Below are 144,179 nucleotides of genomic sequence, written 5' to 3' on the forward strand. Positions count from 1 at the left end.
GCAGAAAAACAGTAAACGGGGAAAAAGTGCTCAGTCACAGCCGTTTACACTAAACAAACAGTGCACCTAATGTGATGCACAAGCACAGCACGAGTTCTCTCTGTTCTATTTTGAAATAACAGTATATGCTATAAGCGGAGGATTTGCACCTGTGAATCATATGAAAAAGGCAGTCTAAAATGCTGCTTCCTTTCCATTTAATACACTTATAGGACTCCCATGCCCTGCTTCATTTTAGAATCTTTATTTAAAATTAGAAATTCTCGGGTCATGGCTTATGTGCCTAGACTGTGCACTTAAATCAACATCATTTTTACCTTGACCTTTGCATGTTCCCGAGCACAATGGCTGATGAAGATACCCTTCAATGCAGTGAAACTTGCCACTACTGATTCTGTTAACATTCAAGCTTGATATTATGAACCTATATCAAACAGCAGGAATGTCTCCCTTGAAAACTGCACGTAAAAGTCGAGATGCATCACGCACTCATTAAGAAAGCCATCTGCTGGCACTTTTGATACATCTAGCTAAGGACATGGTTGTGACCCTATAAGGTGTGCTTTCCCCTCAGCACACGCGTCGCACTTGCGCCAGTCTGAGCCACCACAATCAGTCCTATATGCAATAAGCTTGAATCAGGAGTGCTCGGTGCTTCGTGGATGGTTGGTTAGACATTGAACCAAGGCCAGCAATCAGAGATTGTTCGCTACTTAAACATATGCAATAAATTAAAAATTAAATTCTGGGTTTCTCCATGTCAAAACCATGATCTGATCATGAGGCACGCCGTAGTGGGGGGCTCCAGATTATATATTGAACACTAGGTGTTCTTTAATGTGCGCCCAATGTGCCGTACACAGGCGTAATTGCATTCCGCCCCCATCAGAATGGAGCCGCTGTGGCCAGGACTGAACCTGCAGTGCGACGCCATAGCTACTGGGCATGCAAGAAGCTGTGTGTAAGGCCTTGCAAGATAAGTCATGCTCGTACCTAATGCCTCTATGTCCTTTTTGTTAAAAGGTGACCAGTAATAGCTGCCGAGGTGTCATATGATTTATATGCTCTGTGCACCTTCATTGGTGCAATGTTTGTCAAAAGTTTACAAGCTACGTTGCCTGTGACCGCCAAGCTGACTGCAGGCTGTCGAAGGAAGTTGCAGTGGCATGTCATAAGCTCCAATGACCTGGGGAATGAAAAGAACTCTCGTACTTACCATCCAGAGTTCCAGAGAGCTACGAGAACTTGCACAACTCAGCCAAACAACATATACGGCAAAGGCACGGAGTAGATCGTATACTTTTCACAAAGGCTGTACATAGTATCTGGTACACAGCATGGACACGAAATGGCTGTTTCAACCCACTGGTCGCATAGCTGGTGGTCACACATCACATGCGGTGCAATGTGCAATTGTGCAAAGGTGACCGATCTGTGCAATGGGCATGTGCATATTGTGCACATGCCCAAAACCGAATCGTGGTTGCAGTCCCGCATTCGATAACCCTGAAGCCAAGGATTATAGCAGCTGCAGGAAGTTATCAGAAATAGATGGAGGCAGCAAATTGACTGCATTGGCATACATTGGTGCATCACACTCCTGAAATATCGAACAATTTTTATGTTCCTTTTAGAATTCCACATACCTGGGCCTCACTGCATACCAAACTAGTGGGATCTTTGCCATGCCACTTGGCATGCTTCTTGTAGAAGCCTTTAAACAGGCTGACCATATTTGCTCTGGCATAATTTTGTGTCTCTCAGGTGCAGAGAAAACCAGCAGAATGCCATACAGATAAGCAGTATAGAAGGTCCTATGTCTCTGTTCTGGCTTTGCTGCACTAAATTCTTGCAGTCAAGCATTGTTCAAACTAGGTAAACTACGAGTACATGTATTCATTGCACTATGTACTTTGAAAACAAATTGAACTAGGGAACAGGAAAAGTGAATGTGCGCAACAGGTTGCGAAGCGAATGCAGGCGGCTGCTAAAAGGTGTTAACTTTTTGTGAAAGAGCACCTTGTGTAGGAAATATTCTGAAACTGCTAAATATGACATCATTTGCTAAATGCTTCTTGTAGCTAAATGCTTCTTGTACCCATAACAACAAAGATGCTTTATGGGGAGTTAAAACAATGATGATTATGACTACAGTTTGCCTAAGCCAAGGCAACATTGCTTAAAGGCAATGTTGCAACTAAAGGCAAATATTAAGTCAAGCTAAAGTGATAGATTAGTGCTCGAGAATCTCTAAGACGTCAATATTATCACAAATAGAGCCTTAATAGTTGAGAACTTGAGGTAAAAGCTGGACGTGGTTAGAGACTCCCCTGGGACATTCAAGTACTTGCCCGACAATGAAAGCACTTTATCAGTATTACTCAACCACTCGTTGCAGAAAACATACTCGTATTATAAGACGAGATAAGATGCTACTGGTCCAGTTCTATTTCATTTTTAGAAAAACGAACTAATTGAAATTACTCTTGACAAAGACATGGGCGGTCAAAAGGTTTCGTTTTCGCTCGACTCCGCGCCTCCCACGCTTTCGCGTTTCAGTAGTTTCATTATTGCCTAGTGATGCACTGGTTTTGCTGGCACGCGAAACTCGCACAAACTGCGAGTAGCAGATAATTCAACTTCCATTTGATGTCGCGGGATGCCCGAACGGTCTACGCCGCTTGACCAAAAACGAGCCGCAGCGGAAAATCCACCGCTCTGTCTCAGCTCAGTATCACCGTCTGTTGGGTGCCGTTTTACTCACCGACGGCAGCAAAGGGTGGTTGGTGATGACGCATGCAACGTCACCACTCCCCCGGTTAGGTGGTGGGAGATCCGAATTTCGAAAAAGGTATTCGGATGCTCCAAAGTCTTTTCTTGGCACGAAACAAGCGTTTTGAGGTTTCTGGAATGGTACTTAAGCAGTCCACGTCGACTTAGTATTTGCCTTTAGTGTCCCTTTAAAGGGGACCTGAAACACTTTTCCAACTAATCATAGAATGGCTTCACTATTAAAGGACGCCGTCTCACAAACGTCAAGGTGCAAAAATATTTTGAATACTTCAACTATAAGTGGAGTTACCGCACCAGTACCCAGCTTTCACTCTCTCTCTTTGTCTCAGCTCGCACGCTGGAAGCTACACACTGGAGAAACCAAGAGGGCAAAGCCTCGGTCAAAAGGTGGGTGTCATGGCAGTGAAAGGCCTTGTGGCGGCACCCCGTGGCAGGCTACACTATGCAGCACGTAGCTGGGTATGTTGGAGGCCACGCGCAGCAGACTCAGCTACGTGCAGTGCAAAGAGCAAATGATTTTCTGTCTCTTTGAGATTGCACACATACATTTCTTTATTTATTTAACTGAAAATCAACAATTATATATGTATTACTGAGAATGCATGCGCGATCATGAAATCAGCCAATAGCGTTGGTGAGTCAAGTTGCTTTCGATGATGCTGCATGACGACATGGCCAAAATGAGAGGAAGCAATTTTTTGCTGCATTTGACAGGAGATTCCAAATTCTATGCGGCAGGCAGTGCAGCAATATTTGGCTCACATGTTCACAGCAGCCTCTATGACAGATCAGCATCGTTTTCTTACTATGCTCAAAAAGTGTTTCAGGGCCCTGTAACCTGTCAGCAAGGCTTAGTGCCAGGCATTAAGATATAGCCTCAGAAATGACCCAATTATGAAGTCGGAATTGAGCTTACATACAATAAAGTTTCGCACACAAGTGTACCTTAGATCTCTGTACTGATTGCATGCAAATATAGAAAGGTGTTTACATGAATTCATACTCATGCATGCAAATTAGTACAGGTGCATGCTCTCCAACCAGCACTGCAAGTGTGCTAGCTGCACTGATGCTTCACTGACGAAAACGAAAAAAAAGCGCAAATGTTTCAAGAGCTTTGAGCAAGATTATCTGACACAGGCAACAAACGACTACCACACCAACATCACCCAAGCAGAACCCTCTCGATACTCGAGGGACATACGCAAGATTGCAGAAACATGTGAACATTCACCATGGAGAACAAAATTTCTTTTAATATGGCAGGTCCAGGAGCAGTATTACAAAAGCACATTTGTTTGAATAATATGTGCATGCCTTAATTTTTTTGCAACTTCCGTGAATGTTTCAGGAATTGTAAAGCTACAGAAAAGCAGTAAATGTTGCCTGCACAACATACGTCGATAAAAATAATTGACAAAATTGACTCATGCATATTTTTGGCAGAATGACAAGACACGGTCATATGCATGAAAGGGGTTCTTGTCCACTTCATAGGGCAATGTGAGATGTGTGGTACAATGAACGAAGCAAATCGGTTCTGTGGAAGCCTGCGAGGTGGAGGAAAAAAAATTCCAAGAACACCTAAGCACTTCTTACGAATTGTGAATGCAAAAAAACGTTGATTTCTAATTGAACACCGCAGAGCGATCCTACGAGTTTTGTGCTGGAAGTAATGTACCGCAGCGGTACGTGCTGCCCAAGCCAGCAAGCAGCAGCGGCAGCCTGCAGCCCAACACCACATGCCACCGATGCGGTGATGCCCTCTCCTCTCACACCCTCCAGTAGCCCACCAGTAGCCTGGCGGGCTACTGCGGCAGCAAGTGCGCTCGTTCGCCTGCTATGCTCCATCTAGGCACGCTCGTGCTGTGGTGTCGCATTCAATAGAAACTCCGTCGAGGCACGCTCATGACGTGGCACAGCCAGTGGGAATTTAGGTGCCATTTCTCGGCTACAGACACCGGCTTTCTTGCTCAATGAGCCATTTGACGCCTTTGCGTCAGTACATGAAAGGGCAAATTGACATCCACCTGAATTGTAGCATGAAGCTACAAAGGAAACCCAAACAGGCTTTTCAGAAAGAAAGTCTCGCAGTTGAAGAAAAATCCCAGACCACGGCAAATTTTTCTTCAACTGCGAGGCTTTATTTCTGAGAAACCCGTTCAGGCTTCCTTTGTAGATTCGTGCTTCAATTCAGATGGTCGTCAATTTTTCTCTTTCATGTGGTACAATGGTGCTGCAGTTTTAAGTGTGCATACCACCAACATCGACTCCGTAGAGGTGTCACTACAACATTGCTAAATTTGCACCATCATGCAGCATGTACTATGGAGTGAGTGCCAATTACATTAGGAAACGGCAGGCTCAAGAGAAAAGCCTACACATGGTCTCCGAGGTCGCAGCACCTTCAAAAGCCACTAAAGTCATCCAGTAACAAAACCATAGCTCAAAAACTCTCAAAAAACGTCTACTCGAGAGTTTTAGTCAATACATGTGGGTTTCAACAGGATTACTGGAATGTAAACATAAATGGCAGCGCTCGTGCGATGCGCTTGTGCCACAACATGCTTGTGATTCGTTTGTTGTTTGTACAGTTTGTATAACTTACGTAACCATGTGAAAACAGCTAGCCTGCCAGCATATATATCCTTATGCTGGAACATCTTCCATTGTGTAGCACTTTTCGGTGAGGAAAAGTATGGCAGTTAGTAGCATATGTTGTTTTGAGAACATCTAAACCAGTGAATAAGAGTATGTAGCCACACAATGCAATAACTGCCAATAAAGCTTCACTAGTCGAGTCTGGCAAGTAGTCGCTACTAACGCTGCTGTTCGTGGCTTTGTCCCAGTATTCCACTGAAAACTGTCACAATTGAAACTGCGCTATACACACCAGCTGAAACTCTACTGTAGCACAGCAGGTACTTGTCTCAAACTGCCCAGCAATTCAAGAAGTCAAGGCAGCAAACCAAGCAGAAGAATGCAAGTATTCCTCATATTCACAGACAGACCCTGACTCAGAAGTTTTCTGAACCAACCCACCAGGCGAAGCACAGTGCCACCCCTGGATTGAACAAGACACTGCTTTTGAACAACACTTTTGGGTCATTCCTTCAACAAGAAGTAGCTTGGCAGGCACACCTTTGATCCGGTTGCACACATTTAATCCAACATTCGCATTTACAATTAAGCACAGATCAGGTTCAAGCGGTGAAAGACATTCATAAGCCATTGAATGGATTACCTTTCACAGAAAAAGTGCACAGCGAAGCGTCAACATTAGCATGCACAGTGCAAATTGTCTGGATGCACCGTCTTCACCAGAACACATTCAGGCAGACGCAGCCAATCGGCGACTTCCAGTGATGTATTCGCTGCCACTCTTCTCGCAACACCCAGCACATTGCATGGCTATCAAAAAAGGAAGTCCTTCGCCACTCCACATGCGCACTGATTATTCCTTGGTGAACAAACCTCCCATCCAGTGTCTTCTGCAACCTGTCTATTGGCTCCAGACCAATGGCCAGCATTCTGCATGACTTGCCCTTTCTGCCCTCGTAGACCTCTAGCACACCTCTTGTGAAGTGTTCACGTTCATGTTTACAGGGACGGCTCCACGTCACCAAAGGCATCGACAGCAGCTGTGGTGATACCAGCCCAACAGATGACTCGAGGTTTCATTCTAGATCATAATTCTACATCAACCGCTGCAGAGCTTGTGGCTATTCACGAAGTGATTCGCCACATCTGCGGGGAAAGACCTTAAGAGTTGTGCATTTTTATGAACTCAAAAAACACGCTGCAAATATTGGGATGCTTCCTGCGCCACACCGCATATCAGATTCTGGCACTGCTGATCCCCGAGCTACTTTCATGCACTCAAGAAAAACATCACTGCATAGTGTTCCAATGGATCTCGGGACACTCTAGGCTCAATGGTAATGAGATGGCCGATGCTGCAGCAAGGCGCGCCCTCAGCAATGGCCTGCGAACTGTAGTACCATACTCCAGACTGGACATCACATGCCTCCTGTCGGAATTAATGAGTGCGACGACAAGATACTGGGCCCAGCCTGACGCTTGTCACGTCCACCTTAAAAGGCTGGATACCGATATACAATTTCCTGTTCTGCGTGGAATTCCACGCCCTCATACATGCCTGATACACAGACTGCGATTAGGCATCGCCTTCACGCGCAAATACTTGCACATCATTGGACGGACAGACTCCCCGGACTGTTGAGTGTGTGGCGTTGTAGAGACCATGTGCTCGTGGTGTGCCCCGACTATGCGCGCGAAATACTGACAATGGCGGCTACCTTGAGGCATTTATACAATAGACCACTGTTGGAGGACCTCTTGCTAGGCGCAAGGCCACAGAGATGGCAGCTGATAGAGACAATGCGTGCTCTTTCACGTTTCTTAGGCGACACAGGCCTAGATTCATGCCTGTGATAAAATTTATGCAATGTGTCCTTCACCTCGTTGCTCCCATTATCATCCCCCATTGTGACACTCTTTCTTCCCCTTTCCTTACGTAGTCGGCCACGGCGGCCGCATTTCGATGGGGGCGAAATGTGAAAACACCCGTGTGCTTAGATTTAGGTGCACGTTAAATAACCCCAGGTGGTCGAAATTTCCGGAGTCCCCCACTACGGCGTGCCTCATAATCAGGAAGTGGTTTTGGCACGTAAAACCCCATAATTTTTTTTTTTCCTTACGTAGAGTAGCAGGCCAGATGCTCCATTTTCCGGCCGACCTCTCTACATTTTCCAATCATTAAACTACTTCTTTGTGCCAGACTGCACTCATCAAGGCACCACTACCTGACACAAACGGGGCTACGCCCAAGCCAGCCACTTGACTGCCAGCTGTGGGTCCATGGTACGCATGATAGATCTCTGCTGGATATCATCAAACACAACAAATTATACACGCACATATAACACGCATGCTTCACAAGTTCTAGGCTGCAGGCTGTTGTGTCGGCAGCGGCAGGCAAGTGGGGGCCCCAGGCCAGCAAACGCGCGTCGAGCGCCGACACAGTGAAGGAGACTCGGAGCTAACTGCTCCCGATGAAAACCGGAACGAAGACTCAGCCGACCCGTGGCCGTTTATTACTAATAAAGGCTTCACATGCCAGATGACACCTCCCGATTGGTCCAAGCTCGTCACATGACAGAAGGGGGGTGCGCCATCTAGCTAAACAACTACAAAACATACATGTATGATGACACAGAGATCTGACAGGGGGCGACACTATACTACACAGGCCTGGCAGCCTGTGACACCAGAAGTTCAAGTGCGAAGAAAAAGAAATGGTAGTTTATAGCTTGACAAGTTGCTACACCGGTTTATAAATTTCCACAGCTGCTACCACGTGCAAGTCAGCTGGAATGCACCGACAGATTTTACTGAATCGTGCGTTTCATAATATTTCAACCAACTGGCCAGGCTTACTTTCCCAAAACCGACAAACGACACCATTATTTGCAGATGGTGTTTATTCAGTTGAAGACCTTGTTTTCTTCATAACTAGCGAGGTTATACCAAGTTCCTCCCAATTCGAAACAACTGGGGTCAAAATTCCCTGATTTATTTTTTTCCCCTGAATTTTCTAGAACTGACAAATGCCCTGAAAATGTCAGTTTTTCCCTGATGGTAGACACCCTGCCAACGCATTTAAGTAAATAACCTGGAGCATCTCGTTAACAAATTTTCACTCTGGAGCCACCGCGGAGTGGCACTGAGGCACAGTGAACGCCAGTAAAGAGCATATGCTGCTTCCTACTCGAGTCAAAGTGGAGAATAGGAGGGTATGGACGCACACATTTGCCAAGGGACAGTGCGGCAGTGTCGCGGGCCAGACACTCGCAGATCACAAGCTCTGCAAATAAACTGACTGGATTTCTACATCCAGTGTAAAGCAGCCTTTCATAAGGTAATTGGTTAGACCAATTATTGCAGACGCACTGACCGAATTATGTGGACAAGCTACACAGATTGCACTGAAAGTGGCGAAAGGTTTACCATGCCACTACCACTACAGACCTGATTTTTTTTTTCTTTTTTGCTACAGCATCACACTTAGAGCAAGCATACTCAAAGGCGTACTGACACCAATTCTGTATCCCGCTTCTTGTTGTTTGCACCTTTTCGGTTGCTGTCGACTCCGTAATTAGAGTACGGAGCCTCTATTTCTCAAAAGCAACCCAAATAATAATTTATAGTGCTTCTTACATGAACCGTTCAATATGCACGTCCAGCGCAGCATGGCTTCGTATAGAAGAAAGGCGACTCATGACGTCACCAAAAGTGGGGCTGGCGGTCATGTGATAAAAAAAAAGCTTAAAGAGCTCTCCAGTCAGCCCAGCACGATGACTGATGGCTATACAATCACTGCGCTGCTGAAAGCTGCCCAAGTGGCCCCCTCACTCACTCGCTTCTTTTAGGAACACAGAAGGGACCCGCTCTCCCTGTTGTCCTGTCGAGTGCTAAATGAACTCAGCTTTCAGTAGCACAGTCATAGCATGTGTGTGTGCATAGGCATCGGGGGAAGAGCGTACGAATTCAGACTAGCGCTTGCAAGCAGATATGTAGCTTTAGAACAGGAAGATGAACAGAGATAACGAATGAGCCTGTAACTATACCACTCTCAGAGGCTGCAACTAAAGCTCAAGGTAAGGCGACAATACCGTGGATAGGCAAGCTCCCCCCAGCAACGAAGAACCTAATAAACAAACGACAAAGCATGAAAGTGTTTAACTTGAGAGAGTGGATAGAAGTGGCTGATCTGTCAAAGCTTATAAACGAAGAAGGAAAGTGCTATTCAAAAATCACAATATCGGAAAGATCGGGAAAGCAGTAAAGAATGAGGGCAGCATGAAATCAGTGAGAACGAAGCTTGGCATAGGAAAGAGCACAATGTATGCAGTGAAAGATAAGCATGGCAGTTTCATCAGTATATTCTATGATATAGTAAAGGCCAGCAGAGGAATTATATACCTAACTGTACAGTACCCAGAGCATCTATGTAAGCTTGATTGGAAGTAGTGATAGACAGGATACAGAAGTTGCGTGTGTAACTAGCGACGAGGCTAGAAGGGATTTGTTAGACATCTCCCAGTAAAAACAGACTGCTTATTCAATCAAAGATGGGAGGGGACATTATACCTGAAATGCCTGTAACCCTTTAATCGCAATCTCTCGACTTCAACTTATCGGGTGCCTCTCGCCGGCTGCTGGAAGAACTACTGCTCATAGTGTGTGGCACAGTCTGAGCTAGTCTCACTTTGGGGGAAAATTAAACCTCTGTCGGTGGTCTCAGTGTTGTTTTTGAGGGCCACGGCTGATCAACCTTTGCAGATTTGCTTTGCCTCCGACTGTGTGATGCTCTAGGAGCTGCATGGAAACACTTATATGTCACGCCTATAAAGTAGGCTGTGGAGTAAAATTGATCTCGCTGCATCCAGGAATTTCAGGTTGCCAGATTCGTTCTACACCGCATGCACTCGATCAGTGATGCTTCAAGGGTGTTCGCTGCTCCACTAGGCCCTAAGTGGGACAAACCATACACCACAACTGAGAAAATACCTCCGAAATCTTACAGGCTGTGTCATGTGAGAGACTTGAAGATGCAAGCCCAGTACATGTCGACCTGAAAGCTTATTACTCACCTAATAATTCAGTGCCTCATGCTCTGCACGGCAATTAACTCTGTACTTATTCAAACTTCCCAGGTTAATATGCAAGCCTGAATTTGGCCATCAATGGCTTCTCTCGCAGATGTCTGCTTGCCTGGACCCCCAGCCATCGTCTAGCCGCAATGAGGAACTACTGCTCGAGGTGCGTGGCACGATTTAAGCTCAGGGGCACACTCTCGAAACACCTAGCTGTCAAAGCTAGCCTGATTTGGGGGGGGGAATAAGACTGAGCCTCTGTTTGTGGTCTTTTCATTCTTGAAGGCCACAACAGAGCACGAGAACCCACGTCTCCACAAAGTATGCCAGGGAGATAGAAGAATGCCTATTATACTAACCCAAGAAGGGAGATATTATATTAAGAAGGGAGATATTAAAGAGACTGTATACCATTTTTTAAGGACCTGCTGTTTTGTAGTGCAACAGCTGGGCAACCTACCATTCAATGTGTCTAAATGTGCCGCAGTTTCTTTGGAAAGCAAGCAGAAATTTTTTTTACAGAATTTTTGGATCTGCATAGTTTCTCCTTGAAACTGTGCATGGATGCCCACAACACCGCCTACTGGACGTGATGACAATGCCATGCCGGTAAAAGTGAAAAACTGGAATGTTTGTATTAAACACTGAATTTTGGCCCTATAATGTGTCCTTAGCATGTAATCAGTCGCATAAGTCTAATTTTTTTGTTTCCTACAGGTGCTGTCTGTGTAGTCTATGCCTTTCTGTTGGTGCTGCTGCTAAAACAAAGGCTTCTGCACGATAGTCTAGCAGGTATATTGTAGCAAAGAATGTCTACACTGGTGGTGTGACGACGCTGGAACGCCTTATTAAAAGTACAACAGATTTTCAACATCCTGAATACGCAGCGACCCTCGCATTCCTCCCACAATGCGACTCGTACTCCTGCATGTCACCATGTGAAGAGGGCAATTGATGCACCACTCCGCTCACAAAGGCAGCGCCACTTTTCAACACGCGCTAACTTGAAATAAAGAAATTACTTTATGACATGAAGAAAAGCTAGCAGAAGCACATAAAATACAATTTCAAGCAATGCATCAATGTATCTAAGCAAAATAACTCCACCTGCGCAGGTTTTAGGTCATGTGACAGCACACAGTTTGGTTTGCACTACTGTTTCCCCATCAAGGTGCCACATCATTTTTACAGGCCCACATTCAGAGCCAAAATAAAAATATATTTCCTTGCTTATAAAATAAAAGCATGCTCATTTCCATCCATGTGACACATGATACTCTCATTCCCACCACAATACAAAGACATGTCCCGAGCAGTAGACAGTCCCTTTAAAGAGCTTGCTTTGAGCATTACACAAAATATTCACTAAGATAATTTTAACAAGGGTCAGAGCAACACTCCAGTCAACCTAAAGAACAGGCCCACTTCAGGAAGAGATACTCTACGATCGATCACATCCACGTCATCAATAATTGAATTGAAAAGCTTTTATTGTATAAGGAAAGGGTCATCAATAAGGTAATTTCAAAATCTGAAGAGTACAACCAACCTCTCTATATGACTTTTATACATTATGAAATTATTAAGTAGGGATACCATCAGTCATGAAGGCATTGTGTAATCAAGGAGTACAGGAGGCATATGTGAACATTGTAGCAAATATTGTATCTTTGTCAGAAAGTCAGTAACCTCCCTTTGCCCTAACCCTTGGGCAATTCTATGTATTGTCCAACAGGTTCAATTAGTGAAATGAATATGTACAAGGACACCAAAGCTACCTCAATTAGCCACAATAAAAGCAGAAAAATACTGCTCAAGCAACGGGCTGGGCAAGGAGACAGAACATCTCTAATGGCGTCCACTGCATGCTTAGAAGTCTTCAAGGCTGGGAAGGCTTAAGAGTGAGGATCAGCGGCGAATATCTCAGTAACTTTCGGTTTGAAGATGACAGTGTCCTCTTCAGCAACACTGGGGGTGAAGAGCAACAAATTTATTGAGAACCTCAACCGAGAAAATGTAAGAGTGGAGTTGAAGATGCAGAAGACAAAGATAATGTTCGATAGCCTGACAAAGGAACAGGAATTCAGGAGCACCAGTCAGCCTCTAGAGTCTGTACAGAAGTATGCTTATCTAGGTCAATTACTCATAGGGGACCCTGATCACGAGAAGGAAATTTACAGAATAAAAATGAGTTGGAGTGCATATGGCAGGCATCACCAAAACCTGACTGGGAGCTTACTGCTTTCCTTGAAAAAAAAATAAGACTGAACAAGTATTGCCTTCTACCGGTACTAACATATGGGGCAGAAACTGGGAGGTTAACAAAGAAACTTGAGAGCAAGCGAAGGACCGTGCAATGAGTGACGGAATGGGAAACGAATTATGGTGCAACGTCCAGAGACAAGAAGACAAGCGCGTGAATTAGAAAGCAAACAGGGGTAGCCATGTATTCTAGTTATTGGATTATTAGAGGAAGAAATGAAATGGGGGGGGGGGCTTGCCCTGTAATGGGCACAGGGCAGGTAAACAGTGGTCTATTAGATTTACAGTGTGAGGGACGAGAGAAAGGAACTGTAGTTGAGGAAGGCAGAAAATTAGGGGCGTGTGATGCAAACAAAACATTTTCAGGCATAATATGGGGTCAGCTGGCACAAGACAATAATAACTGCAGATTCCTGGAAGAAGCCTTCGTCCTACAGTGGACATGAATAAGCAGATTATGATAATGCACTGCGCTAGTGTTAGCTGGTACTGCAAGACTGCCACAAGAGGTTTTGATAATGCAATTGGGTTTCTCATGTTCGAAACGGCACTGCACATGGCATGCATATTGAACTGGGCTTACAATTTGTAGCGATGCCTTTTTCGATGCTAATGCCTTTTCACATTCGTGGGGTGACACCTGGGGCGACGCGTCACTTAACCACTTACGAATGGGATAATTAAGCGACGAAAGGCATTAGCATTGGGAAAAAGGACCACTAGAACATAGTGGCTCTGGTCTCATCATATATTAACGTAATTCATTTTTTTGTAGCACTCTCGATGAATTGGGGATTCATAGAATAATTACTGTGTCGACAGCTATTCAATACGCAACAAAAATGAGACAATTTTCTTTCAGTAATTTCGACCCATCACCATCTATTGGCATAGTTTGTGATGGAGTGTTTGTTTAATGATAGAGAAATTGATGACAAAGCCATGACAAGCAAGCACTGGCAGCAAGCATGCAAGAGGAACAGGCAGAGTGTTATTTCATCCATTTGTTCTGCAACCGACATACCACAGTTCCCAGCAAAACATGGCTGCTGCCTTCAAGAATTGCAAACTATGGTCTATACTGTTACTGCTGGTGTTTTGGGCACCCTGTCACAAAGTTCGGACATGCTAGTTAAACCAAGTCATCTGCATTAACCACGTGGTCAAGATAATACACTTGAAACAGGCAAATGGCAGTGACAATAGCAATAACGGTAGAATGGTACAAATCTTTTCCACGACAATCCTGTGGGCACCGCCATGTTATGTGGTGACATATCCATTGCTTGCCTCAGCTACCTCCAGGTCTACAATGGATGTTCAAGACACCAGTGTTTCAGCAAACCTGTTTTGACAGTTATTGTAGACGGTAACTGGGTGGGACAACACAAAGCTTTGGCCATAGCTTCAGAAGATGTTGAAGTGCTTTCAGAGTTCATTATGCTTTGTCCAAACCGTGCGAGCAACGTATATGGTGCTTGTACATGTACTGTCAGATTATTTTCTGTCCAATCGCTTGTGGATGTGCTTAGTCGCAGCAAATTTGTTCTTGCCGCACACTAGGCTTGGAAAGTAGACATTCTGCAATTTGTATAATAGCTTGTAGCAAATATGTGTAATTGCTAATGACTTGCTCACTCTGTGGACCGTGACGAAGCAGTCAGCTTCGCATATTCGTGTGCTATGAGTGTAGTCCATCACCCATGCTTTGGCACATTTATTCAAGAGTGCACCCGTTCACTTATTCTTTACACGTAGGCTTAATTTTTAGTGCGAGTTGAGGTGGATTTGTGCAGATAATGCGCGAGACACTTACTGTGCCAGGATGCAGCGCTGCTCCCTTTGTCACTGTGCAACGAGAGGTGTCCGCTCTTGTAACATTGCGAGGTTGAAGTCCTTTCGTTGGAAGTTAGCAACACAACGCTGGCAGATAAGAGAATTCTTATCCTCGAGGAAATTCGTGCAACACAAAGGGCTGGCAACACATGGAGTCCTTGTGTAGCAGCGGCCCGTGAACTTGGCCACACGCATTCGTTCCGCTCCTTTATGTTCCAGTGAATATTTTTGCAGCCAACTACAGCACAAATGGCACACAATGCATTCATCATCATCATCAGCCTGGTTACGCCCACTGCAGGGCAAAGGCCTCTCCCATACTTCTCCAACTACCCCGGTCATGTACTAATTGTGGCCATGTCGTCCCTGCAAACTTCTTAATCTCATCTGCCCACCTAACTTTCTGCTGCCCCCTGCTATGCTTCCCTTCCCTTGGAATCCAGTCCGTAACCCTTAATGACCATCGGTTATCTTCCCTCCTCATTACATGTCCGGCCCATGCCCATTTCTTTTTCTTGATTTCAACTAAGATGTCATTGTTCCCTCACCCAATCTGCTCTTTTCTTATCCCTTAAAGTTACACCCATCATTCTTATTTCCATAGCTCGTTGCGTCGTCCTCAATTTAAGTAGAATCCTTTTCGTAAGCCTCCAGGTTTCTGCCCCGTAGTGAGTACTGGCAAGACACAGCTGTTATACACTGCTCTCTTGAGGGATAATGGCAACTTGCAGTTCATGATCTGAGAATGCCTACCAAACGCACCCCAGCCAATTCTTATTCTTCTGATTATTTCAGTCTCACGATCCGGATCCGCAGTCACTACTTGCCCTAAGTAGATGTATTCGCTTACCACTGCCAGTGCCTCACTGCCTATCGTCAACTGCTGCTCTTTTTCGAGGCAGCTAAACACTAGTTTTCTGCGGATAAATTTTTTAGACCCACCCTTCTGCTTTGCCTATCCAGGTCAGTGAGCATGCATTGCAATTTATTCCCCTGAGTTACTAAGCAAGGCAATATCATCAGCAAATGCACAATGCATTAGCTATCGCCAGTTGCATTCCTGACAGCTGATCACACAATCGCAGGGTAGCGGTGATTTCCCATTGTGGGAACCCCAGTGTCGCATGACGGTCGCACCCGTGGCAAATTCTTTGTTGGGCCCAAGTGCTAGCAGGTTTGGGAGAGAAGCCTTCCTTTTTTGAGGGCGGCACACGAGAATCGCTATCAGCGCCACCGGGCGTGTCATGAGAGATCCCTCCGACATTGTCAGAGTCCCTTAGGTCCCCAGCAAGCGGCGAGTGCAGAAGGCTTCACCGCCACTCCTGTTTTCCTGCACATGGTTAGTCAACCACATTTCTGTCGTGGCAATCGCCGTGGCCGCTCATATCCCAGCTAGCAAGTCAGAATCCCTCTTCACCTAGTGTGTTATTCTCCTCGAGGGAACCCTCGGTGATGTTTATAGCTAGCTGGCCTGCTCGTAGTGCTAGTTGCAATCGTAATAAATGCCCTCCGAGCATACACGTAGTTGTCGTCCATTGTTTCTACGAGATTGTACTGTACCACGGTGAATGGGCGGGTATGTGCCAACTGCGGCACGTGGTGTGCAGAGGCATAGTGCCATTGGCATCTCCCATATACCTAGAATATTCATGCACTTTTGCTTCAGGCAATGTGTGGCATGCCACCATCTTGTTCTGCTAGAGCCAACTATTCCACACACACACACACACACACACACACACACACACACACACACACACACACACACACACACACACACACACACACACACACACACACACACACACACACACACACACACAAAAAGAAGGTCTGTAGCGCTATGTTAAAGCTCTGCATCTTTATTTAAAGGTTACCAAGCGACCCCTGAGGAAGCATTAAAACTGACTATAAACTTAATATACTATTTTCATTCGTCAGGAAAAGTCTGATGACTAACACAGAAAATGGCAGCCAAACTTGCCTTTGTTGGATTTTGCACCCACCAGCATGTCAATGCAACATCACAGATTTCTAGGATATATTCTTGTGCATTTGGCCAATTTCTGTGCAGGGAAAAAATATTCTAGTAAGAAGCAAGGCTTAACCTGTAGTTCATTTAGAGTACAGTGCAATTCTTTTATCAATAAACTACCCCAAAACAGAAGTCAGGATCTACCACATTACAGTTGGCCGGTGAGGCAACTTCGATATGGTGCCACGAAAACTTACTGTTACGGCATTCTTTTCTTCTCAGTCTTCGCTCTAGGCAACACTAACCTATTTGGTGTTTCAGGTAATCAATCTACTGATTCAGCCCAACATCTCCGTCTTAATTGCCCATTTCACAGGCACCTTCCCTTTCCTAGCTCTCAAGTTTTGTCCACATGTTTGAACTCTCCCAGGAGCTGCGGACAAATATGGCAGGCCTGCCACGACAATGTGCCCACCCAAGATCCTGCCGAGGTTATGAACAGGAAAGCCATCCTCAAACAAGTATGCAATTCCAACTGGGTGTGCTCGACTCACTTCATCTGCGCTATTTCAGATGTTTTAACTATGTCACGTAACTAAGTTTAACTGATCAATCAACCAGCCATACTGTCAGAAGCTCACATCGCTGTGCTTACAAGGTCCATGAGGCACCTGACGAAATGACAACTTCAGGAATAGCAATGATATTTCAGCCAAGGTTCCATATATACATTGCATGTTCTCTACATTCCTTTATTGCCATTTCATAAAATAATGTTCAATAAAACCATCATCATTCCCAATAGCCGACTGAATTCGGCTTCAATAACGGCCGTGTGCTCGGATCACACTATGCGTGCTGATGTTGACTGGTGCTTCCACAATTGCAGCCTTGAAGAAGTTATTTCAGCATTGTATGGCTCCTCTGTCTGACAAATGATCTCCAGGTTGCTGTGGCCAGCGTGCAAGACGAGCAGGACAGTGCATGGCTACAGTTCTTCTATGTTGCTGAAAGCTACTCCTCTGGAATAAATGTTCTAGACAAGTGACACAGGGGTTCATGAAGATCAAGTGCCTAGACAGAATAAATGCCTAGACGTCTATATAATTTTGCAGCCGTGTCCTCAAATATCTTGCACACCCCAAGTGAGCAGCATTGAAGTGCATGCCACACACTCCATGGTGAACACTGACATAGAAAAGCTATGCCATGTGAACTAGTTCAGCAGTTTTCCAATGAAGCAGCAAAGTTAAATGGACACTATACTAAAAAATATTAATTGAGCTGTTTTAGTAAACTCTCCTTATAAAATACCAAACCATCTCTGCCATGCGAGGATACTTGGCAAGCCAGAGACAATGGAAAAACAAGCGAAGGGTGCGCCACCCCCTTGAAGTTCCAGCACCTCCTTGCCAAGTCGCCCCCTATTTTGACGGCATCTGCTAGCGCCTAGTTAATTTGTTTTTGAGTAAAAACTGACTACATGGTATTTTAAAAGAGAGAAGAACTGATCTTGGAAAGTTTCAAGAACTTTCGCTACACCATGTCGTCTCGACTATGAAAGAATACATTGAAATCCAGCATCAATCACACTGATGTAGCTGCGCTCTGGTTACGGCACAACATACAAAAAATGGAAACTTTGACCTTCATTTCTTCTTTCTCTAATCAACATATTTATTTATTTACATGCTCTCAAGGCCCGAGGGGATTACAGAGAGGAGTGGAGAGTACATATGTAGTCGTTGGCAATCTTCTTGATATTAGTGGTGCCAAAGATGGCAGTGATGGAGGCGGGAAGATGGTTCCAGTTGTCAGCAGTGCGTGGTACAAATGATTGAAAGTAAGAGTTGGAGTTGCATGGTGGTACACCCACCTTCATTTGGTGATCGATGCGAGGTGAAATGTAGGATGGGTGAAGGAACAACTCATCTTTAAGAAAGGGATTAGTGTAGATAATCTTCTGAAAGAGGCATAAGCACATAAACTTACGACGTACTGCGAGGTCTGGCAAACCGAGTGTCAGTTTCATTGATGATATACTTGTGTGACGTGCATAATTTGATAAAATGAAACGGGTGGCCCTGTACTGAAGTGATTCAAGAAGATTTGTTAGATTAGCTTGACCAGGGTCCCAAATGGAGCAGGCATATTCGAGCTTAGGACGTACCAATGCAGTCACACTGGAAAAATTACCGTAAAATCAACAATATTGTTTTGAAAAACTACCAGTATAAGCTCGGGTACCTTTAGAAGTTTGCTAGACGAAGAGCATCGTTATCAGCCTATTTCATCCAATGCATGATAAATGCAACTCTTAGAAATCTCCGATTACTACTCCCTCCTCCTTTATCAGTTGACTTCATCCAATGCCTCTGAATTTCCTATTATCACACAACTTTATCCTATGCCAACATTGACCGCTTTCCTTCCCTCGGCACCCATTGTCAGATAAGCCATCAGTATTCTACTCCATGCATCACATGACCTCATCACCCATCCTTTTCTGTTCCACTGCTTGTCGTGCAGTCCATCCAAAGTAAGAAAATGGGTGAAGGATTATGCCACGACAGCACGTCCCACTGGAACAGGCTTAAACGCAGTTGGCAAAGCGTCCTGTATTCAATGGCACACAAACAAAGCACAACTGCTTGACTTGTGTTCTGTACAACCCCAAGACAATTGCACAATGCCATGATCACATTTGTCTCAGCTACACAAAGGACTAAACACAATGTCTTAGCAGATACGAGTCCTAAACACAGGCAACACTTCTATCATCACTGCTTCCAGTGTCCACTATCAAATCCTTGGTGAGTGTTTTGAAATTGGCTCTTGGAACTGTCCATGCCCTTTGACGTTTTCGAGACATTTTGGTAGAACAAGCCTTGCAATTTATGCAGATCTCAAGCACAGCCCGTTACACTTTTCCAAGGAGAAGCAGCCACATTGTGGTACTTCAAAAGCATGGCTTCCCAGGACTACAGCAGAATGTGCTTTTGCAACACAGAACATTTAAAACTGTCACAGTGCTATGAAGTCCACCAACACTTAATTACCTCTACACCTGGGCACTGCCACATACATGGACTAAGACATAATTTCCACTAAAAGCAATTCCCAATTGTTTTATTTTGTCTGTGGCTTGCATGCATCCTTTTAGCAGCAAGTATGTCTCGAAGCAAAGTCCCAAATAGGCAAGGAAGTTGTTTCTATACATACAATGTACATACACCGGGCTCTCGAACCTTGGCCGTGCTGTCCTGGTCAAGCATTTCTGTCCTCCAAAAGTGCAAGGATGGCCAAGTTTGGTTCCTTCGGCTACTGGCAACATGGTTCATTCACTGACGCCCCCGCAATATATGAAGCGGGATATATAGGCCAGCCAGGCACCACTTCAGTTGGGCACGACGCTATTGAAAGGATGGGATGCTTACCGTTGCTGTTTTTCCAGGTTGGTCACTTCAAATATGCATCCTGTCTCAAATGCAGCCATTACTGCCTTGTTGCGGCGTTTGTTGCTGTTTTTTTTTCATTCTTGTGTAAGAAACCTGCATGTTGTTGCTTTCAGGTGATATTGAATCAAATCCCGGCCCTAGTGTCGAACAAACACTCAGAATTGTCCTGGAAACTGTGCGTAGGCTAGAAGTGGGTCAGAATACATCAATTGGTGAAATTAAGGGGCTGAGCGAAAAGCAAGATACTACCGATAGAGAAATTAAAAGCTTGACAAAGAGAATGGTCACTTTGGAAGCAATGCTTGTTTCTTATGCCCCCACACTGCCCAACGTCTCTGACCATGCTACTACTAGGTTGATTTGCCAATCAACTTCTGGCAATAGTGTCAAGGTATGACTAAGCTGAGAACAGAATGCGGCGGTGCAATCTGTTTTCTCTGCAATTCCTAACGGGGATAAAGAGAGCTGGTCACCTACAGAAAGAAAAGTTATAGCCCTGTGCTCAGATAAGATGGAAATCACAACTGCTAGTTCTCACTTTGAATGTGTGCACCAGATAGGAAAATTTGCTTCAAATAAATGTAGGCCAGTAATTGCTAACTCCAAGTTTTTTAAGGATAAGCAAGAAATTCTCACTAGCGCACACAAGCTGAAAAATACTAGGATCTCTATTAAAGATTTTCCGCTAGCTACTCAACAGGCACGTAAGAAATTGCGTCAATTTGCCAGAGAACACAATTGTCCTTACAAATTGAATGTCAACAAACTTCGTATCGATAATACCACTTATGTTTACGACAGTTGTTCTGATCCCGTAAAACCTGCTCTATAGCTAGTTGCCAATATGCGCAATGCTTAAGTCCAGCGGCCATCAACTTCCCGTGCACTATCACTTTCAGCATCATTTACTAACATCCGCAGTCTGTTGCCTAAATGTGCCCTGCTTAAATCAGATCTTGAAGATAGCAAGTCTGATGTATTGCCGAGGCCTGGCTTCACGCAGATGTATACGACCGAGTTTTATCATACTTCTTCTAATCAGTATGCCATTCGACGCCATGAGTGTGCACATAAGAAAGGTAGCGGCCATAAATACAACTATACCTTCTTTTCTTGTTGACACTTACACATTATACGGGAAGTCACTGATGGGCGTTTGTTATCGCCCACCTGCCTCTGGACCGCCTGTTCGTGTCTGATCTTCATAAAGTATTTCCAGGGCCCTTGAACAGTTTCCCACTAACAAAATCTACCTGTTCGGAGATTTTAATTTCCCTGATATTGGTCTCGCTTGTCTTCATAGAACAGTGATTCAGGTGATTTTGTTGAGCTGTGTTTAGAGTTCAATATTACCCAGATTGTTCCTGAGCCTACTCGCGGCACTAGTATATTAGATCTTATTCTCACAACAGAGCCACATGGCATAAGCCCTCTCATGCTGCTTGACGGCTTTAACGACCATAGCCTACTGCAGTTTTCAATTGATATTCCACTGAAATTTGCTTGTGTTGAACGTAAGGTTATCAGGGATTAAAACAAGGCAAATTACAAACAAATGAACAATTACCTTGAGGTTTTCTTTCAGAAAATGTATGATCTATCATTGACAAAGAGGTCTGTTGAAGTAAATTGGAATTTAGGAATACGTCGCTTCTATTAGATAAATATATGCCACTAGTCACTACATCTAATGGCAGAATTAACCCAAAGGTTTAATAAATCCCTTAGATCACTCGGAAATAGAAAAGGCTATACACTTCTGCTAAACGGCCACCATGTCCCTTGTCATGGTCTAAATATAAAGATTGTTTAAAATCTGACTGTCTTGCAATGCTATCTCTCCTGTTCATGGCAGTAATACTGTTAGATCACATAATGCTGAAAATGTTCCCGTCTCTGGATCTGAGTGTGCTGCAACTTTCAATTCATTTTGCTCTGTTTTTACTAATGAAGACTGCTCCTCCATTCTTTGTGTCTACGGCTTTGACTATCGCTTCATGTCCCCCATAAATATTAGTGTTGAAGGCATTTCAAAACTAATATGCGATATGTAAAGGTGTCTACATCGTGTGCATGGACAATGTTAATTCTAAAAAACACAGCTGCCATGTCTAGTCAGATTTTATAATACATTTTTTCAGCAGTCTTTATCAACAGGTCTTCTTCCTGCTGACTGGAAGATAGCCAAAGTTATTTCGATATTCAAAGATTGAAACAGACACTCACCTGGTAACTACTGCCCCATTTCGCTAACATCCATTTATTGCAAGCTTCTCGAGCACATCATTGCCAAGGTCCAACCACCTTGAATCTAATAACTTTTTTTCGAAATCAACATGGTTTCCGTACAGCGTTGTCTTGCGACGCTCCACTACTGGAATTTACGTCAGATTTACATTATGGCATGAACAATAGCAAAATAATTGAGTCCTTCTCTACTGTGCAAAAACCTTTGACAGAGTTGCTCACTGTCATCTAATAGTTAAATTAACTGCTCTTAGGATTGGCTCACTAACATTATCCTGGCTTCGCAATTTCTTATGTAGTCGGCAACAGTTTGTGTCTGCAAATAACTTTAGCTATTCCATATCAGTTGTAACGTCAGGTGTACCCCAAGGTAGTGTATTAGGCCCTCTTTTCCGAATTTTTATTAATGATTTGCCCAACAACATTTCCTCCAGCATACGACTTTTCGCAGACGATTGCATAATCTACACAACGATTGACTGTCATGATGACCATCTAACTTTACAAAATGACCTTCAACTAGTTAATCAGTCTCAGTTGCATTTTTGGCCGCACAGAGTCATTCAATAACTCTTTTGCCTTGCCGCGTGCCATCACACTATGGAATAGCTTTCCAAACGATATTGTTTCATTAAAAGATCCTGCCAAATTTCATGAACAATTCCTACTTCAGATGTTCGCTTGACATTGTCTTAAGACTTTGTACTGTATTGTATTCTCTTAACTTCACCTTTTTTTAAATGTTTACCAGTGTTTTTTTCTTTTCCTTCCAATGTACGAACTTATTTGTTACTCCTATGTAATTGGTTCTTTTGCCTTAGTCATTTTTCCGTCAGAGGCACATCGAAGAAGAAAAGTTCCACTCGATTCACCTGCACTTTCCGAACTATTTCAGGAGCTGCTGGACTTCCGATATTCCTTTCACCTACTCAGCATGGCGGCAGCTGCACGTCATCATTTGTTTCACACAGTGCAGGACAAGTTCCTTGCACTCATCAGAAGCATAGGTCGGCACGCGCACTCACGAGCACACCGACTCGTGCTCCCACCATGGTTACTACACAGCCTTGAGGTGGAGCATTAGCGAGCAACAAAGGGTTCGAGTGGACGTGAGGATGAATGGGAGAGAGTGCCGGTTTATGCAAGTATCAACACGAGTGACTATTGACGAGTGCAGTGGATGTGCGTATTAAGAAATGGTAGGCGACCCTAACCTTTGACTTGGGTGTCTTTTAGTGGCACTCACAATTGGAATTGGTGTTCTTTAGGTTAAGTTTAGGCTAATCAATGCACAAACCAAACACAGGCAACTGCTTTCCATTAATTAGCCAGTTAAATATCATGCGACCTTCTTGTGTGTAACATTACTTCAGTTTTCCAGGAGTTCGCCAAAGTCGTTCTCACGTGGCAGGTCTCTGAAGTCTACGATTCTGTGCTTTGGTGTGTGGTAATCAGCAATTTACAATTCTAATGATTCCAGAAATTTCAGTAACTCAACTTGTAACTAAACTTAGGCTCTATATAATGAAACTCATGAATTTTGTACTGTACTATTTTCTTTGTATATCTTCAGATTTATATTGAAATTTACCCACGGTCGTCTGTGATTTCCAATTCTAATTATTCCAGACTCTCCAGTAACTCAACTTCTAATGCAAAAACTGGGCAAGGCGTGCACACACGGACACAAGACGTGGACAACACGAACGCATTCAAATTGTCCACTTCTCTTGTGTTTGTGTCTGCACACCTCGCCCCTTTTTTTGCATTGTGAACCCTTACCAACTAGCTCAGCTTTCTCTTGTTCTAATCAACTTGTAACTTATGCTACGATACATCTATAATGAAACCCATAAATTTTGTAGTGTACCATTTTCTCATTTATTTTGAATTTTATTCCCGGTCATCTCGGGAGGTGAACTGGAAGTGCTGCGCAAGAAACAAGTGTCGCACAATGCTTGTACCAATAAAGAAATATTAAATTGTGGGGTTTTATGCGATAAAACCACAATCTGATTATGAGGCAAGCTGTAGTGGGGGACTCTGGAAATTTTGGACAACCTGGGGTCCTTTAACGTGCACCTAACTTAAAGGACACTGGAGTCTTTGCATTTTGCCATCAAAATGCCGCCGCTGTGGCCGGGATTTGTTCTCGCGATCACGTGCTTAGCAGCCGAATGCCATAGTCATTAAGCAACCTTGGCGGGTTATGTGCGTATGTATGCAAAGAAGTGCCAGCAAGTGTTAATGAAAGCAATGGTGAATGCAACTGTTGGTGAGCACAAGTAGGAACAGGAGTGCATGAATGCGAGCGAGCGCATAGACAAAAATATTGGCAAGTGTGAGAAAGTATCTGCTTATTCGGCCAACTTGCGTGCAAGCGGTATTGTGCCTGCTCAGCAAGTGCAAGAACTGCCACTGAACCAGCAGCAAGTATTTCACAAAGTGCAGGGCAAATCAAATGGTCCAAGTTTTGACTGGTACTCTTTTCGAAGGAGTACCGATAGAACTAGATTGTGTCCCGCTTTTTTTTTTAGGTAACTAAACTCCATAATTACCTTACAAGGCCTACATTTTTCATGAATCTCGCTACAGCACCTTTTGTGCAATGTGTTCAAATGCGCACAAAGTGCAGCATAATTACAGATGTGAAAAAGGCGGCAAGGCCAAACACAAAACGTGTCATTGAAAGCTGCCCAAATGACCCTTCTACTTGTACACTGCACGGACACTGGGGAACCCGCTCCGCTCTCTTGGGCCCCTATTGTTTTCACCTGCAGTCTAGCGAGCATATGTCCGGTGCCACAAGGCCACCACATACACATAATGTTAGGATACACCAATACTTTGTTTTCAACACCCAAAACTGTGCTGCAATTGGCAGGCACATTGAACTATTTGCATTAGAAAGCAATGCAGTTGTTTGGTGCACTCTGAAGGAACTGATGCTCCATAGCATACTTACTGGGTCAACAGTTTTACAATTAAATGAAGCTACATTCTGCATTTCATTGGACTAAAATTGCCATTTTACACAGGATAGCAATTTTTCACAGAGGCCACATTGACTGCATCATAGTGCAGAAACATTCCACAATTGTAACTGCAGCCCTTTCGTCTTGCAACATTTAGAGTTCCCAAGACTGCTTCCTTTTTCCCGATACTCATGAACATCCCTGGCAAAAGGCCTCAAACTCAAAATTTGCGTCACGGGAAGATGGCACGAAAATTTCAGTTGGCTATGCTGCTTCTCTTTTGTCTATTCTTGCACAAATGCACCCTGGGTCACCGACAATCTAGTGCGTTTCCATCCGCGGGCGACCTCGTTCATCGGCTGCATCTCGTTCAAGCAAAGCAACCAAAGGACAAGCAGACGGCCAGCGCAGTCAAAACGCGCTAACCCAAATGCGAGTCACCTGTGAGCACCACCAGCCTCGCTCCTCAAAGCAGGTTCTCCGCGCAGACGACGTAGGTGTTACAGGCTACAGGGCAAGGGGGGAGACAAAAGGGGGTTGGGGGGTGAGAGAAAGAAGCAATTGTTCATACCCAGACCAGTCAAACCCAGCGGCGTGGCGAATGCTCGCACAGCGCGTTACCCCCAATGGTTGCTTAGTGGTGGTTCCCGAGGCATTGCCATGGGGCCTTGCCACACAGCCCTAGAAAAAAACAGGAGAGAGAAAGATGTAGTCACTGGCTCCAAGTCGTGATGGCGACAGGCCGAGCAACTTTCTCCAACAAAACCACAAGTCGAGATGCTGCAGATCAGCCTTTTTCTCTTTTTTCATTTTTATTGTCCTCGCGTAGTGCTCCCTGCAACAACAACTGCACGGCACACTAAAATCATCAGCCTTTGGAAAGAAGATTGTACATGAGGCATTTCTCTTTTCTCGTTTTATACACAGTCAAAGAAGGAAGGAGGAAAAAATAAAAATAAACGCCAGTCCTACGCAGCACACGCGCACACAACACACATGAAGTTTTGTTTTAAAGAAAGTTTCTCGAACACAAATGTCCTCGAACAAGCTCCGTTACATAAAGCCGCAAAGTTCAACCCTCTCTATCTCTTCGGAAATTTTCTTCTAGCATTTTTTTTTCGTTTGCCGTATTCGGCGCGCCCGGTAAAGGAGCTAAAAAAACGTAAATACACGAGCCCACATCGGTTGGCACATACCGACGGCTCCGAAACGCCACCACAAAAACACGTTCAGTCAAGTCACCAACGGAGATCGGGGTAAAAAAAAAATCCGGGGGAAGGGAAGGTTTTGGAAGCCAGCGCACGAAGAAGGCGATGCGAACGACGAGTCGATGACGTACCACTGCTCGAAGAGGTCACCGATCTTGTTTTTTCCCTTCTCCGTCGCGAAGGCTGCCGCCACGTGTGAGCATCCATTGTGGCGTGGCTAGGCCTACACGAGTACGCAGCATCCACCATTTTTTTTTCTTTCTTTTCAAAGATGGACGCCGGCGCCGGCAGACGAGGTAAAAAAAAAACGAGGCCAGGGCTCAGCTTCCTCGCACTGCTAAGCTAGGGGAAGCGTCTGACGGCTCCGCCTATCCGGATGAATGGCGCAAAGGAACGCAAGAAAAAGAAAAACGAACGTCGAATGGTGCTCTGTTTCAGGAATGGAAAGTAATGCGATGACCGGAGGAAACAAATGCAGTCCTAGCGTTAACCGCCACGAGACTTGGGGAGGGGGGTCGAATGCTTTTTTCTCTTCACGGCAGGCCTAGAACGATGACAACGCAACAACGAACTCTTGTGTGCGGCGGCGGAGGTTACTTTTTTGTTCTTTATCTCCGTTCTGCCTGGCTGTCCCGCGCGCGCAATTCTCACGGCTTCTCGTCGCAGTCGCGCGATATGTGGCCCTGTTTGCCGCAAGTGTAGCAGGTCTTGCCGTCTTCGGGGCACTCGCGGGCGATGTGTCCCGCCTTGCCGCAGTTGTAGCAAGTGAGTCGGCTAGGGCCAAAACCGCCGCCGCCGCCGCCTCCCATGCGACTTTGCGGGCCTCCGCGCATGCCGCCGCCGCCGCGGCTACTGCCGCCACCGCGGGAGCTGAACCCACCTCCGCCACCGCCGGAGCGGTAGGAGCTGCCGCCGAATGATCCGCCATAGCTGCGGTCTCCTTGCGGGCACTCGCGGGCGAAGTGGCCGGGCTTGTGGCAGGCGTAGCACTCCTGGCTGCTCATGTTGACGGTTGGTCGGTCGTCTGGGGTCCGGGAACCGTGTGGTGCGATGTCTCCGTAAAGGTCGGTAGCGGGAAGCGGGTCCGAGAACCAAGGCAGCAACTCGAACGCCAACTGACACCCACCGAAGCTGGCACGAAATGGAACAAAGAGGGCCTTTTGCACACGGACCACTGGCACAGCTCACGTGGTACTTTTTCTGCACACGGCTCGCAGCGCGAGCCCCGCTCGTCACCAAGGCGTGCGCGTTGTCCCCGCTTTGACCGGCCGGCGCCAGTGGTCAACCGAAACCAAGGAAAAAAATGATGTTCCACGCGCATAGGGTGATAGCTCGATGCGGCTTTTGAACGCGCGCACATTCCCTGCTGCAGCCACGATGCGCACAGATGACGAGAAACGGCTGGCAGTGCATTCCAGCTCACCTACTCCGTTGAGAATACAAATCTGGAAAACCGCATGGTGGCACGCGAACAGCAAGATGAAACAGGCCCGAAAGACTATTTATTTGCCCTTGAATCGGTGGTCCTGCGTGTGTCTTTAAAATTAGCGCCTCCGCAACGACTGAGGCATTTGTTTACGACAGCCGAGGTCGTTACTCCCAAGGTGCGTCGTCCGCTCAAGGCCGCGAAGACCGTCGAGTAGTGCTATCCGGCTGCGTGATAAGAAGCGCGAATAGCTGTAGCATTTCGACATCCTGCATTGCGCAACGTGTCTGCTCTACACAGCAATTCCGCGCACCGGTGTGTAACGAGTTGGACGACCTCGTAACTTGAACGTGCTTGACAGAAGCAAGCGTACGTCATTTCTTGCGCAACATCGAAGCGCGCCAGATTGCGACAACTACGTGAGGGGAAACCGAAACTCAAAGTGAGCCGCTGCAAAATTTGTCTAATTGGTTAAGTTAGGACAGCAATAAAATAATAATTTTCAGAAAATAACGAAGATCAATAGAAAATGTTGGGGTTTGTTTCTTAAGGGTATTTGGCTGGTGTTTGTGTTTAGCTTTTTTTCCCGGTGCATGCGCTTCGCCACTAGCCCGAGCTGTCAAAACGTGGGCAATGGCGTGGGTAGAAAACACGGTAAAAAACGTACAGCGATGTTTTTTTGCAGACTCTTCCCCCATTTTGCATGGCTGCTGCTGCGGTATCTCGGCGGATATATGTGTGGATATGCACGCACATGCGCCTAAAGGAACATCGTTTCCATTTCCCGATGGGGAGGGGATGTTTGGAAGCCGAAAAACTGCCTTGAGGTAGCACAATAACTGTACATAATGGTATACCTGGGAACCGCCGTCAACCCTACTATGTGGTAACATTACAGCAGTATACTACATAACCGTAACAAAACTGGACCGGTAATCGATGCTGCGGAAGGTTTGCGGCGCTGCGAGAACACCCCTGCCTCCCGTAGCTGACGCTAATGTATGCATGAAATTCTAGTACCAGCAAAATTAACCGTTGACCCAGTTAAGCCGAACCCAGAGCAAGTGAAGAACACAGCAACTGCAAGGGACATTGTAAAGGTAGATGAAACGTAAAAACCTACTTGTGTGGGTTCCTCCGTTTCAACAGGTTTGTACAAGTATCACTGGAAATGTTGACGGTCATGATTGACTGCAATTACTATCGCCTTGCAATTCACTAATTTGTTCACTTGCTCTTGTTATAATTTATATCGGGCCACCATTTATGTAACCCATGTATGCATACTGACGAAAATGGCGCAAGTAAGCGTACCTCTGTACTGCGTAATAAAAATAATTCCTGCATAAAACCTTGACGTATTCTCTCGGCTCATAAGTATATCCGAAGCGCACGACCTCCGAAAAGAAGAGTGCGTTGTATATTTAATGGATTCTTTGATTTAGCCATTTGGTAGGTGCCAGTGTGCGCATTCTTGGTGTGTTCTCTGGAATGGGTATATGTGCCACGGTGGCAAAAACGGTACATAATCCTTAGATGTAGCAAGATATGTGTGTCCTATTTTTCTGTGCGTACAACTGCTGTCACCACTCCTCCGTCGACAAACATCAACTTCGTCCTTGTGAGATTGTTGCATAGACCTCTCGCATGCGTCAGTCTGACTAGGTGTTTGTGTTTCGCCATAGCTTGTGAATGGTGCAGTACATAAATTGCTTGAATGAAATCTTACCTCGCGTGGTTTCCAACATGTGCGTTGGATCTCCATAATATATATATTAACAAGCCTCGCCATGGTCATTATTATATCATACAGTCACTGACTTATGATATAAAATCCAAAGTCGTCAATCAATAAAAAATCTGTTTTGCCAGCAAAGCATCGATTGTGATAGCAAATTAGTGCACAGCTATATAAAGTAAGGATAGTAGTTTTATTGGCCGTACAAACTTCGAAACATTCGCTTACTAACTGAATTAGCGAGCACGGTCTCCCTGCACTTTTCACCAGGGTTGTGCTGTGCATGCCGGGCCCCATGAGAGGGCTTCATTTGTTGTACCACTGGATAATGACTATAGCACTGTCCTCCAATCAATGAATTCGGGTCTCATGTCTTTCGAACTTCAAGTTTTCCTGATTTTCTTTTACTTTCTGTTGCAGCTAAATCTGCATCAATACATCTCAAGTTCTGCTAACGCAGAAAACAATGCGAGCTTCCTAGTGGCAACACCTGCCGTAATGGCAATGCTGCCGTGCTGCTAAGCTTGAGAGCTAAATTCTGGCCATGGTGCTGCGTTCTGACAGGGGTGAAATTAAAAAAAGCATTTGTGTACTTAGATTTAGGTACATGGTAAAGAACCCCAGGTAATCAAAATTAATCCAGAGTCCCCCACTACAGCTTACCTCATAATCAGATTGAGGTATTGCTATGTGAAATGCCAGAATTTAACTTATTAAAGTGTTAATTTCTGGTGGCAGCATATGTGGGCACTCCTTTATTCAGTAAGCTACGAAAAATTTCTACTTTACCTTAAAGTGATTGAGCGTAGTAGGACAAGGAATGTCGCTGAAGCCAATGTTTTGACAAGGGGACTTGCCTTCGTCAGCTGTGGGATCGAAGCCCAGCCGCGGCGGCCGCGTATCAGTGGAGCCGAAATGCGAAAACACCCGTGTACTTAGATTTAGGTGCACATTAAAGAACCCCAGGTGGTCGAAATTTTCGGCTGCCCCCACTACGGTGTGCGTTATAATCGGAAAGTGGTTTTGGCACATAAAACTTTCATAAAACCGTTTTAAACCTTCATTGTTGCAAGTACGAACCCTTTGCTGAAGCGTTGACTTCAGTGACATTCGTTGTTCGACCATTCTTCATCATTTTAATTAAGCCTTTACCCTCCTGTGAACCTCGCTCTTGTTTTAGATTTTGACCACGAAATGCAGCCGTAAAAGCACCCTTGAGCATTACATTCTTGAAGATATGGGTGTAATAAACTGAAATATTGATGGAGGAAGAAGATAAGAAGTGAAACCATCAATATAATGATAAATTTGATTCCTGGCAGAAGCCATAAATTGTTTCTTGTCATCCACGACTTCTCTGGAAGTCCCGCCAGCTATGTGGGCTCCATCATAGCACTGATGTGTAGCAAGTATGTTACCATTAGAACAACGAAATTCAGCTATAGTAAACAAGACCTGTGGTAGAGTAATTATTGCAACACACATTGCCAGAGGGTTACAAAGGGTTAAATATGATAGTAGAGGGCAGATCCTTTCCTGACTAAAAATTCTGAACCGAAACAATTAAAATGTGGAATTTGTTAGAAGTCATCATTATTAGACTTGTCAAAGGGATAACCAACATATGCATCAGTTGAAAATTTTGGTCAGTTGAAAACTTTGGTTTACAATTTTCTGTTACTGCTATTTCCAACCAGAGTAGCTCAAATTAATTTGCCAGAAGCCAATTTGGTGACATCAGTGGTATCGATGAACAGAATGTACCACTAATGTGACTCTGAAACCAGAAAGGATATACAAGACTAGTGCTTCAAGTCAGCAAGTTCATACATGAGGCTTGACATGTGTATATGTAATCAGATGCCAAAATTGGAATTATGTACATATTTTTGTACAATTCCATCGCTATGTAGACATATGTTACCCTGTGGAAACAGTGTTTTAATGTACATTTCAGAAGATGTTGTCACTTATTAGAGGCCCCATAAGGCTTCATTGCCACAAGAAACTCTTTCTAAGCCTAGACTCGCTTATATTATTATTATTCATGGAAACATACAAAACACCACATAAAGCAAATTGAAGCAGGCCTGTAATTGTCTCTCGAAAGGGTCACCACACCCACTGGCTTGAAAACAAAATAGGAAAGAGAAAAGGAAGGCAAAGCACAACACATTACATACGTTACACGACATACATGACATGATATGTAAGAGTATGAGCACCACAGATAAGAGTAGAGTCTCGTAGTTTAGAATTGCAGGTCAGCTTTGCGAGTCTATGAGTCAGCTTTGTCAGCCAACCGCACACTCACCCAAAGCCCAAGGTATTTGAGAACACTACAATGACTTTGGAAAAAGCAATTATATTTTACGCCAAATCTAGTATATTTTCTCCGTGTACCAGTGTCTCACTCACTACTGTTTTCGAAAAAGTTCAGTGCCTTCCACCTCAATGAGTGACTACATGCAGCTTTGGAAAGGGCCGCACATATTTGCGCCGATAGCACTTGTCGATGGTGGCCACTGCTCCCACAACATCAGCCTTTTGTGTGTTTTTAGTATGGTCTTGCTGTTGTCTCTTTCCCTCAGTGAGGCCTCAGGGGCAACCTAAGAGTGAAGTGCCAAATACTGATACTGAAAGCTGGGCAAGTTGCAAACTGGCATTATGAAACATGATTACAGTACTAGTAGGGAAGAAGAAGACAAGCACAAATTGCATAAGAAAGGCGCTAGACATCAGCCGGAGTTACGGCACCAATGCTTTCATGTCTGAAAGGCACACTTGCATCGAAATTTGAGAATACGTGTCATACCTTCAAATCTTCTAGCTATTGCCATGGAATCTCGAGTGAAGAAATGGATTACTTGAAAAGAGGATGCATGGCACTCATGCGTGATGGGCATATGTGAAACTATGACACATACTCAAATTTTGGTGGGACCGTGCCTTTAATGCCTGTAAGCATTGGTGAAGTAAAGCCAGTTGATGTCCAGTGCCGCTTTGTGTAGTTTGTCCTTACTCCCTTGTGCTGTAACCATGTTTCATGATGCCAGTGGCAAGTATACCGCTGCCCAACTATTTGGGTAGATTAAGCAGTCAGTCAAGTTAGCTAATTTCTGTGACTTCGTGGCAGGGGAGAACTTGTGTCAATATCAGTGTCTCTTGGGAACTATGTCTCGCAAGGCAAGAGTTAAAGCAGATTAAATCCGGTTTTGTCGGTGGAGCTTGTACCAAATTTCATTTGATTGCTCTCAGGGCCAGTCAGGCATCGGATAGAGGAATGGATTGTCCTAAAAAGTGATAGTTTACATAAGCAATTGTAACACAAGATCATTATAAGCAGACTTGAAGGCTGAAGGATCAGGGATGGCGCTGATGGCAGCAAGAAGGTGGTTCCAGTCCTGGCTTGTTCAAGGCACAAAGGAATTGATGCACTGGAGTGTGTTGCACTAACTCCAACTGTGATCTATATGTGAGGACATATGAGCCAGGGCAGTGAACAGGGTATCTTAAAAACTGTCGTCTATGTAATGGATGCTACAAAAGATGCACAAGTGAGCAATACAGTGTAGAATGGATAGATTGGGAAAGTTTAGCATCTTTTTTATGAGAGAGATACACTGGCTAGGTAGAAATGGTTCTGAACTGATTGAAGTGTTAGCGAAGGGATTCATTGTTAGTGTCTCAAACAGAAGAGGCACATTTGAGTTTGGGGCGCTCAAGAGTGTTCTGCTGTAGTAGTTTTGGCAATGTGGGTGTAAAAAAAAGCAATTTTGGCAAAGAAAACCAAGCTTGTGGTTTGCATTATTACCTATTAAGAAATTCCACATGTGCATTTTGGGCTAGATTATTCATGAACACGGATACTTATATGTGCTAACATATGCTAGTGGGGAGCCATTATAAGGAGATAACCACCTGCATTGGAGTGATCAGTTTTCTGCATTCGTCTGGTCTCATTGCCTTACACTTATTGAGCTACCAAGGATGTCACTATGTTTAGCAGGTATAAATTATGAGAACTGCTCCTAAGTCGCCACCTTGAGGGTGACGGGGTGAAAAGCCTGCAGTTAGCCACTCTTGTGTTGTGCGAGCTGTGTGCAAAGAAACAAATCCATCATGTACCACGACATCATAGCTTCACTGCAACATAGATGAAAAGGTAAAGGCAACAGCGACGCAGTGTGCAACTTTCAACTGTTTGTTTTGGATTCGACGATCATTATCAAGCTACATTTATAATTTTATCATCATTTGTAAAAAATATTTTCAGAAATATGCTCCTGGAAATTCACTGCATTCATTCCACGTGTGTTGCTCGGGCTTGGAAGAAAAGGTGTTCCAGGAGCCTTTCAACTTTCCAGTGCCATCGCTTAAAATAGCCTCCACATGCTGTAGAAACTCTACCATCTTGACAACTAAAAATAACTTGTTCCCAGGCTAGTTACGGTTGATACATGGTGAAGCCATTGTAGTACAAATAAACTAAACACAAGATTGCTAGTGGCCAAGGTGTCCAATATTGCATTCATTGTGTCTGTTTTATTTACGGTACAGTGGCTTCACCAAGCATCTGGATAATGTCTGACCACTGGGCAGTGGCCCTTTCTCATTGTCACAGCTATAGGCGACACCTTGCCATTAAAAGCTGAAAACTATTTTCGGCTACGAAAAAAAATAAAACGATTTCGTCACATCCAGAAGTGTGGTAATCTCCAAGTTGCTGTGACCACTGCCCAAGGCGACAAGAACTACACACATTTTCACTTCCTTGTGTCAGACTTGAAGCCGATGCAAAGGGCTCTGCCAATATCCTGAAGTAAATGTGCTAGATAGGTGGCAGGAAAGTTGATGAAGACAAAGTGCCTAGATGGATAGAATTGGAATATTATTGTCCACGGCAATTCGAAACTTTATTCTTAAATACATACTTCGAGCACCCAGCACAGTATACAGGGTGTCCCAGCTGACCTGGAGCAAGTATAAACAAAAAGAATGCAGAAATTCCAATGGAGTTGCCGAAGTAGGTGTAAGCATACCCCCAAATTTTAATTGACCCACCCACTCCCAAATTTCAAGTTGGCCCACCCCTACTGTAAGCTTACCCATGCATTTTCTCAGGAGCCCTGTGTATCTCTATGGATATTCTCTTGTTTTCTTTTAATTGTTCCTTATCGCTGATAAGCTACCAATCATGTACATTTAAACTATTTTAACGATTAAATGTCTTAACTTTACAAATTACGCATTTTTGTGCAGATACAGGGCATTACGCTTTTCGCATGATGGTGCTGGGGTACTCACCAAAGAATGCTTACACATTAAAAAGTGAAACCTTCAAGGCAGATGAAGCCAGTTATATTGTCGGCAACCTCCTGGTGCTTGTAGTGTACATTTTGTGCGTATTTATATCCTTGTTTATTTTGAGCTGTCACACCTATTATTAGTGTTTACCAGCTAGCCCCAGCTTTAGCAGTCTTGCCCCTAGAGAAAATTTCAGTATTTGTCTTTTTTTAAGTAGAGTAATTAGTACTAACAGGCTCCTTCAATACTTTTCATCCTGTCATAAAACTTCCCCGAAAGTTTCATATTGAGACAGAAGGTGGCGCCAGAGGTGCTGGCGTAAGTATAAGGTGAACAATCTGCTGCGCCAGATGGCCATGCTGCACGATCGTGCAGATCGAGCTTTCACGAGGAAAGGTGCCTCTTTCTCACTTATTTCGGCATGTTTGAAGAGTGAACATGCAATGGGAACTTCTGCCAAAAATAATTTAATGTGTGATGCTCTTGTGTTTAAATTACACACGGCACCGTTTTGTGATTGACGTCGCCCCTTTCCCCGCTAGTAGCTTTCCTTGCACAAACTGTTTTGTTCGACTGCCTCTATTTGCATTTTTTCTAGTTAGTTGGATAAGTCAGTTGTATTTTGCTGGCTAGTTCAGTGTGTTAGTTAGCAATTGGTTGATTTTTTACTAAGTTAATTAGCATAGTTATTACAGTTAGGTAGGTTATTGGTGAATCATTTTATTTCAGTTAGACAACTTATTTAATCTGTTGGTTAGCTTTGTTAGTTGATCAGTTAATTAGCTTGCTAGTTAGGTTATTTAGTTAGTTTAGCTCGCATATTACTTGATTATTATTATGTAATTAGTTTATTGGTTGAGTTGGATTTGTTATTGTAAGTTTGTTGTGTTACTTAATATTGAGTTAAATTAGTTAATAGTTGCTAGGCTAGTTGGTTGTAAGTTTGATAATTAGTTTAGTAATTAACAATTTGTTTGGTCAGTTAATCAGTTAGTTTAGTAATATTAGTTGGTAATTAGTTTGGTAATAATTAGTAGTAATTTAGTAATAAGTAATTCGGTCATTAGTTTTGTGATTAGTCTTGTAAAAGTTGGTTAGCTTTGTCAGTTTGAAACACGTCTTTTTTTGCGTGCAATTACATAAAAGTGCGACATGAATTTGCTCTGTAGTCGGCTTCTAACAGTGGAGTATAGTAATTGTTCGCGTTTCGTAAGTTTCTGAATACTGTACAGCAAAGAACGGCGATTCACACATTGTGTCGACAATATTCACGTGCCTAGACAGGCAGTCAACCCTTGCACAATAGCGAGTGTACTGTAAGGGTTGGGGTCGGGCATGAAATAGATGGTAGCTGGCCCATGCCGTCGTCCAACTCATCCACGCTGAGGACGTTGTTGAAGGGAGAGACTGGTTCTCATCGAGAACGAGGAATATGGGATTTATTTACGGTAACTACATGAGAACGATACAGTTCATCAGTCTAGCATGACTGAAAGAGAATGCACCTTGAACAGCTGACGATGTCTGTCCTCCCTAGATCCCTAGGTGAGGGAAAGCGGCCGTTCAATCATCGACCCATGAGAGCGTCCAAAGTCATCGTCGCCAACCCGCCTTTGAGGGGGAGGGTTTACACATGCACTTCCGCACAGGTTTCACTGACCACACCGAGGCGAGAGGGTTCTCGCAGACAAGGGTCCTGCCCCGAGCAGGCGCCTCTTGGTCCCAGTGTTGACTCCGCAGACAGTGGCCGCCGCGTCTGTCCATTGACTGACGACTTCTAAGACCCGCGAGACCGCGCCACAAAACTTCTTCTTCCAGGAGTTCCCCCGCTCCAATCAAACCGTGAAGGCGATGGCGACTCCACAAACAATATTTGGTCCGCCGACTGTGTCTAGACATCCCGGCGCCGTTCGGTTGGGGACGCGGCGCATTGTGGTCCTTACAAAGCGAGTCGTCGCAGCAGACATGGTGGCGCCGATGGGCTGCTGCTGTTGTTGTTTTCCCAGAGGGAGTCATCGCAGCGGGCCGGGCAGATTTCGACGGTCGCTTTTCCTCTAGTTCGCCAGCCCCCGCAGGCCGTTCATAACAGTACGCATAGAACGTCTGTGGCGTCCGTTCGGCGTCTGCTCCAGTTCACCTTCTACTTGTGCCAGTGCCGCGGTGCGTCCACTGCGGACGCTATACGAAGCTCTCCCGCACAGAAGTTTCAGTGACTAGATAAAAACTATTGAATGACCCTGCATGGTATTACTCATACTCCTCAATTATTAACTTTATCACCATAACGTCTGTAGATCGACACATTAGAAAACATCACTTTCAGCTGTTTGCAAGACGCTACCATTTTGCTTTATGTGCTTGAAGAAAATGTCTAGTGCGTAGGCAGTTGCTGGAGGAGTAGAGGCCGCTCTCCCACTCCCGCGCGTGCTACCTCCCCACTTTCCTCCCTTTCGCGTGCGAGATTGAACCGCGATCGTGCGTCAGTTCCCCTTGCGACCGGTCGCGAAATACGCAGTTGGCTGCTGAAATCCCCAGATCGGCTTTTGCCAAGTAGCCGCCACAAGTTCCTCTTCTCCTTTCCCTTTCCGTTCGCGTCGACCGCCATGTTCCGGCGGTGTGGTTGTACGCGCTGTATGCACATGAACGGCATGCATTTGCAGTCACGGCTTTGCTGTGAGGGGCAGTATAAAGAAACGTGGCAAATGAGTTAGGTACTGACAAGAAGGGAAACGTGCCAGTAATGCGTTCCAGCTGTTATTTACGTGCTGTTTTGTCGTAGACGGTGCGAGCACGCGTACACCACGAATATTATCAGACTTCACAATCTGGAAAGCTAGTGAATGGAAGTGGTGGGTTCTTCATTATTCATTACCATGCCTTCATGGCTGTTTGCGGGATATGTATGTCAGACATTTCACTTTGCTTTTGGAGGATATCTACATACTTCTACTGGACACCGTCACTTCAGAAGACATAATGAGATCATCGGATCTTCTCTCAGAGTTTGTTGTGAGAACACAGTCTTTGTACGGATTGGGTGCAATGACATACAATGTACACCAAATTCTGCATCTTCCTAAAAGTGTGGCTACACTAGCACCTCTTTGATCGCATTCTTCATTTGTATTTGAAGGCGGAAATGGACTTCTTGTTAAACTGGTCAGCGGAGCTAATGCTGTTCCTTGACAAATATTGGAACATGATGTACTTGCTCGAAAGTTACAGGCAGCTAAAGCTAGTTTAAATCTTTCACCAGAAGCAGTCAGTTTTCTTGGTGTACGAGAGGAGAGCTGGTCAGTAGACAGTTTTGTTAGGCACTGTAAAGCCGTGCCTGAACTTGGATGAAAATGAAAAACAGGCTGTAGTCCACAACCGTGGCTGTGACTCATCAAGTGTCACTGAATATTACCCAATGGTCATCAACCAACGAACATTCCACTCTCTCCAGTACACTCGGACTACAGAGACTAACAACAGTGCATTTGTCAGCTTCTCAGGTGCGTTTTTTCTCATTTGTAGAATTCGTACAGGAGCAAATTCTTGTATAATTCTGCAATGCCAAAAACTATTTCCTCTTGAAATTCTCCATGCAAAGTACCTTTCAGTCTGCGTCAGAAGAGAGGAGGCACTAGTTTATGTAACACCCAGCGCAGTTATGTGCCTTTGGGTGTTTATGGAAATAGACCACAATATTTTTGTATCAACAATACCAAACCTTTATGAAAGAGTTTAATTCCCGTGCTCAAGACATGGTAACACTGAACAGTATGTCTTCAGCCATGGTACATGAATGTCTGGTAATAACAGGTTATAGCTTTAAAAAACAGCAGTTGGTAACAGTGCACCACACTTGACGGCGTTCTGTAAGAATCAGCTTTTTGATGTTTGGATATATTAATCAAGCCAGAGCCATCAAAATTCTAGAGCTTTTATTTTTTCTTGCGATATAAACTTCTTCTTTTCCTAATGAACCAGCTAGCCCAATTTGTCACTCTTCATTATTGTACTCTTGTTGAGCAAGTGCTTGGGGAATTGCATGGTCTGCATGTTGGCAGTAGTGATGCAGCTGCTGATGAACAGTCGTGGTAGGCAAAACATGACAATATTTTACAAGACTTGTGCATGGTTTCAGGTCAGTGTCCCTACATGTAGCGAAGGACCCTACTGAACTATATGACTGCCTTGAGCTGGTGAGCACAGTGAACAAACAGTGCTTCACTAGCAGATGGTGAAGAGGTAAAGCTTCTCAGTCTGTATGCAGAGGCATGTAAAGCAGCTGAATGATGCCTTAAGTGGGCAGTTGTGCTACTTGATACAACAGCATCACTTTCACACCGTGCATCTGTCTTTCTTACTTTGTTATTTTCTCCTTTGACTCAATGTAGCTGGTGCAAGTTTATCTGTTAACTGTGGCGGCTTGACCAAGACACTGCATTTTTTCTGAATGAAACAAGCAAACTCTAAAACTTTATTTTAACAGTGTATTACGGTTTGAGTCAAAGACTCCAAGCACTATATATGAAGCCTGTTGCTGATAGTCTTCTTTGCTGTCACTTGCTGAAGGCTACACAGGTTAAACTGCTCTTACACATTTCAACGTGCGGTGGTTGAACTAGCACCCAGTGAAGAATTGTGTCTTCCAATATTGCAGTATGTGTGCCTGATGTTTGGCTGTTTTTGTTCATGAATATGCGGTTTTAAAAATGGTAAATCCATGTTTCTACTTCAATAAGTTATCAGATCTGTACTCACTTTTGCTTAAATAATATTGCTCTATTGTCATGTTCTGATGTGTTGCTGTAGATCTTGTACCAATAGCAATGCTCGTCCTGTTTCCTTGCTTCCTGTCAGTGTGCCATGCCAGTTTGTTCTTTTTGCACAAGCTCACTTGTGTTCTGTCACATATCACAACATTTTTGGGACGAATGCAAAAGCGCATAGTCTGGAGAAAATAGCTTCATATGAAGGTGGAATATGGTAAAAACATGTGCCAATTAAACATGGCGTTCTATGTAGCATCTGTGAGCACAAATGGGCATGGTGATGCTGGTACTTCAGTCTGCGTTTTTCCTCTTATGTGTTTCCTTAAATGTGGCTAAAGTTGCTTGCTTATTGTTTAGATAATGGAGTGTAAAATAAACCCTAGTCATGTAGGTAGTCATGTCGCTTGTGTCTCGTCCTTGTTCCTTTGTGGATGCATGTGTTAGCGCTGTTATAATTTTCCAAGCCCAGAAAGATGTTTTAATGAAATCACGTCGGTAGTGTCTAATTTATGGCATTCACAAACTCAGCCTGACATGTTACAGCTGCAGTTAGTATCCACAGTCTTGAAAGTGCTTTGTTTTGCCTTTGTAAATAAACTTTATTGCAACAGTAATCCTGTTTTGAAAATGCATTAAATGTTGCACATCTGTCTCGCAAAATTTGTAAATGAAATTTTTATTAAACAACTGGAGCACACCTGCTACTAAAATGGATTGATACTTTTCTCATGCAACTTCCTCAATGTAGTTTCACAGACTAAGTAAGGCTGCTGTGCTTTGAGAACGTGTGCTTTAATTTACGTTGAAACAAGTTTAGGATAATATATCTGCATACGAGCTGTAAAATGTTTTGATAATTGCACAGTTTATACAGCTCATTTTCATTTGATACTCTAATAACCCAACTGTGTTTGTTAATCTGTTCACGCGGCAGGCAATGTGTTCGAGGTTGTATATTGAGTTCATTTTAAAAATAGCTCTTCAAGCATGTCGGCACCGGTGTTTGTGCTATTTCTAACATGCTTTATCAGTGTCTCTATTATATTTCTGTATGTTATGTGATGATCTCTATCTGGGTTTAAAAGACTGATACATCATCCTATTTGGTCTTGTAGGCAGCACAGCGAGATCTATCTGCTGTGTACCAGTCTGGTAAAGAGTTCCATGGGTCAGGTAGGAATATATATCAGACCCATAGAACGACCCATATAACCTATACATATTCCTAACAGACTTGTAGAAATTTCAATCAGCTATTTTTCTAGGGCTGTGTGCGCAAAACCTCAGATAGCAACTGCCGCGGCCGGCAGCGTCTTTTCCTTTTGTTTTGTACTGTAATAAAACCACTACCGAATCTCCTGTATCTTGCTGTTTAAATATTCAACAATTGCTCAACTAAGCAATTTTAAGTAGGATGTCGCATTGCACGGTTACGCATGATTCGGGCTCAGGAACGAACCCACAATCACAAAGCCAAATTTGCCATTCATAGCCGAATCTGGTTAGCGCTATTCAGACTGATGATGGGCTTTTCGAAATGTGCATTGCACCTGCAGTTGTGCTATCTGTGCCTTTAATATGCGTAAACCATTGTCTTGAGGTGAACAATGAAACATTGCAGCAGCAGGCAGCAACAATCGTTCGGAAAGGTATGCTGACATCCAGCAAACAGCGACAGATATACAGAAGTCACCTTTGCTGAAAATCTGTTGCCAACACAACTGCACAAGCAAGAAAACAAGTGTGCTGGACTGGCACAGGAAGAACATGGCAGACGGAAGCAGCTCCCAGCCGGAAGTGGGCTCTGTCCAATAAATTGCCTTGGTGACGCTGCAAAAGTTTTCGGTACTTAGCTTTTAAAGCTCATAAAGGGACTTTAGTTGCTGCCGGAGCCCAACGCTGTGCGACAGTGCTCCTGAAAATAGTCCCGCAGTCTCATTCACATCTGTTTAAGCTGTGGAACAGAAATCCAACAGCTTAATGTCTACAACACTTGGTATACTTTAATATTAAAGTTACAAAATGCACCGCTCTGCGTTAAATCTGAATTCTGTCTTCCCGCTCTGCTCTTCCGTACTTTCGCAAATGCATAACAGTCGCAAGTAGCAAGCTACGCCGATTCTGTACCTGAAAAGGCACTGCCAAACTTTGCCGAACTACTTGGAAAAACGTCAGCAGATGCTACTCTCTTCGTTGCCACAGAAAGTTGTCGGCAAGTATACTAAAATCTATGTGACGACTTACGTGGCTCAGGAAATGGGGTGTCGCTTTTGCCAACAAGAGTTTCCTTGAATGAATCTGGCCCAGCCTTGTGATTATCCACACGTTTGGATAGACAAAAAATAATTCCAAACTTTTATGCAGAACAGATGCTTTATTACAAGGTTGTCTCAGTTTTCTTTTTTTGGCCATCCCTGGCTGTCCTACAGCTGGCCAGCACGTGAAGTAACTTGCACCTCTGAAGCTGCCTTTCACCTGCAACCAAGTTAGAACAGCACCATTTACCGTGTCACAGCTGTCATTTTTTTTTTTTTGCATCGTGACAATGGGTTGACAATTGTGAAGGATTCACTGCCCTTTGATAAAGCTCCTCAGTGGTTCCAAAGATAAGACATTGCTTGAGTAACACCTCTCCATTACAGTGCATTCGACTAGATGCTGAGCGTGTGAGATTGGGAATGACTGAGTAGTGTTACTACTAAAGTGCAGTGACCACATTAGTAAAGCGGTGGCTTTGTCCTGCACTTCCCAAGGTCGAGGCGAACTGCTGAGTGGAGCAATGATATAGATTAGCACACGGGTGTGCGTTCTGCATTTGCACGCCTCAAGCCGTTACTTTAGATAATTAATTCTAGATCATGCCAGGTCATTCATGCAGCTGTAATAAGCAGAAGGGGGCATGCCATAGGCAAGAAAAAAGAAGTACTACCAGGACAATTTTCGTGCTGGAAACGCTAGCTCCAGTTATTATTCCCAGCTGCATGTACACAAGACAAAAAAATGTACGCCAATATAGTATTGCAAGTCTAGCAAGGCCTGCTGAGGAAAGTAAAGTTGCTTAATCACACATTAAAAACTGTCAGTGGCTAACACCGAGTCTGGAGCCCATAAATGTGGCCTCTCTCATAGCTGAGCTGCCGCCTTGGCTTATTAAACCCCTTTAACTCAATTAACCTGTTAGAAGAACCTCATTAAAGAATCCCCCATGATCTTGAGATGCTAGCCCAGCTCTGACCATCTCTTTGGGCCAACTACAATGCCATGAAAGTAAACAACTTGGAATGAGACCAAACACTTGCTCTACAATGAGATTTACTGTAACAACCGACAGTTGCATTAAAGCCTTTGTTCAACCAACAAAACTGACTCTTTGCAAAATGAAAGGCTTATTTATACCTAGCATGAGTTCTATTTATATCTAGCCTAAGTGCGGAGCATTGATAGACCAACTGGAATGAAATGATCTCCGTGATTGACTCTGGTACATTAGAAGCCAGGCATAAAAATGAGAAAGCTTAGCAACTGCTATGGCAGCTAAACAGAATAGCACTGCCTCCACAAAAAACAACACCTGTAGCTAACACCAAAAGCTTGGACATCAACCAGGTGGTGCTCTCTCCACGGTGTGACACTGCAACAGCATCACCGTGGTCACTGGCGTCCATAACAAATGCTTGCCACACCTGGCTAATTGCAATACGGTAAGTGTCTTATCAGAAGGCTGTTGTTGGTGTACATTTTCAGAGCAGCCTTACAGTGAGTGCCATCACTTTGCAGCCTCGTCTTATGTGTGGAGTGTGCGTTGTTTTCCTCGTGTAATAAAGGGACATTAAAGACAATTCTAAGGGAGGTATTCATAAAGTTTGCATTACTGACACCATACATTTGAAACAAACGTGCATGACAGTTATCAGAATGAGTGCACACCTCTCTAGTTTTGGTGGAGTACAAAAATTATGTTCTATATAGTACCACAATATGCTGCTAAGGCATCAAAACAAGAATAGCAGAGCCCATTGGAAAAGTTGGTTTAATGCATGAGTGCCGATTCACTTTCTGCATATCAAGGGACAAAATGCCAAGCGGGTTCATGCTGCGTTGGTGGTGGTGAACGGTGGCGGTCGTTTAAGTGGAGGGAGACGAGAAGACACCAGTACAGAATGTACTCTCCCCTTAAGCAAAGTCTGCCCTGGGCACACACAGGAGGCTGACGTCAAAGACAGAGTGTCATTACTGCGTGCCTAAAGAGACACCAGTCGGCAAACTATTTCATGCTCGCACACATAAATGCTGGCTCCTGTGTGCGCATCTCCATGCTGGGGCTCATCACACGGTTTCGAATTCGTTCTATGGCACGGGGTCAAGGCAACACCTAGGATCCACATCATACACAATAAGACCGTATGCTTGCCTTTCATGCTACCCTTTTTCACCCTTTTCAGGCTTCATCAGTGGTCAGAGCAATGCTTCGCACGCATTATCAACAGGATCAGCCAGCCATGAATAGTGGATGACAAGGGTGGCATAGAATCGAGCGCGAGGCGTTGCTACAAAATCACAGCCCGTATTTCGGCTATTGTTATGCTGTTGCTACAGCTAGACGAAAGTAGTCAATGCATGCACCAAACGCTTATTAGTGACAACTAGATCGACTAGGGTTTGCTAGTTTCGGTTTCGCAGAGTGCAGACGACATGGCTGACAACAATGCCGGCGACATCTCAAAACGGAAATATTGCTATTTCTGCTTGACTTGGTGGTTGCATTAGCACACAGTTGTGCAGTTGGAGTCTGAATTATTGCATCACGCACTGTAAGGTGTCCAATACTTGGTCCTCCTTATACATTCAAGTCCATGGACTAGTGGTTGCGTTGCGGGGCTGTCCGAATAATCAAGCATGTCTCAATTATCGGTTGTTGACGGCACAGCTGACTTCCACTGATTCAACCCTAACAGGACCGACCGAACTGGTAGAATTATTCGGTGAGTCAAATTATACAAGAGGCAAAAAAAGACATCGAAACACACCACTAATTCATTTGGAGGTACTAGGCACACCCTTGAATAGAACACAGACTGAGTTTTGAGTCTAAACATAGAAACCACATTAGTACCGATACTACTGGCCCATGCCATTTTGGAGCAGCCCAAAATGCATATTGGAGAAGTAAAACGGGCTTTCAGAGCAGGTTTATGAAAGCAATTGCAAACTATATTATATATGGCTTTTACAGTGGGCAAGCCATGTGAAATAAGTGGTTGCTGGTTCATAAACACAAACGAAACACTACAAATGACCTCCCCCCCTCGCTCCCTTCATCGCAGTTCATACTGTGGACTGCGATAGAGCGGTGGTTTCCTAAAATGTACCCAAATAGCACCTCAGTGGCTTAGAAAAAACATGCAAGCACTTAGACATGCTACATGCAGTATTTGGAAGTGTTTTGAGAACGTTTGGTATGATCCGGCTGCTACAAATTTATCCTTTAAGACAGATCACTCTGTGAAAAGGTGGTACACATAAGCTCTATGAAAAATTTACTTATTTTGCCCTGTGCTGTGCTTCACTGATATACCATCCACTTGAAGTACTGCGAGGGTCGACACTGCCAGGGTAGTTCAATTTCACTTGTCGCACAGCTCAATGTGCGCCACGCGCCGTCACAAAGTGCAGATATAAACGCGTGACATTTGACTGTGTAACGCTCTCAGATTAGGCTGCGATGCACGAGTTCATTTTGGGAGTTTTCTGCCTACATGTGAGGGTTTGCCATTCCGTCCAGTAAACGCAAAACAAAATTCACGAGAACGTTCGCAATAGTTGCCAACATTTCGTGCAGCAGCAGTCGCCCACGGACCCAATCTCGGCTTCTGGCCACCAGTCTAGCCCGTGATCTCACGCCCAATTACCGAAGCGGTTTACTGGTCCAAACATATTGGAGGTCACCTTGCCACAATGACTTGCTGCCCGCCATGGTGTCAGCTGGCAGCGAATTTTTGTCACGACCGTACGATAGAGCAAGGCCTAAGCAGCGGCACTTCGTCAGCACCCAGAGGCAAAAGTTGCTGTTTGGTGCAGAGTTGACCAAAATCTTAGTAGCAGCCGTACGCTGTTTTCACACAGTGAAATTCGCCTAGCCAAGAAAAGTGGGGGATAGGCAATTAGTTGAATAGCATAAAATTATGCAGATCCCACGCACTGTGGCAACTAATGTAAGCGAAGCATTCTGTGCTTTTTGCTTTGACTGGCAAAAATTAGCAATGATGTTGAGGGTGAATGCTTAATTCCTTCAATGTTTAGTCCAACAAGAGAGTGGTGAGTTGATGTTAGAAGTTACCTTGCGTGCACCACTGCTGTTTGTCTGCATAGTAAACGGAACACACAGGGAGAGGTGTTTACTTGAGGCATTGCTGTGTGCCATATTTCACAATCTCGTAGAGGGTTGAGCATTGTCATTGCCTCACATGGCACATCGCAACATGGCAAAAGTATTAAGCTAGAATCGTATTATGGGACTGCAAGTGCCAAAACCACAATCGGATTACAAAGCACATCGTAGTGGCAGACTCCAGACTAATTTTGACATTGTGGTGTTCTTTAACGTGCCCCCAAATTTAAGTGCATGAGCATTTTCTTAGTTTGCCCCTGTCGAAATGCGGCTGCCGCAGTCGGGATCAAGTCTATGACCTCGAGCAATGCTATAGCTGCAAAGCTACCGCAGCGGGCATAGAAGCGTTGATTTGACGTGCGACCACTTCTGTAGTATCACCTAGACCCTGCGGTGCGCTTTAATTAATGCGGATCTGCTTCTACGTACGGCACTGTACTGTACCTTGAACTTAATTTCATCCAGTTTCCCGCAACCGCTGTCATGTCTACTTTAGTAGTGTTTCCTTGCCTTTTCATGTCACCTTTTTCCTATACCTCCCTTGTACGGGAACTGCGAGCGAAGAGCGGCAAGGCTGTTACTTGTTTCGCGACTGCGTCGATTCTACCCATCCTCTGCCTCCTCTCCACCCCTTCTCTCTACCATTCTATCTAGCTTCCCTATGGACTCGCACGTTAGTAGAAAGGTAAGCGCTGCAATTTCTGCAGTGTTGTTGCGGGACGTCACGAACAATTACAGCTGTCAAGAAGCTGATGTGGTGATGCCCAGGGAGCTCCAGAGGGCACTGTGCACATTTGATGCAGTGCAAAGGTCCTAACGAGTTTCTTAAGTCTCCTATCCTCTCTGCCATGCTCCGTCCATGTATATACACGCTCTGAACCACCCCCCGAAGTGGTGTGCAAGACAGCCGCAGCAGCAGTGGGAAAGACGAAGGAAGAGGCAAAGAAAACTTCGCTTTACATATCATTCACGGCCGCTATGTCTGTGGTAATTTGCGCATTATGTTGGAAAAATCGAGCGAGACACCACACATCACCCGAAACTTCGGTCACTGTTGTGGACTTGTCATGCAGGGGATAAGCGCGGGGTCTGGCCCGGTGCCAGCTCAATTGTTCTCTGTCGCTTGAAAAGCGAGGCTGTCCCGTTGCTTAAACAACCCTCACGTGTCGAGGTGGAAGTTATTGAATATAAACAGCCAATGGAAGAAGCAGCAGTACAAACCAGGTTTAAATGGAGAAGCTTGGCTCAGTCCACAGTGGAGCTAACACAGCTGCTGGTCCACCCCACACCACTTTTGATCGTGCTGTAAACTGGTGCTTGAAGACTTAGTTCCATTTTTGAAAGCCCAAGCAACCCTTTCAGCGCGCAGTGTGTGCAGATTTCTCAGATTTTGCTTAAATGTAGCAGGATGTAGCAGGGTCTGCCTCTCGGCGCAGTTCGGCACAATTGGCGCAGCGGTAGCGTCACTGCATTAGCACTCCTAAAAAAAGTAGAAATCTAATGCATGCCCAGTTTTTAAGCAAAAAAAAATGTGGCATGCCTCCAATTATGGTAACCAGAAAAAGATGAAACCAGCAAACAATACCTTCACAGAATGGAACTTTATTTATGCTTAATGTATATTGCAATCACTCCCCACGGTACTTCACCACAATATGAGGTCCTCCGTGTGGTCTATTGCATATTTGATATTATGCATTTATCAAACGAATCTGCAACAACTGCAAACTGGGTCCTTGGCTTAAGCTAATCGTTTCACTAATACAACCTGTGATGTATGCAATTCTCCGGAATACCAAAAACTGCTACATGACTTATTGCCGCTAGCTTAGCACATAAATTAACTTGGCTTTTGCATATGCTTTCGTAACCGAAGACTGAAAGCACCATGTCGTCTTCATGCTGAGTGAGAACTTGTTCTGCTGCCATTTAGTGACGGCAATGGTGATTATTCAGGCTAAGCTGGCTCTAACAGTAGGCTGTTGCAAATGCAGTTTTGGTGCCACATCCATGTGCATCATGCAGGCAATTTTTGAATAAATTTTCTTGGAAAGAAAGGCGCCAGTTGGAATCATGTAAATGCTGTGATCATTTATTGTGAGCTATCGTTTCGCTTCAAGATCTTCCTAGGGCAGGCCGAAAATAGGCACTTTTGGAGGGAGATGTCTCATTTTCTGTCCCAGGCACCACCAAGAGTCTCTACAGTTGTTGAGGTTGTGACAGGGGTTACCATTGGGGTCAAGCATAATTGTGCCTACCAGATAAGGGTGCCGGCCGGGACCATCAATCCAGATTGAATTACAGTGGACGACCGATAACTTGGACAGCTCTGTGGCACTGCCACTGGCCCGTAGCTTTAATGTATAACAACAACCGAAATTTCTTACACTTTACAGTGCTTAATGCGACAATTCAGACTCAGACTGCACAGCTATGTGCTAATTTGGCCCCACTGGGTTGAGCAGAAATATAGATAATTTTGTTTTGATATGTCGCCAGAACAGTCATTGCCGCCTCCTCGAAACTGAAACTAGCGAAGTTTAGTTAATCTAGTAGTCGCCGACCGTGCCCGAGACCCACGACAAGCCAAGCCAAACCACGAAGTCGTAAAGGCTACCTTTGCGATTTGCAGAATTTGTTGTGAGAGTTCCGTTACACTCTTACCACCCACTGTTCACGGCTGGCTGATCCCCTTGATAACGTTGGTGACGTGTCGCTCTGACCACTGACGAAGCCTGAAAAGCGGGTAAAAGAATAGAACAAAAGGCATCGCTAGAAAATCACGGCCATCACCTGTCAGGCCATGGGCAAGCATATATGCATGTAGCAATGTGTTGACAAACTTGGGCCGTACTTATAAACGATCACTTTCGAAGGTACTTTCCCTATATTTCACGTGACTATCACTGGACGCCCTGACGGGCGGCAGCGCTTCCGCACTGTGATAAGATAGCGTACTTGGCACTGTGCCGATACAGTCATGAGTAGATGCCAATGCGTCTTGTGCCAGTCATGCAATGGACAGCATGCTTGCCAAGGATGCCATCATTCATAGACATTGATGCGTGTTGCGCTAGCCACTCGACATTGAAGGTATCCCAGAAAGTGACGATCCAAGAATACAGCACACCTTCTTTGGACACTTGTGAAATAAAGTCACTTATTTTCATGTGAATCCACTATTCAAGACTCCTCATTATTCCTACGTTCTGGCATCTGGAGTCTAATCAACAAAAGCCAACTGTGTGTGTATGGTTTAGCTGCTTTCGTCTCTCCTCTGTCGCTCTGTGTTGTGGCATGCCCCAGTGGCATGGGAGCCATTAGGGCAGAGAGACATCTCTCACAGTATACAGCATGTGCTGCAGGTGTTTGCACCATGCATGCCTCACGCTGCGATCATAGCGCACACATGAGCTAGGACTCGTGTGTCTTGCTCCTCATTGGAGTAAGACAACACCACCTCGTAAGTTTTCAGTTTTCGTCTGCTGAAGAGATTGGGGCACAAGAACACCGGGAGGCTGATGCCTATAAGCATCAGTGCAGAGATATGCTAATTGACTTATTCATGGGGCTCGACTTCCCACAGCAACAATGGGGCTGTGAGGGACTCTGCAGTGGAGGGCTCTTGATTTATTTTGACCGCCTCAGGTTGTTTAATGCGCACCTAAATCTAAGCACACGAGTGTTTTTGCGTTTCTCCTCCATCAAAACAGGGCCTTGAGCTAAGCAGTGTAGACATGTCCTCTACTTCATGTGAACGCTATGCCACAGCTATGTGGGCACACTAAATCGCCACTGCAAGAAGCAGAATATGAAGCCTGTTATGGTGCTGCTGAATGCGAGCATGTGTGCTGAGGAATTCCAGAAGTGGCAAGCCACCACAGTCTGTCAGTGACACAGTGGAATAAACAGGCAAAATGAGCTGTACACCACTGTCCCAGTCAATGTCTATGTGCAAACGTGCACTTGGAGAGTAAACTGTGGGCTTGATTGCTACACAAAGCATAGACGTTCAGGCGCCAGCGATGCTCAAGTCTACTGTATGTGGAACTACTGTAATGGGGACAGTACAGGGGTTCCAGCAAGTACAGATGCTGTCACCGTGCACCAACTGACCCAGCAAACCGTACTGCTATACTGTGATGGGCTTCTGGGGCTGTATTTTGTAACAAATATTTTCAGTTTTCATTCTTTTAGAGCACAGCTCTTAGGCACCCATTCCAGCGTTGAGTGTCGGTGTCTCTCGTAACCGAGCAACCGAGCACAGTGAAGGATAAATGAGCGAGTGCGGAGTGCAGCGGGTGATGAAAGACGGCAATAGTGAAGACAATGCGAGGTGGAAAGCTGAGCAGGAGCGTATAACGAAAGTGTGAGAAGAACAGCGGGGCGCTGTGCTCTACAGTGACGATGGCTATGAGCTGACGCTGAAGTGGCACGCTTCAGACAAATGGAAACAAAGTGCTGCATTGGCGGAGGTTTGTCTGCGGCAGCTGTTGTGAACCATGCCCATGTGTCACCCACGCACTGCCTCTCGTGATCTCCTGCTTAGCGATGCAGTTGTGTCAAACTTTGCTCCGTTCGCAACGTGCTGCACGATACAGATTGTCCGCACCAGCCAATATGTATAATGCGAAAAAAACACGTATAGAGCTGCGCTCAAATTTCGCATTATGGTGTATCCACATGACGGACGGCTCCGCGCAAATCTGTGCCGCGGACGCTTATTCCGCCGCCCGTCCGGCTGCGAAGCGCATCCAGACGACGGACGGACTGAGTAGACGACCGCGCCAGAAAAATAAAGATGGCGGCTACGCCCGAAGCGACTGCCGTCCGCCTCGAACCTGTCAAGTCGTCGTCGTCCACTGTGCGGCCCGTAACTTTCAAACTGAGGATTGTATTTGGTTTAAATTTGTGTCCAGAAGCTTCGACAGCAATGTATTCGTGATGAGTGGACACCGTTTCCGAAAGCGATACTCAGATTCTCGGTGTGTAGGCTTAGAGTGGCTGTATTGGCTGAACATGGCCTCGAAGATGTTGCGGTGGCCCGGGCGGATCTCAGTGGCCGTAAGTTAATATAATTGCTTGTTTCTACTCACTCTAGATGGCGCCATCGGTGTAACAAAGACTTTGTCATAGGTGTTTTCACTCTGAATGAAAATGGAGATCGAAAGGAAACGACGGTTGGCCGCAATGGCTGTTGTTTTGTCCGAATTGGACACGAACGGTCCAAGCAGCGATGAAGCTGTTTCAGAAAGATCCCAAAGCCGCGCTCGTTGCCAGACTGTAGAGCATGCTAGGCTGAATCCGCAGCATTCGACCCCCAAAATCCGGATGCGAAAAATAGCTCGGCATTTTCCGTCCGTGGGGGTCGCGGACGACGCGCGGACGCCACAAATCCGTGACACGTAGTCACGTGATGCGCAGTCCGTCGCGAAAAAGACGGATTTCGTCCGTCGTGTGGATCCACCATTAGGGAGTATCGTAATCGTCAGTGCATTTTTTTGCTCTTCATCATAGGCTCGTATGAAGCCATACCATTGTTACAAACAGGATCGGCTACTTGTTGAAACAGATGATGAGCAAAGAAAAAAAAAGGAGGGGGGGGGGGTCCTTTGAATGTAGCCTCTTAATGTAAAATTTTAACTCAGAGGACATGTAAACACGGCAGTAAGCCCGTGGACTAACCTGATGCAGAGACATTCGCATTTTCGTTTCTTTGGCACAGTGACTGTTGCACAGCGTGGAACGGCTTGGTGGACATAGTGAACCCCCTGCATTAAGGTGATAGGTGTTTTGGAAATGCTTCAGTCGGTGCTGTCTCACCTGCCTGCCAGTCCTGCATAGAATGAGAAAAAATGGCAAAGAGGAGCAAACACAGAACTTTCTTCAACACAATTTTTTTTGCGGAGGGCGAGGACAAAAATGCACAAGGTGCTCATGCAAGCTTTAACTGTATGAGGCCAAGAGACAATGAAGCAAGGGAAAGAACATGGGGACATTAACTGTTTTCTTATTGAAGGCAAGAAGTAATTATGAATGAGAAATATATTTACAATAAACTTGAAATTGTTTATAAAAAGTGGGGGAGGGGATTAAAAATGGCCAAGAAGACAACTGCCACCAGGAGGACCTGATTCCAAGGCCTCCTCATAACGTATGCAGTGCTTAACCAATAGCTATGGTGACGGGTGTTCCTCCGTCAACTTTCTTTGGTATTTATGTGCAGTTGGCCACTGCTAGAACGTTGTGGGACACAAGATCTGCCAAAGTACTAAATTCCTGTGAAGCCCAGGCGCATCACCTCGAATTCATACTGCAAGTTATGCAATGTTCCATTAAACTAAAGTGCCATGCCCTAACAGAGCAGAAGTTCACATTTGTCAAGAAACCCATGTCCTGCAGACTATTGTGGGCAACCGTACCTGCATTTATAATGTACGTAACTAGGAGCATTACCCAGCACTACTTGAAGACTTGGTGGTGGGTGTAAATCACCCATTAATTAAATTCTGGTGTTTTATGAGCCAAAACCACGATATGATTACGAGGCACGCCGGAGTGAGGGACTGCATAATTCTTGCCCCTGGGGTTCTTTAATGTGCACCCAATGTACAGCACATGGGCATTTTTGTATTTTGCCTCTGTTAAAATGCGGCCACTGTGGCTGGGATTCGATCCTGCGCCTTCAGGCTTAGCAGCACAAGGCTATACCAATACACCCCCATGGCAGGTTAAAACAACCGTTATTCCACAGCTGTCAAGGGCGAGTAATCTTAGAAGGCAACTGAACAAAAGGCCCTAGTATGTAACCTCTACGCATCAAGGCTGCCAAAGTTAACACCCTCCATATATCGTGAACAATAAGGATGAGAGAAACCAACCCCTCCTCTATTTTTTCAATGCCAGTGTAATTGCTCGCTCCCCAATGGAAGCCATTGGTGCGCCTTAGTTCAGTGAGTTCCCATGATGCAACGCTACCCAGAAGGTATGACTGCTTACGTCACACATGTGTCTGAGCTTGTCATGCTGCCGTTCTGCTGGAGTAGCAGCGGGCGCTCCCCGTCCCTGTGTCTGCCAGTGTTCCTTTGACTTCCGCCATGAGGCGCCACTCAGATGGTACTCTCCCCCACGACCGTAAAGCAGGCACGAATGCTAGCCGGCGGGGGGAGAGTAGGAAAGGACGATAGGAGAGGGTGGTGAACAGTCAGGTCAGTCGCATCTGGCTGGCATTGAAAAAAAATAGAGGAGGCACTGGGGAAACCAAGGGTGGTGTACCATCCATACAAAGCCAAACAGACACTGAAACCAATGAAGCCAAGCAATTATTTGTTGGCTGTGCAGAACTGTTTCTAACAAAACAGGGGGTGCACACATATTCAGAACTTTCAAATTACGAATTTAATATTGCCCTTTTCAATGCAATTTTCAAATTGAACAATCACTATTCGTAAGTTTGAATAGGTTTCTAATAGTTCTTGAATATTTCATACTATCACTATTCGTAAGTTCAAATAGGTTGCTAATAGTTCTTGAATATTTCATATTGCCATGTGAGCACAATCAAGCATGAAACTGGAGCAATTTATGCCAAATTTAATCCTGGCAGCCACAGCAGACATAAAATGCGAGAAGTTAGGTGGTGGAGCACGCTGTTTCACAGAGAAAGTCAAGATTTTTCTGGCTGAACCGCTATCGTGCACATTCGCCAATGAGTCCGGAGTAGGATAACAAACTGCCTATTTACTCTTAACGCTCCATTTGTGCTTTGAATGAACAATGCTTTATAATGTGCAATGAAAGGACAGAAGCCTTCGTCATCAGAAATGTTGCCCTGTCTTCATCAGGGCAACATTGCTTTTATATTGCAATAGCCATTAAATGGACACTGGAGGTGCGCTTGCACTGTTGCCGTCATGCTGTCACGGTATCGACGGTGCAAGCGCAGCTCGCACGTGGAGGGTTACATCTCCAAAGACGCCAGAGAGCTGCACTGCAAAAACGACAAAGCCAACTGGACGTGCCCTCACACCTCTGCATTCAGCTCTGCAGCGGAGCCAGAATGGCATTCGGCCTTCCACTACTGGCACAAGCATTGTGCCCACAAACACTAGCATTTTTGCTGTGCGGCTGTACGTATGCCAAGCCATGGTGTGTACTAGAGCACAGCATGGGCCGGGCCGTCTGAAGCGTTATTCGGTGGGCCCGGGCCAGGCTCGAGCACGAGGCCGTCAGCCCAGGCCGGACTCGGGCGCGCTCTTCAAAGGGCCCAAGTCGGGCCTTCGAGCACACGGAAACATAATGCATTACATGGTCGAAGGCATTCTGTGCGAAACTGAAGTGACATGTGAAAAGAGCTGGCTCTCGGTATACCTTAGCAAAGATAAGAAAAATACACCTCAAGTTCTCATTTTTTTTCTCCGCATAAACATTGTTTCTGTGTAAATATATATGAATTATACAAACAACCGCTCATCAAACCATTTCCCTGTTACTGCTTTTACGATTGCACGATTATCAATTTTGATACTATTATATTAGTTTAGTGCTAACACAACAGGTGTCTCTTTCCACCTGTGCACTTATTTTATGCTGTACGATTGTTAATTCGACTGTTTGTATGTATATATTATATATATTCACATGCTCAGTGACCTCATCAGAGCAAATTTTGCAATCAAGGTAAACGCAGGCGCACCAGCAGAAAAATAACAGCTCAGGCAATGGGCCCGATCACTGATATCAATTGCTTGCGCTCCTGCGGGTGCGCCTCTGCAAGGATGCTCCAAAAGATGACAGCACAGGAACAGGGCCAAGCTGTCACAGAGAGGTTTCAATGGCTCTTTTATCAGAGAAGAGAAACTACAACGATCAGTGGGCTCAATTTTGTTGCAAAACGGAAATAGTGGAGAGAGTGCCATACCGCATCTACGCATACAAAAGGAATCGTGCAGATCCCATGCTCTGTGGGCACCAATCAGAAGAGCATGAGGCTTTTGCGCTGGGGCATCCCAGCTTGATCCTGAGATCGGGCGTATAACTGTTCCTTTCATAGACGAGGCCCAAAACGAGGCGAGAGGGGAACCTACTACTCTGCTCACCAACTTTCAGCAATGTGGATGGTGTCGGACAAAGGATTCTATGCATCACCATTTAGCAGATTCCAGTGCAGTCTCGTCCTGTCTATTGCTGCTTCTGAGGTCTACAGCTTCTGTTTCTTCATCTCCTGGGCTCCCTTGGCACTTGACTCCTTCATGTTTAGAAAAACGCTAAACCAGGCGAGTGAGCAACAGTTCATAATTACAAGAGCACACAATACCACAACGAAATTAAAAAGAAAGACAAGCAGATGCAATGCAATGCTGCAATCTAAATGGTTCAAAGCTCGTTTGAGTTAGCAAAGTAGCAGCAGTAGTGCATGACACAAGCACAGCCTCCCTGCCAGTAGCTGTTAGCTGTCTGCATCTAGGGGATGAAGGTGATGTATGATGCTAGTCAAAGGAAGAACACTGATGAGAGGTTCTTTGGGTTTAGCATTGGGGGCAGCACGTGCTCGCCACAAGTTCAAGTCCGAGTGCTTCTCAGAGGTGCTATCGAACGAGAGGAAGAGTGTATACACACCTTATGCTGTCCTGCAGAGATCTTTTCTGGTCTCGCTCTTGCAGCCATGCCTAGCGCAGCTGGAAGATCGAGGATTCGATTCCGACCAACTAAGTTGAGTGGAAACAGCCTCACTGAATCTGCTGGGGCGAACCGTCAGGTGAATGACAGGCCAGCCAGCCATCACCTTTTCCCACTGCAGGTAGAGAAGAGGGTAGAAGAGCAGGGGCAGGAGTGTGAATGAACATCCGCACAAAGACCACGGACCACGCCGCAATACCCAGATCCTCAATGATCCACATAAACTGCCACTGCAGCGTGTAGGTGTGCTCGTGAAAACCCAGACGACGCTGAATTGAACTCTGTTTGGCACTGTGGTCTTTGCCCTTGAGAAAAAAAATATTTTTCTCCAAAGACAAGTCCAATTATTAATTTTGCCACGGAAGAAAAAAGGAAATGAAAGGAAACAGGCTATTCGGAAGAACTGTTACAAGCACTCTAAGCAAAGAGAACAAGAGCAAATTAACAAAAACACTGCAGGCATTGCCCAGAGTGTAGCAGATGGCAGACAAGAGAACCTGCGCCGAGAGACCATGCGAGCTGTGCTTGCAGTGTCCCTGTGGGCTGCAGTCTGGGCTAATTTACCATTAACTCCATGAAACAGTAGCTGCCACACCTAAAGGAGCTACTGCATGCAAGTTGGGAAAGGTCTGTCACGCCCTGTGTAAAACGACACTTCTGCACCATCAGAACAGTTCAATGTACCCATTGACCAGCGAGAATTATCTGCAACACAAGCTACAAGAAACCTCTTACAAACACATTGCAACAACATGTAAGAAGGTGCTATCCCTACATAAAAATGTACCTACAGTGAAAATGCAGAAAGGTGCGTCACTGCATTGAAAAGTAACAATATAGTATAGAAAAGCTGGGAAAATATTGACAGGCACCACCAGTCAGTTTGCTCTTTGCTTGTACAGCTACAGCCAATCAGCGGTGGCTGAAACGGACACTCCACTGTGTGGACTTGTACGGAACGCCACACCAGGAGACAACAGGTGTAGGGAGCTTTCAGGGCATTTCAGCGTGAAAGCTACACAAAAATTTAAAGTTAATGTAAAATTGAGTGAGAAAGCTTCTTATGTACACCTAATGCCTTACACTGATGCGTTCTAATGAAATTGGCACAATTTTCTTATTTTACAAGCTTTCACTTAGGTGTACCTGGCCCAACACATTTTCCCATACATTCCACAGATTTGGACAAACCACACTCACGCGGACCCATAGCCCCACAGACACAGTGACCTAATCACATGCTCGTCCTCAGACTTAAGCCTGCTTGACTTTATCCACACTAACCCCCATATTCTAGAATGTTCCACTCGACAGAAGTGGTTACTGCGTTTCATTGATCATTCTCCGGCAATTCTTCAGAAGCATAGTGTCTTCCTTGGTTGAAGGGGAGGTCCTGTGCTCCACTGGTTGGAGGGGAGGAACGGCTTCAAATCGAAGATTGTCTGAGAATACGGCAGCAAGACTTGCACGCGAGTATCAGTTTGCATGCATATGCACAAGTCGATGCACAGGTCAGTTCACCAGCCTGCAGTCACTGTTGCACGCTTGGTCAGAGAAAGATGCCCCAAATTAAGAGGTCCAATAAACTTGAAATGAGTAAAGGTGCTGTCTTACAAGCAGTTCGTGTTTATAACTTGATGCGTGCCAGTGCCATGACAGCATGTTGACTGGCTGACAAGCTTTCACGATGCAGTACTAGATGGCCCTGGATTAATTACGACTGTATGGGTTTTCCTTAAGGTGCACCCAATGACTGAGAAACAAGCATTTATGGATTCTTCCCCCATTGAAACGTGGCTTGAGCAGTCAGACATTGAAGCTTTGACTATGTTCTCAGCAGCAGAGTAGCACAGATACTGAGCCACTGTGGCGAATCATAAGACTTGTGACAATGTAATAACTAGTGGGGCCTCAAATCTTTTGAACAAGTATTAAAAATCCTGCAGTATTAAAAGACATCACCTCATAAATCTTACACGAGAGTTGTTTATGATGCCTCCTAAGTGTTACATTTGGCCTCTACCATGGTTTTGCAGCCTCGCTCTCTGCTCCCTCACTCCTACACTCAGCTCAAAGCTGTCCAGATGCAGTGTGATGACCACATTGTCCCCACCATAATTGTGTGCAGCTCTTGCATCAGTATGGCCTCAAAGATTGGTTCCTCGTGCCATCCAATCTCAAAAGCCGCAATATCATTCATGGTATTATGCATCATCAGAGGGGCACCACCACCCATCAGTCCTGACAGAGGCATTGGTCCTGGCAGAACCACTGCTCGTTCATGACGTGTAATACAATCTGGCCAAGAGCCATTGTGCTTGTCGCGGCATAACAATAAACAAGAAAAGGGGTGACAATTACAAGAAGTTTAAGGAAAAAGCAGTTAGTCCTTTGAGCAAGACCGCAGGCTTCAGCTGCTGGATTTAGCATAATATTTGGATTTGGAATATTTGGATTTTGCTCAGGTGCTCACAAAACAGGTCTCCCAACCGACTATGTATATTTATCATGTTCAAAAAGCATTAAGGGCTCCTTTAGTCAGTGAGCCCTTTATGGATAAGTGTTGCCAATAGGCAACACAATTTTTTTTTTTTTTTTCACAGAGTTTCGGTACTGAGTACAATGTTTCTGGCTAAATGCCTTTGGTCAAAATTGGATGACAGGCAGAAAGCGTCATTTGTTGGTTTGGAACGGGAACACAGGACGAGGAAGATGAAGACTGGCACACCTTTTGAAAGCACAGTCAGGAGAAACAGACCAATGCAAGATCTTCAGCTGCAGCTGTACCACATACATGTTGTAAAGCAAATGAAATGTACACCTACGTTTTACATGTTACTAGAGTTATCAGTACAAAGTCCAAATGAAGCCACAAGTGGCTTGGGGGTGAAATCCACTTCCAGTTTCCTTGCTTGGTGCTTTCCCCTATTGTTGAAAAAGATTCCGTAGAATATTTTTTCTTTTCGTTGATTATGCTTATTCTCCATCTGTTTTGCACATTTGGATAGAAAATAATTTTTTTTCTCGCATTTATATATCTCGTCCTAAAAGGGTTTCTATTTATAACTAGTGAACCTGTAGGTTCAGGCTAGTTTGTTGGTGGACTGTAGCTTCAACCTCACTGCGACGCTGACTATCAACATTCAGTCTTGTGCTGCTACTGACCTTGAATGCCATGAGTAAGCTGCGAAATTGTCATGAATTGGCTTCTTTTGGTAGAGTCAAGTGCCTGTGCAGCAAAATGCACAAGAACATGAATGTTCCTTGCTATGCAAGTTACTTCTTGAAATAGTGCTCAACGGGACAGCAACAAAATAGCACGCGACAGGATGGCACAACAGAAAGGGAGATGAACACAGGCACCTGTGTTTGCCTTTCCTTCTGTTGTGCTGTCCCGTTGCACGCTATTTCAAGATGCTTCTCATTCGGTCTGCTTTGTGGATGCGGCTCAATATGGCCCCTCGTCTCACTTTGCCATAGTGGCAACAGATCACACAGGCCATGCTGTTTCGGCAGCCTCGGTGGCTGGGACCACTTCTAAAGTGGAGCAGGTTGCCGTTGCTTTGGCTCTTCTGGACGACAACAGAGCGAAAATAGATATACGTAGACTCTAGATCGGCAGTCAAGGCACTCGGCTCGGTCTTTATCGCAAAAGAGGCCCATAGTATTCTCAGGAACAGGGCAATCACTCCCCATACAATCACTTGAGTTCCGGCACACATAAGCCTGAATCTGGACTCAATCACCAACCTCAATGACACTGCCCACTCCCAAGTGCGCATACTAACTCTCCCCGGGGGAGGAGCCTTGTCACAGTCCAATGTCCAAGAGTTTCATGACACTCTATTCACCTTTAATGAATTCACTAAACATTTCTATCTGGAGAGAAGAATCTTTCCTCCACCACATAAAAAGCTCACAAGACCTCAGGCCATAATCCTTAGGATGCTTCAGACTACTAGCTGTTATCGTAGTCTGGCCTTCATGCAGTGTTTATTCCCGGATGTTTTTAGCTAACACTGTCCTAGCTGCGAGGGGACATGCAATTTAGATCACATGCTCTGGCGGTGTCCCTCGTTACGAGAGGATAAGGACATCAATGAACAGAAGTGGAGCTCGGCCATCAAGAGCTCAGAATACCATCATCAACTTTGGGTTGTCCAGAGAGCCTGCAACGCGGTGGTTAGACTGGGCCTAACTGTCCCCACGTGGGAGCGGCCCCCAGTGTCGCCCTAAGGGGCGGCACTTCTCAAAATGTTTTTAATAAAGTTCTTCGTATCCATATCCCATGTCAAAATACCAACAAGGCCAACATTCAACTCTTGTAAAGCAAGTCACTTCATTTGTCCCCACTGCTTCCATTAAACTGGTATTTAATTGATTTGTAATTGATTTTAAGGCTGATTTTTAAGGATCCCCAATTTTGTGGTGCAATCAAAAGACTGCCATCCGAAAGTGTCCATACCTACCACAGTTTCTCCAGGAAGTGTGAAAATATTTAAACAGAATTTTTCTAAGTCTGCAAGATTCCTCGATTATAGATAAATGGGTATCAGCAACAGTGATAAATGACAGGGACAGTGCACTGCAAAAAACTGAAGGCGATGTCAGCACAGCTCTTGCGACCAGAGAAGCAAGTTTTTTTTAACTAAGCGATTAAAAGCGCTTTTAAGAAATGTCTGCGATAAGTGAAAACCTTCTACAAAGCTTATAATTTACTATGCAATTTTTTTTTATCATTCTAATACAATCCAGCTACAGTGCAGTTTTATTATGGGTGGTGATGGTGCTCAACAGACAGCAGCACCATAGCATGGCCCATACACAGAGTCTGAGTAAATGTGCACAAAAATGCGAAGATACAAATTGAAAAGTGCTAGCGATTCGATTCGTATTCGAAGTAGTTGAATATTCTATTCAGTTCGAGTAGAAGTGATATGAAAACTTATTGGGGCCTTCAGTAACAAACCCAGATGCAAGCGGTGCCTGTTCTCGATAGTTATGCTGCAACATAGCCACGAACGCTGTGGAGAGGCATCAGTTGCCAAGTGAACACACGGAGTATGCAACGCTTGTTCAATAATTTCCTGTCATTCCATAAGCATGCATCACCTGCGAATCTGTTTTCTAGGTTTAAGCAACAAAATTTATTATCTGGACAATGTCACCATGTTTTCGTGCCTTTGAAATTATGTACAATCACTTTTCAGTTGTTTTTTTCATTTGCAAGTGTTTCAGTTGACACAGTCTTGCTGTGAATAGCATTACGCACATCAAATAATGCAGATAACCCTGCATATTCTTTTTTTTACCAAATGAACTCCCAACAAGACTTACGTTATACTTTGTTCATGCTATATGAGAAAATATTTGGTATTAGATTTATACACGAAATTCATTTCTTTAGAATATTTGTATTCCATGAAATTTGGAAATTTCAATATTCAAACACTTCTAATTTCAAGAAAAGCCGACAGCAGCAGAGAATGGAAACAATATGTGGCACTCCTTGAAGAATCCCGAAGGGGACAGAGGAAGCAGCATGCACGAAATAAGTCCATATTTGGCATAAGGCCGTGAGTTATAGCTGACGCGATGTTATGCGGTGCAAAAGCTGTACAACATTTAAGAACAAGCTGTAGCTATGTACACAAAAAATAAGTCAAAGGCACAAAAGGCCTCGCCAGTGGTGAAGTAGAAGTCAGGTCTCATTAAAAACGGTGTTTTATTGGCCGTGGCTGAAGCGTGCATCACCTAATGTCGTAATAGATGACAATTTATTTAGTCCTAGCCCTACGCAGTCAGCTCCTGTAATGTTCCCGTGAGATTCTGCATCGAGTAAAAGTATGTATTTTATTTAAGAGATAAAAACCAATTTTATTTCTGTCATCTTGAGACATGAGCTTTCCACTGGCACCGCAATTTGAGGACATGTTCATGACGGAAGAATAAACTGCCTGGACAAAATTGTAGAGGCATTCTTTCATAGACTTGTTAGACATTTTAAACATTATTAATGTGACCAGAAATGTAGGTGCAACATTAACAGAAAAAATATGGCAGCGTGGATTGCAGAGCAATATAGTATTCTAGCCGAGCTTAAGCAATACAGTGCACCTGGGCAGGTCGTGTATTCTATAGACCAGAAGTGTTGAATCTTCTTCCTTGCTCACCCACTATTATCATCATCCCTTTGGTGTTCTACTAAGTCATCATGTTTGCTCATCGACTGCTCTTCCTGTATGGTGCTTCGCTGGTTTTGACCAAATGGTGCCGTGAAACCCGGGAGCAGCATTAATCAATCTTCAAACAGCTCCCAGGACTGACTGACCGACGAGCCCAGGCATGGATTCACGAGGAAGAGCTTCCGGGACCACCTGTCCTCATCCACCCCCCCACGGTCGCCTGTTACATGGAGGCCGAGCTTAGCATGGATAGGACACTCATCAGAACGACGGTAAGCCCCTTCTCTGACAATATCAACGCGGCACTTAGTGAGGCCACAACGCTTCATCTCCCGAGCAGCTGGCTAGAAATGCTTCAGGAGAGGCTTTGTTTGCTAGATGAAAAGATTGAAGTACTGGACTTCTGACAATAAATTATATGAGGAATATGCCCTTCAGGCAGACTGCAGGGATAAACTGGTTCCACTGAAGTCTAAAATTAGAATTGCTATTGAATTCAAACAGAGTGTAAACAACGAAGACGTGTCTCAGATCTCTGTAAGCAAAATGTCCAGCTTATTACTCCTGTTCCTTAAAGCATTGCAAAAAAAACAGAAACGGTAAAATATTGTAAGACAGAAGCTTCAAGTCATGACCAGGTTGAAGAAGGTACAACGACAAATGGCATAAATACAGAAATCTTCAATGACATTGTGGCACCTACTGAAAATTAAAGCGCTGTTCCTGAAACCTGCAGTAACATCATTACTGACATGGATAATGGAGATGATGAGCGCTATCAGTTGATGTCATTGTCTTAGACTTTAGAGCCATGTCAAAGGCACAGCAAAAACAAACTAGAAGGACATCTTGTAGCCACAATGATACCGAAACAGCTATTCGACAGTGTGCAGGACATGCGTCTAGTGACAATAGCAACACAAGGTTTGATGTTTCTGAAAAAAGTCCGGGAGCGCATGAACCCCTCGTCTTCACTGAATGGTTACTGCACTGTCAATGTCTAACAACGTGTTATCTTGTTCTAAAAGAAAAATAGAGAAAAGCATACCAACTGGCAAGAATTAGGCAGTTCAAGGTCGTCCGCAGTACTCCGAGATGTAAAGCCATCATTTAGGATCATGAGGCGCAGGGATCCATCACATAGCCCTGGTGACATTTCCTCACTCTTCCGTATCTGCACCACGAACGGTCTGTTTGTGTACCGATGTCGGACAGCAAACAAGAAGCCTGCATTCCTGAACACAAACACAAAACAGGAACATACTTACTCAGCAGTCAGGGCAACCTACTGAGCAGGCAAACTGTCGCGAATGAAAGTATCGCAAAGTAGCAAACAGATGAACCTCAGAGCAACTAACTCACTTTAGTGCCACCACAGACAAGTAAAACACAAAGGAAGTGAGGGCTAACTAAAACACCTTCTCTTTCTTCTGCTTTTGCCCCTTCGTTTAACATTGCCATAACTTCAGTAAAGCGTCAATTGTGGCCAGTTGGTTATACACCATTTTGGATAAATGCGCTCGTGCGTGCAAAGGCAACGACTTAAACATGCCACAGGAAACAGATCACACAGCACAAACCAACAATAGTTGTTAGCTTGCACTGTGTGGCACATCTCAATTTGAAGGCATTCTTGATTCTGTGCAAAAAAGGGAGTTTATACAAACAAAATGTAATTTAAGCTCCTACACTTAATTTCAGGCCCACACAAAATTTGGAAAATAGGTATGTAACGGTGCAAAATCACACTTTGGGCATATTCGTGGCTACTAAATTTTGTGATTTTGAGATTGTGCTGGTTTACTTGTGCCGTGAAAACTCCTTTGTGCTTCTTTACCATTTCTGCCTTTTCAAAACAGTGCAGGCTGTTCAGTCTTCTATATGGCACTTCAGCCATGCATAATTGTTCATGCATGACTTCAGATGCATTGTTTCTCTTCCGAGGGTTCACCAGCTTACCTGCACAAAACCAATTGACATGCCTGCACGCACAATCTTGTTTATTACGCACATGCACTATGTGAGATTCTTGAACTCTTCTAGTCACACGAACAGCTTCGCTGTCAAATGTCTGCTTACCTATTGGCCTCACACGAGGCTTTGCCTGCACCGCTCGAGCATGGTGTTTCTTTGCCTTCGACTCGTCCGCGCTCTGATACCGAAAGGCACCTGCCTGCGATGCTACCAGAAAAAGAAATTGGGCAAGTTATTGAAAACAATGGAAGGAGAAAAATACCAGCACACCCTCCCCCGAAGCCCTTGCCTAATGTGAAAGCGTATTTCCTTCTCCTCTCTCATCTTTCTATTTCCCCTTCTCCCAGAGTAGGGCAGCCAACCAGATGCTTTTCAGGTTAACATCCCCACCTTCTCTTTTTCTTACTGAAGGAGTGTGGGCCTTATGAATAAAATTTTATCTTGTATCTGGATAGTGTATGCTGTCCAAGTTAACTTTTAACTATTTTTCTAAGCTTATTAATTTCTCTTTCGTCACTGGAACTTTTTTATGGAAATGCTGCACACGCAATGATATTTCTATACACTGCCACTGCCACATTGAAAGTGGCCGCTCACTTGTCTTCTCACATCTCTTTGCAATTATGTGTTGCGGGAAGTTAAGGTATCACATCTTTACTACGGTCATTTAAAATTCTTCCAGCATTATCTGAACACCAAAGCAGAAACTACAGAGCCCCGGCAGCGCACATTGAATCAAATGAAATATAGTCAAACATATAGTCAAATGTTGAATCAAACGAAATATAGTCAAAGGTAAAACGGACGCGCTGAGCAAAAACATAAAAAAAGAAAAGAGCAGAAGATGTTTCAGCTCCCATGGGGGCCATGTTCGCAACAAGGCCCCCGTGCTACCCTTGCTTCTGTACAAGCCTTGCTCCCTGTACCAGCGAGGCCTTAGGCCACATACTTCGTTCTTTGGTGCACACGTTGCACGTGTGCCAGCGAAAAAGCTCAATGACGTGCTTGTAAACATCAAAGACAAGCTTCCAAAAGTACCCAGGTGTTGTGTATAATATTCCTTTATGTCTTTGGTTGGAGTCCATTTCACCTTTGACTATGAGCAATCCTGACCAGACAAGTTCTTGCCGAACTATTGATTTCACAAACGAAATATAAACACGACTGCAATTTCCTATTGTTCGCAAGAGCAATGCACTCACTTTTGTTCTATGATATGATCTGTATTGTCACTCCAGATTAAAGTCCCCATCGTCAGTCTAGGTCCACTGCACAATGATGGCTTGTCCCACAGATCCCTATTTAAACCTGTCCTGCTTCAGGCAGCATTTATTCTGCGCTTTAAAATCTGCTTTTCATAGCTGCCCGTAATGCTCTGTCATCCGTGACTGCATTTCCCTTCTTTTGGCACCCATTCTGTTATGCTAACAGACCCTTAGTCAGCTGGTCTACACTAGAGATGCAAGTGGTTGAAAAAAACATTGAAATTTTCAGAAAAAAAAAAGTATTTTATTTTGTCTTTTTCAAACCAGGATATAACTGAAGAAAGAAAAAGAAAAAGACCTTCTCTGCAAAATTCTGCTGTTGCGATGTGACTCCTTTCGACATAGCTGAATGTTTGGTCAAAAGAAGGAGTTTGGGAGTCTGCGAAGCACCTGGACCCATCCCCGTGGGGGGCAAGGACTTTGCTTATACCAACCCTTGAGCCTCCTTGCCCGTCGTGTACTGCAGATTCACCCTTCTTCTGCGGCATGTTTATTTATTTATTTACTCAATTTACCCTTCAGGCTCGGAGGAGCATTGAGTAGGGGGTTACAGAAAAATGACAATAATTAATGCAGAAAGGGAACTACAAAGTAGGAAAAACAAATAAATTTGTGCATTGGAAGGAAAAATTGAACACTGGTAAACATGGAAAAAAAGAAAATACAAAGTCAAGGAAATACAACACAATACAAAGTCGTAAAACAATACAAAGGCGAATACGATACAAAGTCATAAAACATAGTCAAAAGAACATGTGAAGTTGCAACTGCTCACGAAATTTGGCAGGATCTTTTAATGAAACTATCATTTGGAAGGCTATTCGATAGTGCGATGGGGCACGGCAATGCAGAGTTATTGAATGACTGGGTGCGGCCAAAGACGCACCTGAAACAGATGATCATGAAGTCGAGTATATGTGTGAGAAGGAATTTCAAGCGACAAATGGCTGGGCCACCAGTTATAGTAGTGTTATGATTGACCTGTCAAGTGTGAGAGACATTCAGGTGTACGTTTCCATGACAAGATGATATGCCTCGTCCCACAAAAGGCTGTTACGATAACAAGTGTGAGAGACATTCAGATGTACGTTCCCATGACAAGATGATATGCCTCGTCCCACAAAAGGCGGTTACGATAACCCTGGACATTGACCTGTCAAATGTGAGAAGTGTTCAAGCGAGCGTCCCCATGTCGACATAATTGCCCTCTTTTCCGAAACAGTATCACCCCTTTTATTCCCGGAGCTGACACAAAGGGATGGACGAAGAGAAGAAAACCCAAAGGGCAGGAGGTCGTCGATGGCAGAACCTGACGAAAGCATTAATACTTCCACAGGCTCCCCAAGAAGATAGTGATGACCGCAAGGGTTTATTTAAGGCCGTCCTGGCCCCCGTGATAATAATAACCGCTCGAGACTCGAATAAGAGTCACAACCATGTACCAACAAAGTGAATACAATCTCTTCTACTTTTTTTTCATCATCACAATGCTTGGCTCCGTTGTCGTTCACTGGTTCTTGCAGTGAAGACCCACCTCACCCGGTCGAGATGGTATTAGTAGTATTTATGAAAGAGGCATAGAAGGGCAACAGAGCAGTGGAACTCAAAGTCCGGAAGGGGAACATTGCGTTTAATTTGGGTAAAGCTAGATTGACGACTGTAATTAGAAGTCATAAAGTGGGCAGCACAATTTCAGATGGATTCCAATTTGTCTATTAAGTATTGTTGATGAGGAGACCAGATTGATGAAGCATATTCCAGTTGAGGGCGTACAAAAGTTTGGTAGGCCTGTCAATGGATGGTAGATGGGGAAAGGTGTAGATGACAACGTAAAAACCCAAAATTCTGTTAGCTTTAGCGCATATCTTGCGAAAGAAACATGTGAAAGAAACGCACTCGAGTTTTGAAATGTGCGCACCAAGCTAGCAACAGAGTCCCAGGGGATCGCGTGCAAAAACTTGTGTACGTGCACTTGAACCTTAATGTCCGGAACGGTTGGTGCATTTAACAGCAAAACGTTGATGCACCAAGCGGAAATGAATTGGACACAAATTGATACAAATGTCGGTCTTGACGTTTTCATGTGAAATCAACGCCTCGACATGAAACTGTGCCAAGATTTTGAACCCAGAAGCTCTGTTGGGCCTTTTGTGATGCAATAATGTAACATATTCTTTTCAATGTTAGAGAAATAAATGTGTCTGGTTTTTCATAGCTTTGGCAACAATCATCTTCTTTCAATTTTTCATATTTTTCTGAAAAAAAAAAATATGAAAGGAACCAGTTTTCTTTCACCCCCTCAAAATTTTATGAAATTTTACGTCTCTAGTCTACGCATAACGTATAACATGACCTCAGCAACTTCAATCCTTATGATTAATCTCCACAATGATATCTGCTTGCTGTCCACCTTGTGCCCCTTAAAGGGACAATAAAGGACACTTAAAGAAACACTAAACCAGCTGAAACTGATTAAGCATTCGTTCCAAACTCTGTTTTTCTTAATTCTGTGGCAGGAGGTGGTTTACTAGAAGAACAAAAAAATGAAGGCTAAACCTCCATACTTTTTAATTTTGCATCGGAACCTGAGCGCCATATGTCAGTGTGATGTCGGTGATTTCAAATTATTTCCCACGGATTTGGCCGTTGTGAAATATACTGAAAACTCTCCAAGGTCAGGCTTTCGCTCCCTGCCCTTTGAATACAATGTTGTCCATCAATAGTGATAAAACATTACCTAAGATCGAGTAGACGGCATAAAAATACATGACGTCAAGCCAAGCTGGTGTGGAAATTTTAAGGCATCGTCCCCACCAGCCTTTCGTTCTTGCACCCTTTGCGGCTTAGTAAGTCTCCTCTCATCGTGAGAGTGGCTATTTTGGCGTTGTGGGAAGGTTCTTTACTAACACTGGCTCAACTTAATTTTATCTTTGGTGTGTCCCTTTAGCACTTCTGTACCATGCCACCATCTTGAAATCAGACTAAAGATGGCCCAATTTTTCGCTGCAAGGTAACTTGTAGACAACATATCAACGGTTCATTAAGAAAATTTCACCCGATTCATTACAAAAGTGCACTACACAAGAAAATGACAGGAAATAAGATGTACTGCTGAGGCGAAGATGAAAGTTGCAAAAGAATGAAAAGCATCGTCAACGAGCTGAGCACATCACTGGCCCTCTTTACCAGAATTACATGGACGAACCAACTCGTCCAAGGCATGGTTAAGGTTAAGGGGCCCCACACCAGGTTTGAGCATTACAAACAGACAAGTGCAATGCAGAGACAATATGGTGACATCTGTGCTTGCAAAGTAATGCACTAATGTAAAGCGTGAATACAGCTAAAGATTCAAATAAAAGCCCACAAGCCTTTCCTGCCACAGGGCCCCTCACCAGGTTTCAAATCTACAGACACTAAAAAAAATGTGGCTGAGGCTTAGCTTGGTTAAGCCTAGTCAGATGCGAAGCATATTGGTGGCTAAAGTTGGTAAGGCATGGCTGTTCTCGGTTATACTCGGTCTTTGTCGGCTAATCTCGGTAAGGCATGGCTGTTCTCGGTTAAACTTGGTCTTTCTCGGCTAATCTCGGTAAGGCATGGTTATGCTCGGTTATACTTGGTGTTCTCGACTAATCTCGGTAAGGCATGGGTGTTCTCGGTTATACTTGGTCTCTATTGATTAACACAGAACCAGTAAATCACTGCAAATCATCATTTATTTTTTGCAAACCAATAAACACACTCTTGTGATCCGTAAAGCTATGACTCTTAGTTTGTGCCAGATACACTCCCCTATCGATGCGGCGTCTCTTTATGTTCACTAGTATCTGCTGCTGGTCGTCCACATCTCTAGGCAACAGTTTCAACATCTGGTCAGTGCCCACTGGTACGTTCACGATATGCCCCTTGATGCCATACTGTCCGTTCTTCCAGTTCATTAACCTGCGGATTTGCACAAATGGTATGCGCGGCGACAACAGTCTCTCGGCAACCGGATTCAAACGCGGCAATCCCTCCGGCATCGGCGGGTACGTGTAACCGTTGGAAACACTGTAGAGGGGAATCTTTTGCTCTCTGAGGCTACCCTTACACGTGTTGCACAGCACAGCACTGGCTAAAGTCTCTCTGTCCCACTCCGGATAAGCTAGGTTTAAAGTCGGAAACATCATTTCAGACACTGGTGTAAGCTTGTCCTTATGCCATAGTCGATCACACACCGAACACGCATAACCAAACGGATTGTTAACGAAACGTCTGGTAAACTCACGCGTTGCAGACTCGAATTCGCCCACTCTTGTGGCATGTTCCGCACGACGTTCTTCTGCAACTGCCTCGCTGAATTGTAGACGGCTACCCGCCTCTTCGGCACGTCGTTTCCTCCGCTTCTCGTTTTGCCTTTCTCGGATTGGCCGTTCTTTCTCAAGTCGTTGCAGTCGCTCTTCAGAAGTTTCACGGGCACGTCTCATTCGTTTGGTAGCATTCCAGCGCTCCGAACTAGTAGAAGTACTGTCAGACTCACTGGCCAAACTAGTGGAAGCACTCTCTTCTCCAGTGATAGAACGTTGTCGCCGAGCCGCATACTGAGCACGTTGCTTGGCCAGACGTTCTTCCCGCTCTTCATCAGTCTCTGTAGCACGCCGCAACCTTCGCTTCTCATTCCAACGAGCAGCTCTGTCTCCAGGAGGCATCTCACCTCGTGAGTGTCTAGCAGAGGCAAGCGCAGCTGCTTATACACCGCCGCGACGCCGCGAGCGACGGCGCGAGTTGGAGCCCCGTTTCTCCTCTGTCGTGACGTCACGGTGTCACGTGGTATGGCATGGGGTCACTAAAGGTCATTGAAGGCGACACCGCCGCGCCTGAGGAGCTGGGTTGAGCTCTAGTAATATGCTTCGCATAAAAAGCTTGTTTGCCAGAAGTATCAAACACGCTAGGTGGGGGAGGATTAGGGGTAATGATCGACTGGTAATATGTTGCTACCCTGCGGCTTGTAGATGACATTCTCCAGTTCAGCAACATTGGAGACGACTTGCAACAGATCCTAACCGGGAAAGTGTATGGATACTTTGTAGATTAACATGCATATAAAACTAAGATTATGTTCAATAGTCTGGTAAAGAAAATTTCTGAATGGTAGTTTGTTTCTCGAAACCGCGAAGTATGTATCTAATCCCACAGTCTTCATACATGGCCTGAATCATGAGAAAGATCTTTCCAGACAATTAAAACAGTTTGGAACGCACATAGCAGGCATTGTCTCATCGTGTAAGGCAGCCTCCAAATATCCGGGTAAGGAAAAGTATACAGTGCCTTCAAAGTTAAAGCATCAGTGATCTTAATACAAGTGCTGCACTTGTCACGCAAGACTTCCTGGAGTCTCCTGCCTGCAGAGAATGACATCCCACACATGGCACTTCCACATTACATGAATCATCTGTGCCAAGAGCACTTGCGTGACAAGTCTTGTAAATCTTGTAAAGCTTATTACTAAACCATAGTCTGTCACAAACTTTACAGCTGTGGCCAAATTCTACGTCGAGAAACTCACGTTTAAATAGCCCACCAGCACCGTCAGTCCCGAGTCGTTGCATCTGGCGAAAGTTCCTGAGCACACGCAACCCAGGATCGTCCAGCCTCTTCCGTTTGCTATCGCTCAGAACTTCTTCACGGTGTTCTGCGTAGTATCTCGCAGAATTCAATCGGCCGCGTTCGCGAGTTTCAGAGTCTTCTCCCCTCTTGCGACGCCTTGCTTCAACTTCCCTAGCTCTCGCTTCAGGATCGGATCTCTGTCGCCGCATCCGCTGACGAGCAGCTTCTCGGCGGCGCTCCTGTCGAGCGGCTTCTTCCTCGGGAGTCCTGACGGCAGTCTTCGCCATTGCTAAGCAAACGCCACGTAACTTTTTTTTTCCACTGCAAGACAGAGGATAGAAGAAAGATTTTAACTAGAGTGTACTAGAATATGGTTGAGTGGGACGAGCGGCTGGGGCGGCGCATGCTTTGCAGTGAGGCGCGCGACGACGAAAAATACTGCGGCGGCGCTGCGATCGAAGTGAATTGGGCCGCATCAAGGTCGCTCCGTTGGGAACTGTTGGCGATTCTGCTCGGCGGGGGCTTCGCGCGCTGCTGTTTACGATCAGACCGCTCAAATGGTGTTTATAATTGGATATGACATGTATTTATACCTTTGGAATAGGTGCCTTTCTTTCTCTTCTTTATTTAATTTTGTTTATTTTTAATGCCGCTCGGTGACTGCGGCCGCAGTGTCGGCTTTCATTCTACTATGTTATTGTACGGTTCCTTTTGGAGAACAAATACTTTTCTTGTACTTCAAGTAGTATGTATCTCTGGAGTGTATTTTTGCGCATATAGTTTTTCATCACTAGGACGGCCCGGCATTGTACTATTTTGGAAATATTTTTCTACACGCGGACACGATAGGAAATAGCCTTTAAATTAACAGCGTCACTGTAAAAAAAAAAAAAAAATAATAATAATAAAATAATAAAAAAAAAAAACCCGGCGTGGTAGCTCAATTAGTGGCTGCATAGTGGATATGGCGTTGCGCTGCTGAACTCGGGCTCACGGGTCCAAACCAGGTCGCGGAATTCAATGAGAACGAAAAAAAAAAAAAAAAAACACTCATGTACTTCTGTTTAGGTGCACGTTAAAGAACCCCACGTGGTAAGAACTGAACTTCATAAGCATATATATGCTGCTCTAGTGATACTAGATATTCTTAAAACACGTGGTACTGTGGAACGTGCTGTTTTGTTAGAATCCTTTGAAAGCCTAGCTATGGTTGTCCTGGATGTACAGTAGCGTGTGTTTAGAAATTCTCCGGGGACACAGAGTTTTATTGCCACAAAAGCGGAATTTATTCTTCTAGATATAAACAAACGAGAGGAGTACTGCAAGGATCAATTCTTTATTCCAGTGTTGCTTAACGTTTTTGACAACAATTCCTCATCATCGAGAAATAACTACTTATGTTTACGCAAATTATATTGCGTGTTTTGCATTCGCAGACTATATGCACACATTATACGAAAGACGCAATGGGTAACTGGTGGTATAGTAATAATCTTTTACTCAATGCATGCCAATAAATGCGCCGTTCTCGCTGTCCCGTTAAATGACACAGATCATGTTTTACTGTCTTACCATCATGAAGGAACACAAGTATATTAAATACTTAAGATTGATTTAGGATGACTCTCTCATCTGGTGCCAGCACATAGGCTACATAACCGGAAAAGGTCCACATGCGGTTGACAATTAGAGATGCCCTCGCCATGATATATCGCATGTACGTTCGTCCGGTGTTGGAACTTGATTGCGCACTTGTCTGGTGCGCCAGCCTGCAAGGTCCGTCCACTTATTCTCTTTGAACGAGAACTGTGCTCAAGGCTTTCTAAAACTGTTGCAAATGTTGTTCTTTATCCAGACTCGAGAGTTCATTCTCTTTCGCGCAGGTTCCGCCTTTTGACTGTGCAAACATTCTTGACAATTTATGAGTCACCGCTGAGACGATATACCTGATTCGCGACATTTCTCATTTCATTAATATGCAATTTGCTTACGTTTTTCCTATTAACACAAAATTATTTCCGCATGGTATTTCTAGATGGTTTACTACAAAGCGATCTGGCGGCTTCCGACAAACACTTCATTGCGACAGATGCTTTACAGTATGTAGAAAAGTCTGGTGTTGGCATTTTTTGACCAAGACTAGACTGGACTTTTTCTCTGCGGCTGCCCGATTTCATGCCTATTTTCTCAGCTTAATTCACGGCGGTGGTGCTGTCCCTAAGCGAATGAAATCCGCAATTATATCAGCCGTGATAATCGACGACTCCTTGTGTTCATCACGTTTATAACTGCTCTGGTGAAGTTCCGATGACGTTTCATTCATTGGTATCCAGTATATTGAGAAGCGTCCATTTTCTTTGGATACCTGGCCACAAAGGAATATATATTTAAATAAAATTGTAAATTCCTTAGCCAAGGTTTGCATAGGCGGCCCGATTCCTCCATGTTGCCCTTTGTCTGCTGATGCCATGGCTGCTCCGTTTTCATGCTATAGACCCCACACAGACTAACTCCACGGATTACTAGCATCTGTTATATTGCGAGACACGGAAAATGGAAGTGTCCTTCACGAGGCTACGCTGTCGTATTCCAACGCAAAATTTCTATGAACACAGGCCGGACTGCTTCTCTCACTGTGCTCATACAACTGTGCACGCAGTGTTGGTATAAATTCGTCCATGCCCGTGGTTTTGTCTTTTCGAGCTTCTATTGTTGGTTTCAGCGACATAAATGTTTGTTTGGCAGTTCGAAATTTTCTTAGTGAATTCGATGAATTGCCCTGCTAAATTGATTGTTCATGTTTAAATTTTGCGTTTGGTGTAGCAATTGTTTTGCTTGTACTCCTTCCCGCACACGGCGCTTTTCATCTATAATTGCCAATTTCCATTTTTTTTTATTTCCCCTCTTGTCCGTTTCTCTTAACCACCTGATTCAAGACCAATCCTTCACTGTGGGTATGCGCCAGAATTATTAAGCACAGCTACGACAACGACATTCATCGTGACAGACGTTATGGCGCAATGCCATTTTTCCCCATGAAGTCACAACAGGTTGGCAATCTGTGCACAAACTTTTAATGAGTTTTCTTCCCGACCATCAAAAGGGCAAGAAAAGAAAATCGAATTCTCTGGGATTTTACGTACGTGCGAAAACCCCGATTTGATTATGAGGCACGCCGTAGTGGGGGACTCCGGATTTATTTTGACCACTCTGAGTTCTTTAACGCGCACCCAATGCCGCGGTACGACGGTGGGTACACAATACACGAGCGTTCTGGCATTCCTCGCATTGGAATGCGGCCGGGATCGAACCCTCGGCTAAGGTACGGCGTGGGATGTACGAGTGTGAGAAGCCTATTAGTTGCACAGATTGCAGCTTTCCCACTTGCTAGAACGCTTTTGACAGCACCACTCAAAAAACGACAAAGCAGTTTCTGAGAATCTCTAGATAGTTATAAAAGTTTGTCAAATCCAGAGACAAATATAAGGCTGAGGTGCAATGTTTCTGTGAAGCAGTTGTTGAGGTGTTGTCTGCGTTTGTATCTGTGGTGGGTTAGTGCGGTTCAAAACACGTGGGAACGTGTGTACGGACGCGTAACCAATGGCTTATCGGGCGTTTCCTGAATCATTCTTGTGGGTACATCATTTTCGTAACGCTCCAGTGCGCATCCTCATACAGGCGGCTTGCATAATAGGGATGACAATTTTAATAAATAGGGGGTGATTATTTTTAAGGCCTACGAAATTTTTAAACATCGCCTGTGGCAGATAGCATAATTCTTGTCATTAAGCTGGATTATGGGAAGAGGCGGACTTGACTGGGACGAGAAATCGAAGCACATATTCAACTAATCAATGAGAATTAACGAGAACTTCTTAATTAATTACTTTGTTGCACATATAGTAATTTACGAATAGTATAGCCGGTGAGCTTGCAACACGTATGCACTTGAAGTTAATTTCCAGGATGGCACTAGTTTCGAAATATCTTCCAAAGTGTGGGACGGAATACATGGGTGTTCCAGCTACTTCTGTGCTTCAATGCGTAAAGAACGTATTGTTAATATATATATATATATATATATATATATATATATATATATATATATATAGCGAAGGGTCTCAGTCTGGCCGATGTACGATTTCTTGCAAACGGCGCATTCGATAAAATATACCACATTAGTGGAGTCGCACATAAGGTTGCCGCCAATAGCGTAGACAAATTTGCATTTCGAACTGTATGTAGTTTTACGCTTGTTTGCGGACTTCACAGCTGCTTTTCCCGCATGGTTGACAACCTAGCCATGGTGTGTCTGCTGTTTCTGAGTGAAGCAGGTAGTCCCTGATATCTTTAGGTCTACGGTATCCGACGCGTGGTGGGATCGTGATTATTTTAAGAGTTCGTTGAACGATCTTGATTTGTTTTTGCAGGATTCGGTTTACGTAAGGAGGACGGTCCGCAAATGACAGTAGAAGCTTTGCCCGATTAGTGTCATCTGGTTTACTTTTGTTTCGGCAAAGTAGGTCGTCGCAATCTCGTGCTGTCGCTTTATTAATCGCGTCGTGAATCATTTCCGGGGGATATTGTTGTTTCATTAAATTGCTTCGTATGCGGCTGGTCATTGTCTCTAAAATCTTCAGAGTGGGAGCGTATTCCTTTAAACCTGAGTGCCTGAGAGTAAGGAATTCCGGTTTTGCGGTATCGTGGGTGGCAGCCTTTAAAGTGTAGATACTGCTGTCGCACGGTGGGGTTTTTTGTAAACGTTCGTGATAAGCAACACGTTCGGGTGGGCTGAGTTAACATATTGGATAAATTTAACTTCTGGCAACCACCCACGAGGCGACGTGCCGAAATATAAGACAGACCTACTGCCGACGCCGTCCGCGTTTCTCCGCGTTCACGTCGAACGCGCGCGGTGTCCGTGACCACAGCTAGCGTCTCTGACGGCCGCTTGGCAAGTTTCGATCTTGGAAGAAGGGTTGGACTCACTCGTCGTGTATAGCGTCGGAAATCGCTGCTGCTTCTCGCCTCGCAACGTTTCTGATACAACAAGTTCCTGTTGTAGATCTGTGTTTGCTTTTGTTTACGCAGTGTAATCACGTAAACACATGTACAGTCTCGTCCACTCTTGGGGTGAACACGGCCCACCGTGGCCGCGCTCTGCGGGGCGCCAGTGTGTCCGGCGCGGCGGCGCATCGAAGCGAAGCGGCGCAGGCGCACACGGACCCAGGGGAGGTGCTTCGCGTCGTCTGCTACAGCGCTGGAACGCGCCCCCTCTTGCTTTGCTGTAAAGTACACTTCGCTAGACCCATGTGACTGAGTGGCGGAGGCGGCATTGCGGGAAGGCGCACTTCACTAACTGGAGCATTTTCCAGCTGGTTCCGTCTACAGCTTGTGAACAGCCTGCTTAATCAATATACACAAGCAGAAACAAGCTTCTCACCATATAAATCACTTAGCATGCTTTTTATAAGTGATGAGGGTAAAAATACAGTAATTTTTTCGCGCTCTTTATTAACCTGGGACCTTTTTATTTTACTCTCACAGCACTTGGTGTAGTGCATACCGAGAAACCTATTAGGCGCGCTCTTGGTCGGAGTCATCATGTGATGAGCCTAGCGCGCCGTTTCGCGCATGTCTTGTTGCTAGAACGAATGTGCTTAATTGACTTAAGAAAACGACTGAAACCCGCTATAAATTTCGCAGAAAGTTAGAGAGCGATTGTTCAATCGCGTATCATGTTTGCCATGGATATTACCATTAAGGAGAGCAATACTATTGCTTTGACAGCTGTTTCGCACTCTCTTATTGACACGTTAATGTCGCTGGTAGGAGAGCATGGAGCGCTTTACGCGATGTAGGAAAGTGCTCTCCCCGGCATAGCAACTGATTTGGCGGCAATTTTACTCCCCCTTTTCATCTTTCTACGTCCTATAAAAAAACTAAATTCATTTTTGTTGCCACAGTTTGGGTAAAATCACCGAAGCGGTGCCGGTCCTCTGACGGCTACCTGACGCGAGAAGTCGCATTCTCATTTAGAGGAATCGTCGGTCAATTATTTGGTTACATTGGTTAGGTGAAGTAAAACATGTGGCGCCGACGTTCTTTTTTTTTTTTTTCATTCTCCTAGGAGTCAATGCACGCCGCATGCGAATGCTGTTTCCATCCGTTTCGAATAGGTAATTGGAGTGGAAAATCTATAATCTACATGTCTGTTTTCTAGCTTAAGTTACGTCTTGCCGGGTAATTAAGTCGTTATTCGCTTCTATTTTATTTCAGTACTTCCTCGGAATGGGCCATATGCATATTCTCACTAGCATATAATAATTTGTTAATTTTGCGGTATACGTCCCGAAGCGACACATGGCCTCTGAGTTACGCCATAGAGGTGGGCATCGGATAAATTTGGAGATTAGGAGGAATTGATTTCTTTCTTTTTTTTTAGAGGGTAGGCGGGGGTGGGCTGGGCTGAGTGGGTAAAACCCAAATATGAATACGGCAAAGGAACCCTTGCCGCGGGCAAGCGATGCTATTGCCGTCGTGGGGAAGTGGCCGGTCCGTATGTTGGACGAACGCGGCCACGATATTTAAACCGGTGGCCATGAGGCCGGCCCGGTGTCGTCTGCCCACGTACAGCATGCCGGTGGTCGGCAAACGGGCTCGCCATTTGTCAAAGCTAAGCCTGGCCCAAGCCAGATTGCTGTGGTCGGGCCAGTTTACTTTTTAACTGACCATGAGCATCAGCCGGATCTACCGCCGAGCCCCCCCCCCCCCCCCTTCTTTTTTTTTCTTTTTTTTTTTGCTGAGGTCATGCTACCCCATCTTAGCTAAATATGATGATGCGGTGCATCCAACGACTACTCAACTGAGTGACTGGCCGCTCAGGAGTTAAAGATTCTGGGATGACTCGCCAAATCGAAAGCCACCAGAGGTGTTTCCTTAAACGCATTTCCGTCGACTTGCATGATGAATTGCATTTTGTTTGGTTGCTGGTTGCCATGGCACTTCGGCGATAAAAATGCTGTAACAGTGCAGGATAATTTCATTTCCCCGGTGCACTTTGGAAACTAGCCATGTCGCGGGTACTGGACAAAGAAAGACGACGCATTGTAGATCTGTGCCTACAAAACTATTCTCAACGCGTTATATCGGAGATGACAAAAAGGCCACTGAAAACTGTAAATAGAATCGTCCAGGCTTACAAGAAGGATAGAAGAATTTCGGATGCTCCCCGTAAAGCCCAGCAAAGAGTGACCATTGTTGCGGCCGCTGCAGCAAACCCGACCTCCACCGTTTGAGAAATTAAGAACAGCCTCAGGCTGGGTGACGTCCCTGTCACGACTATCAAGCGTCGCCTCTACGCCCCAGCCTAATAAAGAGCGCGAAAAAATGACTGTATTTTTACCCTCATCACTTATAAAAAACATGCTAAGTGATTTATATGGTGAGAAGCTTGTTTCTGCTTGTGTATATTGATTAAGCAGGCTGTTCACAAGCTGTAGACGGAACCAGCTGGAAAATGCTCCAGTTAGTGAAGTGCGCCTTCCCGCAATGCCGCCTCCGCCACTCAGTCACATGGGTCTAGCGAAGTGTACTTTACAGCAAAGCAAGAGGGGGCGCGTTCCAGCGCTGTAGCAGACGACGCGAAGCACCTCCCCTGGGTCCGTGTGCGCCTGCGCCGCTTCGCTTCGATGCGCCGCCGCGCCGGACACACTGGCGCCCCGCAGAGCGCGGCCACGGTGAGCCGTGTTCACCCCAAGAGTGGACGAGACTGTACGTTATACCTACAAACTAATTGATCTTCTGGGTGTGTCCGTATTAGGAGTATGTCGTCGAGGTAACGCCTGTACAATGCGGGCTTTATATTGCAAGATGAGCGGAAGTGAGACTCTACAGAGTGCATGAAAATGTTTGCGTATGGTTTAGGGTCATTTTTTGTGCCCATAGCTGCTGTGCCATTTAAGTGAACGTAGTGCTTTCTTTCTAACTCAAGACTGTTTATTTCTAGAACTAGTCTTGTGAGGATCTCTTTTACGATTGGGCTAGGAAAGTTGTCCTTCATGTTTCTACTGTAAAAAGATTCCATAATATTATGTTGTTCTTTTCTTTTCTTATTAATTATTACATTCTTTTCTAATTTTCTTTCTTACTCACCTTTGCAACTATCGTCGTAGGCCCTTTCCTAACCGTTTGTTTTGCGACCACAAACCTGATTGATGGCGCGTTTTGCCTCCGCCAGCCGCTAAAGCTGTATGAATAGAAACCTCGATCATGTACACACTTCTGACAAATAAAGGCCAGCCCTCCGGCAGAACGTCGAGCAAAGAAACGTCTCAATGTACCTTGCTCCCTTTCTTTAAGTTAGTTTTTGCAGCAGGCAAGGGCCAGTTGACTTTAAGACTTTATATATACACTTTGCTGAGGTCGTGGGTTCGATCCCGACTGCAGCGGTTGTATTCCGATGGGGCCGCGTAAACAACAACAACAACAACAAAATAACGATATCGCTTGTATATTGTGGTTTGGTTGTGCAGTTTCGGGACGTTAAATCCTGCATTTTTTTGTAATGCTATTTATGTACGCATGTTGCTAATGACCGTGGTCCCATTTCTTTCCTGGGAAGGTATTCTGTAAGCGTCCACCTAGTGGGCATGTCCATTTCGCCTGCTGTTGAAGTTCTGATTGGCTGAGCTGGGCTGCGCGTCCGCAGCAACCAGGCGCCATAGCCAATGAGCACTTCAGCAGCAGACGAAATGGACATGTCCACTGTGTGTGTGTAGTGACTTTTGAAGGAGAGGAAGAGAGAAGTGCAGTGCCGTAACTGTCTCTCAGAGGAGGACACCTCAACAGCACTGCACAGGGAAAGGGGAGTGGGGAGAAAAAGATCAGGGAGAGAAGGAAAAGAAGGCGGGAAAAAAAATAAGAAGGTTGAAGAAGCAATGCGGGCCTTAACATGTCCACTAGGTGGACGCTTACAGAATACCTCCCTGCTTTCCACCAGTGCATACCTATAGCATCTCATGCTAAACTCTACCACCGACCAGATCTCAAGAAGCTTGAGGGCGCTGCCCTTTGCGTTATCGTACAATAACCCGAATTTTTAAAATAAATTTTGGAGGCGTACAGGCAACAGAAAGTGACCCGGTAGTAGTGAGTTTACTTTTACGTCACTGATAATTATGATCGCCTTTTATGAACAGTCAGGTTCATATAGTCAGTCATATGTCTCTGTGGTATAGTATGCACGCATCTTCATTTGAGTCGCCACAATATTACCCGCATAACTAGGCAATGTCGAGTTATCTGCCTTAGATGGCTCTTCCTCAAATGTCGGTGCCACGCGGGCTTTGTCTTCGAGAACGCCTTGAGGAATTGCCCTCCGTGAGGGAGAGAAATAAAGCATGCAAGAAGCCAAGAAGCAACAACTTTTTCTACACACTTTGAAATTTCGCGCAATTACTACATATTTGACTGAATTTTTTACACGCAGCTAAAAGCCATTTCCCCAGGGAGAGGCGATTATGTATTGTAAGGTGATTAATTGTCGCCAGCACCATGTTTTGAGCCCTGAAAACGAATGTCAATACTGTGTATGTGAAATGCATGGTCAAGGGCTTATTTCTAAGAATCGATACTTTATCATGTTATATTGTGCTCCATAAGCTGGGCCACGCAAGCTCATTATCTTCAATGGTATGAACTCGCTTATTTATGTAATTGAATTATATTGAACTCTATTTATGTAATTGAATTATATTGAATTATATTATTGAACAATTATATTGAACTCGCACGGAATATGTAATTGTATAGTGTTGTACAAGTATACGAAAAGTGAGACTGTAAGTGGGAAAAATGGAAGACGCACGCAAACATGAGCTAAATTCCGTTCGGCTTTCCACTCTTCTAAAGTATTTGCTAGGTGTCCTGCAAAGAAATAAACTTTAGTTTAAAAGTCTGATGCAACACGTTTCTCGATACGCTCAACCTCAAAAACGCACATAACAAATTGTGCACGGAACAAGGCACACAACAAGTGCGTACTTTGCCCGGTCGCGCGGCCGGGCAAGGTACGCACTTGTTGGCGGACTGGTTTTACGTTTAAAATACTATAGCAAGAACATTTCAGTCAGGCAAGGCCACTTCGATAACGTTATGCTTCGTTCATGGGCGCCACGCCAATAACTAAATCTGTGACCTAACCAATTGTATTCTATTACTTTATTCATCGCCCGTCACATTTAGCAACATTAAAAGGCTGGGTTCCGTTTGCTGTTTGTGTTATATGTGTAGGGAGACCACTGACCGGCTTTATATGTACCTAAATCTTAGTTTCGACACTCAACATCGTACCATTAAAAAACAGATTGCTCTTGATTGCAGCTAAGCTCTTCTAAATGTTTCATTCTCCTTAGGAGTAATCTAAGCGCAATTCTTAAACGCGAAAAGCGCTTTCTTCTTTCTTATCCACAACAAGCGGCATTGCCATCTACGTACAGGTCACAATCTGTTCCGCTACGGTCTATAGCCGTAAACAGTTTCCAGCCACAGCGTTGAAATCGCTGACAACGGCCGCGCACTCTGCTCCTTATCACCGCCGTGATGACATCTCGGCTCTCGAGTGCCCCTGCCCCACGCGTGGTCTCAGCTTCGATTCTCGGTCGCATAGCCGGAGCGATACCGGCGTGTATTCTGCCCGCTCTACTTGCGCTACGGAACCCTAGTCATTCAAATCACGCCATGCCTTTTTCATTGAAATGTACCACGCGCGACCGATACCGCTTTTGGGATGTTAGCCCGAACAAATTATCAAAGTTACGAGACCACTGCTCCCACAGAAACAGAGCACCGACGAACAACGGAATAATGCACCCCACCGCTGTCCATCCATATTGCTACCGTGCCTATACGTGCAGGCGCGAGAGTATAGTGCCCGCATAGCGGCAGCCCCTGCAGCCATGACTTGTGCCTGTTAGTCGGGTCGGCGAGTCCACATACAAAAAAAAAAAAAAAAAAAAAAATTGAATTATGGGGTTTTACGTGCCAAAACCACTTTCTGATTATGAGGCACGCCGTAGTGGAGGACTCCGGAAATTTCGACCACCTGGGGTTCTTTAACGTGCACCTAAATCTAAGCACACGGGTGTTTTCGCATTTCGTCCCCATCGAAATGCGGCCGCCGTGGCCGGGATTCGATCCCGCGACCTCGTGCTCAGCAGCCCAACACGGCGAGTCCATTGGCAGAGGGGGTGAAGCAGGGCGCGATCACGTTGCTGCGATCGAGTCACCGCAGCGCAAAAAAGGCTCGTGGAGGTCCAGGTGCCGTCTACGGGAGTGAACACGATTTATTGATCGATCGATTGGTTATTGCGATTTAGTGAGTATTCGATTGAGTGAGAGGGTGACCAATGTCCAAATCTTCAGTTTTGAATGAAATATGGTGGAGGGCAACAACTCTCCGGTGTTTTGAAAAGCAAATCTCATTCTAAATATTGCGACTACGACGTTTTTCTTTTCATTTTCTGCGCTCAACCTAGCTTTGCCCTACTTTACGGATAGCACAAGAATTGCAGTACAGTAACACAGCTCATCGCTCCAGTCAAAGGAAAGGTAGTGATAAACTCTTAAACGAAGGTACACCCTTTGGGTTGTATGTCTGCCACACAACGATAATCGTCGTCTACCTTGCTTGCGTTTCCTTTCTTGAAAACGCCGCGCCCGTTACTTTGCTGTCGGGAATGCTATGTTATGCCGACAATGCGCATGTCATTCGTTACTGGAAAGTACCGGGCTCGCCGCGTTAAAGAAAGGAAATGCGGACAAGACAGATGACGATTATCGTTGTGTGGCAAAAGGGTGTAATTTTGCTTAAGAGATAGAGTGTAGTGGGATAATGGCGTTCTCGAGGACAGCTTGACAGAACGTCCCTTTTCAGGCCATCGGAAATAGCGTGAACTCGCGCACGCCTGTGGAATAGATAAAAAACACATATACAAATCCAAAGCACATGCTAGAACATATGTGAGGCGAAACTTTAACAAAGTGGTGAAGTAAATGTTAAGCGACCAAATGTGATAAAATTGCGTTTATTTTGTTATCATATCCAACGCGTAATCTCGGGCAGTGTTTAAATCTACGCATGTCACAGGTCACCGCTTTAATTAAGTGTGCTTATGCTTATGCGCTACATCGTTGACAAGCTATGCCGAAATGCTGTGACACCAGTTCACGGGGACGCGTGCGCTTTGTAAGGTCGACGCAGCGATGTCACGAGGACGAAGTCGACGTTTGATATGTTTGTCGAAAAAAAAAAAAGAATGGTTGACGAGGTATGCATGGAAAGAGAGAGAGATGCAAATACATCGAACGTGCCTTGTACCACGGTTGTGCGTGTCCAATCTGGAGAATTGGTCAGGAATGGGCTCATGCTCAAAATTTTCCGAGCTCTATATGCACAGGCTATGTTCGGGACCAAACGCACTAAGCATCGAGATATACGACGCGCTTAACATAAGAGGCAATAAAGCTTCACTCAATAACGCTATATCATAATTGGCCGCATAATGACTAGCCGAAATCCGGCCGGGGTTCATCGCGTTCCAGCTATATATCTTCTTCTCTGTCTTTTCTGACTCAGAGCACGGAAATCACGCACTATCGTCTTAGAGCGAAGCTTTTTTCTTTTTGCCCACTTTTCCGGGCTTTGGCTTGGCTGCTGGCGCTGCTCCTGGCTTGGTCAGCCTCTTGCGAGGATATGTTTGTGGATATATTTACGAGGGTTAGATATGTGCACTGAATGTTAGTAACATCAAATATGCCCGCATGAGCCGTGTACGCCGACCGACAAATGTAGCGCGATTAAGCACATACCGCTGTTCTGCGTAAGAAACGAAAAAGATTCCTACATAAAGCCTGCACAAATATTGCCGGCTCACAGGTATCTCTATAGCACGCCGACTCGTTGATGCGTTATATTCAATGGGGTATACCTGGTTGACTTCAATTTTATTGATTTATCGATTTGCTTAGGCACACAGCATGGGTGCGTGCCTATACTATTGGGCAATCCTCCAGAATGGGTATCTGCCGCTCTGACACGAAGAGCAGAGAATCTCTAAGTGCAGCTGTAGGTATGTGTCGTACTTCTCTGTGCGTATATGCTACTAATATCACCATTCTTCTCTGAACAAGCGTCATACATTGTCTTCGCGCCCGCAACACTACTTCGTATGCGTGATCGTGTCTCCGCCTGATCTGGTGTCTCCGCGTCAGAGTAGCTTGCGAGTGGCTTTGTGCATAAACATAAAAAAAATTACATGATCACTGAAGTTACGGCAACAATTTCAAATAAGATCGAACGACAATGCATTTTCGCATCGTATCTACGAATGGCTGCTTCCATACCGGAGCCAGTCTCAGCATTTCTTCAAAATGTACGCCCAATCAACCTAAAGTATATGATCATAAAAGGTATATAAATTATCATCACCATATTTAATTCGTTAGTTGTACTGCAGGTAGCCTCCGTCTCTTGAGACAATCTGCGAAGAGTGTACAGACCTAGACAGCATTCTTTTTACTGCCTCAAAAATTTAAATACGCGGTAGGATTGGGCGGAATCTGCCGAGCAATTTCAGCGTGAGTTTTATGAATGCAGGCCCGGGGCCGTCGCTTGAAAATTGCGTGCGCGTGGTTGCCTCTTACCCGCCGTGGTTGCTCAGTGCCTATGGTGTTGGGCTGCTGAGCACGAGGTCGCGGGATCGAATGCCGGCCACGGCGGCCGCATTTCGATGGGGGCGAAATGCGAAAACACCCGTGTACTTAGATTTAGGTGAACGTTAAAGAACCGCAGGTGGTCGAAATTACCGGAGTCCTCCACTACGGTGTGCCTCATAATGAGAAAGTGGTTTTGGCTCGTAAACCCCCATAATTTAATTTTTTTTTTTGGTTGCCTCTCGATGCTCCAACCACCGATCCGTCGTGCAACTCGGGCTGATGTCCCTTTCTGCGACTTTTGTGGCGTGCACCTTCTAGCGGAGGAAATATCAAGCACTGTTGTGACTTCGGGGTGGAGGACGAAAGACGGACTCTTTCCGCAGACGAAGAAGAAACGAAAAACTTTATACAACCTTTACAGATAGTGGATGATAGCGTACAGGTAGCAGTAAGAGCCCATCAGACCGACTGGGCGTCTGGAAGCAACTCTCTTCTCACAATGGGCCGGTTCTCCCTTAAATCCCTTTGGCGACCCCTCGTCGGCAGGAACCGGTTCGGGCGAGTTGTCGTCGGCGGGAACCAGGCGGGGCCGGGTGATGACCTCGCCCGCGTCGAATTCTTGATTCGTCGCGGAGATGGCTGGGCGCCGCGGAGACGACTGGGCCCATCTTGGAGTCGCCTCCCGTGTCGAATTCTTGATTCGTCGCGGAGTGGGAGCTCCCGTCGCCTCGTGGTATCCACGTGGTGCTCGTAGAATGCCACAACAGCACTAAGCTCGGCCAGCATAGCTTTCGTTGTCTAAAGCTTGTAAGTTTAGAGTTGCTGGAGGCAAGCAATTGCTTGGCGACAGAAAACACCAAGATTGATCTTGTAAAAATGCTTTTTAAATGCCAATCAACGATGTCATGCAGACGTGCCATCGTCGCATACATTTTGAGGCTTTCAGCACTTGTACACAATCTATAAGAGGTGTACAAACGCCTGTGACGTGTGTCTGTGTGCCTTCTTTGTGTTTGTGCCTTCGCGGTACGATATGTCGTTAGGCAAACACCAACCAGGCCAGCAACAAGTCTTTCGCTTAAACATATGTGTCGACATGCCGTACGATGTGCCGTATTTAGACTTCCGATAAGTTTTTCTTCATCGCATGTCACGTTTGTTATCAAAAAAAAAAGAAAAAAAAAAAGCTGCGTTTTCATCGAACACGGGTTTAATAGGGCCGCAGCTACTATAGATGCCTTCGTACATGATGCGCCATATTTTATGACTCTTGAGCTGCTCTTCGGAAGTGCCTCTTCTCTCAAGCCAGAAATTTAGCGACAATTTATTCAGCGTACTCGAAATAACCTTCATATTAGCAACGTAAACCAGTTTCAGGATGCGTGATCGGCTCCCCATGCTGTTGTCGCAGACAGCGTATAGAAACTGCGTGCAACACTGAAAAAAGTACAACGTCAGAATTTTTTTTTTTTACAAATGCAGCACGCTGACAGCCGCAGCAATTTTTACTGTCTATCGGGGCTATCAACCGCGCCGGTATCTCAAGTACTCTACCGTCCCGGTCGCCAGCAACGAGGTCGTGGGCCCTTTTCGCGGTTAAAACAATAGGCGAGATTCCGGCGCTTATGCCATGACCTCTGATCGCACAAAGGACCTTGCGCTGCCTAAATAATCAACCGTCTCATTGGGACGTGCCACAGAGCAGAAGCGCAGCTGCTCTTAAAAACGAAGAAATAATTGTTGGCATCCTGGAACACCTTCCCTCATCGATGCACCACAGCCAGGGATGCCATTTCACGGGCTTGGAAGAGCTCTTACATCACCCGTGATTACAAGTCCATACAGAATTGGCTTGATAGGATAGCGCAACTGTTTAGCAGTGGCTAGCCTGTGTGACACGTTGCGCGTGCTGTTATTTTGTTCAAGAAGTCATGACCACGTGGGATGGAGCGTAGTTAGTTGCGCTAGGATGTGTGCGAGAACACAACCGTGGTGAACGCGTTCCCATGGGAAATAATAGCTAAAGAGTGCCGATTTTCTTGTGTTGAATTGCTGTTGGTTTGTTTCTGGTGGGGAAAAACAAAATAAATAAAAGCTGTGACAAGAAAAGTATACAGTAATTAAAGAAAGGACCTTTCCTGTTTGCTTCTATTTTCTGTTTCGCACTGTTTCTGTCGTCACACTAGTATTTTCTATTGACAGCTGTTTGCGCCACTTTATAAAAACATTTATTTAAACAGTTCATTCCTTTAAGGGACTATAAAAACTCCTTTCTTGATTGCAGCTTTTATGAAGTACAAATGCTGGGATGAGGTTGTCGCAGATATTACATTAACAGTGTATACACGTTAACATTAATGTATGTATATATATATATATATATATATATATATATATATATATATATATATATATATATATATATATATATATATATATATATATATATATATATATATATATATATATATATATATATATATATATATATATTCATGCTACAAGTTGCACGGGTCCCTCGTAGAGCAGCTGTATTGAAGACAAGGGCCTTTTTGTCGACTTCATACCAATTTGGCGGGTCGTGGGATCTGGGCACGCCTCCACGTTTGCCTAATAAAATTAGATGATTTTAAGGCTTATACTGCACGTCAGACAACTGAAAAGGGATCGAAATGAAGGCTGGAACGAAAAAAAAACGCACCATGTTAACGTAGACCTATGGACAGAGCAGTAATAATGCGTGTTTAGCGTAAAAAGGCCGAAATCAAACCGAGATGCGTTCGTTCAAACTGCGTGCACATAAAACCAGAAAAGTAAGTGTGACTCTTTTCACAGAATAATATTGGCCGATCCCTCTATAGTGCGTTGTCTAAAAAATGTGGACTGATCCCGAAGGTAATCCAGTCTAAACAACAAGCCACATGGTATAATAATGCATCCAATAAGGCTTCGGGCGGAATTCACAAAGCTGCGCTGTTCACGCGAAATTTCTTAGTCGAAAAATTCTCACACTAAGATAGGGGTGCAGCCGAAGCGGCAGCGCATTTTACTTAGGGCGTCGTATGAGAGCGAGGAGGACGCAACGCCCGGATTAAACGACAAGAAATGAAAGAAGTGCGGTTTACCGATGGCCCGATCGGACATCACGCACATGTAATTAAGGCTGTATTTGTTACCGGCAATCGCTGCACACCCCAATTCCACATCTTCCTTTTCAGGGCGTCTGCTGTAGTGTTGACAGGCGCAACCGCACTCGCCCGTTCACCGCACCGTGGTCAAAAGAATTGCAGTTGAATTGTTATGCATTCTTCCAACATTTATGTTAGAGACAGGACTGGGGGACTCGTGGTGACATATTTAGTGCAGAAAGAGACGATCAGTCGGAGCAAATGCCGTCCAGATCTGCCAGGCTAGCCCTGTCTGTATGCATCACCACCACCACCACCTCCATCGTACTATAAAGCGACTTAATGTCTTTATTTCGATACTAATTACGGAAATGAAACGAAAAAAAAAGTAATTACGGGGACCCTACCATTATGCTAGCGAATGTCCTCTTCTACTTGGGCGGAACTCTTCGTGTCTGGCTCCGGACACACGAGGACAAGATCTATAGCTGGGATGCTTTCAAGGAGAAGCTCAGCGACCTCCTTGGAAATCTCACCGGTCGGCAGCTGGCTGCTAGAAGAGAGCTTGCTACCCGAGTTCAGTCTTCTACTGAATTGTATGTCTCGTACATACAAGACGTGCTCGCTCTTTGCCGGAAAGTCGACGAGAAAATCGCCGAGGCTGACAAAGTCGGCCGCGTACTCAAGGGGATCGCGGACGACGCGTTCGACTTATTGCTATTCAACAATGTGTCCACCATCGACGTCACTCTCAAGGAATGCCGTCGCTTTGAGCTCGCCAAAAGCCGCAGCGTCATTCCACAGTTCTCCCGGCTCCCTACCACAGCTGCGACGTCGTCTTGCGTCGAATTTACCGCTTCACCGCCCTTCAACGCGAGCTCGAGGGTACAAGTCCTGCGCCGTTTCATCCACGCCAACTTGACCCCACCATTGATCAACCAGCCCCAGCGATCTCTCTCATTCAGGCAGTTGTGCGGCAAGAGTTTGCAAAACTCGGTTTTCCTGCTGCCTGTTCCTGCTCTGACGCCCTACGGGGGCCGACAGCTGCGCCTCACCGCGATCTGTATTCCCATCCCAGATACCGCGACCCTGCTGAGTGGAGAACTCCGAACGACAAGCTCATTTGCTTCCGTTCCCTTTGCATTGGCCACGTCGCTCGCCACTGCCGCACTTCCTGGACGTCGCCGTATTCGAGCTCCTTTTCCCAGTCTCCTCGCCCATATGCCGACCCGCGCCGTTACTTGCCTCGCCTTATGCCTCCTACCTCTGACGCATCCGTCGATGACAGTCGTCATGCTCGCTCACCGTCTCCTCAGCGCCGACGGTCCCCGTCGCCCCAATCTTGCCGCTATTCGTCGCCGACCAATTATGGACCCTCCCGGACAGAAAACTAGTCCATGCAGCTCCTGGGGGTAGTGCTGCATTATCTTCGTCGTGTCGAAATCCTCCATTGACGCTCCCAACGAACCAGAACTTACTTGATGTTCAGGCCGACGGTGTCCCTTTGACGACGTTAGTATACTGGAGCCCAGGTGTCCATAATGATTTGTAACCTCCGTCGTCGACTGAGGAAGGTTCTCATGCCTGCAGCTAGTACACGAGCCGTATGCGTGGCCGATGGCAGCACTGTTGCCGTCACTGGAATATGTACATCCCGTATAAGCATCGCCGACCACCAAGTTCCTGTTATTTTTGCAGTGCTGATAAATTGTCCCCATGACGTAACCCTCGGGCTCGACTTTCTTACAGCGCATTCAGCTTTGATCGATTGTTCTGCCGGCACCGTTTGCTTCGAACTTCCTCTACTCGCCCATATTCATGCCGAACTGGCGAACAACTTTAGTACGACCGCCTTCGTCCGCCTGCCTGCCTTGACTTTAGTCGATTTGCCCGATGGTGATTACGTCGCCACACCTGTTCCTGATGCCCTTTGATGCGCAATATCACTGTGCCCCACTCCGTCGTCACCGTCGCCGATAACCGGACCTGCCTCCCCGTCGTCAATTATGGCCTGACCCGTCCTCTCCTACAGAGGTTCGTACCGATGCCAGTGGTCACGGTATCGGAGCCGTCTTAGCCCAGCGCCAACAGGGTCAAGATCGCGTTATCGCCTACGCTAGCAGCCTCCTCACAGCAGCGGAGCGCAACTATTCGATTACAGATCGTGAATGCCTGGCTCTCGTCTGGGCGGTATCCAAATTTCGCCCGTACTTTTATGTCACACACTTCTCTGTAATCACGGACCACCACGCGCTCTGCTCAAGGATCCTACCGGCCGGTGTGGTCGCTAGGCTCTGCGGCTGCAAGAATATTCCTATGCAGTAGTGTACAAGTCGGGACGATTACATCAAGACGCAGACTGTTTATAACGCTATCCAGTGGACGAACCACCCGCCGGTCCTGTTACACGAACCACTAGTTGCTACACGTTGCCCACGAGCAACGCCGTGGTGTCACCTTGCGCGCCATCATTGATGGCTTGGAATCTTCGCCTTCTGATTCGTCCCTTCACGTATTTGTTCTCCGGGATGGTGTATTATACCGCCACAATGTACGCCCCGACAGTCCTGCCCTACCCCTCGTCATTCCTAAGCACATCCGATCAGCTGTTCTCCATGAGCTTCACGATTTACTAACGGCTGGTCACCTTGGTATGGTGTCGGGAGACACCATAACCTTGGCGTCTCCAGCTCCTACGACCGGATTCGCCGACGCTTCTTTTGGCCAGGCCTTGCCTCCTCCGTCCGGAAATACATTGCGGCGTGTGAGAAATGCCAGCGCCGAAAAACACCATCGACGCTCCCTGCCAGGTGCCTTCAACCACTCGACATTCCATCAGAACCATTCTTATGCGTTGGCTTGAACTTACTTGGCCCTTTCCCGCTATCCACGTCTGGCAACAAGTGTGTCGCCGTGGCAACAGATTACGCCACGCGCTAAGCCATCACCAGAGCGCTTCCAACAAGCTGTGCCATAGATGTCGCCGATTTTCTTTTGCGCGACGTGATTTTGCAGCATGGTGCTCCACACCAACTGCTCACTGACGGTGGCATTTCTAAAGTCATCGCCAACATCTTGCAGTCCTGTTCAACCAAGCACCAGCTGACTACGTCTTACCATCCCTAGACTAATGGTCTTACGGGGCGTCTGAATCGCAGTCTAGCAGACATGCTTTCAAAGTATGTTTCGTCCGACTATACTGATTGGGACCTTGCCCAACCCTATGTCACTTTTGCATATAATTCTTCGCTTCACGACACTGCCGGTTATTCCCTGTTCTTTCTGTTGTTCGGCCGAGAACCAACATTGCCACTCGACGCATCCTTTCCATCCACCGCAGCAGAGACCAGCGAGTATGCACTTGACGCCATCACCAGGGCAGCCCAAACACGCGAATTGCCCGCGCTCGCCTCCTGACCTCCCAAAGCAACGGCGTTTGTTACGATCGCCAACATAGAGACGTCCACTTTTCGCCTGGATCTTTGGTACTCCTGTGGTTCCCGACTCGTCACGTTGGCCTGTCAGAAAAACTCCTGTCTCAGTACACAGGCCCATATCGAGTGCTGCGTGCCGTGACTCCTGTTAGGGATGAAATCGCCCCAGTCAGTACCAGTGCCTCATCTGCCCCGAATTCCATAGACGTTGTGCATGTTGCACGCCTCAAACCATACTACTCTCCGGTTATCGCCGATATTTAGACGCACCTGGACGGTGCTTCTGCCGCTGGGGATAATGACACATGCATATTGCGTGTTTGTTGTGGACGATGCACACGGGCGCCCTGACGAAGACGACGAACGCTGTCTGGCTCTCGAGCTGTCGGCTGAACTGGCCAGCGCTGCAGTTATCCTTTGCAAATATGCTTTGTAAATAGTCTCCAGTTCTTAATCCTTCGTTCGCGTAACATTATATAGTCCGTATGGCCTCAAGGCAAGGGGCCCAGCACCTGTACTTTCATCGCTATTGCACGTGATCACGCTGCACACGGTTGCAGGTGCGGTTCTATTGCCGCGCATAGGCTCAATATCAGCTCCCTCGGCAGCCGGTACCTCTAAGGTGCTGGTCGAGGATGTCGTCGGCGGCCAACCGACGACGAAGCGCGCTCTCCCTTCGCATAGGATACCTGTCGAGTGCACGGATAGATAAAAAAGCAGCCCTAAGACAGAATTGCAGGAAAAAGCCATGGTTACCGACACTCCTATAGATTACGACCGAAAACTTCACTACGTAACATCTCCACGTGCCAGTTACGCTGCCTATCGCACTGCGACATCGTATCAGCGCTCATCACTTCTTCTTAGCTTTTCATCAGCTGATAAAACACGATGACGCCTAGCACCAGGTCAAGAGTTTGTTTTTCAGGTTCAGGCGGCCGCATTTCGACAGAGGCGAAGTGCACAAAGGCGAAGTGCACAAAGGCGCGTATGGCTTGAATTTTGTAGACCGGTATTAAATCACGTATGGTGATGTCAGGGCCTGGAGCCCCTAACTACGCTGTCTGCCATAGAAGTCAAGGCTAATCAGTCAACATCACCACAATGATCAGCACCAACGTTTCCATAAATTTACCAGCCTTATAGGAACACACGTTCAAGTGGACGTCAGAATACCGCACAGAACCGTGCACGAGAGACATAGGGGTTCAACGGTTCAATGATTTTATTCAAGACTAATTTTGCCCCCAGTATTAATGACAAATTCTTCAGTTTACCGTATAGATACAGTATGGGAAGAAAGTGCCTTTCGGCATCAACCTTATTTTTTTTTTAATGTTAAGACTATTCTTCCCATTGGAAAAAAAAATGTAGTAAATGCACAAACGTTTTTATTTGTTTTTATCCCACTTCTTACGATGTAGTTAGGTAAGGTCTTTGTGACGAAGCAGGAAAGCTTGACAGGATAATCATAATTTTTGTTACGCCACTTGTTAGAAGCTCTAAACGCACTTATACAACGTTTGACAGTTGAAGAGCTGTCTACAAGTCCGAATAAATGAAAAAAAAATTCTTGGGTTTTACCGTCCGGAACCATGATCTGATTATGAGACACACCGTAGTGGGGGACTCCGGATCAATTTAGGTCACCTGGGGTTCTTTAACGTGCACCCAAGGCACAGTGCACAGGTGTTTGTGCATTTTGCCCCCATCGAAATGCGGCCGCCATGGCCGGAGATTCGATCCGGGTACTTTGTGTTTAGCAGTGCGACACCATAGTCACTAACCGACCACGGCGGGTGATATGGACCTGATAATAAATTCACATACTAGCATTCCATTGTTCTGTTCATAATTTGCTTCAGGCATTATTTGTTTACACGAACCTTATCACTTGCTCAAGGGGGAAAGTGCTTCCTCAAGCAGAGAAGCATGGGGTATAGTGGAATCTGGTGTTTATATCTCTTAATGAAAATCTTGGATATACAGAGCCGCATGTGTCGTTCATGCCAGCACGCAAAATTCAATCGATTGAATCGGTTGGATCAGAACGTTCCGCGAAATTCTGAAAGGAGGGTGTCGTGCAAGAGCCCCGTCACTTTCCATCACATAAGTATACTCTGATGCTGGCTGTGAGGCAATGTAACTAGGGGTATTCGTTTCTTGCTTTTTCTAAACCGACTGTAGCTTTGAGGTTGGCACAAGAAAACACGTCGATGTGACCGATAGTAGGAAGCTTCAGCGACTGGGCCACGGGGTCATGTTGGATTTCAGCTGCAGACTTGTGTTGTATCCCCTAAAAAGCAGAACAGTATTCTTGCAAATAATGCACTAGCGCAATAACGAAGAAAGTTTTACAATAAAGTCCACAATTCTCCCAGCAGCTCTTTTTAGGTAGCGCATGTCAGTCAATTATATTTTATCACCCTTGGCTTCCATATAGGCTATTTCTTTTTTGTTTTTATATATTGGTGTCTCACAAACACCCCTAGAGACACCCCTTGTAAATTGATATGGAGTGTGACAGATGCGACAAGTGCGATAGGTGCGATACCATTAGTCACGGAAATAAAATCTTTTATTTCATACCGTTGTTTATAGACAGAACCATGATGGAACCCGTTTACGAGGCACAGACACCACAAATGAAAATTTCCGTCAGCGTAGTACAATGCACAAGAAATTTCACGAACCAATGCGGCCGTAATAAGCACCGCTAAGGAACAAAATCACAAATACTAGAATGCGCAGGTCAAAACATGCTATTTTTGCGAGAAAGTTTCCAGTTGTAACATTCATCGTTTTGGACTGTGGTATCCTGATGCATTAAACAAGCATTCCAGTGGGAAATCTTAACTGTGCAAATAAAAAATTCGGTGCACTAGGCAATCAGTACGTTCTCACGTGACAAAACCATTTCACTGACGCAGGTCCATGGAACTGTTCCGTGTCAGCGCTGTCTACAAGAGAGCTGAAACGCGCAAGCGACGCGATGTATCCCACGAAGACGAGTACTGCGAAGCTGCTGTTACGCGTCCAAACTGCTCCAGCAGCCACGAAGCAACATGAAAGCGATACTCGAAGATTAAAGAAATGAAAAGAGAATCCATCAAAAGATGACTCAATATCACTCTGCGCGCAGATAAGCTGCAACAAGGGGGGGGGGGGGAGCGTATTCTGTAAGAGTGCAACCTAGTGGACTGTCCATTTCCGCAGCTGCTGATTGGATGCAGCTGTAAGAGCGAGAAGCAGACGAGCGGCCCTAGCCAATCAGCAGCGGCCGAAATGTACAGTCCACTAGGTGGACTCATACAGAATACGGATCTCACAGATACGGATGCTGGCAAGGCGCACTAAAGGTAGCCAAATAAGCGATTACACGTTTGTGAATCTTATTCTTGTCTTAGGATATACAGCTATAAGAAAGCACTGGTGAATCACGAAAGGAAATCACTTTCTGCAAAAACATATTCAATGACAAAAAAATTTCTTTCACACGGTGGCGTTATGGGTGCGCCGAACGTTGTATGCTTGCCTGGTTGTCCCCTTGATAACAACAGGATCGTAACTGTGGTCAGGAGGGGCTAAGGCCTGCCACGAAACGGCGCTGGTCGTCGGTAACCTTTGGCACGTGCAAGTAAAACGTATTGGCATATTGGCTGTGAGATTTCTAACTGATGTTCCGATATTCATGTAATGGTTCAAAGACGAAAAGGTCATCCGTCAAAAAAAAAAAATGCTCATTTTGGATATCTTAGCAAATGCGCTTCGTACATATCGTATCCTGAAGTTTATTATTCTGCACATGAAAAAGGTTGCGCCGTAGGTTCGGTCTGTTGTTTTCCATGTTATAGAAGTAAGCTTTTGGAAGCTTTCATCTTGTTGTCCAAAGCTATCAAGCCAACTATTCATGCGCGCACAATTTTTTGTGCATTGCGGAGAACCGGGAACTTAAATGCGTTGAATTACTTGGACAACCGACCGGCGCCCGTCGAAGGACCAAGAGGAAGGGAATGGCGTCAAGCACGCACAGCTTTCCCTTGCCCCAGCCCTCGACGATAGTTGGAGGGTTTTTATTTTATTTAAGAGGTTTGCCAAAAGGCTTTTGCATGGACCTGTCCACGATGAAAATTTTGTATTTGTGCAGTGTGAACCTTCCTGCAAAGTATTTTATTGCGTAAGCAGCATAAAGAATTAATTGGTAGATGATATTCATCTGCCTGAACGTCTAAGCAGAGTGGAGAGGGAAGCTATCGGAGCGCTATGGAGAGCGGCATGGAGCATCTCCATGTAGACTGCGGAGGGCGGATGCTGTTGTTGTTCTGAGTGGCTGTGGCACGTACCCACATTGGGGGATTGGCCATGAATCGGGTGGCCAAATTAGGTGTATAAGAAATAAGGGAGTTAACAATTTGAACGTTGGAGCTTAAAAAAGCAAAGAGCGCGGTGAGATCAGCCGGTAATGAACAGTGACCTCATGTTACGCTAACCTGTCGCCGGTTAATCGCCCTCACCTGAGTAATATAAGTTGCACCCTCGTCGAAATTTTATATATGATTTCAATTTTTAATTTCGCTCGGTTGCTCTATAGTTGTGTACGCATCTTTAAATCATTTAGTCAGGCCCACCTCGTTCGTTCCAATTGCGCGCGCGGCGTCCGACGCTCTCGCAGTGGGCAAGTGGCATTGACTAGGGAAGACGGACAGGGAGAAGAAGAATGTCCCGGCCGGCGAACCCGGTGCCGCTGAGGCACAGGCGGCCCCGGATATGTGCCGAAATGGACGCGGCGGCGGCGACGCGAGAGTGGTCTCCCCTGGAGGTGTACTGGGACCCGCGCTACCAGAGCTACTTCTACGCGGGTGCCACGCAGGCCACGCCCGGCCAGCAGACACCGCAGGTCAGCGAGTTCGAGTTCGTGGGAATCGACCAGCGCGACCCCAGAGTTCGCCCCATCATCTCCACACCCGGGTACGTTGGCGGTACTTTCGGCACCAGGTTTCATTAAAAAGAACTTGTCTACTCTTTGAAACACGCAAAGAAAGAGCGTAGATCGTCTGTACGCGTAGCGACGCCATCTTCTTCTTGATGATGCCAATACGCATGTTGCCAAACCAGTTTCTCTGAATTTCCTAACAGGTGTGTGTATAGTATACATTACGGGTGTCCCCTTTCTCACTGGAAACAGACGCGGCACGAGAGCATGTGCCCAACTCTACCACCACCACACGGACCTACCTTATTTCATTTGAGGGGCTTGTATAGCTTTTTTACACACTTTTCTACAATATTTCTAATGGTCATATGGTCCTTTGCAGGTCATGTGGTTCTGTTGGCTGCAGAGAGGCCGACGTATCCGACGTACCCAGTAATTTTTCTTGCTTGAACCTTTGACTATGCCGAGCTCACGCAGGGCGTGAAGGTCCACATACTAAACATATAGTCAGCGTTTTATTCACTACTTAATGGTCGATAAAGAATTACTAGGTAGAAAAGGGTAGGTAACGATGAATGTTTAAAAGGGCGTTTAAAACGAGGGAACAGGTGGAGAAGGTAAATAGGACGTATGCGCCATGTTTTATCCAACAAGTAAGGTAAAGTGAGTGAAGGGGATGTCGGGGATGGCGCACGCGCAGTGTCTTCGTACAATGTTGCCTAAGTAACTTCCGTATTTCCGGCAAACGTTCAGTCGTAGTCGTGTCGTCTGTCCTGTCTCCCTTCTTCCCCTTGTTCCTCGTATGACGCGCCTTTTCAAACATGAAACGCTACCAGCTCGCCCAGTTTGCTAGTATTATTGGCAAAGTTTACGCACGAACATCGCACGAATGAGAAAAACAAAAATGCGCGGTCCCCGGTGACTCACCAGCGGTGGCGGCAAGCCGAAGGGTCGCCGAATCTCGTGGTGCACGGTCAGCTCCGCAGTCGCCGACTCCGTTCGCCCGGCGGCAGACGACACGCGGCGGTCCCGATCCTTCTGGACCATGTGGATCATGGCGGTGTTGGTCGTCATGCTGCTCCTCGTGTTGACCGTGTTCGTCACGTGGTACTGGAAATACCTCAAAAACCGCGACGGCGGCATCCGTGACAACGCGGCCACCGCCAGCGCCATCCGATGGCGTAGCACCGCGAACGGCGTACCGCGGGGGGCGGACGAAGAGGTCACGGGAGAGCCGGGCGACGAAGGTGAGGGGGCGATCGTTATGGCGCCATGTTTTTAGGGCTAAGGAAAGATGAACTCGCTGCAGGAGTGCACCGATACCCGAGTTCGACGCCTAAGTGCAGGCACCGCACCCGACAGCAGCGACGTTTAGCTTCGTGCCAGATCAGACGCAGTTCGCGAAAGAGAGTTTCGCGACGACAGCTTCGAAATCAACGTTGCAGTCTGTGCGTTGATGTGTAAACAAGCTGGCTGCATGCTGGAAAAAGTGCTCGGAAACTCGACGCGAAGTTCGCTTTCGCAGAAGAAAACTTAGTCGCCCTTTGTGGTGAACGTCAGCGACGTTGTCTTTTCCGCATGTTTCCAGACGGAAACGTTTTAAAACACCGGCATAACATTTGCTTTGCGTAGCTTTTCTTTTCGATCCGAGGTACCGTCAGGATGCAGAGACGAGTTACAAATACAGTCATTCACACGGCCTCGAACCTGTTTTGTTATCGGTCAAAGCAGACTGCTTTCAGTGATGTCAAGAATTGGAAAGCACCCTATACCTGCTGACTCTCCCGAATTTTTGTAACGATTCCGAATTTGGGTTAATTTTATGATTTTCCGACGTCGAGTAAAATTTTACGAAAAATAATTTTTCTTTGCAAGTATGCTTCGTTTGTATAGGTCCCCGAACCCTCCGTTTGAATTCCTTCGACGCATGGGGAAATCATTCAAGCGGCGTACTTGACTCGAGCACGTTTATACAGGCAAACTTGCGAAGGAGTCACGGCAACATTCACTATACCTAAAATCGGTGCGCTGCATCTCGTTATTTGCTGCGCAAAGTTTGTCGTTGCTCGTGCGCTGCGTGGAAAGTTAAAGAATCCTTAATAAAGTATGCATGTATTTATGAAAGGACGTTTGCATGGGGCGAGGTTTAAAGAAAATGTATTTAATTCCCAGCTGCACTACCTCGGCGAGCGAGACTTTACGAACGTTAAAGCTCGCAGCTTGACATGTATGAAACACTCATGCAGTCAGTGACGACGAGATGTGAACGTAGTGGCGAATACGAGAACGTTGCTTATATTCAAGAAGAGTTCGTATAGATGTTCCACATACATACGTTCGCCCCTGTCGGTGCCGCCAGGACGAAGTTCTTGGAATACCGGCGTCTCTCTGGTAACTATATTCTCGAGCACGCAGGCACGTCTGCGGTGCTTTATTGAGGGCGAAGCTTACGCCTAATTCTGAGTTTCTCATCGCGTATAGCTCGGACATACGATGAAGAAGGAATTGATCATTTGGTGCCGCTGCTGTGGCCTTCTTTACGGGACGCGCTATACCGTGGCGCATAATTTCTTGCTGACTGTCGCATTGAACGTAATGAAACCGCTTTCTGGATTTTATCATTCCTTTGCGGTGAATATTTCGAATCTAAAAAAAAAACAATGTTTACGATTGAGTAGGCGCCGTGCAAGGTAAAAAATAAGACGGTATTGCTGACCTTTTTGCCCCGAGTCCCAGCTAACTTGGAACAAGATTTTAAAAATACCCAAGAGCACTAGAGAAATCGTACCGACTGCATAGTAGCCGTAGTCGTATACGTACTCACGGCCAGTATTTTTTTTCATCATGACGCATTACTTATTTAATTACTTTAATTAGTGAACATTTAATTACTGCTTGAATCGCAAATATATCAATTACAAAGTTGTTGGGCACCTCAAATAACCTCCGAATCAAGCATTTATTTAGTTCTGAGCTTTGCCTCGTAGGTTTTTCCGAGAAAAAACAAAAGCGCGCGAAACATCCAAAATACGAAATAGATACGCGCTCGCGCGCGGCTACTCAAGCGTTCCCAAACGAGTAGCCACGGATGCACGGCTTTACTAGCGGCGGCAGCTCCATACAGGGCTTCACGCTATGTGATGGTCGCGGCATCAGGAGAGTACGCCGGTGACGCATTGATAAGTGTAGTGGAGCCTTGTACGATGCGGCGATAAGAGAATGCAGCCGCGTATCTTGTAGTGGTTGCTTGTAGGCGCTTGAGTAGCGGCGTGCGAGTGCGCATCTATTTCGTATTTCGCGTATTTCGCGGGATTTTGTTTTTTCTTGGAAAAATACAACCAGATATATATTGTAAGCATTTATGCGGACTTTATCTTCATCTGTACAAAGTCATCATCAATCATCTCGGCTCGTGTTCGTTTTTGCATCGGTGCCATTTTTTCATCTTGGAATAAAGCGTCGTCTCGACCGTGGTATTTCAAGTGGTGGAGGCGCTTTAAGATCCCTTCGAACTCAGTCCACTTCAAGATCTCTCCTGGAGCTACGTTCAGGACGCTGTTTACGCCAAGAGGCCGCCATGTCGCAAGACCAGACCGCAGCGTCCACGATCTCGGTTCAAGTGCCAGCCACCCCCGCTCCCAGCCCTGCCAACAACCGGTATCGCGATCCTGGAATCTTCTCTGGCTTGCCTGGTGAGGACGTTGAAGACTGGCTCGACGACTATGATCGTGTGAGCGAATACAACAACTGGAACGAGACATCGAGGTTGAACAACGTACCATTTTACGTTACTCAAGTAGCCAAGACATGGTTCCTGAATCACGAGAGAGACTTCCGTGATTGGTCCTCTTTCAGGGAGCAGCTACGGCGGATTTTTGGCACACCCACGGTTCGTTCGGAAGTTGCGAAAAAGAGGCTGTCTGAGCGCGTCCAGCATTATGGCGAGTCGTATACCTCGTACATTGAGGAGATCCTCGCGCTTTGCCGCCGTGTCGAAAGTGCCATGCCAGAAACTGATCGCGTGTGACACCTTCTTAAGGGTATAGGATCTACTGCCTTCAACGCACTCGCCGCTCAAAACCCTTCGACGGTGTCGGACGTCGTCTCCGTCTGTCAGCGCCTCGACGCCCTGCAATCTATCCGCTTGCAACCGGACTTTTCCGATAACCCCCTGGCAAACAGTATTGAGCTCCGGTCTATCATTAGAGCCATAATTCGCGAGGAATTGCAAGCGCGTGGCTCACCCCCTTGCAGCAGCGCTGACGTCCAACTTGCTTCTACTGACCTGCGCGGCATTATTAAGGAGGAATTGGCCTCCCTGCAGAACGCCCACCATACCAACGCTTCTCCTTGCCCACAACCGGCTTCTTACGCCCAGGTTGCTGCAATGCCAGCCAATCACACCACCTGCGCCAGTTCACGATCACCTGGCAACTTTAGTCGCCCGAGCTCCGAACCAGCTTTACTACTCTGCCTGGCGTTCGTCGCGGCCTATCTGCTATAACTGCGGCTTTCGAGGACATGTCTCCCGGTTTTGCCGACGCCGCCAGCAAGACGAACGCCGTGGTTACGCTGCCTTTGAACGCGATGGGCCACCTCCTCGCGTCTGCCGCACTTGTGACGATAATCGTCCCGCTCGCCAATCTCGCCATCTCCGGCCGACTTCTCCAACACCGCCCACAACGCACGTGTCTCAAGACGCCGCTCCCCATCACCGCTCCGACGTTCTGTTTCGCCACTTCGGCCTGTCTCCCAACTCCATGTCTAGCGACCGGAAAACTAACCAGTGCAGTTTTTGGAGGGAAAACTGCATCGCCGCGAAGTGCTCCAAATCCTCCTGAACGTCCTTCGAACATGTTATTGGTGTCTGTGGAGGGTGTGCGTTTGTTAGCTCTGATTGACACGGGAGCTACTACATCTGTTATGCGTGCGGACCTGTGATCTCGTCTCCGGAAAGTGAAGACGCCTTATATTGGTTCATCCCTGATTGGGGCTAATGGAGCAATCATTCGACCATCAGCCCAAGTACAACACGCGTCTTCGTTGATGGTATCCGTCATCACATTAAGTTCGCGATTTTATTCCCTTGCCCTCACGAACTAATTATAGATTGGGACTTCCTCTCGTCAGCGTCCGCTTTAAACTCTTTCCGTCAACGTGCAGTGCATATGATCGAGACAAATCATTGCAGCGGGAGTGCCGAGGAGCCACGACTGCGTTTTCTCACTGCTGCCGATTCTGTACTGCCTCCCGGCCACGAGCAAATCATAAGTCTCTCTTCTACGGACATCACCAATGACGACGTGATTATCACTCCTTACGGTCGCTGTCTTGCCCGTGGGATTGTCTTCGCTTCCTGCCTGGTGCGGTTCAAAGAAAGCTCTGCATTAATCATCGCTTTAAACGCGACCACTGAGACAATCCTCCTACCTCCTCAAGGCTTCGCAGTGACCTGTTATGTGGACACCCAACCAGTCTCCCTGCTTCCTCTTGCCGCCTCGCAAGCTCTTCCTCAACAGGGCAAATCTGCTTCATCTGCCCTTGCTTCCGTGATAAGGCCTGACCTTATTGCTGCTCAGAGTGAAGCGTTGCTAAAATTGCTTACGAAGCACCAGGCCTCCTTTGATATGGATACTTTGTCACTCGAACAGACTTTGTCACTCGAACAGACTTCCGCTGCCTTCCATCGTATCGACACCGATGACCAGACTATTGTACGCCGTCATCGCTACCGAGTCTCTTTGGCCAAACGCAATATTATCGAGGAGAACGTCGCCAATATGCTGAAAAGAAACATCATACGTCCCTCCGCCAGTTCTTGGTCATCACCCGTCGTTTTAGTGCAGAAGAAGGATGGATCGGTACGATATTGTGTTGACTACCGCGCGCTAAACAAGATCACCCGTAAGGATGTATATCCGATGCCCCGTATCAATGACACCCTTGATTCTTTGCAAGGCGCGCAATACTTTTCCAGCCTTGATCTTCGCTCCGGATATTGGAAAATTCCAATGCACGAAGCGGACAAAGAAAAGACCGCCTTTTCTACTCCGGATGGTCTTTACGAGTTTAACGTAATGCCTTTCAGTCTATGCAATGCTCCCGCCACATTTGAAAGAATTAATGATCGACACTGTTCTTCGCGGCCTCAAGTGGAAAACTTGTCTATGTTACCTCGACGACATCGTCGTGTTTTCCTCGACTTTCACTAACCATCTACAACGCTTAGATGAAAAGCTTACATGCCTTTCTAATGCCGGACTTCAACTAAACACGAGGGAGTCATTTCGCTAGCCTAGCGATTAAAGTCCTGGGTCATCTCGTTAGCAAAGGCGGCATCCAGCCCGATCCGGACAAAATTTCCGCAGTGCTCAACTTTACACGCCCACTTCGTGCAAAAGAACTGCGCAGCTTGATTGGATTCGCCTCATACTTTCGACGTTCTATCCGGAACTTTGCCAGCATTGCCTCGCCCCTCATTCTCCTTGCTAGTTCCAGTTCCTTCGATTGGAACGATCAGTGCGAAGCCGCGTTCCAAGAACTCAAGCGCGCACTAACATCCCCACCTGTTCTTTGTCATTTTGATGACAAGGCGCCCACATTACTGCATACAGATGCTAGTGGTCAAGGAATTGGTGCCATACTGCTGCAGCGCGACCACGAATTTTGCGAAAAGGTTGTTGCATATGCAAGCCGCGTTCTCACTTCCGCGGAAAAGAAGTACTCGATAATCGAACAAGAGTGCTTGGCTGTTGTCTGGTCCATTCAGAAATTTCGTCCATATCTCCACGGTCGACATTTCACAGTTGTGACCGACCACCATGGCCTATGTTGGTTGCCGACAATCAAAAACCTGTCTGGACGCCTTGGCCGCTGGATACTCCGATTACAAGCATATGATTTCGATGTCATATACAAGTCCGGAAGGAAGCACCAAGGTGCCGATGCTCTTTCGCGATGCCCAGTACCACCATCATCGGACCACATCACATCACCTTGTCAAATTGGCCGCACGGAGGACGCATCGTCTATTACACCGATTTCTTCCTTGACTCCATCAAACCGCCCTTCAGTGCTTTCCACTCACCAGCGCGCCGATTCTTATTGCCGTGGTATCATCAATCGCCTTAGCGGTGTTTCATCTCCACCCAATGCCAGGCTACGGAAACAGCTCAAACTGTTCAAGTTCGAAGACGACATGCTCTACCGGTACATTTTTCACCCGGAAGGCCATCGATGGGTTCCCGTTCTACCGCGCTCTCTTCGCGCTGCAATTGTGCAGGCCTCACACGATGACCCTACGTCAGGCCACTTGGGCTACCACAAAACACATGAGCGCATAGGCAGCCGATTCTTTTGGCCAGGTCTTTCCACGAGCATAGTTAGATATGTTGCCTCGTGCACGCTTTGCTGACACCGTAAGCGACCTACTACTGCCCCGGTCGAGACGCTACAACCACTTCCTTGTCCAGCAGAACCCTTCTCTGTCGTCGGCATTTACCTTTTCGGGCCACTCCCACCTACTCCAGACGGCAACAGATGGATCGTCACTGCTGTTGACCACTTGACCCGGTACGCTGAAACAACCTAAATACGTTCATGAGCTGCCTCAGAAGTAGCGGCCTTCTTCTTGCAGGTTATCTACTTACGCCACGGGGCGCCTCACATTATTTTAAGCGACCGAGGCAAGGCATTTATTTCAAGCACTCTTAATCAAGTTCTGCAAGCGTCCAACACCGGGCACAAGACAACGTCTAGCTACCACCCTCAAACCAACGGCCTAACAGAGCGATTTCATAGCACGCTGTGCGACATGCTTTCCATGTATATTCAACCTGACCATCGCAGCTGGGGTGCGATTCTCCCATTTGTAACATTTGCATACAACACATCTGTTCAGCGGACCACCGGATACTCTCCGTTTTTCTTAGTATTCGGCCAGCACCCCACCTCATCACTCGACGTTTCTTTCTTGTCTGGCCCCGTCAACGTTCACCATTCATTTGCGACCAGTTTGTGTCTCGTCTTGCCCAATGTCGTCGTCGCACCCGTATGAACACTGAAGCCAGCCAAGACGATCGCAAACATCGGTACGATGCCTCTCACCGCGTCGTTTCCTACCGCCCTGGTGACGATGTGCTCCTATGGACACCTGCACGAACACCCGGTTTATGTGAGAAGCTTGAGTCGCGATATATTGGCCCCTACAAAGTCGTAGAGCAGACGTCGCCGGTGAACTATCGCGTTACACCTGTTGATGCCCCAACTGACCGACGCTGCCGCGGAACAGAGATCGTGCACGTTTCCCGCCTGAAGCCCTTTCATCTCCTTTCCACCGTCAAATGTGCGGCCAGACTGGCCGCTTTGGTCTGCTGGGGAAATTAGTGTAAGCATTTATCCAGACTTTATCTTCATCTGTACAAAGTCATCATCAATCATTTCGGCTCGTGTTCGTTTTTGCATCGGCGCCATTTTTCCTTCTTGGAATAAAGCGTCGTCTCGACCGTGGTATTTCAATATATATATATATATATATATATATATATATATATATATATATATATAACACCAAGGATAACATAGGGGAAATTACTTATACTTACTAATTCAATTAAGGAAATGATAAATTACGGGGAATGAAAGTGGACGAAAAAGCAAATTGCTGCAGGTGGGAATTGGCCACACGCATTCGCATTACGCGGGATCGTTCCTCACCTGCAGCAAGTTTTTCTTTTTATCCACTTTCATTGCCATTATATATGCAATTTCTCTAATTTAGTTTGCAAGTACGAGTAATTTATCCCATGTTATCCTTGCTGTCTTTGTTTGTTGGCTCCTCATGACTATATTAATAAAAATCGGGCCCCTTTTCTTGTCGTTCATTACATAACGAGGGTCTCGAATCCGGCAACATTGAGAAAACATGAAGTACATTGAAGGGCCCCTCACCAGGTCTGGCCATTTTGAGTTGACAAGTTCTGTGCATACAACGCGCGCTGACGATCGTGTCTGCTAAGCATTACATCGCTCTGCGCCGCGGAAAGAGCTGTACTATTAAACCCAACGCTGATTTCCCTTGTCCTCGCGGCCGCAGCGCTCCAAGCCGGAGGACGACGTACACGCGCTAGTGCGCCTACGTAACCTATTCGCACTGTGACGTCACTCGTGGTGACACGTGACTTCGAGAATTATTCAAGCCAACATCTGTTATTTGTGTAATATGTTGCTTGAATAGACGAATTAAAGCTTAGGGAAATATTAAAGCGCAGAAACCGAACGTCTGCATGTTTTTTTGTTGTACTCTGCACCGCAACAAGAGAGATGTAGTTCCGTTTCGTATGCTTGTCCACACCGACGTGCAGTCGCGCGCGCAGACACCGAAACTATGTCATTTTCTACCGTGTTCCAGCGACGGGATAATGCTCTGTGATCCACTTGTGCCTGCCTCAGTATTCGTGTAGCACTGACTTACAGCGCTAGTCAGCGGTCCTCGCGCACGGCGCACGAAATCGTGTGCTGCATGAAACAAACACAACGAGACAAACACAACAGCTCGCGTGGGACGCCGTCAGCGGAAGTGCGCCGCGCCGCAAGAAGGTGAGGAGAAAAAAAAATCGAGGTGGGGCCAGTGACGTATGCGTCACGCGATCCTCGAGGTCCGGTATGGGAGAACGCAGGGAAGGAATTTCGCTTGCGGAGGGTAGACGGGGCGCGTGGAGAGAGTGTCTCGCTTGGCAGTGGAGCTCGCCTCCTGAAATCATGGGTTCGCGGCACTGGAATATTTATATCTCGGCTATTAATGAGCCGATTTGAAAAATTCTTGCGGCAGAAAGCCTCCTAGAGGACACATAACTTCAAGCGTATAACCAAAATTTCCTGTGGGGCCTGGTAAGGGGTCCTTTAATAGTGCATAGACTTCTCCGATGCGTGAGACAGACAGCCGAGATCGTGAACTGTTTGATGTACCTCCCTCCAGGCGCGACTAGTGAATTCGCGTTAAGCGCTGAATGTTTTCTTATTTTCTAATTTTCTTTCTTTTCCACACAACTTTTAAGTGCTGTTCGATTCCGCCGGAAATATATTGTATATCTAGCCGAGTTCATGGCCGTTTGCGTACGGGAGACTCCTAAACCACGATGTTAGAACCATTGAGAAATACTATGCCGTGCCACCTGCCGCGATAATCAAAACCCGTATACCGCGGATAATTCAAGCATGTTTTCAGGCATTTCAGATATACTGAATGGACCTAAACTGACTCTACAGACATGGCTCGCACTGACTTTCTAATGAAACCCCCCTCCCCCCCCAAAAAAAAGTTGCAGCGCTAAAGGTAGAGAAAAGTGATGAAGGTTTGCAGTAGCACGCAAATAATAAGAAATAAATAACGTAACGCGTCAACAGTTGCAAAGTTCATACACAGATTTTCTTTAAAAAAAGTCGTTTGTGTCCTGTTATTTTTTCTACATTTGCACTTATATTCTTTCATTCATCCGTGATAGATGTGTTTTCCTGAACGCGATGGCGAAGTTTTTAGGCATGTAGGGCCCTCTGGGCTGTACTTGTCTGCAATAAGGTAGCCCCGCCGCCTATGGGATTATCTGACTGAGCTATGTCGAATGCTCGGTTGCCATAGTCGGAAGTTCCAATCCTTCTATAAGGTTTTTTTTTTTTACTTTGACGATGGTAAGCTTGAAGTTCACTTCCTCCAGTGCACTACATGTGCAGGCTTGGAGTGACGCTTGACACCGGCAAAAGAGAGCGCGTGGGGCTATAGTAATCCAGGTACAACCAAATTAGGAATGCCTACTAAGCTTCAACAATGACCCTCCCTCACAAGAACTGGAACTGGCCTCCATGGTGCAGGATTCCGCCACTGCCTCCCAAATGACTCTCTGAATTTCCCAATGGCCCTCAGTCCTCAGCAGCTGCGGAGCGCCTGACCAAGGCGGCGGTCAGAACTGTAACGCAGCAGAGGGTGCTAAGAATCTCTGGGTCCGGACAGGCCGCCAGTAGAAACTGACTCTTGCAACGTTTAACAACCGAACCCTCTCGAGTGAGGCTAGCTTAGCAGGACTCTTTGAGGAACTATCAGACATTGTTTGGTATATCATCGGCCTTAGTGAGATTAGAAGAACTGGTGAAGCTTAAACTTTGCTGAATAACGGACATGTCTTCTGCTATAGAGGTCTCCCAGAGAAGAATCAATACGGGGTCAATCCGGGGTCAATACGGGAATCAATCCATAAGTACATAGCGGGCAACATTGACGAATTCTACAGCATTAATGAGAGGGTAGCTGTAGTCGTAATCAAACTTAGGTATAGATTAAAGATAGTACAAGCGTACGCTCCAACATCCAGTCACGATGATGAGGAAGTATATCACTTTTATGAAGATGTTGAATTAGCGATGAGAGAAGTGCAAACTCAGTATACTGTAGTAATGGGGGAATTCAATGCAGAAGTGGGGAAAGAGCAGGCTGGTGAACAAGCAATTGCCAACTACGTTGTCGATTCTAGGAACGCTAGAGGAGAGATGCTGGTAGAATTTGCCGAAAGGAATAAGCTGAAAATAATGAACACCTTTTTCAAGAAGCGTAGCAACAGAAAGTGAACCTGGAAAAGCCCTAATGGTGAAACAAGAAATGAAATTGACTTCATACTTTCTGCTGATCCCAGCATAGTGCAGGGTGTAGAAGTGATAGGTAGGGTAAAGTGCAGTGATCATCGGTTAGTGAGGGCTAAGATTCACCTCAATTTGAAGACAGAAAGAGCAAAATTGGTCAAATCAAAAGCAGACAAATTCAGGCTGGTACTTGCAAACAAATATGCAGCCTTAGAACAGAGAGATGATGATGATGATGACATAGAGGCAATGAATGAAGTCGTAACGAGCTTGGCTTCAGTGGCAGCAATTGAAGTGGGAGGCAAGTTACCAAGGCAACCAGTAGGCAACCTCTCCCAAGTAACAAAGGACCTAATAAAGAAGCAACAAAGAATGAAAGTGTCCAGCTCAAGAGATATGATAAGTTTCGCGGAACTGTCAAAACTAATCAAGAAGGCCAAAATAAGTGATACACGAAACTATAACGTAAGAAAGACTGAAGAAGCCGTAAAAAATGGACGCAGCCTGAAATCACTGAGAAAGAAACTTGGCATAGGACAAACCAACACATATGCACTGAAAAATAAGCAGGGTAATATCATCAGCAATCTCGAAGATACAGTAAAAGAAGCGGAAGAATTCTATGCTCACCTGTACAATACCCAGAGGAGTCAGGATACCTCCATTAGAAACAGTAATGAACAGGATACGGAAACTCCTATAACTAGCGATGAGGTCAATAGGGCCTTGGAGGACATGAAACGAGAAAGAGCGGCAGGAGAAGATGGAATAACAGTCGATTTAATCAAAGATGGAGGAGACATAATGCTTGGAAAACTGGCGGCTCTTTATACGAAGTTTCTATCGACTGCAATGGTCCCAGAAAACTGCAAGAATGCAAACATTATACTAATTCCCGAAAAGGGAGACGTTAAATAATTGAAAAGTTATAGGACCATTAGCTTATTTTCAGTATTCTATAAAGTGTTTACTAAAATTATCTCCAATAGTATAAGGGCAACACTGGGCTTTAGTCGACCAAGGGGCCAGGCTGGCTTCAGGAAGGGATACTCTACAATGGATCACATCCATGTCATTAATCAGGTTATCGATAAATCCGCAGCGTACAATCAGCCTCTCTATATGGCTTTCATAGATTACGAAAAGGCATTTGATTCAGTAGACATACCAGCAGTCATAGAGGCATTACATAATCACGGAGTACCGAACGCTTACGTAAATACATTGGAAAATATCTACAGAGGTTCTACAGCTACCTTAGTTGTACACAAGAAAAGCAGGCAGACACCTATAAAGAAAGGGGTCAGACAGGGAGACACAATCTCTCCAATGCTATTCGTTGCGTGCCTGGAAGAAGTATTCAAGCTATTAAACTGGGAAGGCTTAGGAGCAAGGATAGACGGCGGATATCTCAGCAACCTTCGGTTTGCCGATGACATTGTTCTATTCAGCAACAACGCGGACGAGTTACAAGAAATGATTGAGGACCTTAAGAGAGAGAGTGTAAGAGCGGGGTTGAAGATTAATATGCAGAAGACAAATATAATGATGAATAGCTGGGCAAAGGAACAAGAGTTCAGGGATCGCCAGTCAGCCTCTAGAGTCTGTGAAGGAGTACGTTTACCTAAGTCGATTATTCACAGGGCGTCTTCATCATGAGAAGGAAATTCACAGTAGAATAAAAATGCGTTGGATTGCATACGGCAGACATTGTCAGTTCCTGACTGGAAGCTTACCATTATCATTGAAAAGGAAGGTGTACAATCAGTGCATTTAGCAGTGCTGACATATGGGGCAGAGACTTGGAGGCTGACAAAGAAGTTGGAGAACAAGTTAAGGACAGCGCAAAGAGCGATGGAACGAAGATTGCTAGGCATAACGTTAAGAGACAGAAAGAGAGCTGTTTAGATCAGAGAGAAAATGGGTATAGCCGATATTCTAATCGACATTAAGAGAAAAAAATTGAGCGGAGGAGGTCATGTAACGGTCAACGGTTAGATAACCGTTGGACCATTAGGTATAAAAATGAATACAAAGAGACGGGAAACGCAGTGTACGACGGCAGAAGACTACGGGGAGCGAGGAAATGAAGAAATTCGCGGGCGCTAGTTGGAATCGGTTGGTGAAGGACAGGGGTAATTGGAGATCGCAGGGAGAGGCCTTCGTCCTGCAGTGGACATAAAACAGGCTGCTGCTGCTGATGATGATGAGAATATTTGTAGCAGGAATACTTATTCCGGTATATTTGGGTGATACACTTGTACAGACTAGTGAAAAACAGCAGGCAACTCTTATGGACAAGGAAGAGCAGCTTTAAACACAATATCACTAATTGTCAATAAAAGGACTCCCAGAATACCGGAGCGCGGTTGCAAACAATATTTCTAAGAATAAATGGCTGCTGAATTATTAGTATACCAATAAATCTTTGTTGAAGAGAATTCAGGCGCTGTACAAAAAGGACAGAAAAAGGAAAGAAAAAGCTCTTGAAGCAGTTCTGTGTCGTAGACACGTGTAAAATGGCGCATTCCGAGGACAACATTACAGGTTGCAGAGTAAGAGCTCAAACTGCTACATAACTAGATGACAAGACACACTAAATTACCGACTACAAGGGATATCATAAAAAGCCGACAAACAAAGACACCGAGGACAGCATAGGGGAAGTTACATGTACTTATTGATTGAATTAAAGAAATAATAAATCAATGGAAAATGAAAGTGAATAAAAAACAACTGGCTCCAGGTGTGGCACGAACCCATGCATTCGCATCACGCGTTCGAGGCTCTTACAAATGGTGCTCCGTGGTGTCTGTTTGTTGGCTTCTCATTATGTGACTAATGAAAAACGGACCCTCGGTTTCCTTTCTTCTCGTTCGTTACATACCGAGGCCTTGAATCCGGAAGCATTGATGCCTTCAGGCAGCATGTGTCGTTTTATTAACCAGTTGCCTTCACCCAAAAAGATGCCTGCGTCAAAAGGGGATAAACATTAGTACCCCAGAAAGTGGATGGGAAAACGGTGCCGTGGGAGCTCAATTGATAAGAGCATCGCACACGTAATGCGAAGATGTGGGTTCGTGTCCCGCCTACGGCCAGTTGTTTTTTTGATCCCCTTTCAGTTTCCAATAATTTATCATTTTTTAAATTCAATTAATAAGTATATCTAACTTCCCCTATGCTGCCCTTGGTGTCTGTTTTTCGGCCTCTTAAGATACGACTAATAAAAATTGGGCCCTCGGTTTCCTTGCGTATCGTAGACTACAAGGGAAACTCACGAGTTGTCATGTAGATTGTTACGCATAAACCTTGAACAAAGCTTGCATGACCCGCTTTGTTGCTGCATTGTTTCGAAACATTTAGCCTTTGCTTCAATTTCGATAGCTTGCGATACCTTGCTTAACAGACAGCCCAGTAACGTTACCGTAACAGTACACCTACCTTTCGCTTACTGCAGTTTAACAGTAGGTTGTAGTGAAATATTGGGTTAATTGTGACATTCGCAAATATGAAATAGTAAATTTCAGAATACGAACAAAAAAAGTTCGCGTGTAACATACGATTCATATTCGAAACTGCGATTATTCGCCCGCCCCTATATATAATAAATTAGCAAGAAAAGTATGCAGTATGCAGTATGCAGAGAATTAGGCACAGATATTCGTAACTCCTGCCCGAGGAAAGTGCTCAGCGTAGGGAATTTTTACACCCGCAAAGTCTGGCTCAGTACGAAAAACTATTGCCCCGACTGTTACACTAACCCATGGTGAGTTAATGTCGTACTGGATATTTATGACGTCGCTGACAGGCTCGGCCTTATCCCTTTCAAATTGTCTATGTTTTTTTTTTCATTTCTTGTGCACATTTATTTGCTCTAACATTCGCCACCAATTTTTGGTTCCAGGTGCGAGTCGTTTTCTAGACTTTCTCACGAGCGACCCGCACATTGCCGGAAAGCCATCGAAGGCTGCACGTCCCCATCACGGCACCACCGAACTGAATGGCAGCATCTGCCTCTATACACACCGTGACGACGTGATCGACAGTTTTGAAATCACGGGCCAGAAATCAATGCCAGCGGGTAGTGAACACTGCGACCTGCTGATCCGGTGCTGCTACGTTCTCGATGACGACATGACCCTGCGACCGGAGGCCTCCAGAACAGGCGTCACTAAATCAAAGTCGCGTAATCACGGCGAGGCGACCGGATGGCCTGACCTCGGCGAACGTCACTCTCCAACGACGCTGGTGGCAGTCCGCGAGCGGGACGCGGCCTTCCCGAGACTCCTCGCAACAGGAGGTCAGCGGGCCAGGGCCGACTTCGCCCGCAACGCTCTGCTGCTGGCGAGGTCCGAGCGCTTTGCTGGCCTTCGACTGTGGTGGACAGAGTCCCACGGAAGCAGCGTCGTCGCTCGAGGTTTCGTCCGGGCGGTGAGGCACCTCGCCGCTGAACTGCAGAAGGCAGGTTGTACTTTGGGATTCTTCCTGCCGTACGCAGCGGCGCATGCTCAACCCGCCCGGTACGCGGCGAGGGTGCGTGTGCTCGAGGAGATCCTGGGTGCCACGGCGTCGCTGCTGCTCTACCCGACCACGTCGGTGCTTGGCAACGTCAGCGAGTGGCCTTCGCCCTCCCGGATGATGGCTGCCAGTGAGAAGGCCTCCGGTTTCACCGAGACTCCGTCCGGTCGTTCGCTGTGCCATCTGCTTCCTCCGGTAGCGGCTGTGTCCGTTGTGCTCGCGAACGCCTCGGACTCGTGCGACGTGAACGCGATCCAGCGGGTCTTGCCGAAGGCGTCGTTTCTGAGTCACGAGCGACTCTCGAAGCTGTGTCGATCGTGGCACTCGGAGTGGAAGGTGTCGCGGCACCGGTACCATAGCTACGCTTGCGGCTTCGACGCGCGCGGCAAGAAGGGACTCGTGTTCCAAACTCCGCCGCAGCAATTGAGGTACCGCACGGCGCTTCTGGCCCGCACGCAGTCGAAGTGCTTCGGGTTCGTGGAAGGCAAGCCGGCTTTTCCGCGCGACTGCTACAAGTCCCCGCTATTGGTTTCAGAACGCTAGCACAGTGGACCTTTAGCCGGTTTTGTTTTGCAGCTCAAAGTGATATGTTTTTGTTGAAGAAGTTTTCATTTTGTCACGACGTTTATTTTCATTAGCTGCTGCGTGCAAAGCCCATTGCGGTGGCAGAGATGAAAGCGATCACGTTATAGTTGTGCACGATGCAATTACGCGACAGTCAGTTAACGTTCCTATTTCGATGTTTATTCGCCACATTCTCGTTGTGAAGCACGAGAGGTGCAGGAATAAACTTTATTTGTAGAAATGAGGTGATGGTGGAATTTTCCGATGTGGGTGGCGTACCCAATCCAGGAAGCATGAGAAAGTGAAAAAAGAATCCCTCACAATTAACGAACTACGAGAAATTTAGAAGTAAACTGCGAGACGTGACGTAGTTAGTTTGAATAATTAATTTTGATGCCGTAGGGGTTTTAGAAGTGCCGAACTTGTAATGTCGGACTGCCGAACTACACTGTCATGCCGAGAGAAAAGTGACCTATGGGTTTTTATGTAGCGCTGCCTTGAAGCCATGCGGGGTGCTTATTCTAATGGTTGAGAAATACAAAGGCGACGACTTTATAAGAAATAACTCCTAGCCTATTCCGCCACTGAACGTTGCTCAGAATGGTCCTTGCGTGATTACCCGCCGGTTATACATTTGATGCATTCATTTGACCTTATGGCGCAGATGAGAACTCGTGCCGTGTTTCTTTTTAAAAAAATTGAACCTAATAAAATGTGACCTGTGTCATAAATTTCCCAACTTGATAATGTTAAGCTTTTCGTATGCGTCGCCTCAATGTCTTTCAGAGGCAATTTTAGGGAAATGTTCTACAGCTTATTGCAACTGCAGATATGAAACCGGGCAGAACGGAACTCACAGCGTCTTAGTTGAAAGCCGGAGTCTAGTACCAGCTCAGAGATATCTGTCCCAACAATGTGTTATGGGTGACATACTCTGGCGTTCCACTTAATAGCTTCCCAAACGCCTCACTCGCACTCTTATGGACAAAAAAGAAAAGCATTTGCAGTACCCACGCATTACCACAAATATTTTGCGGATGGCTTTCAAGAAACTGCTGTCTGCATGCCAGTCGGATATGGCACAGGGTTTATCCGGCTTAATATCTGGCTTCATTAATGCAAACGTCCCCAATGTTTCACCAGTCCGGCTCACGGACAACTGATGACGGCACAACCGACAGCACGTTTCTGAGAAGTGGCATGGCTGTTTACACGATATGCGTTCATTCTCAATAAGTGAATAGGTCTATGTTCTTTGCAGTGGCCGAGACCTTGTTCGTAACACAGATTTCTGCGTTTGCCCGGTGTTTTACTATGCCCGAGAGAAGTCTTGTAGCATCAAGACTTACCATTACGGGATTGTCCAGAAATGCAGTAAAATCTGGGCACAATGCTGTCATCTTTCAGGTCTTCTTGGTAAGTGTCGAATCAATGAAATTCGGTTTAAATTCTAACATTGACTGAAGCTTGTAACGTCAGAGTTGCATTGTTTCCTAGGCGAGATTTTTTGTTTTTGCAAATTTTAATTTACAGTACTGCTGGGTTGAGGACGAAGACGCAGACCTCTTTGTTTTCTTTGTCGGAAATTCTAGATACTGTTTCTTGCCATTTGAAAGAAAATAATTAAAACGCGCATATTTCCTGCAAGTTCGGGCCCTAATATTTCAACTTACACTGGAAGAGCGTATCGCACACCAGAAGGAATTTCTCATTGTACCCATAAGTAGTGCTATCTCAAGCTTGCGAGAGACGTCATTGTAGGCGCCATTTTGACTCTTGCTCTCCAGTTACTTTTCCCACTTCTCTTCCCCTTCACATGGTAACCACAAAAAGGAGGTGGTTACTATGTGATCATTAGTTCATTAGTGATGATGACGATTCTCATCATCATCCCTCTGATGATTGCAGCGGTGTAAAGACAATGAACCTTCTCCGATAAACTTCAGCATTTGTTCCTGGTAGCTGCGCGCTGTAGGTATCGCGACATCCGTATTGATGATGTGAGTGAGGTACTAGATTTTTCCCGAAATTGACACCGCACCCCGACCGTGCTGCGAAGCACTCTATGCAGGATACGTGTGAGTAAATTCCGAAACCACAACGTCTGCCGCGTAGATAAGTCACTTGTCAAGCTCTGTTCTGATGCTACCAAGGCAGCGTTGCAAAATCTCTAGAACATTGTTGCATGCCGATCGGCACATCCATAATCTGGAAGGGTAGCAAGCTGTCATTCCATCGTTTCCCTTATACCAGCGACGCAAAGAAGAGGCAGCTATGCGCCCAGGTACTGCGAATGGCAAGCCCATAATGCTGACGATGGCTGTATGCGCGCTGAATTTGAAAGGAAATGACTACTTTTTGCGAAGGCAAGAGTACAGCGGCCAGGCACATTCCATGCTGTTAAACTCAGGCAGGTAGCTCGGCAAGCCCGTTTTTAAGAAAACACGCATGAGCTCAAATGGTCAACCGCTACGTAAGTAAACATCCGTTTTAAACTCGTACTGAATATTGAATATCCAGATACTAAGTCCTAACTAGTAGTGCCGATTTGATTAGCTTGCATCCAAGCATCGGTAACGCGAAACTTAATACATCATGTTCATGCCTTGCATAAAATGTCAGGTGACGTCAAAGCAACCCGTATTGTTACGCGCTCGGTTAACAACACTTTAAGAATTGTTGTGCGCTCACGCCCTCTGGCCCGAAGAATCACCGGCAGCGCGAAGTGAGAGCTCTCAATAAAAAATGACCAACCCTTCCGCTTCCGGAAAATGGAGGTAAGCGAAGCTTGTCCTGCGCGCACGTGACCTTCGTCCCGGTTAAGTAACCCACACGTAACGGCACCGGATTGCTTCGGTCACCTGCTTCCTCAGCTCGGGATCTTCTTGTCGTTGCTCTCGGATTGGCTGGGCTCGGGTGGCTCTAACGGCTGGATTCACGCGCCGACAGAAAGCCCTTCCATGGTGAGTTCTCGCTGCCGCTCGTCGAACGCTGCCCGTTCCTCAGGGGAGCGCAGAACGCATGGGCGACTCATTTGTTTTCCGAGACTGCACTGAACGGAAACGAAGCCGGCGGCAGCGCGCGCGATACCCTTTCCTGCCCTTTCTCTCTCCAGCTGAAGCGAAACGGCTCTGAATGGCTGCGCGCGTGACGTGAGCGCGCGCCTATTCAGCTGGAATGCTTCCTAATGACTCACGCTCCGGCGCCGGCCAAGCTGTCTACTCATCAAACCGCCCTTTTCCGCAGCTGCTCTGTTCTGTTAGCAACTGGGTTTTTGCGTGACCATGACAACGCCACTTGTGAGCCAATACAAGCTTCGCTTGAAAAAGTGCCTGCGTATTAGCAGACGACCGCTCGACGTTTTCGCTAGCGCACGTACACGCCTTCATTTCGCAAACTAGAAAGTGATATAAATCATTTACAAATCCTTGCTTACGCTAAATTACCACCGCCTCTAAGGCAGTACTCGTTTAAATATCCGCGCTAGAAGCATGCAAATCGCCGGTAAGAATAGCATCACCTGGCTGTCTACTATGTCACGGAAAACGGGAAATTAAAGCATTTCTTACCTGTAGTAGTATGCCGGCGTATCGGAGACCTGCTTGCACTTGTTCAGTCTTGCCGCTGTGCCGAAACACTCAGCGTCACTGACGCCGGCTACAGTGAAAATACCACGAAATCGCATCGTCAAGATGGTGTGCGGCTCCCATTGCACGGCACACTTTCGCAAGCACAAGCCGGCGGCTCCGGCTCCGTCGTCTGTCCTTTACGCCAACAACTACAAAGTACTTGGCCTATCCGGGAATGGTAAATGTTATCATCTTTGCCCATGCCTCAGCCCTGTTGTCAGACTAAACGCCGCACGCAACAGCCGTGTCACATCAGGGAGGAGCTTTGCGCCGATTCGCACTCTCTTGCATACGTAATCATGCGAACGACAATTAAAATATGGAGTCGGATACCTCGGAGCACATACACGCTAGAATTCTTCCAAATGATACTGTGTAGAAACATGACTGCCTCTAACTTTTCAATACAAACATACCCACTTACTGCAGTCAACAAAACGTTAATGATTCAATTTTAGTTAATTTGGCTGCGGACAGCGATAATTATAATCTCATTTTGTGTCCCCCTGGCCACATAACTTATATGCACAAGTGGCCTTCGCGTACCTCCCAGGTTCTAAATTTAAGAAAACCATAAAGCTTAATTTTGAACACCCTGTACATACACGAAGTTCACTTTAAACTACACACAACGATTTAAATATCGCAATTGAGAAAAGCTGTGCTAAAGCTCAATCTGAGCTTCGACACAGTCCTGGATCCAGCCGTCATCCTTGCTCGACTTAGGCGATCCCTCAAGAAAGGGGAAAATCATGATAACCTGCTTCCTGCACAGCTCAAGTTCAGCCGGTGAATACATCGCCTCCGCGCGGAAGAAACTCGAAGCACACCGCCGCCGCGTGTGTGTGCCTTGGGTACAGGCCATAACCCGCTTCCTGTAGATGGGCTCTGTACCTACAACAGAAATATCCCTTGCCGCTCCTTCCACTTTGCTCGCTGGGAAACGCGTAGCACGCGAAATCAAAGATAACACCGGCAAACACAGACCTCAGTAGAGCACCTAAGATTACGAATAAAACGGGCGGCACCGTGGAGATCAAAGGGGGACCAGGATGGTCTGTGGGTTGGGGGCCGCTATCAGCCGCTATCAGACGCCAAAGCCGGAGTTAGCCGGATGGGACGGGGGGGGGGGGGGGTGTTCAGCTGACCTTTTATACGTTATGTGAACACACGTTGCGTTGCGTGGGAACACAAGACCTGAATTCTGGTATGTTCATTGCTGGAACGAATAATGCTGAAGCGCACGAGAACAAATAAGCAATTTTTTTACGCGCTGTCTCATCTTATGGGTGGGCAACAGCGGGAAAGCATAAACGTGTACCTGGCTCAACTCCAGCATAATTATTGCGCTCGATTCTCCTTCAGTTTTTCCCCAGACGTGGCGATCCGACATGTTCACCCAGAGCGTTACTAATGCGGAGGCAGTTCTGACAGTCAACTATGGAGTGCCCACGCAGGGGTATTATACACTTTCTTCTTTTCCAGTAATTTATTATTTTTTACTTACTCCTCCTTAAAGGGAAGCTGAAACACTTTTCGAAAAAAATGAGTTCACTTCGGCATTCTACAGTTTTTAGTCCATTGAACACGAATATCTAGTTTAAAAAGGGCGGAAACAGACACAAGCGGCTGTTTTTTGCAAGAAAACGCAAACCAGCGCCTCAGGGCATCGCGCGAACGCCGCTGTTGCCCGTGATTGGTCGGGACCGATGTGACGTCATTCACGGGGGTCACCGGTCGGCGCCGCCGTTTCAGAGCGTAGCACGCTGTTCTGGTCTAGCCGTCTAGCTTCACATATGAGTTGTGAGCATTATGGAACGTTCTCGCTGTCTCAGACAGCTTGTATTTTCGCCTTACATGTTCGAACCGACAGCCAATACGGAAAACGATGGCGGCAACGACGATGTTGAGTGTGCCAACAGCGAGAACGATGTGTGCACCTTCTCGAGCATTGGAAATATTAGCTGGTACGCATGTTTTTTCATGTAGCTGCACGTTGTAATGACAGGAGAAAAAACGCGCTAAAGTGTCACTGGGAACTTGTTGCTGGAAGAATGCCGAAACACTAACTCCTCATTAGATTGTAAACGCGGGTGCAATTCCGCGATGTAAAGCACCTTGCCGCTGCTTGTCTAAAGTTCGGTGGTTTTTTGCGTGCTGATACACGATCGCGAACATAAGTACCGCGTTTCAATGCGCGCACATACAGTGCTGCGAGGCACAGTCATGGAAGTTGCTTATCACACACATCCAGATCGAGATGGCCAGGGGGATTATATGTGCAATATTCAGACTATTCAGTTCAGTTCAGATTCAGTTCGACGACTTTGCGATTGTGGCTCGATCAAGAATCGGTATGCGTGCTGCATGCTAGTGTTCACACACAGATATTAGGCAGTTTTAGCACCGCCGTGTGGTAAACACGGTAACTTTACGGTAACTGCAACCGTACGTCGAATGTCGCTAGGCAAGCCTAGCAACAACGCGTTTCCGCATTGGTCGTAAGGCTATCCGGCTACGCTAAAGTTGTGTTACCAGACATTCATGGCTGCAAATATTCGCATTTCTCGAGTGCATCAATGTGGGCACCGGAATTGGAATACCGATTGCCCGCATCGTTGTCAAGCTCTGATGATAATCACTGTCGCTGAAATGGTCCAATCACAGCACAGTTGATTTTGTCGGCACGAAATTCTCTGTCCTCACCGCACTGACCCACTGCGCTGCAAGCTTCTTGTCCTTCGGGAACATGTGAAACACCACATCGTCTCGCCCGCCTGTGTTCGCACAGCCGAATGCTGCATAGAACGAGGGCATGTTGGGCGCCCGTGGCTTTAGACACTCACGCAGCACAGAAAGGAAGCACAGTTCACGAAAATCGCAAAAGAAAGCAAACGTCAGCGGCGGCAGATCTCTCGTAGCGTCGTTTCGTAAAGCGCAGGAGGGAAAGAAACACGCCAGCACATGCCAGCACGCCGGTCCGCTGGGACGCTCCCCGGGAATGACGTCACTCTCGCTGGTTCTCTCCTCCGGCAGCCTCCTCACCTGACACTCCGGGAAGCGACGGGGGCGTGTCCGCGGGGGGGGGGGGGGGGGGCTTTAGAAAGCGATTTCCGCCCCTCATATTAACAACACGAAGAAAAAAATTTCAGAACCGTAAATTAATAGGTCTGTTCTTTCCCAACCCCAGCAATTCATGGAATTTGAAAACTGTTTCAGCTTCCCTTTAAACTATGCCAGCTAGTACCTGACGAACCTGAAAACGATGTGCTTTATTAGAAAGCTCGGGTACATGCTGATACCATCTCCTCCATATGTGCTGACAAAGTCTAATTCTTCAATTTGTTGAATACCTGTAAAACACACACACACACACACACACACACACACACACACACACACACACACACACACACACACACACACACACACATATATATATATATTGCCTAAGCATATAGATACAAGTGTAAAACATCCTTTGGGCTCGCTGCATTTACGTTCCAGCCTAGATAGACGCATACGCAATGTACTATACGCATTCATTTTTTCAATCGTTGGCGCCAATTCAACGTAAATTTCACACAAAGTAGGAATTGCACGAGAAATCGGTGACGACAAAATGATTAAACACTTCATATATAGTGTCGCCTGCGTCTACCTATATTTCAGATTAGAAATGTTGAGCTGATGATTTTTGTTTAAATTTTCAGGATGATAACCGATGTCCACGACGGTTGGCACTAAAAGAGAGAAGGCTAAATAGAGAGAAAGAAAATGGTAATAGGCACCTGGGGAAAAATAAAACAGTGTCACATTTATCCCACACAATGTTCCCCATTGGTTCAGGACAAACGGCTACGGAACTCGGACAGCCCACTGGACGGCTGAGTGAGTTTGCGCAGTAATGTCACCCATTCGTACGCAGTGTGCCCCGTTTCAGGTCTCTTGGCTGCCCCCGATAAATCGCTAACGCCTCAGCGTTTCGAACGAGTTTCAAACGCCTTTCAAACGTTGAAGCAAACATGACCGCTTAACCAAAGCAAGATCGCGGAATTTCAAGATTTCTTCATTCCTTTACTAATCTAAACGTAACGTTTGCTCATTTCCCTCTTGAAGTGATCGCAGCAGGTTATGCCTGCGAGTAATGCAAGTATTTTGTTCCACTTGTTAATATTTTATTCTTTCTGTAGTGATTGGATGTGTGGGTGCGTGTGTGTACGCGGTATGCGGGTGTGTTTTTTTTTTTTTGCGCCTTCATTTGTTTTACCAGAATGAGTTACAAACTAGGCCAACAGCAAGTTTTTCGAAGGTTAGAGCATCAAGCTGGCTCTGCTGGGGCAGCGAGGTTCGATCCCACAATCGGGAACGGAATTTAATTCATTTCCTTAAACGTATGAGCCATTCAGCAAGACGACTGCAGAACCCGGCAGACACAGTCAGCAAAGTCCGGGAGGGTACGAAAGTACAAGCTTCGCTTTCAGAGACCGAATGCAATACAACAGCTTGACTGCTCGTTATGCTTAGTTAATATGAATGTAGTGTGGGGTTATAAGTTTATCAAACGCCTTGGAAATCTGCAGACATGCAATCAGTCGAGAAGTCGGCGTCAACAAAGTCGTGCATATCACTAGTAGCACTAGGAGCTCGAGATAGCTATGTCACCTCGGGTCATTGGGTTTTCTTTTCTTTTGCGCTGCGCATGTGCTGCTCTTCAAAGACAAAAACGACCTTTCGAAGATTCTTCGGTGTTGGCCGGAATTGAGCCCAGCTCATATATATATAGTCATACAAGCGCCACGAAGTGACTTCACGGTGACGCCGCCAGATGGCGTAGCGTGTCCAGTGGGAAGCCCGAGAGAGGAGCCCGGTTGCATACACGCCTCACGCATGACTCGTTTCGGTGTCGTCAATGTGGTGTCTTACTACGTTGCTTCAATGCTAATCGCATTACCCTCGGCATTCATCGTGAGATTGGTTTTGCCGGAATTTATGTTATCGGTGTTCGAGGAGAAAACGGTGCCTAGTAGACGGTACCGACTACTGCTCCTTCCAATCAATCATAGGTGCTCGTGAAGTACGTTTGACATATTAGAAGAAAAGGTTAAAGCGAAAAGAAGAAAGTTCTGAAGTTCGCATAAACGCGACATTAAACGCACAAACACAAAACATTTGGAGCTGTCCGCAAAATTGATAAGTTCGAGTTGAAGTAGAAATTACGTGCCTCGTTGATGGAAAACACAGCGCTCACGAGCAGGCGCACAAGATGAAGCGAGCGTGAACGAGGGTGCGCATTTTCGCCGTCCGCAGCCCACGTGCTTCGGCTTTGTGGGAGGGAAGCGCGCCTTTTCCGTACGACTGCCGCGAGTCCCCTCGATTGGTTTCTGGATTTCCACCAGAAAACGTTATTTAAAGCTCTCAAGCTTGCCTGATTATATCCACAGATAATGGATTTGATGCATTGATTTGATCTTACCGTGTAGATGAGGCCTCGTGGCATGCTTCTTCCTTTCTTTAAAAAAAAAATTGAACTGCTGGAATGCCGCTTGCGAAATAAACTGCGTAACTTGGTTCTTTCAGGAGAGACTTTCGTGTTCTTTTATTCTGATAAACTTTTAGAGAAGCCTCAAGACAACTTCTGGGCAACAGACTGCAATATTAACCATGGGGAGCTATTTATTTATACATTTTCTTTCTTTCTTTCTTTCTTTCTTTCTTCATTGATTACTCGCCACTGAGTTGCGAGTGCACTTTTGAGGTGCCCATTATCCTTGGTCCTTGTTTGCCGCTTAGAATTTTTTCATCCCGGATCCGTGCCAAGTCGCCCAAATGTCAACTCTGGCGCACACGAGAGCCACTGAACACGGTAGCAAAAAATGGTTTACGGAAAGACGAATATGTGCACTTGAATACGTGCAAGTGAGTGTGTGCCTAGTTTTGGTCAATGCTCTATAGAGAGAGTACGTACGCGCCACTGTATATGCAGGTGCCGTAATATGCGTAGAAGCCGAAAAAACAATAAGAAGTAAACGAGTCTCGTATTTCTCAACGTGCGTGCCGTTCCTCCCCGTTGTACCAAGTCATCAGCACCAACAAGAACAGACTAGACGAAATGCGAGGCACAATGGCGTTCTGTGTCTTTCTTGCAGCCATGCGATGACCCTTGTGCGATCACATGAAACGGTCCCGCATATTTTAAGCGCATTGCATGTGCATAATTTTACCGCATAAGCGGTTTGTTGCAAGGTCTCTGACCCTCATCTGTTTCGAAACGGAACGGGAACTACGTCATGGTCCGACATCGTCGCGCCAAGGCTGCACGCTTTCGGCCACGTGGGTAACCATTTCTGATCCAGTTGACCCTTTTACGGGGAGAAAATGGTACAGACATTGACTACACTTCATCTCTCCCGAGCAGCGAAATTCTGGTCTATTTGGCGCTATTCTTTCTTGATATTGGGCATTAGAAAGATTGCCGAACGTTCCGAAATTTGCGGCACAGTTCCGTCATTTGTGCAAACGTCCCCAGTTCCGGCTTGAATCGATTAGTTTGGCGAAGTGTCCCGAAATTGCCTTTTTAATGCGTTGGCATTCTACGGGCACTCCACGCACTTTTCGGGGGCTATGTTTGTATCTATGTTTCTACCTAACATCTATCTACGTTTCTGTCTAGGTGACTGGGTAGTGCGTGGCCGAACGGGTCGCGCATTGGGCCGCTGTGCTGCGCGAACAGGGTTCGAAACCAACCGTTGGACCAATTTGGGTCACTGAGTATGTAGTAATGGGTACACACATGTGCCACTCTTCAACGAACCTCTTTCACGCCGACATGGGTCACTGTATATGCGGAACTGGGTAAGTACCGCTGTTCGAAGCAACTCTTTGACGCCGACTCGGAGTACTGGGCATGTGTCAGTCAGTCTGTGCTGGTATTGAATGAAACTCTTTGATGCCAGCTTCGGTCGCTATGGACGAGTATTTGTGCGCCGCTCTTCAGTGAACGTCTTTGACCCCAACATGTATCACTACGTATGCATTACACAAGTAATATAGCGCAACAAAAAAAGACACGGACGTTAGAGAAGAAGACACACCAATCTCTTACGTCTGTGTCGTTTTCTTTTTTTTTGTTGCGCAATATTACTTGAGTAATGGATTACCAACTTGCCCGGAATGCTGCTCTCACTAGATATGTGTCAGTGGAAATGTGCCACATTACTACAATGAAGAGTAAGATCTCTTAACGTTCTTCTATGCCGAGCGGAATCGAGCCAACGTCACGAGGGGTTCCTCAAGGACCGCGACACGATGCATTAGCAGGCTGTGCTACGAATGCACTTGGTAGGTGCGGATTTTTAATGAAAGCGTTTCACGCCAAGGCTTTAGCGAGTTGCGCCATGAATAGACTAGATATGAGCCGCTCGTCAATGAACAACCGCCAACTTGGGTCAGTGAGTATGCTCCGCTGAATGTGGGCCAAACGAGTGGACTATTCTCAGCGTTCGCGTGCACCGGCACGCCACGCTTTTAGTCTCGGAGGCCACGCGCGGCTTCTGGGCCGTGCCGCAAGATGGTGCAGCGCATCCAAGATGAAGCGCTGCACCAACTTGTGTATGGAATAGGCCGTAAGCCTCCGTGATCGCCTCCTCTCCCCATCTAACGAAAATTCGCAGTTGAGCGTGATTGGAATCAGCGCACCGAACCCCTTTGCTTCTCGGTTGGTTTCAATTAAAACATTGGCTGTCTAGTTGAAAGTGCGACCCTTACACAAATTTATACGGTAAGAATTTTCCTTCGTGCAATTGTCCTATACTTCGCTATCACTAATACTGCTCCGCCTTTCCTGCGAAACTGCAGCCTCCTTTCCTTTCTTCTTTATTTTTTTTTTTACTGTAAACCCGTGTATAAGCGCTGCTGCTCGTGACTGCTGTTGATCCTGATTTCGAGTGAAGCCGACTTGGCCTTATTTCGGTTACTAGTGAATTATGTATGTATTTATCACCTCTGCATGTAAGTGGAGATGTTTCCAGCCCTAATAAATGTCAATTATTAGAAGAGGTTTTCTTTTCGTGAGTCGTTTGCATTGCCTACTGGAAAGAGAAGTAATACTAGGACACATATATCATTCACGTGCATTTCACATGCCGCTGATAAAAGACTGCAGAAGTGGTCACTAAGGTATGCAGGATCTTTTCAGGATCAAGAATGAACGCAAATGAATTTGAAGCGAGGTGAACATACAGCAACATAATCATTCTCTAGGCATAGGCTGTCTATATCATTATAAATAATTGTTAGTTGGCAACCTCCTCTTCTTGAAAAATATCATAAAGGTTGTCCTGCGTATAAATTCAATAGATTGTGTTTGTGCATGCTGTTCACAGACGAAGTTATAAAAAAGTGTTGAAGTTAAAAAATACCGCTGGGGCTTTTAATGCGCTTGTTCTCTCATTGTAAGGATTTGCAGAATAAGGCGATAGTATAAATTAAAAGCTGTGCACGTCCGCATTGACAATGATTCAGTAATCTTTTAGCCACAACAAACCTTTAAACGAAGAGGTATGGGCAACTTAAAAGAAACCTCCAAATGATATGTGTGACTAAACTCTGGGAATGACACTTTACTGTTTGGGGGAGGTGCACCCCCCTCCCCTCGGAGCACCTCAGAGGAGGCTCGGGCCCCGAGCCCTCCTTTAGTCGGGGCCACTGTCGTGCGCCGCCCCACGCTGCTAAACATAGTTCCCGAGAAGCGCCGATGTTGAAAGGCGTTCATTTGCGACGTCACGTCACACAAACGAACGAACGTAATTGGCTGGCGCATCTGTACAATTCATCCGAGTGGTAGAGTGGTGTATTTGTAACTCATTCTTAGGTTGCCACCGAGTGCAGCTGCGTGAATTCGGTAACCCGCATCTTTAATCCAAAAGAGTTGAGAAGCGCCAACTGCCGCGTATTTCAAGTCTGCCGTCATGACAATCGGTAGTGGCGCGTTGTCACATGACACAAAATCTCGGAGGCCACGGCTCCTTTCTGACTGTGACGACGAGAGGGCGCCAGGAGTCAGGGCTCCGCTACAAGCTCAGCCCTCGTCGATCGATGACCGGAAACGGAGGAGGAAGGGGCCTTGCCTACGCCGAGCGCCGAGAGAAGGCTGTGGCGGAAGTGGCGCGAACGGTGTCGCCTGCAAGGGCTCTCTCAAATCTGTCGATGTCCGCAGCAGTTCCCATTCGCTGACGGTTGACGTTGGCCTCGTGAGTCGGACACGTTAAAGTTCACGCAGAGCGGCACCGGTAGTGTCAAGCGCTGCTCGGCAAATGGTAGTCAACAACCTCTTGCAATGGTAGCCAAGACGTGTCCGGCGACTGGTTTCACAAGGAGAAAGATAAAAAAAGAACTTGTCTGACCGTCGTGCGCACCTCGCGCCAACAAATTGAGGAACCGGAAGTCATGCAATCGTCTTTGGTGTTTTCCACTTTCCTGATGAAGAACCTCGCAAAGTCGCAGCTTGCTTATAAAGCGTGAGACAAGCGTCACCGTAGGACGATACTTTGATATAGATTCGTTCGCCACAAGAAATTCGCCACGAATGTTGACAAGAAATGCTGTGGTAAAGGGTTTTCGAAGTTAAGGGACAGATACACTATTTAATTCCTAGCGCCTTGAAGGTGGTGCAGCGTCATACTAAGGGTGGCAAGCGCACAGCTGATAAGTAAAATAAAACAGGAGAAAAAAAAATAGTATAAGCTGCACACAAGGAGACCTGATCAATGTGCATATATGCAAGGTACTCAGCTAACTTTAGCGAAGCTTTCAAAATATGCCGAAGCATAGTGGGAGACGGGACCAAATGCGTGTTGTCTACTGTATGGAGCAACCCACACAATTTTGGATGTTTCCTTATTGCGCGTTTAGTCTAGAATAATTTACCAACTTCGCGAGATATACTTTAGGGCTGAACATCCAATAAAAAACTTCGAGAGCGCCCTAAGAAACATATCCGATTCAGATTAGTGTTTGCCCGAGCTCGTTCATTGCACATGGCACGAATGGTTTCCAGCAGAACGCGCCGACGCGGACAGAAAGGGATGCCGACACGCACTGTACGCGTATCAGTGCGTTCTTTTGGAAACCACTTGTGCTGTCTAATTCAGCAGCTTTTCACTTCCTAATTGTTACGCGATCATTTTTGCTGCATCCTAAAGAAAGCTCTAGAAAAAAAAAAAAGAAAGCACGTGACATGTCCGCTTGCGCGCCGCGATTGCCGCGATCTCAAACGTGTCGCATATGCAAAAGTGCCGCAAGTGCGCGTGTTTACAAAAGGGACGCGTACTTGTTAGACGTTGCTAACTGAGAGTTGTTGAAAAACGGACGGCCTTCTGAAATATTATTTCTTGAAAATGCTGCCCATTGAGTTACGCTGGTGCACTTCGGTGAAGTCCTACACATAGACGAAGGGACAATGTCCAAGATTCCTAGATGTGACAAGAAAGCAGACTGGCGGGCTAGTTGGTATTGCACGATAATAGTTTCTGGCGCAAAGAACGCACGACACGACAGAAGGCACACAGGGCACAGCGCTACTAACAAGTAGCGCTGTGTAGTAGCGCTGTGTTCTGCATGCCTTCTTTCGCGTCGTGCGTTTCTTTGCGCTAAAAAAACTATTTACCGGCATATGCCCAGTGACAAAAGTTGGTCCGGCGGTTTGTCTCGAAGCCTGTTCCCTCACGACAGCAGCGCGATGCTCCACCCGTTGGACCATGGACTTTGCAGTGACCCAAGTTGGCGGGAAAGCACTTAGAGACAAAAATAGGTAGATAAGTAGCCTGCGGAAGGTGCGTGGAGCATCGTAGTAATGCCTATCGCAATAAGTCAGGCACATAATTAGTGCCTCATGCCCACTTGCACACGCTCACTTGCCCAAGTTGTTGTCTACTTGACGAAACAGTACCCGCAAGGTGGGTGGAACGGGCAACGAATGCATCGCTTTAAAAAGCCTTTCACGTTGCACCTCTTTTATTTTCATGCCTTAATAGAAGCCACACCATGCTTAGCCTCCCGTGTGGATCATTCGCTCTGGCGTTATGACTGCGCAGCACCTGAAATGATATCTACTCCACAAAGACCTTCATCGCCGACCATGACTGTGACCGAGTCATTAAAACGCTCGGTGCAGTGGTGGGAGGTCGGCGGGTCGGTGCCCTGATCATGTGCAGCACGCAGCACATTGACATTGCAGGGCACCCGCCCACTGCGCCGGGAGGCTGTGGCGTTATGTGGTGCTGTCTGCCAACAAGGAACCATAGAAGCGCGGGTGAAGCTGTGTGGGCTGGCGAGCACCCACGAGCGCTGGACGGGGTACGCCGGTGGTAAAAAAGTTCGGGGGCGTTCATCCGTCCAGTGTGTAGTGAGGTGCCGCGGCAGTTCGTCCTGAACCACCGTCCGCGACTGCCGCCGTGACTGCACAGTGAAAGCACCACCTGAGAAATCACCTGCAAGGGTGGGCCACGGTCTCTTTTTTGGGCAGCAGCCTTAATATTTCTTGGGCTGAATAGTTTTCGAATTTTCATTAAAGCCCTTAGTAAATTATTATTTCTGTTAATTAGCTTGTACAGAAATTTCATGAAACAATAATTTACCTATTAACCCTATCAGGTTTAAGTCTACCGGGATAAAAGAACTAATAGACAGAAGATAAAACAATATCGGCATCTAAGGTAAACGGTAATATCGTTATATTTCTAAAAAAACACTGTTGAATATTCGTGCACGACCTTGCAGGCATTTCTTTTATTCATAGTCATATCAGTATGTATTCTTTCACGAGGAAAGGAAATCAGGAACAATGGTTGGAAATTAGAAGTCGGGTGACGTAATCCCTTCAACTTACAGACCAGTTTCTCTCACGTCTGTAGTATGCAACATCTTACGAAGTTTGTTATGAGACCTTGACTAATTATATAGTTAAGCAGAATACCAAAATAGTGCCATTTGCTCCTTACAATAGCCAAGAGCGTAGAATTGGTCGGGTTGTTTTAGGCTGCTGAGACATATTTTGAAACATTGAGTAAATATCTAGCTGGGACGCCCTGTACATAAGACGGTAAATGTTGTAGAGGTTGTAGAGGCGAACTATGTAAATCTGATACTGCAGTGTAGGTTATCGCGCCATCCGATTTTGGTTTTGATTTGCAACGCTGCCGGTCGGACTGTCCACAAGTAGACAGAGATTTTCGGAGCCGTAGTGCACTTGTAACACGACAAACCGAAGGTCTGGTCTCATTAGGTAAACATAGCCTTCCAGGCCGAATCTACAACATTCTACCCAGTTTCACTCAGCGAAAAGTAAAAAATGAAAGAAAAATTATTTATACGCAAGAACTATTGGGCGGCCCAATGATTCTCATCATACGATTGCGCACTCCTCACAGTGTGTGTGCACTAGCTCCTGTCCTAAAGATCCTTCAAAGAATAGCGCTGAAGCCCTCGCACGCCTGCCATGCCACCAAGACGACGACGACGATGACGACGACGACAACAACAACAACAACAACAACAGCAGCAGCAACAACAACAACAACAACAACAACAACAACAACAACAACAACAACAACAACAACAACAACAACAACAACAACAACAACAACAACAACAACGACGACGACGACGACGACGACGACGACGACGACGACGACGACGACGAAAAATAAAAGAAGGAGAAGAAGAAGCAGAAGGAAAAAGAACTGTTGGAGTTTTCGTCAAAAAGAATACTATTCAAGTTTCGTCAGCATGAACTCAGGTGATGTCGCAACTTTAGGTGCATCAGACCAGAGAAACCCAGTTGAAAGACGTGCTTTGTTTTAGGAAACTGTCGCGGTGACCCTGTGTATCGTACTAGAATGAGGGAAGGGAAAGTTCACTGTGATGCCAAAAGCGTCAATAGAAAGCCAATGCTCCTAACGTAAAGAGCCAGAGCTTCTCGAACGCGCTCGGGGTTGCTGCTCTTGCTGCCGGTTTCTGAATTTTTCACTCACAAGCGGGTTCGTTTTTTTTTTTTCGCGTCCCTCCTCTGTACACGACTAGCGACCGGAGCACGTGCATCGAGCCTAATCGAGTTAGGGCCGTCTGACTTTAACGGCACTCGCGGGGGTAAGCGTGTTATCCAATGACCGAAGGCAGCCACGCTTTCAATAAGAGAGAGTGCGCGGCCTTTGTCCTGTTTGCACAGTTGTTCACGGCTGAGTTAGCCGCTCGCGGAACTCATTTACAGGAAGCGGACCCTCCTGCCTCAAGCGCGCGGGTAAAGTGGACACCGCGGATCGAGGGCATCAACTCGAGGACTCTCAAACGCTGCCTGGGTTTCATTCGAGCCCAACGCGTTTACCCACGCTTGTCGGGTAGGCGGGAAAGGCGAGACGCGTTTCCGACGGACGGGTTCTTTTGTTTGAGCGCATTATAAATGCCGTATACGAGGAAAACGCTTGTCACACGGTTGAAGTTAGGCTTGCGAGATGGGCAAAGCCTGCATGATGTCACTCGCCGTGCTCACAAGGTCTTGTTTTTATGTGTTTGTTTTCAAAACAAAGAGAGAGAAAACAGGGAGAGAAGCACCCTAGGGGCGCTCTCAAAACTTTAAACCTTTACATGTTAATGAGAAAGTGACCGGGGTAGTTGGAGAAGTATGGGAGAAGCCTTTGCCCTGCAGTGGGCGCAACCAGGCTGATGATGATGATGATGATGATGATGATGATGATGATGATGAGAGAATGCGGACTTGTACCGGGTGCTTTCTTTCTTTTTTTTTAGACCACACAGACTTTTAAACATATTGCCTGTGGAGATACAATAATTGTAGTTATTGAGCTGGATCACTCAAAGAGGCGGACATTACTTTCACGAGAAACGAAACTGCTAATCAACTACTTAACAAAAGTTTACTAATTAAATTTAAATAATTATTTTACAGCAGATATTGTAATTGCGACTAAGGTTGCACGTTGCGTTCGTCGGTGGGTCATACTAAATGCCACTGGCGTATTGCGTCTAAGACAGGACGAAGGGAGAGGGAAACGCACTTTAGATGCGCTAGGCCAACGGCACGTAATTAAGCCAGTGTGTTCGCAAGGCGTATCTACTTGCCACAATTTTTTCAGGACCAAACCAGCTTCGAGATATTGGTTCCCATAGAGTGCGACGAAATACGTGGGCTGTTCCAGTTACTTTTGCGCTCCGATGCATTAACGGGCGATTCTGTTAAAAAATGAAGTGGAACAATGATAGACTTTTTTTACCGCTTCACGGCTAATATCTCGAAACCCGTGCAATCCTTAGATGCCGTTTGCAAATGCCTATGCCTCGCAGCCTCCCGAGCTCCTATTGTTAAATTGTAATACATGCCGTTAAAGCAATGATTTCGAAAGTTAATTAGATATATTTGTTAATTAGCCGGGCATATACATTTCGATTTCTTGTGCGTGTAATGACCACCGCATCATAGTAATGCTGCTCGAGGACTACAATTGCGCGATTCCAAAATTTCTGTATGGTCTAAAAGACAGTACTTCGCACGCGTTCAGCCGTACTGCAGAGGACGTGCAAACACGCGAAATAAATCAACCAACAAACAACACACACTGAGGTTTAAAGAGCACCGGACACGCTTTAAAGGAAAAAAAAAGCCTGTCCCAGAAAGAAAATATACGAAAAAGAAAATGAGACAACGGTAAGCAAACAAAAAGTCTGGCAAACCAACTCTATATCTTTTTACATCTCAGTCTATAACACGCTGCAGCGTGGACAAATGTCGTTTTAAAAACCAGCGCAAAGTGGTTGAAGTGATGCAACTAGACAGACTACAAGGGGCTACAGTGACATTTAAGAAGCGAGCATTCGCGCGTTTTCGCGCGAATCGCCTACGCGTTTGCTGACTGATGATGTTCGTTGGAGGCACGCACGCGACGACTGGAACTTTCAAAGCATTCAAAAGAGTTGATCAGTATAGAGCGAGCCGTTGAAATTCATGCATGGCGCAGACGAGAGGAAATGTGGGCCGCCCGTTCTGTATGCTAATGCGGAAGAGCATTGTTCACTGGTCGCTTCTTATGCCTAAGTGCGACCGGCGTACAATGGGTGCCCGCGCTGCTGGTCGAGGAATTTCGGGAGCGACGAGGCACTTGGACTGCGTGAGGACGTGTCCATTACCATCGCTTCATGTCTCTTTTGTCTGTTCCTTTATGTAATTTTACTTATGATGTGCGTACGCCCTGCTACAGAGTACAGCGGAAGGGGAAGGATGGGACCGGGCGCAGGTATAGAAATGCCACGCACGGCAGCGTTAGCGAAACACGAGCAACGCTCGCGGAGACGTGCGTTCTCAAACTCGGATGCATTCCTTAAAGAAAGACACCGCGACCACAAACAGGAGGGGTTTAATCGTTCCGAGAAACTAGCCCAGCTCTGACCGCTGGTCATTCCGGGCGCGTTGAAGAGGGCTCGACCATCCTGCGCCACGGGCAGTAACTTTCCCATGCCGCTGGCGAGAGGCGCCACAGAAGCTGCATAGACGTTCGTTTTGCCAACTTTGCTTAAAGGATGCGGTTGCCTGCTATGATGATCACAAAGTGGCGAAGAGGCTCTATACTTCTCAGCACGGGGTCGTGGGTTAAACAGCTGACTTCGTTCCATTGAATTCGGAATCTAAGAACGCTTGTGCTGGGGACAGGACGTTCAGTTCGCAGTTGACTATCGCGGGATTTCGACGCTGTGCCCTCTAGGGCACCGTCCCTCATAACAAATGCGTTGCACGAGGACGTTAAACACCAAAACACTACACACCAAGTCAGGACAAATCGGATCGACATAAACACAGTATGTACGAACCGTCAAGGGTCCTACTTTCGAAAATTGTGACGTCCACGTGATTCCCAGGGTTGTTGTTTATTACACAATGTAACCAGGCATTTGCATGTTACGTCTCTTTATTATCTTCTTCTGCATGTTTTTTTTTACTTTACTTTTGGTAAAGGTGAGACATTGAAATCTGCCTCTCGAGTATGCTGGATTAAGTACTTTGTTTCTGCGGCCACTTACAAGAGCAACGGAAATTGCAGGCTCCGCGGTCCAGCAACGACGACGGAGAGTTATAGCCACGGAGGAGGCGCCGGCTCACGGAGAGCGCGCAAGCGGGCGAGCTCAGGCTTCACTTCGGCAGTGTGATTCGCGGGAGCAAAGTTGTTGCTTCGGGCGTCAAGCCACCGCCACTTCACTGCACCTCTGTCGAAAGCGTTTCGCGAACAAACCGTACGCCTCAACGAGCGTGGAAATATTTTTCTTCGAGGACTGCGTCCTGCAGGTTGCTGAAGTAATAGGCCCGCTGCAGGGCGAGGATATTTGATGATGATTTCGGAACTGTATAACCCCCTACATTGTCCTATTAGAACCCCACTGAGCGTCCACTGGTCTCGCCGGACTGCGATTGAACATAATGATGGAGCGAGGGTAACACCTTGGGCAACCATCGTGTACCTGGCGGACACTTGGGAAGGAGATTCCGATGATATTTAGATTGTATTAAAAATGGAAACAATGCTGGAACTTTGCTCGTAGCCTTCAGAAATTTCTTTAAAATAGTTTCCTTTTAGCCCCTTTTTATTCAGTAAGCTTAATAAACAGTTAACCCCTTGGAATGAACGCCATTGTCTCGGTCACTGTAATGTGACGTTCGCGCAACGTTCAAATTTCCCACATTGATATCGTGGAGAATATCAGCTAGTAAGAGGCTTTGCCTTTATAATGCCTTTAGAAGAACTCGAAAGTTAGCTAAGCCACTGAACAAAAAAAAAAAAAAGAAGGAAAGAAAGAAAGAAAACATAGCGACGTTAATTCATGACGGAAAATTTGACACTTTGATTTAACCTGCATGTGTTCTCTTGCGATGGCTGTTTTTCAGTCTCGACATGCCTTGCGTTTGCGTGCATCAAGCACTCCGTTACTAGAGAGCTTGAGTTCGGGGGACGCAAGCGGTTTGTGTACACAAAAACTAGGGGCCATTGGTACTGCGCATGTACAGACCCCTACGTCCGGGTCAGCGCATGCGCAGTACCGTCGCCCCTCGTTCTTGCGTACGCAAGCCGCTTGCGTGCCCCGACCTAAACCTCTCTACTAGTCATGTCACGCCTTGGCCAAGCGTTGAAGGACGCAAATCGCCGAGCGTTTATAGAAGGAACACAAAGAGAGCACGAAATAACGCAAAGGACCTACATGGAATTTGCGTCCCCCAACACTTGGTGCAGAAATGTAAAACTCACTATTACGCAGTTTTACAAGCAGCATCCCCAAGCAGCCTTCTGTGGATCCGAATGCCTAGCCCTCGACTGCATTTTTTTTGCGCGTCCGGCTGATAGCGTTCCCTACCTTTGCATACCCTGTCTCTAGAGCTCTCCACTTACCTGATATTTTAGCGGAACAGGAACCTGAGCAGCAATTCTGAGCTGCAATGACTGACTACTTGACCACGCACGCACGCACGCAGCCGCGAGAGAAATGGCGCACCTGTTAACACTTCTGCTAGATGCAGTGGAGATTGCTCATCTCTCCACCCTACCAGTGACATCCTTCCGAAGCGCGAATCTAGGAAACGTATACCTGCGACTGAAGGACACAGACTACCTGCAGTTGACAAAACGAATCTATAGTGGCGCGACCACTCGTGGTTGAGCCGTGTGGTGCAACGATGCTTCCAAGACTGACACCTGTGTTCGTGCGATGTAGAAACCGCCTCTCCAACTATAGGTATAAAAAGATGAGTTTTCACCTTTCGCAGTAGGTGCATTGCATGACAGTTTGCTGTCACGTAATGTCATGATCACAATTTGCTGAAGGCTGAGTCGAAAACATCGCCATTTCTCGCTTTCGATATACGTTCTGTGACCATATTTCGCGACTCTATCTTTTTCTTTAGTGGCCGCGAATTGCATTTTGTATGGATCAGCGGTTTTTGTATTTCTCCCTTAACGATAACATAGCATTTCTTCGAAAGGCAAAATGGCGTTCAGGCATAAGTTAAAGCTTGTAAACTGACCGATGTAGCTCATAACATTCGCAAGCTTCCAATAAGTCTTCCCATAGTTTCCAAAACTAAACATATCTGTTCCCCATTCCGCTTACCTTTGTTTTCATTTGTAGCGCCTTTGAATACTTTGTTAACGGATTCTTGCGGCTTTTAGGCGCTATTGTTCGGCGCGAAACTCGCAGCGCCAACTGAGGATGCTAAATTTAGTGGCAGAAAAATTTCGCTACGTGCTCCATTCCATAGTAGCAATCTCCTGCATCCAGGTATTTCAACGCGCGCTAGTACCACCACTGTACACCGGAAATAGCACCGGTATTGCGGAGTGTAATAGTAGTTGTAGTAAACGACTCTATCGGGGTCCTGAGGAGCTAAGCGGGGCCTGCTAGCTAGGTCCCTACCCAGCCGTTGGCTAGTCCCATGTCGGAACAGAGAGGCCATGCCTCTCCGCTCGTTCATGGGCCCTCTGGACAGCCAGGAGCTGGACGCCTTGCTTCGGGTTTGTGGTGGCCTTCGTCCAGTCTTCTTCTCGTTTATAATCCTGTAACACAGGGGACTGCCAGAGCATGTGATTTAATGAGATAAATTCAGGGCCACAATCTGGGTAGAGCGGATCAATGTCCAGGTGGAGCATGGTCAGAAAGCCCCTAGAGGGGTAGGTCCCCGTCTGGAGCATGCGTAGCGTGCTAGCTTGTGGCCTGTTGAGCTTATGATGGGGAAAGGAACACTCTGCCTATTCCCTCTGTAATGAGATGTGATTTCATGAAAAGTAACTAGCGGATTACTGTGGACGAGCTCTCTCGAACTCACCCGAGACACCATCCCATCGCGGCATACGAAACCTCGCGCACGGTCGTGGGCTATCTCATTGGGGTTCAGGTGACCCGGTAACAAGTTTGGTCCCATGTGAGCCGGGAACCAGACTATGTGGTGAACAATGTCAGAGTGATGTGCGCCGTTCAGAATCCTGGCTGCTTCTTTGGCTATCAATCCCGATGCGAACGCTCTAACGGCTGCTCGGGAGTCCGTGTACACCGTAGTGCGCTTCGAGTCAAGTAATGCAAGAGCTATAGCAGCATGTTCCGCCACATCGACCGAGGAGGTCTTCAGCGAGGCTGCCGAGAGGAGTTCTCCCCTGTCATTGACTATGGTTACGGAGAACTTGTTGGCACTGGCGTGTCGCGCCGCGTCAACAAAGGTCTCCGTTCCGGATATGTTCTTAAAGAAAGCTCTAGCCCTCGCCAACCTTCGACCTTTATTGTGTTGGGGGTAGACATTTCTTGGAAAAGGGTCTACAATAAAGGAGTTCCTTGTTTGAATATCAAGTTGCGTGGTATTTCCCTGATTGAAGCTGGGACGGAGGCCTGCCGCATCCAGCAGTCTTTTGCCTGCTTTGGAGTTTGATAATCTAATAATTTGTGCTGATCTTTGTGCTTCTATTAATTCCGAAGTTCTGTTGTGTACTCCCAATATCATGTATTTCTCTGTGCTAGCCGTGATTGGCACGCCGATCACCCTTCTGATACTTTTGCGCATAAGCGTGTCTAATTTATCTATTTCCGTTTTCGTCCAATGGAGGGCCGCGACTATGTAAATGACATGGCTCATGAGGAAAGCATAGTGAACCCTAAGGAGTATATCCTTGCCTATGCCACCTTTCTTGTTGGATACTCTCATAATTAATCTAGTGATGTTCTCAGTTTTCGTGGTGAGTTGGGCTATATTCTTAGCGTTGCAGCCCCTTGAGTTTATTTAAAGCCCTAGTATTTTGATAGAGTCTACTCTCGGGATGGTGTGCCCATCTATGGTACGAACGCTAATAGGGACCTGATCGAGTGGGCTGAATCCCCTAGCACCTCGTCTAGCATGTCTGCACAGCAGGAGTTCCGACTTTCCAGTCGAGAGCACCAGTCCCGTACCTTCCAAGAAAGACTCTGTAACATCCAGAGCCTCCAGTAGAGCTTGTTCGACCGAAGCCTGCGATCCTTCAGGACACCCGATTGTGATATCGTCAGGATATAACTTGCGCATTGCTATATTAAACAGATGGGGGAAGATAACTGCCCTTGGGGTGTACCCCTTCTTCCGAATGTGAAATATTCCGAGAGTGATTGCCTCAACTTTATGGCCGCCGTCTTGCTCTCGAGGAAGTATGCAACGAAGGAGAAGAACTTAACTCCTAAGTTCAAGGCCGATATCTCCTGAAGGATATAGTCATGTGCAATTGTATCGAATGCCTTGGATAGATCCAGTGCGAGGACCCCTTTTACATCTTTGCTTTGAGAGTCGATTATCTGTGTTTTGAGCAGGAGCATGACATCCTGTGTTGAAAGCAAGGACCTGAAACCAACTATATTATACGGGAATAGTTCGTTGCGCTCGATATGTCTCGATATCCTGTTATGCACTACATGTTCCGCTACTTTGCTAATGCATGAAGTTAGGGAGATAGGACGGAGGTTCTCCAAGCTGGGTGATTTACCTGGCTTGGGGATTAGGACCACTGTGGCCTTCTTCCAACTCTCTGGTACAATGCCCTCCTCCAATACCTCATTTATCTCCTTCACTAAAGCTTGAATTGCTTCGTCTTCCAAATTTCATAAGAGCTGGTTTGTAACTCCGTCGGGGCCTGGGGCAGACCTTCGGTTTAAATTCTGCAGAACTTCCCTGATCTCAGCTTCCGAGAAGGGGGCGCCCAGCTATGGGGCAGGCGTGCCCTCATACTGAGGGGGAGGGGTGGTGAGAACCGGGGCTTCGGCCAATTGGAAGGTATCTGTTGGCTAGTTTCCGAAATATGGAGGCTTCTGAGATGCCTTCCAGTTTTTCCTTATTAAGTAATCGGTCTATGACTAGTCTCTGATTATATTTGAATTGTCCATCGTCTAAGAGATGTTTGAAGAGGGTCCATTTGCCTCCTTTGCGCATTTTTCCATCCGCTGCCGAGCAGGCGCCTCTCCATTGCTGCTTATTAAGTTCGGAGCCATGCTCCTCAATGTGTTTATTGAGCTCCGCGATCTTTTTCCGTAGCCTGCGATTGATTCTTCGTGTTTTCCGTCTCTCGAGGAGAGAGCGTTTGGCTTCCAGGAGGTGCGCTAACCTTGCGTCCATCCCTGGGGCATCAAAACCTGTAACTATTTCCTTGGTGGTCTTCTCGACATCCATCTGGATCTGTACAAGCAGTTCACTGAAGGTGTCGTATACTGCCTCATCTTCCCCTCTTATTTTCCTAAAGAGGTACCAGTCTGTGTATTTATGGGTTTTGGGAGGAGCTGCTATTATTTCCATCCTGAGTTCTATTATGTAGTGGTCGCTCCCCAAGTTCTCCTGTAAGTTGGACCACTTGGCAACCGCATTTCTAGTGAAGCTGAGATCTGGCGTCGTGTCTCTGGCGACCGAGTTTTTCAGCCTCGTGGGGAAACGTGGGTCCGAGACCAGCGTTAGGTTTAGGTCTGTACTCGCTGCAACTAGGCTGGCCCCTTTCTTTGTTCGTGTTACATACCCCAAGCCGGGTGGGAACGTTGAAATCGCCTGCGACTATTAAGGGCTGCGATTTCGCATTGGTTGCGACCCTATTTAGTAGTGACCGGAGATTATGCTTATAAGCGGAAGGAGAGCTGTACAAGTTGAGAATAAAAATGTTGCGTCTGATTTTTCCGTGGGGGATTATTTCAATTAACTGTGCCTCGAGACCGGATTTCTTATCAGAGTTACAAATTTTGACTTCGTGCTCCTAAAAAGAGGTGCCTTTCTGACGGATGTGGCGATACCTCTGCCATTTGCTCCTTTTTGGCTAACCGAACGGTAGCCCGATAGATTTACCGTCTTACTAAGTGTTTCTAAGTATAATATAACTTTTTTTTTACAAACACTTGTCAGGTGAGGTGTAGTGAAAGAGGTTGGTGCAGTACATGGCCAAAATAAAGTGCGCACTTCTTTTCAGCTGTGTACTGGCAAAGTCAAACGTTTGCGGGATGCGAGATCCGAATAAAAGCGGGATGTTTCCTTAGCCTGAGCACGCAGTCTGTATCGCGAATGTGCCGCATGTAACATTGCACGCGACCAACATACATTTGTGCAAGCTAACGCTGGGCTCACGTTACACTTTCCGAAGGCACCGCGACACCGCATAAACTTATTGACCTGCCTTTGCGTCCCTGAACAACTAAATAAACGTGTATTTGAAATTTCTGATATCCCATTGCTACAGTTACCGCGTTTGCCAAAAGAAAAGAAAAGAAAATAACAGCATCGAGAAAAGGGGGGCGGGTTGTAAAACATCCCAGTTGCAAAAAGAAAAAGAAGGAAGAGAAAAGAAAATCACGTATCGAGGCACGTAGTACAAACTTCGCGGGATTGAAATGTAATAAAAGCTTTGTACAATGCTTGTGTTGTCTGTTTTTCACGCGAAGCGCCTTACTGAATGCAACAACCCAGCTTGGCAGTTTTTATTCGTTACCGTATTAAACAAGCCTTTCGTTTTCATTCAGAAGCATGCACCTTAGCCACAATAAACACCATGGCTCAAGCACAACCTCACTTATCTTGACTCGGCCGAGGTCAAATTCGGGCACTCAATCACTCGACCATCAAACATCAACTACACGTGCAATACCTGTGATAGTTTAGTGCACATGGCACAGATGAGCCGAACAGCTTCCTATTTCATAAGGAAAATAAGATTACGTTTTGATTGATGTGTAATTGTTTATATTCCTTTATATGACTTTGTAACCTGAATTGCCTAAAGTGTTTTCCTTTTCCTTCTTAATTTGCTACGTACTGGTTATACGGCTGCGTACCTCCCTTGTCCGAGGATTACATTAACAGTGTCCATTAGTCTCATGCAATTAATGTGTTCCTTTCTATATTCATACATATATATGACAGTCTGAGTTCGGAATTATTCCTATTCTGCTCCTCCCCCATTGTCTAGTTTGATGAACCGGGAAGTAGGTTTCGTCAGCAGACATGCTTTGCCTGTTTCCTTTTGGCATGGCCTTTTGTCTTTGACATGGTACACTGTATGTATACATGTCTGAATAAGGTCAAAGTTAACCAGGTTGCACCTTTGAAATGTATATTCTGTTGTTGCCGCAAATGATTTATTCGTATGGATATGCTAGTAGACTACCAATAACTCAACAAAGCGTACAATACTAGCTGACAAGACAATGCATGACGCAGTGAAGATCTAAGATATGCTCAGGGTATCAGGAAAAAATGAACTTTCAGAAACTGAGTTGCGTGCTACACATAGGAACGTCAGAAAGAGCGTTTGCGACAGAGCTCTTGCGTTAATATGCCTATTATTTGAGAACAGTAAAACCGGCTAATAACACGCCGGTGTGGGGGTATTGCGATTCCGCATTGAAATAAAACTCACCCAAATACCGCATTGGAATTTCGTTGTGTTTTATTCTCTGGTAGGCCAGCATACAATATTAACCCCCTCTTTCTCCTAGGGCGAGAGGCTCTCCGGTTTTGTCTAGGCTTGCCTAAATTTGTTGCTAGTAATATATTATATCAAGAAGCCTGATTACCCCCACTTGTGTGCAGGTTCCGCATTCTTAGAGTAAAAGCCTACTTAAACATTTACGTAGCTTCATTGAAACGATTCCAGTAGGTATTTATTAAGGAAAGATCTGCGTTCTTTGTAGATACATGGTCCTGTCTATATAATCCGCAGGTTCTATTTGTGCAAGCACAAATAGAATCATTAAAAGTTCAGATGCGCCCTAGATCATACCCCTAGAAAACCGTTAAGTACTATTAGAAATGAATTTGACGACCATATTTCCTTCCAATACTAAACTCTGGCCAACTAGATATCTAAGCGGGTCATTACAGTATCATTTAGCGCAATTGAAGATCAGTAATGAAATAGTAGCGACAGATGCATCAATGTTTATTGATGAGGCGCTATCCTCGTCGTATTAAATGCGACTTCCTGATTTTATGCCTGTATTTCAAGCAGAATTATTAGCAATTACTTTAGCTTTTCGAAAACTTCCTATAAATTCTTCGACATCTGCAGAAGTGACCGATTCGTCATCAGTGTGAACAGCACTCACCACATCCTCACATAGTACAGTTTTGAAGGAATTAGAAGGATTAATGCCTTCGACTTTACATCTGGTGCGCTTCGAGCGGGTACCAGGTCACCGTGGTTTGTTCTTAAATAAAATGGCCGACGCACTTCGCGCGCATCCCTGCATGGACCAGTCATGTAGGTTCTGATGACTTCTGCTTACATCGATTTTAACATACTCTGCAAAACAGACATTCCAAATAACAGACTTAAACTGTTTGCTTTACCCCTGGGACGGTCAATGGTGTCCCACGCGTAAATTGGAAATCTCTCTCACGCAATTACGATGCCGTATTCCACCACTAAATTTTTTTCTACACAGGTGTGGTCTGGCGTTGTCCCCCATATGTCATTTCTGCAAAGAACCTGAAACCATTGGTCATCTTTATTAACCTGCCGCCGATTCGCAATCCAGAGAAGAAGATAGTTCGAAATCCCATTAAGAAAATTAGGCATTGCTATGAACAGTGAAAATATTTCTCTCTTCTGGTGCAACTACATTGGGTTTCAGCCACAGGAACGTATGCACAGCCGCATGCGAGTCCCTTGGTTACACAAGAATACGTAGTTATTGTACTGATTTATTATTCATAATTTTACAATATTCCCATTTACGTTAATTTACTGATTTGTTGTTTAATAATTTAGAGAATTCCAATTACAGTTAAAACTCGGTCTGGTGAAACTCGATTTTACGAAGTTCCCGATCGAGCAAAAAAATTCCCATTCCCCGGCACGTGCCCACAGGGTTCAATGTTATCACCAACCCGAAGTAACGAAACAAACTTGGCCGAACTCGACTTACCGAAGTTTTTCCCGAAATAAATGAATAAAAAAGCGATGATTTCTTTGTAATTTTGACACAGGCGGGTTCTTCTTCGAGCGTGCACTCTAGAGCTACCGCGTTAAAACATCTAGCCGCCATAGTCGCATCCCTAGCTTTATTTTGACGGGGTTGCACCCCGCGCTCATGCACCGAACAGCCGACTCAAAACCGCCTCGTTTGGGGTGGCGGCGGTTGCTTTCGTTATTTTACGGTTTGTGGGGCAGATGGCTGGATAAGCGGCAAATACAATGCTGCGGCAGCTTTTGCATGATGCTACGCTACAATTTCAGGTTTCTGAACGACTAAAAAATTCTTTTCTCGATTTTACGAGCAACGAAATAATTCGCGCGTGGTCATCATATCGTTAAATCGAGTTTCAACTGTAAATCGATTAAATTTTATTTTCTTCTATAGCTTGATTTTTTTAACGCACGTTTTCCCGCAACCGTTTTCCGTTTAACCGCCGGCTTCTTGGCCAATCGCCCGTAGTGGCTGCGCGCCATGGTATGCGAAGAAAGCAAGCAAGCAAGCTTACGGCGAGATAACGCAATCGCCATCCTTAAGGCGTCACATGGCCAGTGCTTTTACAATCTCTCTTTCCAGATAGCCATTTTTCTTTCTGCCGAACACGCGACACAAGTGTTTGGTGCCGCAGTAGTCTATCAGCGTTTATCTTAGCATTTGTACCGCACTCCTGTTGAAGGTCGCTTTGTGTTTTTATAGGTTATCTCGTTCCTTTTCGGTAGTACACGTTTGTCTGATCTATGTAAGTTCGGCATTCGTTTCATTAAATCATCAGTTGTCAGCACCACTTCGTGTTGTCCCTTTCTTCGTCTCATGTGTTCCTTGCATTAATTTCCAAATCATGATCCGCCAACTGGCCTACACTCACACTCTTCTAAGCATTCATGTTATAGGTTGCTGGGTGAATGGAAAAAAATTACTTATTCATCTGCACGGTACAAAATTGATGAAATGGACCGACTCTCCTACGTACTGTTCTTCAGTGCGAAATTCTAGGACGGTACGCAGATAGTGCTGTCGCCACATTATGACGTCATTTCCGTCGAAGAGCGCAAAGTTTCGGTTTTCGCACGGGCATTTAAGGCTAGGAGACGCAGGCGCTTGCGCCTCGGTGTCATTAGGGTGCCACTGTTTACGTGGAGCTTGATTCGAAAGACGCATTCGCTAACGCTAGTAAGCTCACTGACCTACCGACATGCGGCTCTCACAGACAACTGCGGGTCGCTTTTCCTTATTTGCACGCAAACGTTGCGAACCAGTTTCTTGGCATATACGAAAAGCTTTTGGTTTGAGAACTCTTGGTGCTGCTGCAAAGCTGGTGCACTCACGAGTCGCGGCGGACTTTCCTGCATAGGCGACGTCGACCATCGGCAACCAGGGGACGCTGTCTTTGTTCGAAGGTGATGGAAAAGCGTTTCGGGTGCCAGAAAACCACAAAACCTGAAAGAGCATGATACGGAATTTTTTCTACTCCGCAGCATTTTCAGTGAATAATTGATAAATAAACCGTATAAAAAACAGAGTCAATGGTAAACTTTCATTTACCCTGAATAGCCTACAGTTGCTTTCATTAGGGGACTACAGGCTGGGGCGCAGTAAAACAAGTGTTCTTCGGCTCCGTAGTCTTGGCCATGCTGCCGCAGAAAGTTGTGGCCATGCTGCCGCAGAAAGGGGGGGTTACTGGATAGAGTGGCCTCTGCATCTACATGCGCCATAAGGAGCGGGGTAAAGGTGTCAACGGTGACGAATCATCGAGCATTGGACAGCACACTGAAACGTGAGTGTAATAATAATGATTGTAATTCATCATAATAATAATGGATTTATGAGGGAAGTAGTTGCTGCTGGATCTTTTAATACTTAGGGCATCATGCCTTACAGAGATGCAAAAAAAGGAGCTCGTGTCAGTCATTGGTATACCTCATTCCGTTTACTCATTTTGTCGTCTTATCTTTAATAGTATCAATCAATCAATCAATCAATCAATCAATCAATCAATCAATCAATCAATCAATCAATCAATCAATCAATCAATCAATCAATCAATCAATCAATCAATCAATCAATCAATCAATCAATCAATCAATCAATCAATCAATCAATCAATCCGTCTGGAATAGTCCACTACTGCGCACTGTTGTGAAGTCCGGAGGAGCGCCCGCCGCATAGGGGAAATGGGCAGCATGTTGTCGACTGTAGTCGAACGCTTTACTAGTAAAGCGTCCGGACAGACACGCAGACTCCCAAAGTTGGTGAAAAAGAAGAGAAGTTTATCCAAATATTTACAAATAGTTCACAAAATAGCAGTGAATTAGCTTACAAGGCCAACTAGGCCAACTAGGATCGAATCGTGGAGTCTCTCTCCTAACAGAAATTATGGCAGAACTCAGCTCACAATGTCTGTCGAAGGTAATGCACATAGCAGTCGAGCAATGTAGCGACAGATCACATGTATGAAGTCACGTTTACTTAACACGTGTAGCGGTAAATATGAGACTTTCGTTGCTTCGGCTGTATGCCACGTATGCTACTCGATATCGTCTCACTGTGCTATCGCACTGGCTTGGACTGGCGAAGAAGAAGAAGTTTGGTTCGGCAAAGTCGCACTGCTGTCTCGCTTCCCAGTGTTTTTGTATTTTTTCTGCGTTTTGTCAAATAGAATTGTCGAAGACGTCGGACGGCTCGCCAAGGTACCTTCCCTACCGGAGGCTGGGGGGGCCTTCGCTTCCCGTCGCTTCGACAGGAGCCTGCAGAAGATGCCAAACTGGTAGCGCCGAAAGCTCCGTCATGACTACGCCTGACCTAACACCAGGCCAGAGGCCACCGACTGACTCTGTGAGAAACCGTGAATGTAAGCGATATAAGGCTACAGAAACAGACGACG

The 144,179-nt window shown here is 45.9% G+C and overlaps 2 protein-coding genes and 1 long non-coding RNA gene across 25 annotated transcripts; 1 reads left to right on the forward strand and 2 right to left on the reverse strand.

Moving 5' to 3' along the window:
- Positions 1 to 26,006: 26,006 nt before the first annotated feature.
- Positions 26,007 to 27,596, reverse strand: LOC126540578 (uncharacterized). Its single transcript, XM_050187416.3, has one exon. The coding sequence runs from the start codon at positions 27,435 to 27,437 to the stop codon at positions 27,081 to 27,083; it is 357 nt and encodes a 118-aa protein (XP_050043373.1). The 5' UTR covers positions 27,438 to 27,596; the 3' UTR covers positions 26,007 to 27,080.
- Positions 27,597 to 36,326: 8,730 nt separating this feature from the next.
- Positions 36,327 to 116,396, reverse strand: LOC126540575 (uncharacterized). 23 transcript variants are annotated; one of them, XR_008614562.2, is made up of 9 exons: positions 70,703 to 72,167; positions 63,998 to 64,099; positions 63,756 to 63,877; positions 62,967 to 63,153; positions 55,674 to 55,848; positions 53,055 to 53,278; positions 51,741 to 51,891; positions 48,673 to 48,790; positions 36,327 to 42,142 (listed from the first exon to the last, which is right to left on the reverse strand). XR_008614562.2 is itself a non-coding variant. In XM_055076129.2 (7 exons), exons 1-6 carry the CDS (start codon positions 69,843 to 69,845, stop codon positions 48,730 to 48,732), a joined length of 858 nt encoding a protein of 285 aa, XP_054932104.1. In that variant the 5' UTR covers positions 69,846 to 70,120; the 3' UTR covers positions 36,327 to 42,142; positions 48,720 to 48,729. The 23 variants fall into 23 exon arrangements, 10 of the variants coding, with proteins under 10 accessions (XP_054932104.1, XP_054932100.1, XP_054932106.1 ...); XR_011892854.1 differs by lacking the exons at positions 63,756 to 63,877; positions 70,703 to 72,167 and adding an exon at positions 116,234 to 116,396; XR_008614560.2 differs by lacking the exons at positions 63,756 to 63,877; positions 70,703 to 72,167 and adding an exon at positions 96,882 to 98,266.
- Positions 42,149 to 94,136, forward strand: LOC129387288 (uncharacterized). Its single transcript, XR_008614566.2, has 3 exons — positions 42,149 to 43,368; positions 62,047 to 62,190; positions 93,952 to 94,136. It is a non-coding gene; the product is annotated as an uncharacterized lncRNA (long non-coding RNA).
- Positions 116,397 to 144,179: the final 27,783 nt, after the last annotated feature.

The sequence above is a fragment of the Dermacentor andersoni genome, chromosome 2 (genome assembly GCF_023375885.2).
Source record: "Dermacentor andersoni chromosome 2, qqDerAnde1_hic_scaffold, whole genome shotgun sequence".
NCBI lineage: Eukaryota > Metazoa > Arthropoda > Arachnida > Ixodida > Ixodidae > Dermacentor > Dermacentor andersoni.

Bases quoted from the DNA above. Each gene is read 5' to 3' on its own strand.
- LOC126540578 (XM_050187416.3), bottom strand. From the start codon at position 27,437: ATGAGCAGCCAGGAGTGCTACGCCTGCCACAAGCCCGGCCACTTCGCC.
- LOC126540575 (XM_055076121.2), bottom strand. From the start codon at position 69,845: ATGCCTCCTGGAGACAGAGCTGCTCGTTGGAATGAGAAGCGAAGGTTG. The intron at 64,100-69,424 runs GTGAGTTTACCA...TTTTTCTGGTAG, and splicing joins CGAATTCGAGTCTGCAACGC to CATCGCAGGCAGGTGCCTTT. The intron at 63,146-63,997 runs GTAAGCAGACAT...TCAGGAATGCAG, and splicing joins GCCTCGTGTGAGGCCAATAG to GCTTCTTGTTTGCTGTCCGA.